The following is a 144,179-nucleotide window of genomic DNA, read 5'->3' on the forward strand; positions in this document are numbered from 1 at the left end:
AAAATATTTACAGAATGAAGAGGAGTAAATGGGTCTGAAAATAACTACAATGAGGAGAGGTGGTTGCCAGTACTTCAAAGGAGCAGGAGGATTTGAGAAAGTAAAGAGAAACAGCAATGAGGAACTCTAGGCAGCATAAGGAATGAAGAAGACATATACGCCACTTTGTTTTTTATGTTGATCCTGACTTTAAAAGACCTATTTGATTGAGTAAATAAGTTATAGACAGACACTGTGTTTCAAACCACAACAGAATATTAGATACTGACTCAGATCAGTGATCTATTCCAGAATATCTTCTGAAAGAACATGTTTGCCCCAGACATTTCAAAATGTTAAGCACCCCTATCTCCTTAATGTTTTCACAAAGTGTTGTTCCCTATTTAAGTCTTTAAAAACTCGATCATATTTTTATCTCCCATGTTACATGTATTCATTCAATTAATTAATCTATGGACACACTTCACTGTGTTTCAGGCACTACACTAGGCACCAAGAACACATAAATTGATTGAAAATTATCTGCCTCCCAAGAGTTTACTAATTCAAAAAGGAATCATGTGAGAGAACTGTTACCAAGTAGTTTGATAAGGATATTCAACAGGTGTGGTAAAAGCACAAAGGAACCCAGTATTTCTTATTGGGATTCAGGGAAGAGAAAACAGATGAATTCAATCTTGAGGATAATGGAGGTATTATTTAGCTGGAGAATTTACTGAAAGTACAACAAAGGAATATACAGAAGCATGGAAAATCATGCACTTTGGGAACTTCCAAGTAGGCAGTCTAGAGAATGTTTATTACTGCATTATTATTAGCCATAGTAACAAGGCAGGCCAAGTATTAAGTAACATTACCTTAGTTATGTATGTAGTTGCCCTTAATATAAGTGTCATTTGTGAGGACTGCTGGCTTCATGTTCTCAGATACAAGAAAACTTATCTAAGTGAATTGAAGAAATTGTCTTTTGACTTTGTATCACCATTTCTCAATCAATACAATTATAGTCAGTACTTACTCAGCAAAGGATGCAAAATTAGCTGTGGTAAGTTAGATTATGTTTTATTAGATCAACTTAACTTGAAACTAATCAGGTAAACACATAGTAATATAAATGAATGGTATAGTTAATGTTCTTCGTCTAAGAAAATTCCACTAGACTGTAGTTCTGGATCAAATCCTGAATCAAATAAATACATTTCTTTTTTTAAGGTAATTTTTAATTTTGAAATAGTTTTTGATTTAAGAAAGGTTGCAAAAATATTTCAGAGTTCTTGGATATACCACACCTAGTTTTCCTTATTGTTGACACATTATTATGGTACATTTGTCACAGCTCATGAACCAACATTGACACATTATTAATCAAAATGCTTACTTTATTTATATTCACCTATTTTTTAAATCAATCCTCTCTTTATTCCATAATATCCATTACATTTAGATGACAGATCTCCTTAGGCTCTTCTATACTGTGACAGTTGCTAAAAATTTCCTTGTTTTTGATGACCTTGAAAGTTTTTTTTTGTATTTTATTTTATTTTACTTTTTTAAATTTATTTTTATTGTAAACAAATGGGATACATGTTGTTTCTGTTTGTATATGGAGTAACAGCATACCATTTGCATAATCATACATTTACATAGGGTTTGATTTATTCTGTTATTTTTCCTTCCCCCACCCCTCCCACCCCTCTTTTCCCTCTATACAGTCCCTCCTTCCTCCATTCTTGCCCCCCTCCCACCCCCCATTATGTGTTATCATCCGCTTATCAGTGAGATCATTCATCTTTTGGATTTTTGAGATTGGCTTATCTCACTTAGCATGATATTCTCCAATTTCATCCATTTGCCTGCAAATGCCATAATTTTATTATTCTTTATAGCTGAGTAATAGTCCATTGTATATATATACCACAGTTTCTTTATCCATTCATCAATTGAAGGACATCTAGGTTGGTTCCACAGTCTAGCTATGGTGAATTGAGCAGCTATGAACATTGATGTGGCTGTATCTCTGTAGTATGCTGATTTTAAGTCCTTTGGGTATAGGCTGAGGAGTGGGATAGCTGGGTCAATTGGTAGGGATGACCTTGAAAGTTTTGAGGTGGTAAGGCAGTTTGAGAATATTTCTCAACTTGAGATTGTTGATACTTTTCTCATGGTTAAACTGGGTTATGGTGTAGGGGAGGAATACCACAGAAGTAAAGTGACCTTCTTGTCATATCATTTCAAGGGTACATATTGTCAGTATAACTTATCACTGTTGATGTTAATCTTGATCACCTAGCTGAAGTGGTATTTGTCAAATTTTTCCACTGTAGTCACTTCTTCCCCCTTTCCATACTGTAATTTTTGGAAAGAAGTCAATCTATGCAGCCCATTTAAGAAGTAGAAAATTGTGCTCCATCTCCTTGAGAAGAAAGTATCTATATAAATTCAGAATTCTTTGTATGGGAGAGTTGTCTATTCAATATCATTTATTAATTTATTTATTTAATCATTTATTTATATCACTATGGACTCATGTATTTTTATGTCTTTTGTTCTAATACTAGGTTATTTATTTTATTCTTCAAATTTTCCACTATATGATGGCTCCTGTGTTCCTCTGACATATGCTTATTCAGTTTCTGTTTTGAGCACTTTCTTACTCTCTTGGCATTACAAGAATGCATTTTTCTTTGGTAACCAGATTTAATATAATGGGAAAAAATTTACATAAATATATATACATGTATATGATCTTAATATAAAGAGCAAAATATGTAAATAGAATATTAGTACATATGCATCAATAACTAATGCTTTGCATCTTGAGTTGTTTTGAGTGTAATATCCTATTCACATCTTGCATTCAGCTTGTTGAGAAATTGAGCAATGATTTCTTTTTTGGTAGCCTTGCATATTAGAATCAAATCAATTTAAAAATAAACACTTTAAAGAGGAAACTGGGGTATTATTAGTAATATTTAGGAATTATTAGAGGATTATTAATTCAATACACTTACATTCTAAAAGAGAGGCAAGTTTATATTATAAAAGGAGAAAATTTAAGAAGAGACCTTCAATTTACTTTTGGACAAGAGTAATCTGCAGATCAAAAAATACTAGTTCTACTTTAATAGATGACAAATCCCCTGTATCATTAAGATTAGAGAAGGAAAAGGACCTAAGAAACAATACCAACTTTCAGTACTCTAGTTCTCAAAAAGGTGAAATGATAGGCAGCTGTCCAAATAATTATGTGATTAAGAAGTTTTAGCTCTCACATTTCTAATTCTCTTATGTGCATTTGTATTAGTTGGATGTCCTTTTACTTGTTCAAATTTATCCTGTAGTTAAGAAATTGGCAGCAATCCAAACTTACAAACATTGCACAACAGCTATTAATGAACATGCACTTGACTGGTACTTTCAGTACCTTTCCCTATTGAGTTCATTGTGCTTGACAGCTGACAATTTCTCATGAACAAGAACAGAGCAAAACTTCAACAGATGAGAAAAAAGAATCAGCAGTAGCACTGGATGTAAACCCAAGTTCCTGCTTTTAATTTATTTGCTCTGTTTTCGAGAACTACACTGTGTGACATAAGAAAAAGAGGTATTGGAGAAATACTCCTACATTTTAGACATAACTTTTTTGAATTCTTATTACTTAGATTCTACTTGAAGGAATGGGAGAAAATTAGAACTACAAAACACATTTGTAGTTCACATTACAATAGTTGGCAGCTACTTATTTCCTAAAGTAAAAATCTGATTAGATTCAATCTGGGAACTAAGAGATCAAAAAAGAAAGAACAGCTACTTAAAAAAAAAATCCCAATTTTCTCAACCAAGTAGAACCCATGGGTTGATGCTAAATTATTAAAACAATCTATGAGCCTAGAAAGTTGAAACTAATTTCTTTATTAAGAAAATAAAGACATGTTGCTTAGGGAGAGGAGCAAAAATGACCATTTATCAGGTACATTAGTAAATAGTAAGTAAAACAAAATGTCTTATCATAGAAAACTATTTTAAGATCATTATTTCTCTTATCTCTCAGAAAACATATATTTAGTTGTAATATTAAAAACAAACAAAAATTGAGCTTTTAATAGAAAATCAAATCCTATCAGAAGAATTACATGGAGTCAGCCATTTTTTAGAGATGCTGATTTAGGGTCCCCACCATAATATTTGATAATTAACATACCACATGTCTCCTAAGGATGTAATATAAAAATGACTAAAGGAGTTCCTGAACTCACAGTCTAGGACTTATTAGAAGGAAAAAGTGACAGATTACAAGAGTAAGGGAGGATGAATCAACACAAATGAAAACCCAGGATTTCATTATAGAAAAAAGCAGAAAGAGGATCAATGCTTCTGAAAGAGAAATAAAAGTAATCTGGGAAATATGAAGCTGAGAGTTGTTCCATCTTGTTAGGTTTGGAAGCCATCTCTAGATTGAGCTTCCCAGTGAAAGCCAGGGCATTGACGATAGGACATCTAAAAATAAGCCATAAACACTGCAAAGAAAATAACAGCTAGCATAAACCTGCCTATTGTCTTTGTTGAAGCTATGGAATTACTCTTTTCAATTACTCTTGTCTTCATTGGCTTCCTGATACGATCATCTGTGGTTAAGATGGTTTTTCGAGCCCCATCCCACTTTCCAGGGCCCTGTAGACGAAACTGGACTGGAGTGCAGGGTCCCAAAAATAACTGTAATGCTAGCTTGGGGTCAGTGAAGGCCAGAGACAGTAGATTAGGCCTGACTCCCACCAAATCAGCAATCTCTTCCATGCTATCAATGTAGTCTCCCTGAATGGTATGGCGTTGGCTCTCCACGTACCTAAAAGTAGAGAAGATAGAAGCCATGGCCTATCAACAAGGCAATCAATTAGATGATCAATCAATCAGTGATTTCTGAGTGCTGTATTGATTTTATATTGGACTATGAGCTGTAATAAATAGTGAAAAAAAGATGATATTTATCACCATCCTTAAAGATCTTACAAATCTAGTAAGAGATAAGATAGGCATACATGTAACAGGACACAAGGGTTTTGCTAAATATTGTGGGTTTGACTGCTAAATAGAAATGTAAAAACAGGGCACTTAAAAGAGGGTTATAATAGGCCCTTGAAGGATTGAAAGATATAGATAAGATGAGAACAAAGAAAAGTATTAAAAATCAGGAAACAGCAGCAAAGTGAAAGAATAAAGCAGGAATGGGGCAAAGAATATTTGTGGTCATTGCCTAAATTAGTAGAAAACAAGAATGGACAGCATTCCAGATTCAGAAGACTCTGATGAGAAAGAGGAGAAACTCACCACAAAAATGCTCAAACATGGTATTCTCAATTATTTTATGAGGGCAGTGGTGGTAGGGTGGTGGGTGTCCACAGATCAGGGCTTCCCAGGGAAAATGTTAACTTGGAATCCTGAAATTCCAAGGGAATTTCAAGGGAGAGAGGGTGACTTATCCTACAAAAGGAAGTGGCCCTCCAGGTGGAACCAGATGGAATGATAATACCAAATGCAAATTTGGAGAGCTAAAAAAGACTTTTTAGTGGGAAAATGTGGTTAACAGTAAAATATATGGAAGAAGTGTGAGACTTTCACTTGCTACTTTCTATAATGAAAAGAAAGAACAACAGAACACAAAGGAAATAAGAGGAAAGTCAAATTAAGCTGATTGAGGGATCCAAAAACGAGGACAGGAAAAAATGATTAGAAAATAAATTTTAGATAGAATTCTTGAGATGGAATTCAAAGGAACTGATAGATGGTCAAGTATTACTTTATCAAAATGGTGCTGGAGATGAAATAGGAAAGAATTTGAGAGCTTTCCTTTCTGGAGATGGTATTAACTCAGGTGTTTGTGTGTGCATTTATTTGTCTTATAGTTGTAGGTCAAGAGCTGGAGTTTTCATGAAAGTTTCACAAAAGGATTCATTAGTTCCAGCTTTGCAGGATTGTTATGAGGATTAAATAAGCTCCATGTACATGAAATGTTGAATGTAACTGTCAACCCTTAATAAAGTTCAAATTATATCCTTGGGGACTGCTTATATCAGAAGGTGGTAGGACAAGAATAAGTCAAAGGAAAGAGAGCAAAAAAGTCCAAATAAAAAAGTGTAGTGCCAGAAAAGAAGGTAAAGAAAACACTCCAAGGGAAAACGTTTAAAAATGCCAAGCTCAGTAGTGAGAGATTGGAACCTGGTCATGGATGACCTTCAAGGGAACAATGTCAGGAGTAAGGAGGCAAGTTTAAAATACAGGGACTTGGGGGAGCAAAGGGAGAGGCCTGAGAGCATAGGATGTAGAAACTTTAGATGTTTTGGCAATGAAAGAGGGGAAGAAAATAGGAGAGCACCTGGTAAGGATAAGAAGATTAAATAAAAAATAACTTTCTCTTCCTCCAAGATAGGGGAGTTTTGCTAGTATATTCAGTTGCAGAAAAACCACCATTTGGGGGCCTTCACCAATTTCCACTTTGTCCGAATAAAAACAACCCTGGGATTGAGCTCAAGTTCAGACTTCCGAATCATTGTGTTCACCAAAGCACTAAGCAGCCAGCTGATGTTATTACCTTACCAAATCACATGGACTTTTCATGCTCTAAGCCACTGTAACAACTATTGTTACAAACTATTGTTCCCTTTTTAATCAGAATTCTCAAATTAACAAGAGGAATCTGAAATGTAGTAAAATATTGTTCATATTAAGAAATAAGTAGAAAAAGTTACCATACATCATCCTGGGAGAATTTCTTACCTTTTTGCCATTTCCTCTTGAGTTTTATTTATATCTGCCATCATTTCACTTTGTGAGGGCAATTTCTTTAGCCCTAAAGAAAAACAATGATCCTATTAACAATTACTGTGTTATGGGGAATTCAAAGAAATATAGGATAATTTTCTGTACTCAAAGGGATTACAGTTTGCTTGAATACTTGATCCTGCCACCATCAAAATATAATAAGTGGAGTATACCTAATTGGAAAAACAGAAATCTGAAATGTTCCAAACACCAATACTCTTTGAACACTGACAAGATGCCACAAGTAGAAAATTCAGCACATGACCTCGTGATAGCGCACAGTCAAAAAACAGGCACACTAAAACTATTGTATAAAATTACCTTATGGGTATGTTGTGTAAGGTACATATGAAAAATAAGTGAATTTCATTTTTAGACTTGGTTTCCATCTCCAAGATAGGCCATTATGTATATGCAAATATTTAAAACTCTGAAAATACATGAAGTTCAAAACACCCCTGGTCCTAAGCATTTTGGATAAAGAATATTCAACTGTATCAATATGTGCAGCTTACTCTATTCTGCTTTGTCTTAACATGTTTACTGTACTCTGTCTTCCAACAAATATCTGCCTCCTCCCTAACATAGTCTTTGAATTGGTAAATGAAATATGGACACATGGAAATGACAAATGGTCTTAAAAGCACATGAAAAATGAGATACAAGGTCAAAAGGCAAGTTGGATGTGGTGACGCAACCTGCAATCCCAGCACTTGGGAGGCTGAAGTTGGAGGATAATTTGAGTCCAGGGATTCAATCAACCTAAGCAATGTAATAAAATCCCATCTCAAAATAGGGAGGGGACTGGAGAAATGCACCTACACAGGTATCTTAATAACAAAGGTATTTTATACAATGGAGAATAAAGGAAGTAAACATAAACTCTGAATCACATTTTATGCTAAAGTCCTATGGAAGATAAGCCTCAACTTCTAACCTTTTTTATTAGATAAGAGTTTGTGTGTGGGGGGATAAGGCCAAGGGTAACTCATAATACCCAATCTTGACAAATAAATTAAAGCATTAATGTACAAACAGTTCCTGTACTAGGATCTAACCCCAAGGACATGGCTAGACAAAGGCAGAATCACATTTAAGTCCATATATATGACTCTAGCTCAAACAATTAGCCTGTTGCCCAGATACACAGCCTTATGACCAGATATGAAGGCACTATGCCATGTAGAAAATTTAAGCCACAATCCTAAAGTGTTACTCTATAAAATTCTGGAATGTAGAATTTTAGAATGGGAATATGTCTTACTCAGTCCGATCCTTCTTTCTACAGTATAATATCAAGTGATCATCTCATTCCTCCTTAAAAGTCTCTGGTCTTGGAGATCTCACTACCTTCTAAGGAGATGATATAATTGACCACTGTAGTTGCTGGAACATTATTTTTTTTACTGACCCCCAAATCTACTTCTATTCTACTTGCATCATTGGAACTAGCTCTTCCTTCTGGAGCCATAGAATTGAATTTTAACACCTGACATGTCTTAAAATATGTGAAAAACACCTGTCATAACTACTTTAAGTCTTCTCATTATCAGGCTAACCAGCACAGGTTCCTTATGTAACAGGTTTCATGTTCTCTGCCATTCTAGTTGCCCTTCTCTGGGCACACTCCAGTAACTATCCTGATATGCTCCTCCTGAAACACAGAAGTCAGAAATTCAGTACTCAGAGCTTACTGTGTTTTTTGATGTGTTTTCTCATTTTAGCTACAGAAATTATTACTTATAAATTAATAAGGAAGCATGGGAATGTTTCCTTTGAAATTAATCACAGGTCTTTTAGGATGCTCAAGAAGTACATTTTAAGAGCTTATTTCCAATTACATCTTATAGGGTATTCATAGAGGTGATATCAAGAAAGTTCTTGGCTGCCACGCAAGAAGTTTGCATTGAATGTAGGTTATAGAGAACCACAGAAGGATTTTAACTGGGAGAGAACTCACATCAGATTTTCAACTTAGAATACATGTTAGAGGGAGTAAATACATGCAAGTAAATCTTGCATTTATTAGCTTGAAACTTATGGAGGAGGAGGGGGGTGGAGATCTATTTCTTGGTGGTGAAAGGCAGTCAGTTCATAAACAACAATAACAAAAATCTGTTAAGATTTGATGGACAAAGATATTTACAACATTCTGTGGTGCAGTTCTCTTTGAATTCATTAATTTTCAGTATTACCCTTGTTTAGACACATATTGTATCATATTTCTTATCTCCCTCCAAATCTTGCTCCAAATCTTGTATTCCTAGTTTACATTAATGGTCACAGCACCTGGGCAGATTCTTTTCTCTCTTATCCCCAACATGTATTCTGCCACCAAATCCTTTTAAAGGTACCTATGAAGTTTCATTCAAGTTTGTCTCCTCCTATTCATTTAGATTGCCATTACCTTGGTTTGAAGGCTTTATGAGGTCTTACTTGGACTGACCTTCCCATTTTACTCCCTCTAACATGTATTCTAAATTGCAAATCTGATTTGAGTTCTCCTCTCCCAGTTAAAATCCTTCAGTGGTTCTCTGTAGTGTACATTAAAAAAAAAGAAACAAAAAAAAAAAAACTTCTTGCATGGCAGCCAAGAACTTTCTTGATATCACCTCTATGAACACCCCGGCTTCATTTTCCTTAATTCCTATAACATTATTTCCCAACATTCTCAATTACTTATAATACCCAGAACTCATTTTACTGTCATTCTCCCCTAACTTTACATAAACATTGGTGATTTTCCCACTCATATGTCAATATTTCCTTTTTCTTTTAGTATATAGCCATGGGAGAATTGGGTACTTGTTGCCCACTGTTCCCACAGTAGCTCCTCTACATTGTTACTAAACCATCTGCTTAGGATGGAATGAATGAACACATTAAATGTTTGTTTCTTGTCTGTCTTCCTTCCATGACTCTGAGTTCCATGAAAATAGGTATTTTATGTTTTTCTGTTTTTTTAGCACCTAGGAGATCATACATACTAAGAGATCAGTAAATGTTTGCTGAACAATGTTGTTAAAGAACAGTGAGGAATTGAAGTTTATTTTCCCAGGGTCCCAGGACAATGTGGGAATGAAGAGAGGCTAAATTAAGTTCTATGGTAATGGACCTTTCAAAGTCTACTCTCAGGAGTAAGGCATGTTGTATTTGTGTAATCCTGACTTTCTGAAATCCTGACTTGCCCTGCACATTTTGGTATAATGTTACAAGAGAAAAGAGACATGGCTGCCATACTGGCCTTCCAGACCAGTTCAGCCTTTTAACATGACAAGAAATTGGCCAAGGCACTTGATAAACTGAGATCTTCTAAAGTTTCTACTACAGAATTCAAAACTTCATTTGCTTGAAGGCCATACTGTATTCATTTGAAGTGACATTTATTAGATATCTCCTATGTGCTAGGTATTGGTCTAGCCTTGGAATAGAAAGGTAAATAAACATGATTATAAAGAGCTTTCAATATACTAATAAAGGAGGGAGGACATATGCATAGGTTTGTCCTGTATAAACAGAAAGTAAAGGGAGGGCATACTAAGAAGAGAACATCAGAAACTAAAGTTCTGGGTACAAGGATATCTGCTATATTGTTGCTTAGTGCATAAGTCATCCAGTGCTTCTAAAAAACTTGAGGTGTGGTAAAGACTAGTGAAAGATGAACCTGAAAAAGTAGGTTATACCAATCTGTGGCGGAACCTAAATGTCACCCTATGACATTACACCTTCTGGTAATACAAAGAATTGGTATAACTTGATATGGTTTTCAAGAAGGAAAAAGTTGCTAAATCAAAGAACGCTTGTGAGACCAGCAAAACAGGCAAAGAACAAATTGATTTCATTCATGGCAAGAATGAAATCTTGCCATGTTCAGTGTTCTAGAAAAGGGTGGAATATTTTCCTTGACAAGAGGGCAATAATACCAGGGAATGAAGGAAGAAGGAAAATGGGACTTTTTTTTTTTTTTTTTGGGTGCTGGGGATCGAACCCAGGGCCTTGTACTTACAAGGCAAGCACTCTACCAACTGAGCTATCTCCCCAGCCCCGGAAAATGGGACTTGATAGAAGGAAGACAGACCAAAGAAGAGGACAGACTGAGCTGGGCAGGCTTGAAAGACTAGGAAAAACTAGGTCAAAGATGAACTAGTGAAGATAAAATTCAGAGATGAGAAAGAAGATTTTGGTAGGTGTTGGGGGCTGTGCCATGTTGGCGGCGCCCGGACGGCGCCTGATCACATCGGCAGCGAGGAGGTTAATTGACATAAGCACACTCAGGTGATTTATCGTCCACGCACACAGTGTATGCGCATGTGTTCTCAAGCAGTCCTAATTGTGCCTGCTCGGACATCTAGCGTCTGGCCTAATCTTTGGGTAAGAGGCGTGGCCCTGCTCTCCGCCTCCTGGAGGTGATATAAGCTTAGGTGGAGCGAGACAGAAAAACACAGAGCAGTAGCTAGTAGAAGGACACACATGGCAGCAGCTAGTAGGGACACACTCAGCAGCAGCCAGAAGAAAGGAAGCAGAAACAGCAGCGAGTAGGGGCAGTGGCGGAAGGCAGATCGCAGAACGGAGAACTGAGACACATCACTAGGGCACCTTGGGTAGATGCACCCTTGGTTTACAGGATGCAGGACGCACCAGTAGGAAGCAGCAGACCTTAAGTGAGGTGTAGCAGGTCTCTCTTCCTCTAAGCTCTAAGCAAAGCCTGTCCTTCTCTCAAAGTCTCTCTTAAGCAAAGTCTCTCTCTCTCCTCTCAAAGCAAGTAAACCTCATTTCCTCTACCCTCTACAAACAAACAAGCAAGAAAGCAGTGCACTAAAGAGAAAGATAGAAGTGGCTCAGTTTCCAGTCCACCACCCATAGGACCCATGCAAGTTGTTGCTGCAAGCGGTGACAAATATCCATGGATTTTGTACCGCAAAGAGCCAGCAACAGGTAGGTAGACAGGTAAGCCATGGCTAGAATAAAAAACTCAGGGTTCCCGTTGGAAGTTTGGTAAAGTCATAGGGATTCTTCTGAAGATTTCTTTTTTGCAAAAGCTGGAAGAATGTGTGCTAGGCTTCTGCTACCATAAGAAGCTGAAATTTTTGTACATTTCCCTTCAGATCACCTACTCTCATACCCATAATGCAGATTCTTTCAAATATTCATGTTTCTAATTCCTCTTAGCAAGTTACTTGGGCCTGGAATAAGAGTCCCATTTGCTTCAAGCATACTAAGATGCTCTGGCCTATGTTAATGAAACCTTCTCCCTTACTTAATTGATCTAATTAAAATATCCACTTAATATGACTAGAATTAAGCCAACCATGGGTTACTTGCATTTGGTGGTCCAGTGCTCTTAAATAGTACATGACCAACTGCATAGACTGTAAGGAATTAAGAAATGGCAGTCATTTGGAAAGATGTTTTTTACCTATTAACTATATACTACTATATTTTTCCCTCTGCCATCATAAAGATCTTACTAGTAAACAGTAAGCTATAATTCCAATGAAAATACTGAATAGTTTTAATTAAATACTAGTAATGATAGCAAATTTTATTATAATAATTATAGGATCAAAGAATTTCTTCTTTAGAAAGAAACTTCAAAGTCATCTGGCTTCTCTCTATTCTGAGGCTTAACTCTCCTCCATTCACCCTTGTTCAAATGGCTATCTAGCCATGTGACATTCTTTTGCTATTATGTTTGGATTTCTCACAATTTCAGAGGCAGACCAAGAAAAGGTCTTGTTGACCTAGGCATTAAACCAAAAACCCTGCTCCTACCAGAAGAAAAAATAGGCCCAACTCTATCATGTCAGCTCAGGAACCGACATTCTCCATAAGACTACTAAAGCAGAAGAAGTAAAATCAAGAATCAATAAATGGGATGGCATCAAAGTAAAAAGCTTCTTCACAGCAAAGGAAACAATCAAAGGAACTTTCAGAATGGTAGAAAATCTTTACCATCTACACCTCAGAGCATTAATCTCCAGGATGTACAAAGAACTCAAAAAACTTAATACCAAAAATCCCAAATAATTCAATCAATAAATGGGCAAAGGAACCGAACAGGCACCTCACAGAAGAAAAGGTAAAAAAAATATGAAAAATGCTCAACATCTCTAGTAATGAGAGAAATGCAAATTAAAACTATACTGAGAGTTCATCTCAGAAGTATATCAAGAATACAAGCATCCTGTTGGCAAGGATGTAGAGGAAAATGTATACTCATACATTGCTGGTGGACTGCAAACTGGTGAAACCATTCTGGAAAGCAGTATGGCGATTCCTCAGAAAACTTGGAATGGAACCACCATTTGACCCAGTTATCCCACTCTTAGGTTTACACACAAAGGACTTAAAATCAGCATACTACAGTGACACAGCCACATCAATGTTTACAGCACTCAATACATGATAGCAAAGCTATGGAACCAACCTAGGTGCCCTTCAACAGATAAACAGATAAAGAAAATGTGGTATATATGCACAATGGAATATTGCTCAGCCATAAAGAAGAATGAAATTATGTCATTTGCCAGTAAATAGATGGAACTGGAGAATATCATGCTAAGTGAAATAAACCAGGACTAGGGTTGTGGCTCAGTGGTAGAGCACTTGCCTAGCATGTGTGAGGTCCTGGGTTCCATCTTCAACACCATATTAAAAAAAAATGAATAATATAATGGTATTATGTCCATCTACACCAAAAAAAATTTTTTTAAAAATAACCAGTCCCAAGAAATAAAAGGCCAAAGTACTCTCTGATATGTGGATATTAACAAATAACAGGGGAGGGTAGGGAGGAAAAGTATGGAAGTTCATTGGATTAGACAAAGGGGAATGAAGGGAAAGGAGGAGGGATGAGAATTGGAAAGTCAGTAGAATGAATTAGACATAACATTCCTATGCTTATATATGAATACGAGACCAGCGTAACTCCACATCATGTTCAACCACAAGAATGGGATCCAAATTGAAATGGGTTGCACTCCATGTATGTATAATATGTCAAAATACACCTTACTGTCCTGTATATCTAAAAACAACAAATTTAAAAAAACCTTTATATGGACAAAAAAAGGTCTTGTCTTTTTTATTTTTTAATGTTAAGCTGATATTATGCAACCCTCAAGATTTCACTCCTTGGTTCTAGTTTGACTCTCTGTCCTAGTAAGTAGGTCTGATTCTTGTCCCATGGGTTATCCCTTCAAATATTTGGAGGGAACTCTCAGATCTCCCCCAGATCTTAACTTCTTTAGCCTAAACTTCTCCAGCAAATTCATCTGTATGTCAAATGATATGTTTTCACATTCTGTAAATCATTCTTATCTCTCCTTATTCAATGAATCCCAGTTTCACTTTTATAATGTTTTCAGGTGATAGTCTGACCAGTGTAGAGAACAATTATGTGTTCTGGGACATAATAATTTTTTGTTGATGCTAGATTCAATCATGCCTTTTAGAAGCCTTATCCTCTGCTGACTCATATTGAGACTACTATCCCAAACCTCAAAGTTTTTTTCTAGTACTCCTAGTCAAAACTGAAAGAAGAGATGTAAAGGGGGGTGTAAGGATTTGAAAGTTGAATATTCTACATTCTGGACTAGTCTCCTACCAGGTGTTAACTTGCTGTCTGAAATTAAGTCACACCATTTCTATATTTGACATGCTCTATAATGAAAGATGACATTCTTTTACTTCACAAATATATGCCAGTTGTCTAAAATTTAGATGAGTGGAATCATCTGGGGAACAATTTTATCAAAAATCTTATGCCTGCCCCACCCAGATGTACTGAATAAGCATCACCAGGGATGAGATCAAAGCATCTCTTAAGTTAGGAAAATATCCCAGGTGATTCTAATATATGTTTATAGTTATAAATTACTACTTTAGATTCACTTAAAAATAAATGTTCTAGTACTAACTTTATGCCCGATATTATGCAGCCCTCAAGATTTCAGACATACATACTGCTATTTAAAAGCAAGTACATAAACACAATTAAACATCATCAAGTAATTAAGTAGTCAATTTGTATTGTCACTTACCTTTAAATACTTGAGTGGCCCAGCGTCCTTGGAGCTCTGCAATGGGCATAATGGCTCCTAAGGGTTGAATCAAACCTATGATAGCAAGAGTTGGCTTTTCTAGGTTAGGGGGGAAGACTTTTTTATATAGGGATATCTTGTTTTTGACCACTTGGACAGAATCTTCAAGAAAAGGAAAGGCAAAGCTATAGCCTGTGGCAAAGATAACAGCATCAATGTCATCCTCTCTGGAGCCATCCTCAAATATGGCAGCTGTCTCTGTGAATTCCTTCACATTTCCTTTCACCTTCACCAAGCCAGAAATTATGCGATTTGGCAGCTCATCATTTACTGTTGGATGCTGGCTCAGAGCTCTACGAGCGCCAATGAAGAGGAGAAATGAGAGTGACCAAGAGAGAGGGAAAGAAGGGGAAAGAGAGAAATAAATCATGTAAGTAAAGTTTTGCTTTGGTGAAAGTGGTTAAACAATATGTCAATGGTTTCCCCTCAGTCTACCCATGAAATTTGGAAAAGTTCTACTTTATACCAGTTTTACTTTACATCAGCTTTTCAGGGCAAAAGCTGAACCCTAGAAGTCACTCAAAAGGGAAGGTACTGGAGAAGTGAAGGAAGAAGAGTTTTATTTGAGGAGTGCATATGTGGTTTCTTAAGTATTAGTAACACTCTGTGGTATCATAAGATATAGGCCAATAGTTTCTGTCCACATATCATAAAATCTAGCAGAATTTGACTGTTACTATTCTGTTCAGTTCCATTTCTAATTCCAAAGGCCCAAGAGGTAGATTTAGATTTTCATGTTCCAAACTGTGTAATAAATTACATCCACATAGCAATTTAGAATTTAAATTACATTTCCATGCATTAACTTGACAGTCACATAAACTCTGTGAAGGAGATAGGATAGGTGTCATTATCTAGGTTGTATAGATGTGGAAACCGAAGTCAAGAGAAGTGAAGTGACTTGACCAATGTTATACAGCCTGATATTTTAAAATTTCTATTAAAATAGCTTTCTATAAACTCTGTTGGGCTACTTCGGACCTGTTAAGTAGTGTTTTCTAGAGACAGCATGGAATAAGGATATCAAAATAAGTAGGTCAGGTTTCCAGTATCTTGGGTCTTTTAAAAAAAGTCTTAATTGAGTTTTAAAACAGTCTTAATTTCTGAATTTTAAGTCAGTAGGCTCTGAGAGTCCTCATCCCCATTATCTTCCTGGCCTAGCCTCAGGAATATTATGTTTCGCAACTATACCTGATTTGTTGAATTTAATTTGCTTAGATTGTAACCTTTAGGAAGATTCTTTTCTGCATTCCAACCTCATGATTTCATCTTTCTCTCTAAACTTATTCCCTTTCACTAGCAGTACCTCCATTCACATAGTTGGCCAAGTCACAAAACTATCTCATATCTGCTCACCAAGTCTATACTTTTATCTCTTAAAAAGGAATAGTTTTATTCCAGAATAGTTTTATTTACTCCCTATTTCCCCGGAACTACTACGGTTGTCTTTAGGGCTCCCTTCCTATCTGCCTTCTATACCATTTGCCTTGGAATAGAAAGCCAAATAAACATGATTTTAGGATCCTCAATTTAGAAAAGAAAATAAAAAGCTAGAAAGAATATTATTGGGTCAGGTGCAGTGGTCATTCTAAAATACTTTTATTACAGATTTATTATTATGTCACTCACTTGCTTAAATTCTAGGCAAGTGTTCTGCCACTGAGCTAAATCCCCAACCCCCCAAACTTTGTATTTAGCAGAGCACACAAAAAGTTTCTTACCTGATAGACCTAGAGATATATTCAACTACTCTTCTACCTTTGCCATATAGTCTAGATATATCAGACTATGTGCAGGTCTCAAGGTATAATGTGCCTTTTGCTATTCTAAGATATTATAATTAGAATGCTACATGCTGACACTATTTGCCTACCTCTTATTATTCCATAATACCTCAATTTGTTTTGCAACTACAAAAGATATTCATGCTTAAATAACTAAATGAAAAAGTTGTTGGGAAACACAGCATCCAAGTATCATCTCACTAATTAATTTCAAATTGCTAAGGAAATTTAGCAAGGCCCTAAGCAACTTAGCGAGACCCTATCTCAAAAGATAAAAAGGGCTGGGGATGTAACTCAGTGGTAAAGTGACTCTGGGTTCAATCCCTAGTACCCAAAGAAAAAACAAAAAGAATATTATTGGGACATCTGTGGAAATTTGAATATGCTAACATAATGTATTTTATCAATGTTAAATTTCCCAAATGTGATAATTGTATTATGGCATATAGGGGAGTGCCCTTTTTCTTCAGTATATATTAATGATTTTGACTTACTTTAAAAAAAATGTACTTAAGTACGTATGTATGCTACATATTGTTTGGATCTACATAGCTTCTATAAGGGAAAAGAGAAAAAGCAAATATAGCCATATTTTATAGGTGAATCTAGATAAAAGATATGTGGATATTCAATGTATTTATTATTGAACTGCTTTTCTATAGATCTGAACATTTTCAAAAATAAGAAGTCAGACAGAAAAATATCATTTAAAGTCAGTATATAGAAATGCTTTCACAATGTTCCTCCTGGTTGTATGAGAACCTCATTCTTTATACTCTGCATCCTATGCATTTCTTTGTCATATCCTGTTATCTGTCTTCTCATTTATACATTTAAGGTAGATCCATTCTGAAATCTTCCATTTGTTACTCATGTTTTCCTTGGGCAAATTACTTAGTTTCTCTAAGTTTCAATTTTTTTAATCTGTAAAATGGACATAAAAAGGGTACAGGACCCCCAGGGCCATTTGTGAGGGTTAAATGAGATAATACATATAACTCATCACTGTGCTTGTCTTTAAAAAGTCTTCAAAAAAGGTAAGATATTATTTGTATTATCATGTCTTTTTTCTCTGCATTTCATGCCCAATATAAAGCCTTGCTCACAACAGGTGCCCCATATTTGTTGACTGACTGAATGATGCACTGCCCTGTACTACCTTTTGTTGTTGTTGGGCACAATATAAAAAGAACTGATACCTGACAGAATAAGAAAATGGTTAATGCCAATGAGAGTGAGTGACAGAAATCCTTTAGACCAGCAGATCTTGGTCTTCTGTGGTTGATAAGATATAAACTGAATTTCAGATTCTCTGGGTTTTCTTAATGTATGGGTAGAGATAGCTCTGTTAGCCTGTGTGAACAATCCTTGTTCTTGTATCTTAGCCATTACCAACTCCATTCCCATCCTGAGAACATACCTGTGTTTTGGCTTCAGGCCAAACATTTCATGATCAAATCTTTGATTCATATTTTTTTCCAAAAATGTATTTGTTAATGCTTGGCCACATATCTTTGATATAAGATGTTTAAGTCGAGAAAAGTGTACCACATCAAAAGGATATCCATGGTCCCCTACACGATTCAGGATCCAAGCTCCTCTTCTGGTGCTGAGGAATACCTAAGGCATGGGAAATATTGTTTACTTTTATCATACTGGCTCACAATCTGAAAGCACTCCCACTTTACTCGCCATGATCCACCACTATGTTTCTGTTTAAAGCTAAAGTGCTTGAAAAGTTCTCCTCTTTTAAATTCTCCTCAGCCCATTCATTTTTAAGATCCAGATCAAGTTGGCTTCCTCCATGAGAATACCACTGACCTTTCAGGCTGATAATTCTCTCTCCATCCTCTGAACTTCACTGGCACTTACCACCTATAGGACTCATTAAAAATCATGGAATAGGCCAGGCTCTGTGGGGCATGCCTATAATCTCAGCAGCTCCAGAGGCTGAGGCTGGAGGATCACAAGTTCAAAATCAGCCTCAGCAACTTAGCGAGGCCCTAAGCAACTCAGTGAGACCCTGTCACTAAATAAAATATAAAAAGGGCTGGGGAAGTGGCTCAGTGGGTAAGTGCCCTGTGTTCAATCCCCAATAACCACACCCCCTAAAAAAAATCGTGGAATGGTAAAACTGAAAACTGGAGATATTTAATCCAAAACTCCCAGTCTTTTTGTCATTGACATTGCTTGCAATAATAAGAACTGTTATTTATCATTTATATTATATGAAACTTTGATGCTCTTAACCTGTTTCTCTAATTTTCTCCACAGTGGGAGAAATAGCCTGAACATCTTTTAGTCTCCCCAGCACATCATCATTACTTTTATTTACTGAGACTTGTGACCTGTAATTCTCTGTACTGAGTCCTTTGTATTCTTTTTTCTTTTTTGAGGTGCTGGGGATGAAACCCAGGGCTGAATGCATACTTGGCAAAGGTATTAGCCCTGAACTACATCCTTAGTCCCTTTTTATAATTTTTATTTTACTTTGATATAAGGTTTCTCTAAGTTGTTCAGGCTGGCTTCAAATTTGCAACCCGCCTGCCTTAGCCTCCTGAGTAGCTGAAATTACAGCTGCCTAACCGTTTTACATTGTTACACAACAATCCCTTGAGGAAGCCAGTATTATCCTCATTTTATGGAGGAGGTGCATGGAGAATATGAAAAATTTGCCTGAGATCATATAGCTATTAAGAGGCAAACTGAATTGTCAACCCATGTCTGACTGATGCTAAATCCTGAGCTTAAGAAATGTTCTATTATTTTTTAATTTTTTTTAGATTTTGATAGACCTTTATTTTATTCATTTATTTATATGTGATGCTGAGAATCGAACCCAGTGCCTCATACATGCTAGGCAAGGGTTCTACCACTGAGCCACAACCTCAGACCCCTGCAATGATTATTGAATGGGAAAAAATTAAGATTGCTAGTAGAACTACAGGAAATTGTTCAGTGCTTCTTTGTTCTTTCTTGGCTAGAAGTACATGTTCAGAACTTATTAAGGTTGATATTCAATTACCTGGCAGAAGTATCAGAACATTTTCAACTTTACACAACCCTGTGGAGGAGGTGGTTTCTGGAGTGGTAAGGTAGATAAGTACATTGTTTCCTAGTCTTTTGTCTAAGCTCTCATGTAAAAAGATGCCTGTCTACAAAGGTATAATTCTTTACTTCACACATATATCCTGACAGAGAGTAACTTTAAGCACTATCATATTTAAGTGCTTTTACATGTCACAGTTGAAAGACCCTGCATGGTCTCAGGATTCAAATGATTTAGGGTAAGGCTAATGCTTAAAGCCTTAATTAAAAGGTTCCCTATTTATTAAATAGTTACAATAATACATATATCACAAGACTGTTGTGATAATTTTTATAAAAACTGTGGCATACAGTAAACACTGAATAAATGCTTAATGGCTGTCATACTTATTTCAGCTTTCCACCAACACTTTGTTTTAAGCCTCCTGAGTAGCTGAAATTACAGGTATGAGACATTGCCTAACCATTTCACATTGTCAACACAACAATCTCTTGAGAAAGCCACAACTATCCTCATTTTATGGATGAAGGGCATGGATAAGGTGAAAAATTTATAAATTTTACCTTAAAAATTATACCTTATAAAGATGATATTTATAAATTCAGATTTATAAGAAAAACATAAGGAAAATTGTTAAATCAATATAATCTTGTATGAAATTAACCTGATGAGAAAGGGATGCTTTCACAAAATCATTATACCAGAAGGATCATACCAAAACTTCCTTATGCACTGAAATTTACAAATCCACTTAAAATTTTTTGATTTGCAAATAACTTCTCTTTAATACAATTTAATATGTAAAGCAAAAAGCTAGAACTCAGCAATTAAATTTCTTGAGCTTGCATTACTGTTGTGATGGCAATGCCCCTGCTATGCAGATGTAATTTTGCTATGTGTCTTCCCAGGGCTTTCTCATCAACATGGCTGCCTTATCTCCACACTCTGAATATTTTGTTCCCGGGAAATTTTAATTCCACAGTGCAGGTAAGGTCCAGCTCCCTTAGAAATGACCACTCCACAAGCCAAGATATGAAAGAAGACTCCTGCATGGAACCCTACTATCTACACTGTACATCCTTCTACTGTACCAACCTCATGTCTTTTTTATTCTTTATTGTTAATATAATAACTTCCTAATAAATGTTTGTGGAATTAATTCATGGAATAACATATGCTGTCACTTATATATTGATAGATGAAAATAGTACTGAGAAGTTATTGGAACTTAATTGCTGGGTAAGGGACATTTAACAAAATTTCGTCATTAAGCTTCTGTTTTAAAAAATAATATGAAGCATATTTATAGAGAAGTACAGCATAATTAAAATTACTGAAGAACAAGTATGCATTTACCTATTTCTAATAAAGTTATGATTCAATGAAGACAACAAAATATAATAATGACATGCCTTTTTCTAGGAGTTTATAGTGAAGACACTTTCTTCAAAGCTCTATATCTATGGTACAGAAACCAAAACAAAACAAACCAAGGACATAGAAGTTGCTTTGGAGTGAATGTCATTCTGTGCTAACTAACTGTATGCAAAGGCTGGCACAAGCTGTTCACATATGCTGATATCCATATTGTTTTTGGAAAGATTAGATTGCTTCTTTTTTTCCATTTGAGAGGCAAAAAGGAAATTCACCCACCATCCTGTTAATTAAAAGTTTTTAATAACCAAAGTGTGCCTTCCTTTATATGAGAACATGGCATTTCTTCTGGCCAATGGACAATCCACACTCTCAATATTGCATTTGCATAACCTCTTCCAGCAAATACCTGGTCTTCAACAAAGCCAGGGAGAGGCTAACTAGGATTCTTTAAAAAAAAAAAAATTGTAGTTGTAGATGGACAGTATGCCTTTGTTTTATTTGTTTATTTTTATGTGGTGCTAAGGATGGAACCCAGTGCCTACACGTGCCAGGCCAGCCCTTTGTCACTGAACTACAGCCCCAGCCCTAACTGGGATTCTGAGTGTAGCCTGAAGCAGTGAACTTATTCCTTAGTATTAAGCCAACTGAATAATGCAACTCTAACCAGTAACCATGCCCCTTCATTTAGCATCAATCATGATGCCAATCGAGGCAATGAAACCAAGCCCCATATTTGCCACTGGTACTGATGGGCAAAGTGTAGCCATCCATACTCTGTTGGGTCTACCTCCTTGATAAGACTAAAGATAGAATGAGGCAAAGTAAATCATTGACTCAAACCTGCTTGGCTGTGTGGCTAATCTCTACAGCCAGATCTCCTCCAGAATTCCCAATGCCAATTATAATGACTCTTTTTCCAGCCAACGCCTCTGGGTTTTTATAGTCTCGACTATGGAAGTACTGTCCTTTGAACTTCTCAATTCCTGCAAGAGAACAGAAAATAATTTTGGGATGATAGTTTATATGATGGATATCATTTATAAAATCATTCTTTTGTAGAATTTAAAGTTGAAGCACATATTCTCCACATGGTCTCCCTTTATTCAGCTATTCTTGTCTTTCTGAATACTTTTGCTTATTTTTTTTATTCCACAGCCTCAGAATAGTAACTTGTGATTCCTTTTTTGTAAGTAGTTTGTATTTTGGATTTGTAGACTCACAGATCCAAACTGCCTCAGAAAACTGCCAATCTCTTGTCTTTTCATTCCCTTAAATACATACTCCCATTTCAATTAGAGTATATATGTTTCTGTATACTCTAGGATATACATAAAGTGCATTTTTTAAAAAAAGAAAGTTCAGGCCCCAAACTGAAACTAAATTATTCGAGCTTTCACTCAACCCTTAGAAACTCAATATTTGTTTCCTCAATTACTGAAAAATTCCACATCTGAACCAATGCTGAGTAAGAGTTCCACAGTCTTCCTTTCTGATCCTTAAGAAGACCAAAGTCATTGTGAAACTAAATACAATCATGTGCCACTTGTCAGAAATACATACATTTTGAAAAATTTGCTGTAAGTTGGTTTCATTATTGTGAAAACATCACAGAAGTACTTACATAAGCGTAGATTGTTTAGACCAGTCACTCGATGTGGCCTCCTGATGCATTCAAGACCCACAATAAACATTAGACATGTGAGGCTAGTTGGTGTAACATAGCAGACTGTTTTACAGTAAACGTTTCTATAAGTAGAAGGAGTATATTCTACACTAAATGTAGTACAGTAACTACATAAACCAGTAACATGGTTGTTTATTATTATGTACCACACACATAATTGTGTGAGCTGTAATTTTATACAACTGACAGTGCAGACGAGTTCGTACATCAGCATCATCATGATATTATAATGGCTATGATACTACTCAGCCAACAGGAATTTTTCAGTCCCCATTATAATCTTATGGGATCACCACTCTGTATGTATTCCAGCCTTGACTGAAATGGCACTATGTGGTGGCATGATTGTTCACAGACCTCCAAACTCTAAAATTACCATTGCCCAAATGGCAATAATACAAATTATCCCATTTTCAAGGGAACATGCACAATTAATAAGACTTATTTCACCCCAAGTGAAATAAGACTTATTTCACCCCAAGGTAAAAATCACTCAGACCACAACCTTCTATTCCTCAGGGTCAAAAGCATGGCTTAAGGGTCAACCTCCTTCCTGGTAGGTCACTCACCTGGAAAGCTTTCCAGGGGCAAGTGAGCATTAGTGTGATGACCAGTGCAAACCATGACTCCATCAAAGACATTAACCTCCTTTTTCCCTTCACACTCAGTGACCACCTCCCATTGGCCTGAAGTAGGGAAATCAGGCCTCTTCTTCACACTGCACACAGTGGTCTGAAAGAAAAGTGACATACACAGGGGACTGTAACCATATCCAGTACAGTGTATTGTCTTCCCTGACATGACTTTTCCTGCAAAATGTTACACAAAAGGTTGATACCACAGGTACCATCACATCATTAGGGTCCTTGCAAGAATATTTGATTTTCATACTCCATAAAGAACAGTTTTGTTTGAGGCTGTGGTCCAAATGAGAAGACTTCTATAAAGCAGATAACGTAAAATGGAGTTGACAGACTTATGTACTCTCCTGTGCTTCTAGACAAGTAGGATTTGCTAGGATTTTTAGTCTCTGCCTTAAGGCATTGTACCACCCGAATAAATCCTGGATTTCTCCTGTACTTCTGTGACACTCTGTGCCCTAACCACCTATTCCTCCACTAACCCCAGACATCCCCAGACTCTCTGATGTCTTCTGACACCCAAGTCCTCTTCTCTCTGGCTAACCTCAAACGTGTGACTATGAGGCTCCCTTTCATATTAGAGCAGGAAAATATCTCAGTGGCTCTTATTTTTGTAAAGGAATCTCTCTTTGTCTTCTACATATGCCCACTTTACAAGTAAATAAAGAAAGAGGCTGTGAGATAGGGAAATCAGTGGTACAATTTTTAGTTTTTCAAAAATAAGCAATAAGTATGGGTTACTCTGCCAGCCTAAGGAAACATCAAGAATGCATTCCAATGTGCTTCTAGGGCCTTGGCTATGATGTCTTGGTTGACTAATAGAGACACTGTCTAAGCCTTAACCATCCTGTACTATTTATAGTTCCTGTCATGTGTTTTTACACAAGCTGGTGCTTCTACTTGGATCATCCTTTTATTCCTTCTTCATTTGGTAGACTCCTTTCTACTCAAGACTCAGCTTGGACATTATCTTCTCTAAAAATCTTTCCTGGAACTTGATTCCTCTTCCCTGATGGATTAAACATCCCTCTTCTGAGCTGCAATGTATAGATCTCTATGGCACTTATCACTTGGTTTATTACTTATATGTATAATAATAATTTTCTTCATTTTTCTGTGTCTTTAAACACAGTTACTTATTTTTTTTTTTTTTGTCTTTGCATCATCACTGCTTAGTACAGTAACAAACTTGTTCAAGAACTGTCACTTAAACAAGTCAGAGATGCACCACTGGTCTGTAAATGACTGGCTTTGGAAATTGTCACCAGGTAGTACCATTTTATTATTGTTGCTAAACAGAAAAAGGTGGAAGGTTTGGGCTTTAAGCCAGGTGATATATCTGTTTATGTCCATGATTATAAATTATGGGAAAATCACAGCAGAATTTAGAGAAGGAAGGAACCAAAATACATACAGTACAATCATCTTCTTTTACAAAAAAAGAAAATTATGATAAATTCAAGTTGAGAAACTAACTCGTCTCAGGTTACAAGTTAATTAGCGGTAAGAACAAGGGCCAGAATTCAGGGTTTTGTTTCCTAATTCAGTGTTCTACTCTCTCCACCAGATTTTAAGTTCTTTGCTTCCTCAGTAGCTTCCCAGTCACTAAGTACTTCACCAGGTTGTTTTGGTGATCACATAAAATAATATATTGGAAAGTGCCTCAGAAAGTATAAAAGAATAAATAAATAGTGGAAAAGTTGTGTAACCAGAAAGCTTTAAAGCTTTAAAGTTCCCATACCTATTCATTCCCTTCAGCTCCTTTATTATAAGCAGAGAGTGTGAAATGAAGACAATGCAAATACTGGTGGCAGGTATCGTTCTGTATCTTCAGCCAAAATATATGAGAGACTTTCCCAGGGGTATTTTAGAGAGAGAACAAAGAGTGGAGTCTATGTACTTGAGCATATCAAGCTAATATTTACACATAAGTTCTGGTTAATAAAGCCACATTATTCACTTACTTGATGAAGAATTTCACACACAAAGACACCCACAAAACTGCCTACCTTGAACTGGATATACTTTAAAAGGTTGAAGTTTTTGGCATACATCCTGAAATACTCGAGGACCTGGGAATTGTGCATGAAGTTAGGATAATGATCTGGGATGGGGTAGTCACTGAAGCACATCATCTCTTTAGAAGTATTGATGATCACTGATTTGTAAATACTGGCTCTCCCTTCTTCAGGATTTTCCTGCAGTAAATTAGAAGCATTCATGGCAACTTGAGAACTAATTTCATGATTTACAAATAGCCAGTGAACAGTTGAAAAATTTCCTGAAATACATGCCAATTCAAACAAATGACACACATACATGACCTCCACACATCTCCCAGTACTTGTGCCTCTGTGTAGTTCCTTCCCCTTGAATCTCAGTATCTTTATGACTTGCTTTTGACCAACAGTATATAGTTGAAATGGCACTGAATGACTTTCAGTACGAAGTCATAAGTAGTCTTGCAGCTTCCACCTGGGTGTCTTAGAAGGCTCACTTTGGTGGAAGCCAGCAGCCACGTAAGAAGTTAGCTTTTATAGCTGTGACCCAAATACCTGAGAAGGAGAAAGAATTCTTTCGACTCATGGATTCAGAGGTTTCAGCTCCACTGCTTTTGGCTTCAGGCAAGGCAGAACATCATGGTGGTAGGGTATGGCAGAGGAAAGCTTCTCAGCTCATGGTAGCCAGAAAGCAGGGGTTGACGGAAGAGGCCCAGGACAAGATATAGTCCTCAAGGGTAACCCCCCGAACCCGTGATCTGCTTTTCCAACCATGTCCCACCTGCCTACAGTATCTACCACTGCTTAGTAATCCATTCAGCCGTCAATGAATTAATCCAGTGATGATGTCAGAGCCCTAATGAATGAATCACTTTCCAAAAGACCCACCTCTGGACAATGCTGCATTGGATACCAAGACTTGAACACCTGGGCTTTTGGGGGATATTCTAAATCTTTACTATGAAAACTCCAACTACCTTGAGTACCTTGAGTAACACAATACTGTTAGGAAGCCCAACTTAGGCACATGGAAGAAAATATCTAGGGTAGAGAAATATTCAAATAGCACCCAGAAATTCTAGCTATCCCACCTAAAGTTCTAAACATGTGAACAAAGTAGTCACATCAAATTCAGTCTTAGCACTCATCAGATGGCAATCACAAAAAATTCCAAGTGAGAACTTCCCAGTTGAATGAATAAGTCTCAAGAATTTTCATATATATTGAGACATTGCTCTCAAGAAAATGTACTAAGTCTCTTTCCAGTATAAGTTGTTATTCACTCCATTTTTACTATTGCTGGGTAACAGTCATTTAAATGAGTAAAAATGGGTTAGATCAAAACATACTAGGGAGAGTATAAGTTAGTACAATGTTTTCTGAGTAATGTTGCAATGTATATAAAAGTCCTTGAAATTTACATAGCCTTTTAAAGAAATATTCAGACTTGCAAACAAAGATTATTGTTAAAGGATGTTAGTGTCAGCGTTATTCATAAAATAAAAAGGAAACAAGTTAAATGCTTAAGAAAAAATAACTGAAATTTGAGAACCACTGCTCTAGATCCTTGCTATCCAAAGTATGGTCTGTGGACCAGCACAAAGGGCACCACTATGGACATTGTTAAAAATGCAGAATTTTAGGCCCCTCCCTAGACTTACTGAATCAGAACTAACATATTAACAAAATCCTCAACTGATTCAGATGCACATGAAAACTGAGAAGCACTGCTTCAGATGACATTAATCCCTAATTCAGTGTCTTCTTTTCTACAACAAACTTTTTGTTTCCTCAAAAATTTCCAATTAATTACTTCATGGGGTTAAGGTGGTAATCCAATAAAATAATGCAATATTGTCACTGAAATGTCACAAACCACAGGTTTTCAAATCTATTATATTTAAATTTTTTTGATTATAGAAAATTACCTTAAACCAATTTGGACCCTCTCCTTCCTTTTTATTACAGAAATGAATAAATATTAGGAGAGTGGGTATTACAAAACATTAAATATCCACAAAACAGAGTGTTGGATTTGTCCACATTCAGGTTTATTTTCCTCCCAATTCTTATTAAAGAATTATCTAGTCTAGGAATCCAAAATTGACCATACTTATTTGTCTGCCCCATAATTATTTCTTTTTGACTTCTAATAAGGTTTTCAGGAGTCTTCTTTCAAGTCTTTTCTTATTTATCTTATCTATTTCAACCAAAGTATTCATTTAAGGTGTGGCTGTGACTATATTTCTGCCCTAATTAAAATTTTAGCTATTCACATTTTCTATATTACCTAGCAGAGAGCTTTATTGGGACTCCAAATCAACACAACCAGAATCTCATAAATAGGCTGACATTATTTTTTGTTAATGTTTCCCCAGTGATTAATTCTTCAATATATAGCAAAACTGGACAACTATACCCTTGTGTTTTTCAATCCATTTATTGTCTTATTCTCTTTTTTGCCATTTTTTTGAGAAAGGAGGAGTTACGAAATTTATGGGTTTTTAAAAAAACATATTTCATTAATGGGTGCTTATTAGTTAATTTTCTGATTAAACAGTAACAGTAACATTTTATATTATACTGTGCCCACATGGCATCTATTTGTCTGTCTATACTTTAAAACTTTACTATGTGAAGTAGTTATCTGATCATCAGCATAAATATCACTTAGGGCTTGTCAGAAATGGAGAATTTTGGTACACCCATAATTAATTCATGAGAATCTCCAGTAACTTATGTGTACATTAAAGTTTGAAAAGCACAGTTTAGCATGTTTTAATAATTTTTAGATATGCAGTTTGACTAAAAAAAATCAAAGATTATTTTGTAGCATGGAGTACTTATTAAATCCTTAGCATTTTGAAAGAAATTTATTAACTTTTCGAGTTATTGCATTCATAAGGTAACATCAAAGTAAACTGATACATCAAAGTAAACTGTAATATATCATATTACAACCTACTTTCTACCATCAATCTTACTTAATGTTAATGAAGAGATCAAGAATTGACTGAAATTAATGTCTTGAGAGCTCATATGATTATTATTAGAAAGTTTTCAGCTGTACAAGGAGGAGACAATACTAGTTTGGTAGGTAGACATGATCAAAAAATAGAAATGGTGGTGTCTGACAAAACAATTGTTTGGCAGATAGAAAAATGAAATAGGAATCAGGATAGGAAAGTACAAGTGGTACTACCTGAGAAGAAAATAAAAATATCCTGGATCCCAGGAACCTGTCACAATAAAAGAGAAAACAGAAGCCCTGAATTCCCAGTGTTCTTATTGGACACCAAGCAGTGGAGGTGGAATTTCAAAGTGCTTAGACCAATTATACATATAAAACCTCTAACAAATTATAAAAAAAGTTTTGGGAGATGGAAGGACAACTAGACTCCAAATAATGAGCATGAGACTGATAGAGAAGTATGTCTCAGGAAAAAGTTCTCAAAGTAACTACCAGCAGCATGAAAAATATGTTTAGTTCATTAAAGGATGTTTATAATGCCTTAGTCTCCACAGCTATGTAACTGTGAGAAATGTGAAAAGGAGGGTCTATAGTGCCATAACATTCTTAGCAGCCACTCAGGACAGTTTCCTTCTCAGGAATCCACTTATTAAACATAAATATATTGGGTAGGAACTATATGCCAGGCATCATTCTTGGTTCTAGAATATAATAGTCAACCATATAGGTATGTCTGTGATAAGAAAAGTCAGAGAAGTCAGAGCATTATGATGAAAGTTTATTTTTTTCATGGAAGCAGTTCATAAGGTGTTGAAATTTTGCCCAGAGGATAATAAAAAGGAAATCCTCATGCTGTATATTCAGCAGATTATAACTTCAAATCCCTTTAGAGTTTAAAAACCACAAAACTGATAATCAGGCAGGATAATGGCTACCCTCCCAACCTCATCCCTGCCTCAATCGATTTCACTGCTGTTCAGTAATTGCCAAACCTGGCTAGGATGCTTAAGGAGACTCAAAATGTGGGGGTCCCACTCTAGGCCTGAATAATAACTGACTTGTAGCCATATGTGGAGCTGGCACTTTTATAAGAGATTGATATAATTATTCATTCACTTACTCCCTATGATCACTGTACAAAGGGGTATTACTATTATCCCTTCCTAAAGATTAAAAAAAAAAGTGGGCAGAGAGGTTTAATGATTTGCCCAAGGCCATATTTCTTGTAAATGACAGACAGTCTTTGAATCTAAAACAGTGCCCTTAACCTCTACAATAGGATGTGACTGGATTTCAAGAATTTTCTGTTACTAAAAACAAATTAACAGGGTTTTCAGCCCACATCTAAGACTGATTATGATAAAGGTATAGGGATTTGCTAAGGGGATTCATTTTAGATCTGAATAAGACTATAGTCAGAATTAGTTCCCAAAACAGAGCCAAGATACAATACATCTGTTCAACTAAGAAATGTCATAAGGCCACTTTTAAGTAGCTGGCCAATACTGTGTTAGTTTTTATGATGTGCAATATACCTGTGGCACCTCAATTCCATTCACTGGTTCAGAAAATGAGTTTTTATAAGTAAACCAATTTAGAGATCAATGAAGGTAACTGATACTTTTTGGTACTAAATAAGCATATAATTTAAATTGATGATATTTTCAATGGTTACTAACAAGTTGCAGACTTGGATGTGCATATTAAAACAATTTAACTTTAAAACTGAGTATGTGTAAGGACAAGATAACCCATTTGCAGGTGCCCTCTGCCCTCTTCTGGAAGACAAAGGACTTTGAACTTCTCAAAGCAAGAAGTTTACAGCAAACAATACTGTAAATAAAGTTTTATACTTTATTCAAGGACTAGAACTGTTAGAAAAATACCTGGACTTTTTTAATAGAAAAAGTAATGTTGAAGATTGGGGAGGGGGGTATTCCTGGAAGGAGTTGGTTATCAGGTAATTCTAGCTCATTTACCTTTAAGACATATCAGAAGTAATCACTCTACATTTTCTAATCCCTGTGTGCTTTCTAAAGTTTGTTCTATTACTCAACCTCCCTGCCTCACCACCTTGTTTCCCTCTTCTGAAAAACAGCAAAACTAACAAAATGAAAATGTTGTCTGTGGTTTTTATAGACAGTAGAAACGGAAAAAAAGGTATATCTACAATGCATTTTGGAGCCAACAAAGGGAAAGAGAAACCCTCATAAAATGTGGGGTGGGGGGACGTTAAGAAGTCAACAGGCAGAATTCTATCGGGTTTAGTCACTTTCAAGCTCTCATTACCTAACACGAGATAAAATGTTGCATGGAGCTACAGGGAGGTCTTCAAGTATTAAGGGACAAGGAGATTTACCTGATACCTCCAAAGCCCCCCAATGTCATCAGTCCTTTCAAAGCAAACAGGTTCCAAGTCTTCATCCAGGCAGCACTTAACAGAAGAGAGCCCACAGACTCCACTCCCAATCACAGCAATTCTTTTCTTGGTCATGGTCTCCAGAGATCTTCACTTGGCTATGGCAATGTCACTTGTCCTAAAGAAAGAATGACAAGAGACAGAAAGCACAAATCTGTCAACAGTTTTTAAGGAAGACAGTTGCCATGACACTCAAATAAATGCTGTAACAAGAGGTGACTTTGGGGAACCAGATTCGGTTGCCCTCTTCAGAATGAATCTCCTGCAAAGGATAGGGCAGCCCTGTTGCCTGCAAGACCCAGAGCTGAGAAGCTCCATAGTGTTATCTTACTCTGTATCCAGAAGCACCTGGCTGATCCTTCAGCTGCGATCTGGAAGTTACTCTGATTTTCTGCTGTAATAAAAGGAATATAAACTACGGAAGTACAAACAGCAGCAACAGCAACAGCCGATGGGGAGGCACTGTTCTGCCCCACCTCCTTTCAGCCAACACCCCGCTCACTCATTGGCAGCAATTCTCCCTCTGAACTGGAAGAAAACGTGGAGTGAATCTGCTTTGGGCAGAAAACAAAAACAAAAACAAAAAATCATCTACAACTTCTGCAGTTTTCATCTGCTGTTATAGGCAGTGCCTTTTTACTCCCTCTGGAGACAGAATGGTCCTCTAATCTCTTTTGCTCCCCTACTGTGGGCATCCACTTTTAACTTCCTGCTTTTCCCTTAAAGTGACAAACTCCTATTAAAACAAAACTGTCAACAACTCCCAAGCAAGCTTGATAGAAATGCCAAAATACAGAACACCCTCCTTGCAGGGGATCTGTTCAAACAGGTGATCCTACCCCCTTCTCTCCCTCCTCCCCACCTCATGGACTGAATCTTCAGATCTACACTACTGGTAGAATTTACTTTAAAATCCCCATGCATGTTTTAAACTACTTTTAGATGAACTATAGCTGGCTTCATCTCAACTGCTTTTAAACATGGTTAAAAATAGATCTTTGGCTTGGAGAATTATTTTACTCCATCAGGAAGATGTTGTCTTAGACCAATATATGGTCTGAGTTATATAAAAATATAGGAAGCACACAATGGGGAACAGATAGTCTCCATATCACCTAATGGGATAATGAAAGAAAAGAGGATCAAAGGTGGAGTTCTGTGTTTGTGTATAAATATGTATGTATATATGTAATAAAAAGGAAGGTTTTCACTTTGGTTGGAACACAAGGGATTGAACCCAGGGCACTTAACTACTGAGCCACAACCCATTATTTTTCATTTTGAGACAGGATCTCCCTCAGTTTCTTAGGGCCTCACTACTTTTCTGAAGCTGGCTTTGAACTTGTGATCCTCCTGCTTCAACATCCTGAGCCACTGGGATTATAGGTGAGTGCCACAGCACTGGGCAGAATGTGTTTACTTTGTGATGTGGTTCTGTCAAAACAGTTATTCATCAAAATATACTTATCTTTCAATGGACACATCAAGATGACCTAGTCAAGTAGTTTTATTTTAAAAGAGCTGCTATTTAATTTTGCTCTGAATTCTCTTCTCACTTTGCTCCTGCAAAACTTCCACTAATACCTTTATTTAACTAGTGTCTGTCCTCACAGATTACCACCAAAAAGAGTGCCTTTTGTCACCAAGGACCTTTCCTTCTGTCTAATGCTACTTTCTCCTAGAAAGATAAAGCAATGTTCTTTTTTCAGTTACCTGTTGGGACTAAGGACACGTTAACTAACTCAGGCTGACTCCTTACTCCCTGGCGAGTGAGCAAGATCAAGGCCTCAAAGGCGGTTTCAAAAGTTAACAACGATAAATCAGACTACCGTCAGGCATTGGTTAACAACAGTTCCGCGAACGTGATCAGCTCATGCTTGCCATATAGTCCTATGGGACTCTCGCCTGCATGAACCCCCCCACCTCGTGCCTTGATGACCTTTCAGCTGATTGGTTCCCACCTAGCCTCCACCCTACATAAAAGCTGTGTGACTTCCTCAATAAATGAGTTCCTGCTGTGACTGGTCTCCCTGACGCATCTGATTGTCCTCCACCAGGAGGGCTGGGTGCGGGGAGTCAGTCGGCCCTACCTTTCCCTGTCTGGCCTTGTTGGGGAGTGCTCCCTTCCCTTGTCGCTGGTTGAGAAGAGCAAGGTGGCTAAAGACCCTGACAGTTACCTAAATGTATCTCTTTGAGATTTCAGAAGAATTAGTTTCCCATTCCATCCCTCCCAAGACCTATGGTAGTGAAACGGCCAAGGGATACTTAAGAACAGGACATCCCATCTACAACCATTCAGTTTCTATTAAACTATGGTTTGTCAGATGTTGAAGAACACAGATGGTATTCTTTCTGTTAATGAATCACTGGACCACAAGGAGCTACATCTGAATCTGAGAGAGACAACTGCATGTCACCCAGACATACAATTCAAGTTGGGAGCAGTAGCCAGATGGGCTTGGGGTTGTCATCCTTGGGATAGGAATGAGCACATCAAGGGCAGAATTAACACTGAATTTTAGTGGCTAGACAATAAGCAGACACTACTAGATACTCAGTAAAATGTTTTCTCCTCCTCTTACAATATCATATATCCCTTTGGAATGGGGCTGCCCAAAGAAGAATTGCATTTTCCTGGTTCTCCTTTAAGCTATGTGTAAATTTATGATCAAGTTATCACCAAGGAACATAAGAAGAGCAAATGTGAGCAACTTCTACCTAACCTGTGAGGATTGCACTATTTTGAAAATGTTAATATCACACAACAAACATATGAAAAAATGTTCAACATCTCTAGTGATTAGAGAAATACAAATTAAAGTGACATTGAGAGTTCATCTTGTTGCTGGCTCTTTGCGGTTCCAAAATCTGTGGATATTTGTCACCGCCTGCAGCAACAACTTGCATGGGTCTTATGGGGTGGAGTGGAAACTGAGGCACTTCTTTTTCTTTAGTGCACTGCTTTCTTGCTTGTTTATAGAGGATAGAGGAAATGAGGTTTACTTGCTTTGAGAGGAGAGAGAGAGACTTTGCTTAAGAGAGATTTTGAAAGAAGGACAGGCTTTTCTTAGAGCTTAGAAGAAGAGAGACCTGCCACGCCTTAAAGTCCTGCATCCTGTGAACTAAGGGTACGTCTACCTAAGGTGCCCTAGTGATGCGTCTCAGTTCTCCGTTCTGCAATCTGCCTTCCGCTGCTGTCTGCTAGCTGCTGTGCCGTTTTTCCCCTACTAGCTGCCAATGCGTGTTTCCTAGCTGCTTTCGTGTTTGAGTCTTCTTCTACTACTTTTCTGCTAATGGCTGCTGTAGCGTATTTTTCCCTCTGGCTGCTGTCACACGTGTGTCCTTCTTCTCCTGCTTTTCTTCTGCTAATGGCTGCTGTGTCTGTCTCGCTCCGCCTATGCTTATATCACCTCCAGGAGGCAGAGAGCAGGGCCACGCCTCTTACGCAAAGATCAGGCGAGATGCTCTGAGCAGGCAATTAGTGCTCGAGAACACATGCGCATACATTGTGTGCGTGGACGAGAAAATCACCTGAGTGTGCTTATGTCAATTAACCTCCTCGCTGCTGATGTGATCAGGCGCCATCCCGGCACCCCCAACATGGCACAGCCCCCAACACATCTCACTCCTATCAGAATAATAATTATCAAGAAAACAAGTAAGAATAAATGTTGGCAAGGATACAGTGAAAAATGTTCACTCATACATTGCTGGTGGGACTGTAAACTGGTACAACCACTCTGGAAAGCAATATGGAGATTCTTTGAAAAACTTGGAATGGAACCACCATTTGATACGGTTATCCCGCTCTTAGGTTTACACCCAAAGAACTTAAAATCAACGTACTATGGTGACACAGCCACATCAATGTTTATAGCAGCTCAATTCACAATAGCTAAACTATGGAACCAACCTAGATATCCTTCAACAGATAAATGGATAAAGAAAATGTGGTATATATACACAACAGAATATTACTCAGCTGTAATGAACGAAATTATGGCATTTGCCAGTAAATGGACAGAAATGGAGATTATCATACTAGGTGAAATAAGTCAATCCCAAAAAACCAAAGGCTGAATATTCTCTCTGATATGCAGATGCTAACACACAGTAAGGTGGGGGAAGGGAAGAATAGAAGTACTTTAGATAAAGGAGAATGAAGAGAAGGGAGGGGAATGAGAATAGAAAAGACAGTAATATGAACTGAACATAACTTTCCTATGTACACATATGAATTCATAACCAGTGTAACTCCACATCATGAACAACCACAAGGATGGGAATTTATACTCCATGTATGTATAATATGCCAAAATACATTCTAGTGTCATGTATAACTAAAAGGAACAAATAAAAAAATAAATTAAGAAAAGAAAGAAACATTAATAGCAGATAATTTTCCAGATGATAAGTGCAACTGTAGGTGGTGAGGGCCAAACACATGTGCAGAATAGCCATTGAATTAACCAACAGTTACCTTTACCTTATTAGCATAGTAAAATGCTATACACCTCAGCAGAAGACCTAAGGTGGAGACTTAACATGGAAAGAAGATATGGGACTCATGAAGAGGCATGATGAAGAAGAATGTAGGCACGACTCAAGTTCCATCTCTACAGGTGATGACATTAAGACACACATACATAATCTATACACATACACTTATGGAAATGGTATGAATTAATACATGGAAGTTTAGGAAAAATTTTAATCACCATGAAACTTATTTGATTTGTATAGCTTTCATAGCAGGCAGTAGGAAAAATCTAAGCAGGCGCATTTAAAGCTTCAACTCATACATCATATTCATTCACATTCCAAAACAAAGCACATGGGCTCTGTTCATTGAGAGACACAGAAAGTCACATTACTAAGGGACTAGATGCACAATAATCCTTAGGGGAGAAGGCGGATAGTTGGGAATAGGAATACAATCTACCGAAGTTGGCTATGCATGACCCGTAATTGAGTAGATAAAGCACACTCTGTGATTTACTTTCAGAGCCCACATCTATGGGTCATGATAATGGGGAAAACCCTACATCTGTGGATTTCATAAGCCAATGAGATTACCATGGAACCTCAACCATGAAGAATGACTCCTGATCTCTTGAGTCTTTACTGGTGAGATGCAGTCAATTGGGTAATCTCCAGATGTATTTCCAGCTAAAGTATTTTGGTCCTTTATAATATCCTGGAAATTCAAATTTGTGTTTTGTTTCTTATTTAAAAAAAAAAAAAGGTGGGGCTGGGGTTGCAGCTCTGTGGTAGAGCACTTGCCTAGCATGTGTGAAGCACTGGGTTAATTTCTCAGCACTGCATATAAATAAATGAATAAAATAAAAGTCTATCAACATCTAAAAAATATTTTTTTAAAAAAGTGGTCTATTTAGTGTTCTCAACAGTGTTATAGGACAACTACTATTATCCTCACTATGAATTACTATGCATCATGAGCCTTTCAAAAGTACTCTCAGATTACTTAAGTCCTCTGAGGTTGAAGATTATTTTCCATGCCATTTTTGAGCATTTTGGGGTATCAAAATGGGGAACTTCCTTGGCTGAATGTTACAACTGTACCTCAGGAATACAGATATATGTGCAGCAGGTATGTTCATTTTTCAAATCTAAGACCCAGGCTTTGTGAAGTTAGAGTATAAGATGGCTTTGGGTTCTAATCAACCCAGAGGAAGAGGAAGGTCACAGAGTGTTCTTAGGATTTCAGTATAGGCTGAATCAGGAGGAACATTTGGCTTTATGCAATTTTACTGCTGAGATAATCTGCTCCTTACATGAAAATCTGTCAGAAAAGTTAAACTCCGGCAGGAGTTTAAGGCTTCAGGGACTAGCTAGGTGGATTGCATAAAAGTTTTCCTGCTGGACCAAAAAGAGTGAAATTGCCTGTAACCAATTTGAAAAAAAGTATTCAATTAGAAAGAAAAAAAAAAAAAAGCTGGGCACAATGGCACATGCTTGTCATCATAGCTACTCAGGAGGCTAATGCAGGAGGATCACGGTTTGAGGCCAGCCTTGGCAACTTAGCCAGACTACCCCTGCCCCCAAATAAAATAAAATAAAAAGGAATGGAGATGTAGCTCAGGAGGAGAGTGCTTGCCCAATACACATGAAACCTTGGGCTCAATTCCAGTACTTCAAACAAATGAAACAAGAAAACAAGAACTGCTCTGTCAAACAAAAGACGCACGGGCAAGTTTCAATGCAAAGCTACCTACAATCTCTGACCTGTGTCCTCAATGATTTTTTGATAATTTTTCAGTGTGTGTCCTTATCTCTGGTATTTAAAGGGAGTGACAATTCTCAGAGGTGACTGGGCAAGAGTTCTGAAAAGCACTTCCTGCTATACTTAAATGCAGTCTCCTTGGTATATCTTCTCAGGCTCTTGGGCTCTCTGGGTTTTACATTTATTATGTAAATCTGATGCCTAAGATATATAATTACCTCAAAGTCAAGTGTAGTTTTTCCTTGCTTGGGAGAAAGAAAACCCAAATTGCTTTCAACTCAGTGTAGGGCGCTGACCTAATCCTAACCTTAGCCCAAAGGTCCAAGTTCATGTATGCAAGAAGGGGTCTGAAACATTTTCCCCTATGGTCACATCTTTTACTGAAGCTCCATATCTGACTCACTAGATGCTGCCAACTAGTATCCTATTGTAACCCAGTAGACCAAGGACACAGTGGACAGCAAATATAACCTGTTCACTAACCTGCACTTCAATCACGCTTGTTTTGGTTGGGGTTGAAAATGCTAAGATCTATCCAAGGCATGATTTGGTTACTGTTAATATTACTGGGTTGCTGTTGTCAGAGGGAATTCCCTTTTGTGGAGAAATAAAATAGAATTTATACAAGCATTATGACTATATATCCTGAGCAATGAATGAAAAAGGAATTGAGCTAGACTTCGTTCTGGCAGTTAATACTGACTCACTAGAAAATATTGAACAAGTTTCCTAAACTTTCTGTGCCTTTGTTTGCCCATTTATTAAATGTTCTCTCTTTTCCTCAAGGTTATAACAATCATAGGTCCTATATTTTCGAACTGCTCCAAAGGCCCCTCACTCATGCATTTAATAATACTTTCTCAGTGCTACCAATGGGCCAAACACTGTTCTAGTTACAAAGCCAATATATCCTAAAGGTGAATTTATTATCTTCCTTCCCTCAAACCAGTTTTTATCTCTTATAATCCCTCAGCGGTGGCACAAACATCCAGATCACAGGGTACACACCTGTGGCAGTCCCCTGGGATCTGTTTCTCTCACCTTTAGCCATGTGCTTATCAATGACCAAATCCCTTCAAGTTCATCTTCACTAATTTTTTTTCTTTCAGCAGTAGAGATTGAACCCAGGGCCCTACACATGCTATGTAATTGTTCTACCATTGAGCTATATAGCTTTTTATTTTACATACCTTTTATTTCATTTTATAGTCATTTTTATTTTGAGACAGTCTCACTAAATTTCCCAGGGTTACCCTGAACTTGCCATCCTCCTATCTCAGCCTCCCAAGTAGCTGGGATTACAGGTGTGCTCCATTGCACCCAGCTCTGTCACCAATTTTTAAATATATTTATTATCCCTTACAAATCTTGTCTCAATGGCTTTGCCTTTGTGATCCCTCTGACCTAAACTTTCTTCCTCTGATTTTACAAAGCTGGCTTCCCATCATTCAGACCTTAATATGAATGTCATCTTTTTAGTGATATCCTCTTCAACCCACTCTACTCAGCTGCTACCCAGCCCTATTCTCAATATCATTACCTTCTTAGCACTATTCTACCTGATAACTTATTTGTACTTTTTTTTCTTTTTATATTTCTTCATCACTAAAACCTGAGCTCCACAAGTGCAGGGACCTTATCTATCATGTTCACCTCTATTCTAGACAGTGGGGATATGACCAACTTTATTATCACGCTCCATTGTATTCATCTGGCAAATATCCAACCCTGGTAAAACTTAATTCTCTAACTCTTCCCCACCGGCAGCCAACACACACCATGCTGCCTGGTCTCCTGACCATCAACTTCAAGTGGCCCTCACTGCTGCTTGGCAATGGTACCATATTCCTCTCATCCATTCACTTCCACTTCCCCCCTAGACAACTATTTCACATCTTTCCTCAAACCCCCAACACCCTTCCCACACAAGCTCACCAGATGCCATTGTTTCTTATTTCATTTAGACAATAGAGTCAGGAGAGATCAGGTGCTGTCACCACCAAATCTGTTTTCATACAATGCCTTCTACTGTCTAGGCCAACCCCTCTACTTGTGCATTAGATCCCACCTCCTCTCACTCAAGAACATTACCCTGGTATCATTAGATTTTATCTCCACTGGATCATTCCCATCAGCATTCAGTATGCTCTAACATTACCATCTTAAAACAAAATAAACTGCCCTTGACCTGGTAGTTACTGCTGCCAATTTTCTGCTTCCTTTTATATCAACAATCTTTAAAAGGGGTGAGATGGTCTGTCTCCACCTTCTTTCCTCTCATTCTCTTTATTTAATCACTCCAGTCAGGCACTGAACTCCTTGCCAAGACCATTGAAAACCTTAATGTTGTCCAATTGAGTGCTTATTTTCTATCTTTACTCCACATTTTAACTGCATTTTGATGCAGACCATCACTCTTGAAACCCTTATTCATTTGGCCTTAGGGATACTCTATTCTTAGTTCTCATACTATTTTACTGGCTGCTCTTAGTCTCTTCTGTTGCCTCCTCTTCTCGATTTCTAAATATTAGTTGACAGGATTAGTCTTTTTTTTTTTTTTTTTTTTTATAATTCCAGTCATGGTCTTGGGGATATTAGAACTTAAGCTCCATCCTAAAATTATACCTTCCTTATCTGTGCTCAGTTCTAACCCTTTCCCCTGAACTCTAGTATAGTCTATCCAGTTAACTACTCAAAACCTGTACTTGGATCTATATTACTGTCTCATTATACTCTGTTCAAAATTGAATTGTTTTTTCTCAACATGAATTCCTTTTGAAAAAAGCTTTCGATACATGTATTTTACAAATTTTAATGGACATAATAATTGTACATATTTATGGGATACAGTGACATTTCGTTATGTGTATACAATGTGAAATAATCAGATCAGGGTAATTGATTTATCGATCACCTAAAAAATTTATCATTACATTGTGTTAGAAACATTCACTATCCTCTATACTATTTTGAAATATTCAACTTAATTACCATCAACCATAAGAACCACAATGTGTTAAAGAACATTAGAAGTTATTCCTCCTATCCAGTTACACCTCTGTGCCCATTAACCATCCTTTCTCCATTCCCCTCTTCTTCTCACTCTTCCTAGACTCTGGTAATCATTATTCTACTCTCCACTTCTATGACATCAACTTTTTCAGTTTCCACATTTAAGTGAAAATATGCAATTTTTTTTTGTGCATGTCTTATTTCACTTAATGTTCCACAGCCTCATCCATGTTGCATTAAATGATAGAATTTCATCCTTTTTTGGATGAAAAACATTCTATTGTATATATATGTCACATTTTCTTTATTCTTTCATCCATATAGGGGTACCTAGGTTGATTCCATACCTTGGCTATTATGAATAGTGCTGTAATAAACATGGAAGTGATCTCTCTTTGACATACTGATTTCATTTCCTTTAGATATACTCAGTAATGGAGTTGCTGGATCATATGGTAGCTCTATTTTTTTTTAGGAGCCCCATAGTGTTTTCCATAATGGTTTTACTAATTTACATTCCCACCAGCAATGTATGAGAGTTCTCCTATTTTTGCATACTTTCCAGCACAAAAATGAACTCTCGATGTTCTCCAAACTCTTCATTCTGTCTTCCTCCTTCCATATGGCAATTCCATTCTACCACATGCTAATGCCAAATCCTTGAAATCATCTTTTATTCTCCCATTTCTCCCAATTCTCAATTTGTGAATCTTCTAGGCATTACCTGTTCAATATATCTACTCACCATACCACTGTTACCATGCTGGCTCCCAAATTATCATCTTTTGCCCAGACTATTGCAATAGCCTCCTAACTGAAGTCTCTGCTTTTCCCCTATAGGTTCGTTTCATACAGCATTCAGAGTAAAACTTCTAAATGTTTTACGTGACTTGCACACCTGGAGTCTCTCGGTTAGCCTTTCTCAACTATATTTTAAATGCCAGACTCAAAATATCAACGGTCTACTTAGCTTATAGCTAGGACCCCATCTCTGAAATGTTAAAGTTAAAAATAATCAGCATCCTTTTGTTTAAGTGGCAGGTGGTTGATATAATTGTTTTAGCAGATAAATTTAGTGCATGAGAATCTGGATGGGAGGAAATAAGTCAAGCAGAGAACAGGATGCAAAAAACACTCAGTAGCAGTTTCATAGAACTGAGGATCTTCCAGAGAAGCCACCAAAGGATATAAATCATAAGGTTTTGAAAAAACACCCAAAGAGCAGAGTAAAACAGGGACTTAGGCTGCCTTTGCTAAAAAGCCCTGTCTCTTCTCTTGGACTTGCTGATGCCCAATGGGTAACTAAAAGCAGGATAAAGTTTGGCATCTCTGCCTTCGTTTAGTACTTCTCTTTTATTACCTTATTAAACTTTGGGTCGGATTCCTGCTCAACTCTGGATCATATGATAGTTCTATTTCTAGTTGTTGTTGTTGTTGTTTTGTGGAGTCCCATAGCATTTTCATAATGGCTATACTAGTTTATATAAGCATAAGCACATTAATCATTTAAGGAGTATTCATCTAAAGTTGATAATGTGCTTCCTTCAAGGCCGAAGACATCAAGGTCAGAAAAACTAAGGTATTTTCCACAAACTGCCTGCTTTTACGGTGTCCTGTTCCAGGGCCCTGGAGTAGTGCCTAGAAGTCTTTAGTCATTACCCTACATTTTCCACAGTGAGCCTTGCAGGCAGATCAACCGTGAAGAGATTGCCCTCCCTCAGCAGGAGCAATATAGTCCCCTGGGAACTGAATTGTTCCCCCATTCCAGTGTTACGCCACCTGCAATTCCCCTTAGTGCTTGACAAGGATTCCACTGAGTAAAAAAGATGTTTGCAAAGTCTCATCTCATTGGGAATTTGGGTTGTGGGCTTTCCTTCCTTGCTTGCTTAATACATGTAGGTTTACTATTAATGTTTTATGTGTTTTTCCTGAAAATAGGGTCTTAACAGAACCAGGGTTAGAACATAAAAATCAGACTTCTTATGGAACAGTGATTTCAGATTTCATTTGCTATGAAACTCTGAGTAACCAAGACTGCTATGAGAAAATACAAAAACAGATTCTAGCTGATCCCCTGTTGACTACTCTCAGATGACCTGAAACATGTAGGCAAATAATTCCAACCCCATCAGGAAGGAATAACAGGAACAGAAGAAATAAAGGGTTCCTCAATGTTAATTTCACAGAGTATAAGATGATATCATATATTTGTTAGCTCAAAATGTCTAGCATTTATTAACTACAGCAGTAGTCACATGACATGACTGACATTTATTCAACCCTACTGAACTTGCTTTAACCTTTATGATCAGTTAAATATTAATACGTCTTATTGTTTAGTTATAGGTTATCACAAGTAAACAATTACTAGAATAATTAGAATACTTCATTGTCTAGTCTAGTAATGATCATACAAAATATTTTTGTTTTTCTCCTTGTGACTTTTTCCTGTTCTGAAAAAACATGTGTAACTGCCTACCTTTTAATGTATAAAAAGCTGGCTGGGAAAAATAAAATTTAGAACTTAGCATCCATTCCTTGAGTTTGTGTTGCTTTGTTCTCTACCTCGCCGACACCTACTCCATCACCTGTGACCACTACGACTCCTGCTAGGGCTGGACCCGGCATTCCAGGATCATAGATCTAATAGATAAATAATCTATGAAGCAAGAGGAAGTTGCCCCTGGAACCACTGTAACTTCCTCAACACCAGTAAGACTTGGTGTGATCAGAACTCAAGAAAATGATAAACCACTCCACGGTTTGACCAAGACTGTTTATTACACCTACCTCTTGTCTCCTGCCCCAGTTCTTTCTCTATTCAAGTCAAAGCTCACATCAAACCTGAAAGACAGGACTGAGACACTTGACATCACTTGTCTTTCCAATACAGCTACATTGATTAAAGTTCCTTTCTTTCTTTTCTGCATTGTTTTTTTTTCCATTTGGTTTTTGGGACATTTCAGATTTGTTAGGACCCCCAGAGTTAGGCCTCTGGCATAGGACTTGGATAACAGGAAAGGTGCTGCACAAAATCAATGTTGCCCTATGCTGTGACACTGTTTTTCTGTCTCAGCATTGATCTTCACATTGATTACTACTGGATTTTTATTTATTGTCTGTCTTTTCCTTTTCAAATATAAGCTCCATGAGATTAGTAGCCTCTATCTCTAGTATCGTAAGGAGTGCTTGGCACTTTAGGTGGCTCGATCTGTATTCATGAAGACTCAAGACACAAAATTAGTCTCATAAAACTGTACTTTGTTGGAGTTTCTATGAAAAAACAACCTAAGTTGAACTCTTTTGTAGTTAACAATGAATTTACTGAAGGGGGGTGCACTTCTAAAATGGAAGCACCAGGATTAACTTACATGGAAATAATATTCTGATGACATTATTTAGAAAATATTAGTTTCTATTCTCGGTTTGCCAATTACCATTCAAAGTCACAGTAAATAGGACCTACTTATAGGTTGTTGTGTTAAATAAGAAAATATGTGAAAACCTCCTTAGGGTAGCACCTAGAACTACATAGATGCAGCTATTTTGTTATTAACATAATATTTGTATTAGTGGTATACTCCATCATAAAATCACTCAAAACCGATGTTGAGTCACCCTTAAGTTAACACATTGGTAATCTACATCCAATGGTTTCCTTGAAACATCCTTGGCGGCATGACATCTTTGGTAATTTCAATTCACTACATTCACAGGCTTTCACCTGGCCTCCAGCTAACAGGGAACAGGTCAGGGGATTTCAGAGTCTAAACCAATTTATCACTAGAGTCAACAGAATTGAGCACGCTCCTGAGAACCGCAAGCCTTTCCAGCACTCTACCCAAGAACTCCTGGACTAACCTTGCTGACTCGCAGCTCCAGCTCCGAGACGTCCTCAGCGTGCGCCCCCTGGCGGCTGCGCGGCGCCCGCCGGTCCCCGGCGCACCGGAAAGGCCAAGGACGCAGGGCCCGAGGGCGGAGCCTCTCGGGGCCAGATGGAGGGCGACGTGCCCGGCTTCCTAGTAGCCCTAAAGGCGAAGGGCAGACCCGAGGCGGTGCGGACGCGGGTGGAAGAGCAGGACTTACGCCAGTGCGGCCTGATGGGTAAGTGGGCTCCTGGCGGACGACCGCTCAGACGCGCCAACTCGTGAGCACTGGCCTTTTGCCGGCCGGGTCGTGAGGGCTGCTTTCCCGCGGGCGCCGGGACCTTCGGTCCGCCGGCCGTGGGTGGGCGCGGAATGTGCCAAGCCCGAGTCGCGCGCATGGGGGACGGAGCTGTGCCTGGGCCCTATCCTGGTGGCCGGGCCGGTGGGAGGAGAAACTTGCAAAGGTGCCCGCGAAGCGCAGGTCTCTGAACAGAGACTGCGTCCTGGCGCCCCAGGCTGTGCGATTGCACTTCAGTTTCCGGTGGGGTTTGGAGGCCTGGCCTGAGCGGTGCTTTGGTAAAACTCTGAAAACTCATGTCCCACTTTTGATTTCTTCTCCGTTGACTGTGCAGGCGCAGTTGATGGTTTGCTACTGGTTAATCACCCCAAAGCTGTATTTTGACAAATGCAAACAAGCAAAAGTTTGTAGGCTCCTTACCGCACGTGTTGTCGATTTCAGGTCCATCTGCCCTCTTCTTGGTCTTCTAAGCCTGGAGAGTGCGCAGCGACCCGCAGCGCCCACCCTCCATCCAGCCTCTCCCAACCTCCTTGTCCTTATTTATAAGCCCCGGAAGTGGTGGTGCCTTAGCGGAGTGACAGAACCGCGTTCAATAGTAACATAGCCATTTACTCATCATTTTATTGAAATGCTAGTGAGAGCATGCTATTGGGTGTTGGGTGCGGGAGACAACAAAGCCAAGATGGGCCCTGTCCACCGAGTTTCTAGATTAGTGAACCAGTGCTTTTCAAAGTATGAAAGCAAGCGTTCATTCAGCTCATACTTATGCATTAAATACCACGGGAGTGTGAGGTTTTGTTCTCCGAAGGAAACCAAAGGTGCAGTTCTGTGTTCTGCTTAGAAGAATGATGGATCCGGATGGATGGAGAGGGTGCATGTCTGAAGAGTAGGAGTCTGGCAGAATGTATATCCAGTCTTAAGTACGAATTTTTGTACTGGCCTTTGTGTGTTCAGCATATCTCTACTAAAGTGTAAATGTCTAAGTGCTTGCCTATCAACAGTGTGCGCACGTTGATATCCAGGGGCAGAGAAACCTACGTGTGGATATGAGTTAGTGAAAATGAGTAGACAAGAGGTTTGAAGTTGAAGAGGATGAGATAGAATGAGTAAAAGCAGAAGTATATAGGAAAATTAGTGGGCGTGTTTTTATCAACTGGTGTTTATTACTGATAGTGTAGAGAAAGAAACAGAAAATAGAAGTAGCCCAAAGCATAATTATTGAATATTGTAACTTGTAATTCCTATTTGCCAAAATAAATTAACATTTTGGGAAACTATTCTTTGTGACTTAAATTTTATTATTTTCCTAATTCCAGAAGTAGTTTGAGTTTTTTGTAAAACATTTGGGGAAATAGCCTATGCTTTTGGTTGTGGCGGTGCTTTCTGTATTCCTGGTCATGGAGGTTGATGCTACCTTAATGAGTCAGTTCTATGGTAGTTATTCAGTAGTTGTACCAGGAAGCTAAACCTGGAGGCTACTCTTCTAGCCCTTCCAACAATTTTATGGTGACCTAATTCCCTATATTAAATTCTTTTCTGCCTAACTTTCTTGAATTTTTTTTTTTTTTTTTTGCAGTTGTCTCAAGTATTAAATACTGTTATCTTTGTGGACATAGTTTCATAATTTAATTTAATGTGTTTTATGATAATTACAGATTCACATTCTGTTTAAAAAACATAATAGAGATCCCATGTAACCTTACTCAGTTTCTCCAATGGTAATATCTTGCAAAGCTATTTAGAATATTATAGCCCAGAGTTTACTTGATATAGTCAAGAGCCAGAACATTTCTGTTACTAGAGGCCTAACTCTGGGCCTCTTTTGGAGATCCAAAAGATCAGGTGCGGCTACTCTTCCAAAAAACTAAGCAAAAAGGTAATTATGAAAAACATGCCAGGACCTCTGTCCTTCTTTTTTAGATCCTTCAACATGCATATGTTGGACCCTTTTGTTGATGTAGGATAGAAGAGGCTGGACACATGAGGAGTTTTCAGGAAGCAGGTTCATTGACTGCAGGGTCCAGGGTGGCTCTTGCCTAAGAATTCTTCCTCTGAACAAAGATTTTGGAAATTTTTTGAACTTTATATCCAGTGGGAGGAGGGACTTGGAGGTTTTATGTGACTATTGCTTTCTGATTCATCCCCTAGACCAGGTTTCATAAGTTTTTATCAAGAAAGCAGAGATAATATCTTTTTGTACAATAAGCTTGCAGACTAATTCTGTCACACCTTATGTGTACAAACCTGGCATTTACAAGAAAGAGGAAGCTTCAAACCCCAAGACATCCTGCTGATTGACAAGAGGAGAAGCTTATTTATGGCAAGGGTCTTTTGGGTGGCAATACCTAGTCTGCTTCACTATAGTCACCTCCTAATCACAACTGGGAACCCCTTTCCTAAAGATGTATGTGATTAGATTGGGTAGTCCAGGATAATTCAGTACAATCTTCCCATCTTAAGACCCTGAACCTTAATTGTGTCTGTGGAGTCTTTTTTGCCAAATAAAGTAACCTACTCATTGATTTTGGAGTCTACACATGAACTCTTTGAAGTCCACTCTTTATCTACCACTCCAACCTTTTACTTTTGAACTATTTATAGATAGATATAGATAGATAGATAGATGCTCATACATTTCCATTCTTATCTCTGCTTCTCAGTTGACGCATACAGTCCTATTTTCATTTTGTCCTTTAGCATGTGTCACTCCACAGCCCTGTTGTGCTAGGTTGTGGAAAGGCCAGAGAAGGTGCTTGGAGACAGCATGGGAGACATGATTCATTGGGGAAAGCTTATAGCAGATCAGTGGCAGCTCCAGGAAGAGTTCCATGGCAACAGACTGAACCAGAGCATCTGTGTCTCTTAAGGTGCTTTTCCAAGCGGTACCTCTCTTTCTCGTGGTGTTTTGCCTAGTGGCACTGGCCAAATGAGTGACATGTATCCTTTCCCCAGTGTCCTCAGTTCTTTGCTCATCCCCATTCAGAGGGGCTTATGTGTTAGACTGAAGAAGCAGTGACATCAGCATTAGTTTGCTTATATGACCAGCATCCCAAGGAGCAACTGACCCAGTGTACATGCAAGAAAGTAGCTTTTTACGTATAACACTAACTTGCCCTAGTTCCCAGTGTGCATAAGAGAAATCCAATGTCCTTTAAGATGATATGTATCTGGACTTTCCAGATCAGTCTTGCTCTCATTGTTCCTTTAATTTTGGTAGGTTTTTGGGAACAGAAAGGGAGCATTCAGGGTCATGGTGTTTTAGTTCTCCTTTTCTTTAGTAACAACACAGCACAAATGGCAAATTCAGATGGGTTCCATTAAGCAAGCATGTGAACAATCCATGTGTTGTTTGTTAAGTTGCATCATTACCAGGAGCGCTTCATTTCCAGGAAAGGACAATGGCATGAGCTGGGTATTAGAGAACAAATCCCAAGCTGAGTTTCTCATCTATCAAGTGGATTATATAATAGTGACAGGCTATTTTAGGGCTTTGATTGCTGATCCAAGTCTGCACATAAAGTAATTTGGAAATCAGCTAATGTTTTTATACATAGAATTTCCCAGTAAAAGATATGGGCAGTAAACTTTGACATTAAGGGAATGTAAGCCATGTTCTTCATTCAAAGTCTTAGAGCTTAGCCCACATATATGTCTACTCTCTGGTTTTGTTGTATTTTTTTATTTCTAGGAATTCATCTACGCCCTTATCAACTGGAGGGAGTCAACTGGCTGGCCCAACGCTTCCACTGTCAGAATGGCTGCATCCTGGGAGATGAGATGGGCCTCGGTAAGACCTGCCAGGTATGTTAGTGTGGAACAAGCACTGTTCACCTCCACCAAAATACCTCCTCACATTTCATTACTGTCTTAGCTGTTAGCTACAAGATCTATTTTTATACTAGGACGTGAAATGCCTCACTTTTATTAAGAGATCACAACCTTGGAGTGGATTTTTCCATTTGTGGGGGTGGTTAAGAATCGTGTCATTGCCCTTATGTTATCTGAGCTTTGACATGTATCTATGAGAAGAGTTAATTACTCGAGTTAGAAGTGCAGTTAATGGGCCCAGGCTTAGGGCCCATTTCTCTGTGTTAAGCATGTTTACTTGCCCAAGGACCAAATTGACTCTGACCTCCTTAGTAACACTTTATGGAGTTAACTGTATTGCTTCTAATTTTAATCTCCCTTCCTCAGTGGGGGTGGGTTAGAGTAGGACTGCTTCCTATTTTTATACTGTGATACAGAAATGAACAGGAAGTACACTATGTTTTCCAAAATACAACTTAGCCACCTAATGGCCTTAAAAGGGGGTGAGGTATGGGACTGGGGTTTAAGCTGTGTTCGAGCACTTGCCTAGCATGTGTGAGGCACCTTGTTCAATTCTCAGCACCACATATAAATAAATAAAATAAAGACCCATTGACAACTAAAAAAAATTCTTTTTTAAAAAGGGTTGCAGGTGAGGTAGAGCCTCAAAACCTGGAGAATCAGATGTGGCCCCCCTGGGCATCAATCAGTAGGTGGTGTGTTGAAATTGATGCTTCTGTCAGGCTAATCAGCAATAATGCCCTGGGTTGACATATGTGGGCTTGTATTAATGGAAAGTTGAGTCACAATACACCTTGGGTTAATCACACAAGGATTACGTATCCGAAGGATTCCAAAAATATCCTGGTGTAATTATGATATATGTCACAGGCAGCTTGATCAGAAATTAGGAGGATAAAAACTTCCTAATCCCAAGAAAGTTTCACCAGTGGTCACTGGTGAGAATGAGCAAGTTCAACTTCCCCTCCAAGGCTCACCTTACATATATAAAGTTTGAGCTGGAGCAGTGCTGCATGTAGGCTAGTCTGACCGTATGTTGAAGGCTACTTTACTTAGGCCAGGTGTACCTCATCAATCTTGGCATTATTCAGAACACAATATGACCTCTCGGAGAGTAGGGTCCCCTGAGATTCATCAATTATCACTCTTAGCTTTCTTGGGCAAAGAAAATGTTCCTGGTTTATTCCTGCACTGAGAACTATGAAACTAGAATAAAACTCAGATTCCTGGAGGTGTCCTCCCTATAATCTCTTTTGTCTCAGTCATTGAAATTGTCCCACTGACTTCATTGAGAGCCAGAAAATTCCACTTGTCCTTTGCCTTTCCAGCTCTAGTTTAAATTCTTTAAATATATACCAACTCCCAATCTATTTTGGTAAAAGTGTGTTTAGAATTTTTGCATCTACATTATGAAGGATATTGGTTTGCAATTTTCCTTTCTTATAATAATTTTGTCAGGTTTTAGTATTTTGGTAAATCTGGCCTCATAGAATAAGTTGAAAAGTGTTCCTCTTCAATTTTCAGGAAGAGTTTATGTAGAATTGTTATTGTTTCTTTTTTAGATGTTTGATAGACTTCACTAATGACTCCAAATTTATTTTGTAGACAAATCTGATTTTTGGTAATAAAAGATAAACTTTTTTCTAAATTGTATTCTCAGGAAATGCTAAACAGAATGATTTTAATCCAGTTAAGTTACTTACTAGAGGGTTGCTCTGGGCACAGTTTGAGTTAGGATAGTTAAATAAGAAAATCATTTCCTTAATAAAATTAATATGATCATGTCAAAAAAAAAGTGAACTGCCACTCCAACCATCTGCAAGCAGCAAAGTATGTTCTCCATCAATGAAATTATAGTGCACATATAGCTCATATGGTTTCTATTTGTTAATGTACCACTGCCACTGTAATGTTGCATTTTATTATATTCATAGTCATTTTCAACTGGCTGCATAATATGCCACCAGGAGAATTTATAATTCACTTAAATGTCCTATTGATGAGGAATCATGAGTTCCCCCTTTGTTGGATTACTTAAGTTAATTTTGATGTGAACATCTTTGAGCATATAGTTTTCACAGGATTTTGAATATGATCCTTAGGGCATATTTTTTCCTCAGAAATAGCACAGTATTTGGGGATGCAAGCTCTTCAGATGTTTTCATTTGTCAAGAGCATTCTTTTTCCTTGTGTATCACAGTAACTTTAGAGTCATAAGTGCCTTCAGGCATCTTCTGAAGTATGCCCATTTGGCTTTACAAAGTTTCATTTTATACCCATACATCTTATGAGAATGATGTATTGTCTATTTTCCCCATTTGAATGTGTGTTCTAGATATGAGCATGTACAAATATGTCATAACAAATCCCACTATTCAGTATAATCATAACATACCAACTAAAAAAGACCAAGGGCTTTTACCTGTTTTGTTCACGTAGAACTTGAGCCAATAGAAGGCACTCTATAAATTTATACAGAAAGAAGGAAAACACAGAAGTCGGGAGACAGTTGGGAAGGAAGGAAAGCACTCTCATCAGGGCAGCTGGGCCAGCGACAGAGGCCACAATGTGTGGATCCTGTTTATAGTCAGGTCTTAGCACTTCTGGCTTGATGTTTTCAAGTATGCCTGCTTTTTTCCATCAGTTTGGTTGGTTTCATTGATTTTTGTTTTTTCCTGACTTTTTTTGTTTGTGTTAGAGGTTCAGTAACATAAATATTGAGCTTTATTGCTTGTTAACTCCTGAAGTAATGGAACACCATCAATTCCGTCAGCAAGCTCACTGAGGCTTTCCTGATTTCGCTCTAGGAACGTACTAGTGTCCTAATGTGTGAAAGATTGTATATAATTTCTTTATGAAGCAAGTCATATGTTAGAGTTTGTGTTTTCAACCTACAGCTGTGGGGACTTTGTCGTTTCTTATGAGAAAATGTGATCAAAACTGCCTTCTTGCTTTGTTCCAGACTATTGCTCTCATCATTTACTTGACAGGAAGGTTAAATGATGAAGGACCATTTCTGATTCTCTGTCCCCTGTCTGTTTTGAACAACTGGAAAGAAGAGATGGAAAGGTACAGAGTAGATGTAGCTGGACTTGTATCATTTATGTTGATATTTTTCTAGATGATGTGTAAGATCATAAATCAAAATCTCATCATATTCAATGATTTTATTCCAGAAAGCTTGAACCGAAACAGTGTAGGTTAAGACACAGGATCTGATGGGGGAGGATCCAATGGGTGTTACTGTTACCATTACCATTCTGCAATTTCAAGGCTACTGCTCTTTTTTTTTTTTTTTTTTGGTTCCTGTGTTTATTCATTACTGCCTGATTTTGAGGTAAATAGATATCCTGTAGCATACCAATTGATGTCTGTTTCCTTTATGTATTTTTGAAATATTTTCTTAATGGTTGCCCTAGTGATTATAATAAACATCTTCACTTAAAATAATTTTGTACAGATTGATGCCAACAGTTTCAATAGTATACAAAGCTTTGCTTCAATATAGTTTTCTCTCTCCCTTCTTAGTGCTCTTATTGTCATATAAATTGCATCTTTATGTATCATAAATAAATTTTATTTATCAAAAGGAGAAACTATCCTTCCCATAGAAACATAGGAAGTAACGAAAATGAGAAGCATCATTGCATTTTCAGTTAGCACAAGACCCTCTTGGACCTGATCCTTTTCCCTGCTTACCACAGACCTTCCCCTGAGGTTTAACCATTATTCTGGATTACAGTTTGGCCTTCCAGTATTCTTTCTGGGATCAGCACCTAATGAATGGTGTCTGCACATTGCAGTCCTTTCATGACATGCACACACCATCTCATGGCTCTAGCATTTGGGTTCATCTGCCTCTTTTCTTGGATTTAGATTTGCTCCAGGTCTTTCCTGTGTAACATATGCAGGGGACAAGGAGGAAAGAACCCATCTTCAGCAAGACCTGAAGCAGGAATCACGTTTTCATGTGCTGCTGACTACCTATGAGGTATTCATTTGTTTCTCTAAAACAAGAATTCCTAACCTGGGTCCTTAGAAATTATATTTTAAAATCCACTGAAATTATAAAATCCACTGAAATTATATTTTAATTTTTTTGATAGCACACATTTTTCTAGGGGGACAGTCTACCTTCATCACATTCTCAAAGAGGGACCAAACCAAGCGAAGGATCATTGTGCTTCAAGTTAGCTAGATATATTTCCCTCTTTTTCCTGGTGGAACAAGGGGGAAAGCTTCCCAGGAAAGTGGCACTTTAGCTTCCTCTGTTGATGACTAGCAGGAGACTGGCAGGCAGGTGAGAGGGTTTTGTGTACAGAGGCATCATGTCTGATAATGGGATTATAGGAATGGAGGATGCTTAATTCCTGTCTCATTTTATATCCTTGTTTAAACTATGACTGGGTAACTGTAAACCTTCCACTTAACCATACCTCCCTTCTGTTCATATGATAGTGCTAGTTTAGAAATTGGGCTTACATGTTTTTTTAGAGTTAACAAGTTAAAAGACTTAGATCCTGTGGTTTAAGAGAGTTAACAAGAAATAAGAAACTAGCTTATTAATATCAGAATTTATCAATTGCAGAGTTTTTATTTTCTTAATTTATTTTTTTAGTACCAGGAATTGAGCCCAAGGGTGCTTAACCACTGAGGCACATCTCCAGCCCTTTATTTTTCATTTAGGACCAGGCTTCACCAAGTTTCTTAGGGCCTCATTTAAGTTGCTGAGGCTTTCTTTGCACTGGTCACTCTCTTGCCTCAGTCTCCCAGAGTCACTGGGATTGCAGGTATGTGCCACCACTCCCAATAACACCAGTCTTTTTAATGTGTCTTCCTTAATTTTTCAGATTTGCTTAAAAGATGCACCATTTCTAAAATCGTGAGTATTTTGTATTCTGTCAGAAACTGTGCTGTGTGTGTGTGGAAGTTTTGTCTCTTCTTACATTGTTTGGGACTTTGCCACTTTCCTGATATGTCTGTTCTGTCTTCTTTGGGTCCTGTTTATTCATAGGCAGGCATAGTGGGAGTCTTGCATTCTAATCTCTACTCATTAGCTCTGTGTCCTTGAGTTCGTTATTTAACTTCCTTGAACTTCAGTGTCCTCAACGGTAAAGAGGGGATAACGGTCTTTCTTTGGATGACTGTTGTGAGAACTGAGATTACATCTACATGGTTGGTGTTTAGTAGATTTCTAGTTGGTTTTTTTTTGTTTTGTTTTGTTTTGTTTTGGTACTGGGGATTGAACCCAGGAGTTCTCAACCACTGAGCTACATCTCTAGTCCTATTTCTTTTATTTTAGCATGTTGAGACAGGTTATCTGTGAGTTGCCAAGGATGGCCTTGAATTAGTAATCCTCCTGCCTCAGCTCCCAGAATCTCCAGGATTACAGGTGGGTGCTACTGCATCCTGCCTAGACACTAGATTTGTTACTTTGTAACTTGCATAAACATCTTTCAGGACTGCTGTTTGGCGATTTTACTGTAATATAGGAGACTTTTCCTGGAAATAACAAAGTTCCGTGGTATATATACATGATGGAATATTATTCAGCCATAAAGAAAAGTAAAATTATGGCCTTTGCAGGTAAATGAATGGAATTGGAGAATATCATGCTAAGTAAAATGAGCCGATCGCAAAACACCAAAGGTCGAATGTTTTCCCTGATCAGTGGATGATAATATAAAATAGGGGTGAAGGGATAAGAGAAGAATGGAGGAACTTTAGATTGTGTACATGTATGATTACACTAATGGTGTGAATCTACATCATGTACAACCATGTAAACAAAAAGTTGTACCCCGTTTGTTTGTGTACAATGAATTAAAATGCAGTCTAAAAAAAAAAAAAAATGCAGTCTATAAAAATTTTAAAAAGACCTTAAAAAAAAAAGAAATAACAAAGTAGCAATCAGTGCTGTAGAAATTAACTTTTTAGAAAGGAAGTTTGAAGTATACTTCTAATTCATCCTTTTAAGTTTTGGTAGCAGGGATTGAACCCAGGGGCACTTTACCACTGGGCTGCATGCCCTGCCCTTTGCATTGTTTAGTTTGAGGCAGTCTCACTAAGTTGTTGAGGTGGCCTCGAATTTGCCATCCTCCAGCTTCCCAAGTAGTTGTCGTTATAGATGTGCACCATCCTGCCCTGTGTGCTGCTTTGCCATTCAGGTTTTGTTTTCAGAATGTCTTATTGCTCATCCAGGTTGTTGTGCATGGGTTTTTGTTGTATTCTTATTTTGAAGTACTAAAGTAAAGACTAGGTCATAAATTTTATGATTTCATCCAGTATTTTGTTTTATTTAATTCACTTTTAAATGAGCACATTATCTTACTTTTCTTAAGAAGAGTATATGCTTTCCTTCTTTTTCCTTCTTTTTACTTTGTTTCATTTTATGTCATGTCATGTTAATTTCATGTCATTTCATTTTATGGTGCTGGGTATTAAACCTCAGGCCTCCCACATGGTAGACAACAGCCCCACCACTAGTTATTCCCCCAGATCTTCTTTACACTCTTAATATCCGGTTTAACTCTTTTCAAGTCTCTCCATGGAAAGAATCTTTTGTGAAAGTTACTGGTAATAACCAGGAAAGTAAATCATTGAGCTACCCCATGAGCCAATAGAGGGATAAGAAGTATAAAGATATCCATGATACAAGGTAATATGTGGCAAGTCTCAAAAGATAATTAAATCGGTACATAAATGTTGTTGGGTACTTTATATAAATTGTCCCATTTAGGTTTCATGAAAACCCTAGTAGGCAGGTATTATCATTCACTTTACAGATGAGGAAATTAACAGAGCAGGTATCCTAGTAAGGCAGAGCAGGCATTTGAGCAGATATCTGAACCCAGCACTTGGTGCCATGGCCCTTCTTTCTAAGAGAGCTTCTCTAAGTATCTAGAAGCACCAGAGTGTCACCTTATTCAGCAGAAATACGTTTTTATATCTCAGCCTGTTCTGAATGCATTTCTGAGTGGAGTTAAGAACCTTGGTAACAAAGGGATATTTATAATGTTGACTCATAGTAAGAATCCCAACAACATAGGTATATTCTTTCAGTATGTTTGTTAAGGTTATATTTCTCCATTACTATATTGTGCATTATGAAAATAATTTCCTTTGATGAGTGATTCAGCCCACTTTCATTCATTGAACCAGATCCACTTCACTTGGCCTTCTGCATTGAATAAGCATTTTTAGATGTTCATGTATATACAAACCTGTGTCTAGTACTTCCAAAGGAATAGGATCTAATCTATTTTTGAATGGTACTATAGTATGGACACTCAGCACCTATGTCATAACCACCATCCAACCTCACTGGAACCCTATCTCCTTTTAATCCTTAAATGCATCCCCTGCTTCTGCTGCCCAGTTCTCTCCTTGGACTTCCTGCCCTCTCTTTGGATCCCCAGATCACTATTCACCTGCACCACTCTCATTAGGTGAATGGCAGTAGGCACCTCTGTTCCTCTGAATTTTCTCTGTAGCCTCAGAGGAAGAAGCCTTCCTTTTTGTAGGCCAGCCTCTACACAGATCTTTCTTTTGATTTTTCAGGAATTGTCCTTTATCCACTGTTTTGCTTGACCCACTTAGTTTTACAAGTACAAAAACAATGCAGTGGGATTCCATAATGTTACTTACAAAATTAAAAGTCAAAAATTGTATAACTTATACTTTATTGTTTTTGCATGGTTTTCACATTTTTAAAAAGGATATTCAATATTTATCTTTTTAGTTATTATACAAGTATTTTTGCAGCATAGTATTATTTTATCACCTATTATTGGATATTTAGTTTATTTTTCAGTTTTTTGCTATATTATAAGTATTGCATCTTAGAATATCATCCAATCCTTTTCCATATTTTGGATTTTTTTAACACCTTTCCATCAGTAGCATCTGTTTAAAATATGGTTTTATGACTGAACTTCTTGAGAAAGTGCTTTCATAACCTACTATACTACAAAACATACTCTGGCAGTAGCCAGGAATGACCTGCATGTTAACAAGTCCAGTGGCAGCATCTTCCTGGACATCTCTGAATCTGTTCACCTCTCCCCCATTTTAAAGTCTCTTGATTTTCCTTATGGGTTTGAATCTTAGTTCTACCTTTATGATCTCAACCTATTTACTTAACCTTTCTGATTTTTAGTCTCCTTGTTGGCACAATTATGGTTGCTTATCTTATTCTTTTGGATTAAATAACACATAAAGCCACAAGCGCAATGTCTGGTACACAGTACAAGATTATAAATGTATCCTTTTGTTTTCTGTCTTTGGCCTCTTACTTCCTACACAGATCTTTCTCATCTTGGCAAAAGAAAAAAAGCACTTGATAACCTCTGAGATAGGAAGGTCATGATTCCAGGTATATTTCTAACAGAGTGGGCTTACTTACTGTTAGTCTTTCTAACAAGTCACAATTTTGTAATAAGATGTGGTTGTGAGATATGTGTTTGAGCTACCTGAAAATGAAAGTTTCGATTTTCTCTCACAGCTTCACATGGAGTATTCTTGTTGTGGATGAAGCCCACAGATTGAAAAACCAAAGCTCTCTGCTGCATAAGACACTTTCAGAGGTAAACCCAAAGGATAGTCTTAGATATAACCTGCCTTCATTTTTTAATTGACTTTATTTTTTAGAGCAAGTCAGGTTTCCAACAAAATTGAGTAGAAGGTATAGAGTTTCCATATGTCCCCTGCCCCTTTACAAACACGCTCCCCACATTCTCAGCATCTCCCTGAAGAGAGATGTTAAAACTAATGAACCTGCATTGACACATCAGAATAACCCAGAGTCCATAATTTATGGATTCACTCTTGCTATTGCACATTCTTTGAGTTTGGACAAACAGGTAATGACACATATCCACCATTATAGTATCACACAGAATGGTTTCACAGGCTTAAAAATCCTATATCCCATCTATTTATCATTCCTTTTCCCCTCTAACTCCCCTTTGAAAATGCATAGTTTAGGTCTGTACATAGTCAACTAAATTGATATGTTTTTAGACAGATTTCTGCAGGGCTAAATGAACCTTTTTGGGGGGTTAGGGGTAGTGACAAAATTAGTATTGAATATGGCTAATTACTTTTCCTTTCTCTTTTATATAGGAGATAATATTTACTAAAACCCAGTTATCAAATGATCAAGACCCTACTCCAGTAAAATATATTGTATTTTTGGAAATGTTTCAACTCTCTTTTGAGTGTCTTTAATTTCCTGGCAAAAATGATCTTATAGTTCTGCCTGCAGTTGCAGATGTATTGGACATACCTTACTGACCCCCACCATTAACCTAGTCAAAAATTTTGACCATTCACATGGACTTATGAAAAGACCAATTTCTTATAGAACATTGCCTCCAATCTCTTATCTGTTATGTTTTTTGTTATGATACCCTTGATTTCATTCCCTTCTCTCAATCTCTTGTATCATTCTGGCAAAGTAGGTGAGAAACATCATTGTAACCTAGTGCTGCCCTTTTTTTCTGAGAAGCCAGTGGAACGTGAACTACCTTCTCCTTGTTAACTTGGTGAACGTTTGCTTACTCATGAGACCACACATGGTAATTTCTAAGATGATAATTGAAATTTGGTCCTCATCCTTTAGTAAATCACTTTGAGTTCATTTAGCAGAAAATCTTAGATCCGAATTGTATATTTAATGGCCTAGAAGTTGCAGTTTTTAGAGTTTTATTGAAGATGTAATCAGTTTTTATTAGTTTCAAATATTTTTATCCCCTGCCTGGTAGGGCATCCTCTCTCTTTGGTGTCCTCTTTGCCTTCTTTGTAGGGACCCTTGATTGTGTCTCTTTGCCATAAGTTTGTACTTTAATATTTAAAATAGTAGACATAAATAGGATATGACTTTTCCACTTTGTTGTATTATTTAATTCTCCTGGTATAAGCTCTTGTGTCAGTTCAGAGGTTGACCTTACTTGGCCTAATATTGTTGTTGTTTTTCTTCCTTCATTAGTCTCTCCTATTATTGGTGTTCTTATCTGTTTCTTAGTGATTTTCCTTTTTTATGTTTTTTTTGGGGGTTTTTTTTTTTGGTGATGCTGGTGATTGACCCAGAGCTTCATGCATGCTAGGCAAGTGATCTGCCAGTGAGCCACATTCCCTGCCCTGTTTTTCAGAAATTTAAAGATTCTTTTCTGTATTGGACTTCTATGGCAGAATGTCCAGAAACATCCAGAAATCTTGATGTCTTGCATCTGATGTACTGCAAAGTTTTATAAACAGATATTTTGTTAGTGTACATCTTGTTTCTTGCTTATAGCAGAGAGGTCTGATGCTATGGCTCTGTCTTTTCAAACTCCTCGAGTATATGTGTTTACTCAGATGCCCCAGTTAACTCCCCCTTGTGGGTCATAACATAGTTTGAATCCTCACATAGATTGAATCCTCACAAAGTGATGTTACTTACATTCCTACGACAGTATCTTCTTTACAGATTATTATCCCCTTCTTTTAGTTGAAACTGAAGAGATATTATCTCCTGCATTAAACAGAGTGTACCACTTGAACTTGAGCCTCCTGATTTCATGTGCCTTAACTCATTCCATTAAATCATGCCACTCTGCGTTTCAATAAATGTTGTCATGAGTAACTCAGTTTTGCTCGCCGAAGTTAGAGATTTTTAATTGTGTTTATTTATATTCTAGTTCTCAGTGGTCTTCAGTCTCCTGTTGACTGGAACTCCTATCCAAAACAGCCTCCAAGAGCTCTACTCTCTCCTCAGTTTTGTGGAACCTGAGCTTTTTTCCAAGGAACAGATGGAAGATTTTGTTCAGCGTTACCAGGATATTGAAAAAGAGTCCAAATCAGGTTAATTCTTGTTCAACTAATCATCCCCAAGAGATCTTGACACACAAACTTCCCTAATGCATAACAGTTACAGATAGAAAAGAAAGAGAATAGATAACCAGAGGATACCTGCGGTTCTTCTGACAAAGAACCGCAAACACAGGCAAATGTTGGGTCCCTTGTGTTGTGTCCAGTTGTCTGCTATTCATGACTCTTATTTGTTTCTACAGCGGGGCTTATTTGGTTCATTTTTGGAAGAAGGTAGAAAGTACCAACTGATCTGTATACTTTTTTTAAAAAACCAGCTTGTAATTTTCTTTTTAATTTTTTTCTTTTTGTGGTATTGGAGATTGAACCCAGGGGTGCTCTACCACAGAGATACATTCCCAGTGCTTTTGTAAAAATTTGGAGACAGCATCTTGCTAAGTTTCTTAGGCTGGCCTTCAACCTGCCATCCTCCTTCCTCAAGTATATGTTACCATGTCTGGCTTCAACTTGTAAATTTTTATAAAGACTTTTACTTTCCATGCCACTTCCCAGTGCAGAAAAGTAAGTGCATGCTGTAGTCCCAAACTGCCCTTAAGAATTCTGCAACACTGGTATTTCTCTTTAACACTTTGCAGAAACCAAAAGTCTGAGATGAGTGGGGAGTGGAAGTGAAAAGGAAAGCCTTCATTCATATAACCAGTAACTTTCTCTTATACCTTTGCCCCTCTGCCTTGTGGAATTATCTTAATAGTTCTGTAATATCTGAATATCCTAGGCTGATTATCCAAAACAAATGGCAGGAGGCCAACTAGTGATTATGTATGTACTGGTTAAATATGAGTTGCAGTACCACAGGATAAAGATTACCTTGTGAACCTGCTGATTGATTCCTCCCATATTTAGAGTTGCCAGATAAAATATAGGACATCCAATTACAGGTGACATGGGACAAACTTATATTGAAAATCTGTTAATTGTTTATCTGAATTTCAGATTTAGCTGGTTGCTTGTATTTTTATTTTCTGTTTCTGATAATCCTATGTGAAGTATAATTCTAATTTAGCATAGTTTTTGAAGTTCAGGACTCCTGTTCAAGGAACAAGGGATTAGAAGTCAAAAACTCAAGTTTGAATGCTGGCAATATTCCCATTCACCTGTGTGTCCTTAGATAAGTTGCTTAATTCCTCTGAGCCTCACTTAACTGTTGTAAAAATGGTGACAGTATTACTTGCCATACATTTCTAGGCTGTTAGGATGCTCAATGAGATTAAATGCAAGAATACCCTGGAAAACAGTTTCTTGCAAATGAGATTATTAGTAAGAAGACTCAAACTCTTTGAGTATTTATATTTTTGGGGTTAAAAGCCAGGAACAAGTCCAGAAGGAATAGAGAAGAACCCAGTGAAGGCAAAAATCAGACAGTCCTCTAATTATGTGTGTTCACAGCTTACAATTTTTTGACTTTACCATTTTTCAAAAGCATTACACATTCAATAGAAACAGTATTTTGAATTTTGAATTTTTATTGACATACATATTTGTGCCTATTTTTGAGGTATGTAGTATTGATGTTTTGATTCATGTATGCATTGGGTAGTGATCAATTTAGATAATTAGCATATCATATACTCAAACTTCTTTATGTTGAGTATATTCAAAATTATGTCTGAATTCTAACTGGTTTGAGATATATAATGCATTATTGTTAGTTATATTAAAATGTTCAATGCCATTAATCGTCAGGGAACTGCAAATTAAGACCACAATGAGAAACTTACTCACCCCAGTGAGAACAGTTATTACAAAAAGACAAAAAAACTAACAAATGCGAGCAAGGATGTGGTGAAAGGGGGACTCTTATATACTACTGGCAGGAATGTAAATTGATCCAACCATAATGGAAAACAGGGTGGAGTTTCCTCAGAAAACTAAAACCAGAACTGCTGTACAATTCAGCAATCCCATCAAAGGAATGGAAATCAACATGTCACAGAGATATCCCTACTCTTGTGTTTATTGCAGCACTATTCACAGTACCCAAAATTTGGAACTAACCTAAATGTCTATTAGCAGATGAAAAAAAAAAAAAAAAACGTGGTATATATACACAATGGGATTGTATTCAGCCATAAGAGAGCATGAGCATCAACATGAGTTTCAGTCTTTCTGGGCTAGAGATAGGTTGTAAGATACTGTCCTGTAAGGGTGGGTGGCAGCAGCAAGTCACAACTCCCTAGTCCCCCTAGCGATCATGAGAGTAAATACCTGATACTATATAGTGTTCTGTGTTGTCATTGTTGTTTAGACACAAGTATTCAGTAAATATATTCAACAGTTTTTCATAAAATATTATTATGTTAGATTATTTTGCCTGACCTGACTATTGTAAGCATTGTGAGCACATTTAAGGTAGTGTGGCTAAGCTGTGATGTTTGGTATGTTAGGTCTTTTAAATATATATTTTTACTTACATGATATTTTCAATTTGTGATGGGTTTATAAGAATGCAATCACTTTGTAAGTCCAGGAGCATCTGTACTATGAAAATTGCTATGCTAATCTAGAATGCAAAAGAATTAGCTTGAAAATGAGGAAAGTAAATTGCTATATGATCTCTAGTAGTTCAGTGCTTTTGTTGTATTTTTGAACCACTCTCTTGTATTTTGTTTCCTTACACAGCAAGTGAACTACATAACCTCTTGCAGCCGTTTCTGCTAAGGAGAGTAAAAGCTGAGGTAGCTACAGAACTTCCCAAGAAGACAGAAGTAGTGATATACCATGGCATGTCAGCATTGCAGAAAAAATACTACAAGGCTATTTTGATGAAAGACCTAGGTAATCAGAGGGCACTTGATCCATTTAGAAACTAAATGAGGATGTAATTTTTGGGCAGGGAAATATTTTATAATTACACTCAATCTGTATAGCAAGAATATAGGGTAGCATTTTTGTATTCTGAATGAGACTCAGGTCAGCTGCAGTGAGACAGTGGCAGTGTTAAGTGTATCAGACTTAGTTGTTGCATGATGAAATTTCCCTTTTTCCTCTTGCCTAGTTTTTCTTATTCCCTACATTGAAGCAAACACTTTTAAATGTCCATTCATGCCTTTTGTCCTCCATTTGCTTTTTTCCCCCCCTCTTAAATCCACAATGGCAGTTAAAGAAGGAAATTTTAGAAATTTCCAGTCATTATAACAAACCACCTCCAAGTTCAATTTATAGACTTCCTTCTCAAAACAGTGATGTATAAGAAACTTCCATGTGGATATGCTGTTAATTCTCAGTGCAGATGAGCCATTGGGAGTTAGTATAAATTTGAGGAATGTCCTATGAAATGAGTAAGGTTATTGATAAAGAGTTGGGTTTGTTTTTGTTTTTGTTTTTGATTTGTTAGTCCATTTTTCTTTCCGTCTTCAAAATTACAGATGCTTTTGAAAATGAGATGGCAAAGAAAGTTAAACTTCAGAATATCTTATCCCAGCTTCGAAAGTGTGTGGATCACCCATATTTGTTTGATGGTGAGGCTTTTTCCCCACATTATTTTTCTTTAGTAGTTCTGTTTCCAAAATCATAGCAGAATTCTTTAAAAAAAAAAAAAAAAAAAAAAACTACCTGTATTTACTGTGTGTATTTTGCTTATTCTCATTTTCTCTATATTAATATTATCTGATGTTATTCAGATTTCTTCAGATGTTCCTGTAATATCCCTTAAGGCTATGTTTTTCTATTTCTCTCTTAATCCAAGATCCATAGATTCTTTATTGCATTTGCCATGTCTCTATTTTTCTACAATCTAGAAATGTTTTTAAGCTTTTTTGGGATTGTGGGGAGGAGACTTTTTTGTCTTTCATGATGTTGACAGTTATGGAGAATAAAACTGGTAGTTTTATAGAATGTGTCATAATCTGTATTCATTTGACCATTTCTTCGTGATTAGATTTTCTCTAGTCTTGAACCTACTCGGCCACTATGCCAAGTTCACCTATGATCTCTGTGATGCCCAGTGATCGTCAATTCACATTAAGTTAACCTCTCAGAAACCCTGGACCCAGGAGATCACTTTTTCCTTGAAATACTCTTCACTCAGCTTCTGGAGTAGCACTTTCTCTTGCTTTTCCTCCTGCCCACATGCTCCTTAGTATCCTTTGCTGCTTCCCCTTCATCTTACTGACTTCTGTATGTTTCTCTCTAAGCACTGCTTTAGTGCCTGCCCACAAATTTGATGTGTAGTGTTTTCATTTTCATTCAAATAATGTTTTTTTGACACACTCTGATAGGCAATTCTCTGGCCATGGAGGCTCCAGTGTAGAAAGAATGCAAAAGGTTTGCTGTACTTGTTTTGAAGACTTTTTGCCAAGTAGCACTGTGAACTATTTAAAAGTTTAACAGGATCTTAATCAGATGCACATTAGAATTTTTTTTTTTAAGGAAGAAGAGGCATTAGGAATGTAGATTTCAAAGGAAACCTTCAAGAATATTCTTTTTTCAAGTTTTTAAAATTTGTTCTAATTAGTTTATGTGACAATAGAATACATTCATACATTTTGATAGATCATACATAAATGAAGTATAATTTTTCGTTTTTCTGATTATACATGTAGGATCACATCAGTCATGTAGTCATATATGTACACGAGGTAAAAATTGTCTGTTTCACTCAACTATCCTTCCTACCCTCATACCCCTTCCCTTCGGTTCACTCCCTCTACCTAATATAAAGTAACTCTATTCTTCCTCTACCCCACCTTATTGTAATAAACATCTGCATATCAGAGAAAACATTTAGCCTTTAATTTTGGGCATTTGGCTTATTTCACTTAGCATGACATTCTCTAACTCCATGCATTTACCAGCAAATGCCATAATTTCATTCTTTTTTAAAACTGAGTAGTATATCATCAAATATACATACCACATTTTCTTTATCCATTCATCTGTTGAAGGACATCTAGGTTAGTTCCATAGTTTAGCTATTATGAGTTGAGCTGCTGTAAACATTGATGTGGCTGCGTCACTGTAGTATGCTGATTTTAAGTCCTTTAGGTATAAACCAATGAGTGGGATAGCTGGGTCAAATGACGGGCGGTTCCATTCCAAGTTTTCTGAGGAATCTCCATACTGCTTTCCATAATGGTTGCACTAATTTGCATTCCCAGCAGCAATGTATGAGTGTGTCCTTTTTCCCCCATATCCTTGTCAACATTTATTGTTGCTTGTATTCCTGATAATTACCATTCTGATTGGAGTGAGAAGAAATCTTAGGGTAGTTTTGATTTGCATTTCCCTAATTGCCAGTGATGTTGAACATTTTTTCATGTATTTGCTGATCGATTGTGTAACTTCTGTGAAGTGTCTGTTAGCCCATTTATTGATTGGGTTATTTGTTTTTTGTGTTAAGTTTTTTGAGTTCTCTATATATCCTAGAGATTAATGCTTTATCTGAGGTGCACGTGGTAAAGATTTTCTCCCACTCTGTAGTCTCTTTCTTCACATTATTGATTGTTTCTTTTGCTGAGAAGAAGCTTTTTAGTTTGAATCCATTTCATTTATTGATTCTTGATTTAACATATTGCGCTTTAGGGGTCTTGTTAAGGAAATCACATCCTAGGCCAACGTAGTATAGATTTGGGTCTAGTTTTTCTTCTATTAGGCCCAAGTCTTTGATCCACTTTGAGTTGAGTTTCATGCAGGGTGAGAGATAAAGGTTTAATTTCATTTTGTTACATGTGGCTTTCCGTTTTTCCTAGCACCATTTGTTAAATAGGCTATCTTTTCTCCAGTGAATGTTTTTGGCACCTTTGTCTAGTATGAGATACCTGTTTTTATGTGGATTTGTCTCTGTGTCTTCTATTCTGTACTATTGGTCTACGTGTCTGTTTTGGTACCAAACCATGCTGTTTTTATTACTATACCTCTGTAGTATAGTTTAAGTTCTGGTATTGTGATGCTTCCTCCTTCACTTTTCTTGCTAAGCATTACTTCGGCTATTCTGGATCTCTGAATTTTCCAAATGAATTTCATGATTGCTTTTTCTAGTTCTATGAAGAATGTTATTGGGATTTTAATAGGAATTGCATTAAATTTATATAACACTTTTGGTAGTATGGCCATTTTGATAATATTAATTCTGCCTATCCAGGAGCATGGACATTCTCTAATGTCATCTTCAGTTTCTTTCTTTAGTGTTCTGTAGTTTTCATTGTAGAGATCTTTCACCTCTTTTGTTAGATTAATACCTTTTTTTTTTTTTTTTTTTTTTTTAAGGCTACCATGAATGGGATAGTTTACTCTCTTTTTTGGAGGGAGGGGGATAATTTTCTTTATTTCTCTTAGTGGATTCATTACTGATGTATAGGAATGTGTTTGATTTATGGGTATTGATTTTATATCCTGCTACTTTACTGAATTCATTTATTAGTTCTAGAAATCTTCTGGTGGAATTTTTTGGATCTTCCAAATAAAGAATCATGTTATCGGCAAATAGTGATAGTTTGAGTTCTTCTTTACCTATTTGTATACCTTTAATTTCTTTCTTTTGTCTAATTGCGCTGGCTAGAGTTTCAAGGACATTGTTGAATAAAAGTGATGAAAGGGCATCCTTGTCTTGTTCCAGTTTGTAGAGGGAATGCTTTCCAATTTTTCTCCATTTAGAATTATGTTGGCCTTGGGTTTAGCATATGTGGCTTATGATGTTGAGGTATGTTCCTACTATCCCTAAGTTTTTCTAGTTTTTTTAAACATGAAGGGGTCCTGTATTTTGTCAAATGCTTTTTCTGCATCTATTGAGATAATGATTCTTGTTGCTTTTTTTTTTTTTTTAATTGGAAGCAAATGGGATTCTTGTTTTTAAGTCTATTGATATGATGAATTACATTTATTGTTTTCCATATGTTGAACCAATCCTGCATCCCTGGGATGAACCCCACTTGATCATGGTGCACTATCTTTTTAATATTTTTGGTAGCAATTTTCCAGGATTTTATTGAGAATTTTTGCATCTGTTTTTTTTTTTTTTTTTTTTTTTTTTTTAGAAAACTATTACATCTTCTTTATTTTTTTTTGAATGACAGGAAAATTATCAATTTTCCTGGATAATACAATCTTTAAAAACATCTTCGATAAAATACAACCATACCCATTCATCTACATTATATGAAAAATGAAAATTATCTTCAGTGGTACTCTTATTAGAAATTATCTGATCTTCAGCACATTAGTATTTTATTTACAGGCTTAAGTTATGTATTTTTGGCAGCCCACGTACAATGACATTTCTCAACAAACTCAGATGCACAAAGTGGCTAAGAAGGCATTAGTCCTGGGATGAAATGAATGCCTGAGATCTTGTCACAAGGAGTCAGGAGTAATGCCTTGTCTTACAGACTTAAACACACTCTCCATCCTAAAATATTTACCCATTCGCCCATGATACTGTTGGGAAAAATGCATAAACAAACAGACACATAATTGAAAATTCAGTGCTGTTATTTAAAGAAGTGAGTCCCTGGGGCAGATCATATAGTACAAAACTGCAACTATTCAAAAATTCAAGCATTAAGAGAAATAATCTATCTTGTCTCAGTCTCTGAAAAGGATTTCTTGTGCTATCCAATGTGGGTTAGTCATTCTTTTTTTTTTTTTTTAAAGTACAATTCACTGTAATATAGTCATATATGTACATGGTTATTTTGATTAATACATTGTAGATTAATTTGGGGAAAATTGTCATCTTTAGGAATGGAACCACCATTTGACCCAGCTATCCCACTCCTTGGCCTATACCCAAAGGACTTAAAATCTGCATACTACAGAAATACAGCCACATCAATGTTCATAGCTGCTCAATTCACAATAGCCAGACTGTGGAACCAACCTAGATGCCCTTCAATTGATGAGTGGATAAAGAAACTGTGGTATATATATACTATGGAATATTACTCAGCCATAAAGAATGATAAAATTATGACATTTGCAGGCAAATGGATGAAATTGGAGAATATCATGCTAAGTGAGATAAGCCAATCTCAAAAAGCCAAAGGACGAATGATATCGCTAATAAGTGGAGGTTGACACATAATGGGGGGGAGGGAAGGGTTAGAGTTAGGGTTAGGGAGGGGGGCAAGTATGGAGGAAGGAACTACTGTATAGAGGGTAAAGAGGGGTGGGAGGGGTGGGGGGAAGGGAAAAAATAACAGAATGAATCAAACAACATTGCTCTATGTAAATTTATGATTATACAAATGGTATGCCTTTACGCCATGTACAAACAGAGAAACAACATGTATCCCATTTGTTTGCATCTGTGTTTATCAGGGATATTGATCTGAAGTTTTCTCTCCTTAATGTGTCTTTGTCTGATTTTGGTATCAGAGTGATATTAGCCTCATAAAATGAGTTTGGAAAGGTTCCCTCCTTCTATTTCATGGAGTAATTTGAGGAGTATTGGTGTTAATTCTTCTTTGAAGGACTTGTAGAACTCAGCTGAGAATCCATCTGGTTCTGGGCTTTTCTTAATTGGTAGGCTTTTGATGGTGCTTCCTATTTCATTACTTGAAATTATTCTGTTTAGATCATGTATGATCTCCTGATTCAGATTAAATAGGTCATATGTCTCTAGAAATTTGTTGATATCTGCAGTATTTTCTTTTATTGGAGTACATATTTTCAAAATAGTTTCTAATTATTCTGTATTTCATTTGGGTCTGTTGTGATGTTTCCTTTTTTATCTTGTATTTTAGTAATCCTAGTGTTCTCTCTTTTTCTCTTTGTTAGTGTGGCTAGGGATTTATCAATTTTATTTGATTTTTTCAAAAAACCAACTTTTTGTTTTGTTAATTTTTTCAGTTGTTTCTTTTGTTTCAATTTCACTGATTTCAGTTCTGATTTTAATTATTTCCTATCTTCTACTGTTTTTGGTGTTGATTTGTTCTTTTTCTAGGGCTTTGAGATATAATGTTTACTTGTTGACTTTTTATTCTTTTAATAAATGAGCTCAATGCAGTGAACTTTCCTCTTAGTACTGCCTTCTTAGTGTCCCATAGATTTTGGTTTGTTGTATCCGTATTCTCATTTACTCTAGGTATTTTTTTCATTTCATCCTTGATTTCTTCTACTATCCGTTTGTCATTCAATAGTGTATTATTTAGTCTCTGTGTTAGAGTAGCTTCTATTTTTTATCTTATCATTGATTTCTAATTTCAGTCCATATGATCTGATATACTGTAGGGTATTATCTCCATTTTTTTGTATTTACTAAGAGTTACTTTGTGGCATAAGATGTGGTTTGTTTTAGAGAAGGATCCATGTACTGCTGAGAAAAAAAGTGTATTCGCTCGTTTATTGATGAAATATTATATATATGTCAGTTAAGTCTAAGTTATTTATTGTATTATAGAGTTCTATAGTTCCTTTATTTAGATTGTGTTTAGATATGTCCAGTAGTGAGAGAGATGTCTTAAAGTCAGCCAGTATTATTTTGCTGTGGTCTATTTGATTCTTGAAATTGTGAAGGGTTTGTTTGACGTACATAGATGCTCCATTGTTTGGGGCATAAGTATTTACAATTTTATGTCTTGCTGATGTACATTCAGTGGAATGAAATGACCTTCTTTGTCCCTTCTGATTAACTTTGGCTTGAAGTCCACCTTATCTGATATGAAAATGGAAATCCCTGCTTGTTTCCACAATTCGTATGAGTGATGTTTTTTCCCATCCTTTCGCCTTCACTCTGTGGATGTCTTTGCCTATGAAGTGAGTCTCTTGGAGACAGCATGTTGTTGGATTTTGTTTTTGAATCAAATCTGCAAGTCTATATCTTTTGCTTGATGAGTTTGGACCATTAACATTCAAGGTTATTACTGAGATATGATTCATATTTGTGGTCATTTGGTTTATTTCTGGCTTTTAATTTGATGTAGTTTCTTCTTTGACTATTCCTTTAGTGTAGTTCCTCCCTTTTCTGGTTTTCACTTTTTTTCCTCTTCATCATCATGGAATATTTTGTTGAATATTCTATAGTGCAGGCTTTCTAATTGTGAATTCTTTTAACTTTTGTTTATCATGGAAGGTTTTTATTTCATCTTCAAATCTGAAACTTAATTTTGCTGGATATAAAATTCTTGGTTGGCATCCATTTTCTTTCCAAGCTTGAAATATGTTGTTCCATGACCTCCTAGCTTTGTGGGTCTGGGTTGAGAGAACAGTTGAGATCTGAATTGGTTTTCTCCTATACATAATTTGCTTTTTTTTTTTTTTTTTCCTCACAGCGTTTAAGAGGTTACCCTTTTTCTGTATTTTAGTCATTCTCATTTCAATGTGTCTTGGTGCAGGTCTGCTGTAATTTTGTACATTTGGAGTCCTGTAAGCCTCCTGTATTTGACTTCCCATTTTATTCTCTTGGTTTGGGAAATTTTCTGATATTATATCATTGAAAAGATTGTGCATTCCTTTGGTTTGTATCTCCTTCTATCCTAATAACTCTTAAATTTGGTCTTTTCATGTTTTCCCATAAGTCTTGGAAGGTCTGTTCATGGATTCTTGCCATCTTCTCTGCATGATCAACTTTATTTTCAATAGTAAATAATATCGTCTTCATCGCCTGAGGTTCTGTCTTCCAAATGGTTTAATCTGTTGGTGATGCTTTCCATTGAAAGTACAATTTGGTTTTTTGATTCCTTCATTTCAAGGATTTCTGCTTGTTTTTTTTCCCGTAATCTCCAAGTGTTTATTGAAGTGATCTTGATCTTTCACTTCCTGTATTTTCTCTTTGATTTCTCTTCATACCATCCTTTACTTCACAGATCAGTTTAACTATGTACATTCTAAACTCCTTTGTGACATTTCTTCTACTGATTCTCTTATTGGGGCATCTTGATTTGTTTGGGGCACTTTGTTCCCTTGTGTTTTCATGTTGCTTGTGTGTTTTCCCATCTAGTTGTATGAATCTGAGGTACTACAGACTCTACCCTGTAGAATTATATTGTCCCTGAAGTTTTCCATTACCCCACCTTTGAGAGGGAGACCAACATCAACAGAACCCGGTACAAGCAATACACAGCCTCAAATCTAATAGCTTCCACCAAGGTGTCCACTGCCCTCTAGCTATAAACAGCAATGATGAGTTCAATCACAGTCCACAACATAAACAGAAAATTTGCCAAAAGGATTTACAATCTCAAATAGTGGACAATGAGAGATCAGAAATAGTGCAGGATATGATGTTCGTGAAGGAGAAAGAGAGAAACCAGAAGCAAAAATCCACAGGAAGAGTGGAAGAGGAACCAACAGAGATTGACTATTAGGGGGAGAAAAGTTAGAAAGAGAATCCAGAAAAACAGACAAGGAAGAGGAAGAATATATATAAAGAGAAAAAAATTTTAAAATATAAGAATGTATGGCAGAACTGCAAAACACCATGCATATATCTCCATCCTCAACAAACTGGTGCATGAAAAACACCGTGCTCCAAATATGTTGGAGAGAGATGCCAGAAGACAAAATAAAATAAAATAAATCTCAGTGGAAAATTGAACCACTGTCTCTCCCAGCATCCGAAAGCTTCTTAGCCCTGCCTCTGACTTCCCACAAGACTGCCTGGCCCAGACAGGCCCTGGCAGACCCAGTCACTATCCCACAAATCTGGGCCTCAGATGTCTTAGGTTCGGCCATGTTGCAGTTCCAAGATCTCAATGATACTGGAATTTGGAATGAGACCACCAGGGATAAGCAATCCTGAGAGACAGTAACTAGATGGCAGCAACCAGCACCCCCTAAAGGAAGACCCCAGGTGCAGCCAAATCCACAGGCAGCTAACACTGAACCTCCAGGTCCTGGTGGGTGTCCCCAGACAGGGTCACCTTATCTCCCCAAGATGACAGTAGCAGCAAACCCAGCAGCATCTCATACCTCAGGCTCTGGCTGGTATCTCAATATGGATGCAATCATGTACAACCAAACCTGGAGTCTCCCTGGCAGTGAACCTCTGGGCAGTGGTAGAAGTTGTTGTGGCAGCGGGTTGGTGGCAGTAGGCAGGTGCTCAGCAGCAGCTGGTCTTTGGTGGTGTTGGCAGCAGTGGGGGGCCAGCAGCTGCAGTGGTGGCAGCTGTGGCTGCAGCTGCAGTGGCACCCAGAGAGAAGACCTCCAGGTGGCCTCTGGGGAGCAGCAGCTTTGGCAGCAGGGATGTCAGGGGCAGTAGCGTACACAGCAGGCGTGCCCAGAGAAAAGACCTCTGGTAGGTGGCAGCAGCGTGGGCAGCAGCAGCACCCGGAGGAAACACCTCCAGGCATCTGGAGCAGCGGCCCCAGGGGCAGGTGTGCCCCACCTAAGAAAAGGCGATGACCCCTTCCAGAATATTCTGACTGCTGCCCCACACCTAAGCCTGTTTCTTGATTTCTTTTCTAGAATGAGAGCCTTAGCATTTCATTTTTGGATCTTCTTGATCTTTGGCATCTCCCTCTGCCTCAGATTCCTGAAGAGTGGGTTTGATTCCTAGGCAAGTATTTATTAGACTTTTTGGATGTGCCAGGCTCTGCAATTGGTTTTAAGCTGCACTGAGGTAGTCGTGCAAGAAATAGTTATAAAATGCCTCAAATAGATGTGACTAAGGGACATAATGGATTACAAGGAGCTTGGGTTCTCTTGCTGTTGCCTACCTATTGACTTTTCTATTCAAGAAGTTTGCCCTGAGTCAGGGCATGTGATTGGGAATGGGCCCTTTCTTTTCCAGGTGTAGAGCCAGAGCCTTTTGAAGTTGGAGACCACCTGATTGAGGCTAGTGGGAAACTTCACCTGCTGGATAAGCTGCTGGACTTCCTGCATTCCAGGTATAGGTTCCCATGTACTGCTCTGAGCTGGTGACTGGTTAAAACCTAATTAATGAGGAACTTACTTATTTTGTGAGACTGATTCTAGTTTTCCTCTTTTACAAGACTCCAATTCAGGGTCTACTTTATCTACAATTATACACCCACCCCATTCCATCTCATCCCACCCCACACTTCCCCACCATTATCCTTTCCTGAATTCCTATAGCATTTAGGATCCGGATCCCACTCCGGCACTTGGCAAGCCCTACCTTAATCTGTTGCCTGGTTGATCAGTGTATGTTCACCTCATCAGTCCAGCTATATTGTTTAGAGCCACAAGGACAGAGTCAGCATTGAGCATTTCTTTTATAATTGTCTGCTGGTACCTTGTGTTGAATTGACACATATTAAAGGCTCAGTAAGCATTCATTCTTGTTAACCTGTGGGGTTTGATTTAACTCAAGGGATACTTGGAATAGTCTTTCCCAGAAATTTGAGCTTGGTATCAGAAGACCAGAATTTCAAAATCGTCCCTTTAGGATGACTGTCCCAGGTGTGACCTGAACTAACCTAAAACTTCAGATTTGGCAAAATTTCCCAACCTTTTGCAAGTTAAATAATTGCATGTATTACTGTGTTTTATTTTCTTTGACATATCTACTATAGGTGTGTTAGAGGTGGAGAACAGCCAATAACATCCAATAAATACCTTCCATCCAAGTTTTCTATGTCACAGACCCAGAAAGGTCTTGTTCAAAGTCATAGCTAGCCAATGTCAGACATAAGAATTGAGGGACTCACTTTCGAGCTCAATGCTTTCCTAACAATTTGGGCTAGAATCTGGCAGGAGTTCTCCCTAACTCTTGATCTTACCTTTGTGGTAAGCTTAAATTAAGTTCATTTTCTTAAAAAGAATATTGTTTTGTCAGCACTGTACTTTGTTCAGGCAAATTTTAAAACAATGTCTGATAACAAGGTGCTCTCAGCTCGACTTTGTTCTTAATGCATTATTTTGAATTCTTTCCTCTCTTCACTCTCTATATGTAAGTTTCCTCATGTATCATGGGGGATTGCTTCTTTAAAGTGATGCTTCTCAGACTTTTCTAGATGATAATGACTTACACCCCCAAGTGGGGAATAGCAATAGATAGCTGACCACAGCTCTTTAGGATCTTGGGGAATGGGTACACACATATGTGAATCTTGCCCTTTACTCTTCACGTGTATATTTATTTCGCTATAAAAGTAAAAGTTCATATTTCTTTTCATTGAGTGAAGTGACATTCCAGAAAGAGGCTCCTTGGTTGCTGTAGGGCTTCCATAGTCCCTGGTGAATTGACACGTGCCCTGGGAATATCTCTGCTGTAGCTTTAAAACTGCTCTGAAGGCTACAGCTACATGTGGAGGCACTGTGTATTCTTATGTAAACTATGTAGAGTTTCTGAGAAAGTTATGTGACAATTATATTTCTACTTTAGCATTTCACTTACATATAAAATTGTATTGTTTGGTAAATTTTGTATGAGGGTTACTCACCCTAAATACTACTAGAGTTTCTCCTTTTTCTTTTCTTTCCAGGGGCCATCGGGTTTTACTTTTCTCCCAAATGACCCAGATGTTGGATATTCTCCAAGACTATATGGATTACAGAGGTGACTCCCCTGCCACTACATTACTGAAGCCTTTTTAGATTTAATGATCATATAGGTCCATGAAGAATAATAAGGGGTGTGGGAATGTTACAGAGGAAAAAGGTGCGAAAACATTATTCAGAACCAAAAGAATATGAAAAATTTGAGGAGAGAGGACAGCACTTTGTGAAGCAGATGTGAAAATGTTGAGTGTCTTAAAAAATGTATGATAAGTCAAGTTTCAGTGACAGAAACTTTCAGTGTCTTGCAGCATTCAGCTCAACAATTGTGTACTTATTGAGGATTAGTAAGAAAATGAATATTGATAGTATAGAGATCCCACAAATCAAGCAGGGGGAAGGTAAGACCAATTATTTTTGTGGACAATATGGAATGTAGGCAATTACCCAAGAACTCTGTTTTATATGTAATAAAATTGATATGGGATAATGGGAAAAAGCTTAAACAGTGGATTGTTTTTGAGCCGTTGGTAGAGTATCAGCTGCAGAACTAAGAGTTTTAAAATTTAGTTCAGAGTGGTCTCTCGGATCCACTTGGTGCCCTCCAAGTACTGCAGTAACCTGGATACTTGCAGAAATGCCATTGGCACATTGAGGAATCTCCACTGTCAAAACATGATGAGTTTATAGTTCCCCTTTCTGACCTGATGCATGGTGGTAAGTGGAGAACCCTAAAGCTCCACTGAAAAGCAGATGCTAGGTCGTCAGGTAGGCTCCCAAGTGCTTGTCTTACTGCTTGCCTAAGTAAGGATTGTGTCTCAGCAAATACAAACTGCCATAGAGGGTGGATATTTAGGGTTGCCTGGGAATAGTCAAAACTGAATGTTAAGTCTGTTTTAAGTGCCAAACTTTGACTGCTTGTGTTTTAAAAACCCAGGCTGGAGTGTTGTGGTGAGTTTTTTTGTAAAGTGATGTATTGTCCCCCTAAATTTAGATCTTTCCCATGGGATTTATTTAAAGTAGGGGCATGCCTGGATATGGAAAGGACAACATAGGCATTTGGTTTAGGAATGACTTGATTTTTTCACTTCCCGAAGAGTCCTTGAAAAGACTTAAGATCTGTTTGTTGTTGTTCTTCTCTATGTAAAGGCTACAGCTATGAGCGTGTGGATGGTTCTGTGAGAGGAGAAGAGAGACACCTGGCTATAAAGAACTTTGGACAGCAGCCCATTTTTATTTTTCTCCTGAGTACCAGGGCAGGTAAGCCACATAGGTATTGATAAAAGCAGACCAAGGAGTGGTGTAGTACTTTTACATCCCAACCATTGGTACATTTTTCCATAATACTCTGAAAGGTGAGGTTATTACCAAGGAGTATAATAAAAGGAGAGAATCAAGGCAGTCGACATAGTACTGGACTTCTACTTTGGAGCTCTTTTCTGTCCAACCTATCCAAGCTGTGATGTCACAAAGAAGTGAGGCTGGAACCCGAGCTTATTGGAAAGTAATTCTAAACTGCTTTGAGCTTAATCTGCTCTGACCTAGGATGTCCTGAAACTTTTTTTCTTTTTATAATTTCGAGGAAGTTTTGTTCATGTTCAGTGGAGGCAGCTCTCCTTCCCAGCCCTGAATTTGGAAAATAAAATAATCTCTTTGCTAGTTGCCCCTCCTCCAGGAGTACCCCTGGGATAGTGTTGTAAAGTTTAACAAACATTCTGTTGTTTGAAATGTGATTACAGTGAAACTGCCAGCTATTTGTAATTATTATGGCATTGTCCATCTGACTTAAATCATAAATATCATATGACATGTGTGATGCTTTGTCAGTTACAGAGTGCTCTCATATACTATTAAATAATTGGAAATCAGTTTTGGGAGATGGAATTTTCCTTACATCCTGAATCAAAAAGACCTTAAATTAATTTTGAATTCATAATCTGAGTTGCATTATCTTATTTTTTATAGAACTTAATTCGTATGGAATAGATATAGGAATACAAAAAGGATGTGTGACCTTGATGAAAGAGAGATTAATATCTTTATGAAAAGAAAGTTCAGGCTTATTTAGAAAACATCTATTAAGTGTTTTGTACTATATGGTTATATAAAAGAAGTGTTAGATATAATCCTTGAGTATAAGGAGATCATTTCTCCAGCATATGTCTTATCTGTCTAATAAACTAAAAAATAAGATATAATCAGACTCCTTTGGCCTCAGTCTCTTCCAAGGTCACGTGCCACACCCTGCATCAGAGCCATTCATTCGGTTGTCTCATGGTCAGTCTTAGGGGAAACTGGAAGGATCTGGTCAAATGCATCGTCAGGTTGGGAGAGGAATTCCATTTGTGTTTTAAAGATCTTATTATTCATATTTAGAGAGCAGATATTTGAATCATCTAAAATTAGGAAGAAAGAAACCTCTGCTTTTCCGTTAATCTCCCAGGAGCCCTCAGTATATTATCTAGGACCTGAAGCGGTCCTGGACGTTAACCTTTTCCAAACACTGATTATCATATTTGATGTCCTGTTTTTGCTATAGTTCTGTAGCATTTTCATTTAATGGTTTCCTTCCAACTTTCAAGAGATGAGGTTATTACCACATATTGCCAGCAGGTGGCAGTGATAGCTTATGACTATGTCCCAAACAACTAAATACAGCTTAAAATATTAAAATATCCCCCTTAGTGAAGAAGGGCTGTGCTAGCCAACTTCAACCCAAGAGGAAGATAATTTTTATGGAACACATTTTTAAATGAAATATAACTGCCTAGATAGTAGTAGGATATAGTGGATAAAAAGGTTTTGGAGCCAGGTGCAGTAGTGCAGACTACAGTCCCAGTTTCTCAGGAGGCTGAGGCAGAAGGATGGTGTGAGCCCAGGAGTTCAAGGCCAGTGAGGGCAACACAGCAGGACCCTGTCTCAAACCCAGGAGTAATAACCACACATTCTGGAATATGGGATGGAGTCCTGACTCTTTCATCTTCTAGTGGTACAACTTCAAATAAGTCCCTTAATCTAGCTGTGTTTCCATTTTAGCATCTGCAAAATGAGAATTATACCAGCAAGGATGCAGGGTTGTGAGGGTTAAAAGAGTTAATTTATGTAAACCTTTTTGAACAGTGCTTGGTGAATAGTAAAGTAGAAGTGTAACTGTCATTATTTGATATAATTTAGCATCTCTCAGTAATCAGTCATTATTATTTCTTTATTCCAACTTTAATTTTATATGAAGGCTTTAATGAGAATGTTCCTGCCTGACTTGTCTTGAGATCCAGCTGGGAGTCAGTAGTCCTTGTGAAAAGGAACCCTTCATTCAACTCTTGGAACAAGTCCTTTTAGGCTTGTTTCAGCAATGAGCTGTAACAACCCTGGCAAGAATGAGTCCATTCTGTACTAGTTTTCACATTAATCAAAGAGAAGGCTGTAATTTGCCTTCATAGTAGTCTAAATTCCTGTAACCCAAGGTACTTCCTTGGCCCTTTTCCTGCACCACTGAATAAAGACCAGAAAGTTGTTGCATTGAGTGTTCTTGTCTTGAATTGATTTTATGACATTGTCTTTGATTAATGTGGAAACCAATTCAGGAAGACACATTCAAGTTTTCTTTAGTCACAGGCATGTATCATCCCCTCTTCTCATTAACTAGTGTCAGGGTCTTCCTACCTTGTAGCTTGCAAGTGTGTTTAAGTGTTTTTCTTAATGCACATTGCAGACCTCTCCTTTTTTTAAATACATATTTTAGTTGTAGGTGAACACTGTTTTATTCAGCTTTTTTGCCACTGTGACTAAAAGACCTGACCCAAACAACTGTAGAGGAGAAAAGTTTATTTGAGGACTCATGGTTTCAGAGGTTTTAGTCCGTAGAAGGCTGGCTTCATTCCTTGGGGCTCAAAGTGAGGCTGAATATCATGATGGGAGAGTGTGGCAGAGGGAAGCAGCTCACATCATGATCAGAAAGCAGAGAGAGACTCCACTCTCCATATATAGACTATATACCCCACAGTGGGGACTGAACCAGTTCCTTCAGCCACACCACACCTGCCTCTAATTACCATTCAGTTAATCCCATTAGGGATTTATTCACTTTTTTAGGCCAAAGCTATAATCCAGTTATTTCTCCTCCAAACCTTCTTGCATTGTCTCACATGTGAGCTTTTGGGGGACACCACATCTAAACCATAACAGACAATATCTTTATTTTGTTTATTTTCATGTGGTGCTGAAGATGGATCCCAGTGCCTCACACATGCTAGGTGAGCACTCTATCACTGAGCTACAACAGCAGCCCCCAGACCTCTCATAGAGCTGTTTTCTAAAAGAGCATGTGTCCTTATTCACAGACTTTTCTAAGCAAAATCCAATCAAGGTTTTCAAACATGGCTTCACAGCATTAAATTAAGCATCCTTTTCTTCCTCTTGCCTCTCATTCTGTTATATTTGATAATTAAATTTTTCTGGGTCAAGCAACATAAGGTGAGATGGCACTTTTGACCACTCCAGGGCTCTGGAGTTGGGAGCAGAGATGTCCTAAAGTAGGAAACCATTCAGATGAACTGATTTCAGGTGTTCAGTGTCACCCAGTTTAGCCTTGTGTCTGTTTTCCAGTTCCGTATTTGTGCCTTGCTGATCATACTCCTTTTTTGCATGGTTTTCAGGTGGAATTGGCATGAACTTAACAGCAGCAGATACTGTTATTTTTGTTGACAGTGATTTTAATCCTCAAAATGACTTACAAGCAGCTGCCAGAGCTCACCGAATTGGCCAGAACAAGTGAGTGAGTTAGACATCTGCATTTTCCTGCCCTATTGGCTTGTAGTTCTGGATTGGAGAGAAAGTAGTCCTGACAACAGTGTCATACTGGGAGTTGAGAACCACTGGGTTTTAACCCCATTTTGCTGCTGACTTGCAGAGTCATGTTCAGTGGGACACATGATCAATTCAGTCTCACTTTGTTAAAAAGAATAGTTAGATTGCAAAATGATTAGAAGAAACTTTTAGGCTTTAGTTAGAACCTAACTCAGTTTAAAAATGGAGTTACAGCTGGTATGGTGGCACATACCTGTAAAATGGCAACTTGGGAGACTGAGGCAGGAGGGTCGCAAGTTCAAGGCCAGCCTTGGCAACTTACCAAATACCCTGTCTCAAAATAAAATATTTTGGAACTGGGGTTATGGCTCAGTGGTAGAGCACTTGCCTAGCACATGTGAGGGACTGGGTTCAATTCTTAGCACCACATATAAATAAATGAATAAAATAAAGGTCCATCATCATCTACAAAAAAAAAATTAAATAAATAAAAATAAAACATTTTTTAAAAAAGGGATAGGGATATAACTCATTGGCAAAGATCTCTTGGATTTGTTTCCCAGTACCACAAAAAGGAAAAAAAATGGGTTAAGAGGTTATGGAACTACCCTGTGACCTCAGGACAACATGCCTGCCAGGGGTTGTCCTTAGCTATAGATGAAGTCCCAGTTGTGGTCACCTCATCATCCTTTCTCTGACTTTCTTGGGAAAGGTTCAGAGAGAAGTTGAGGCCAGATCTCTCTAACAAATGCTCAGGTCCAAATGAGCAATGTCCTTTGAATTTTTCCCTGAATATGGTCTTTGGTTCTGCTTCCTTTTTGGTGTATTTTCCTGGCATGCCTTTCCCCCCAGCTTTGCAGACTCATAGCACACTGCTCTCATTTGACTTATGTACAGGGCTGTGAAAGTTATTCGGCTGATTGGCCGAGACACTGTGGAAGAAATAGTTTATAGGAAAGCAGCCTCCAAACTGCAGCTCACCAACATGATCATAGAAGGAGGCCATTTTACTCTTGGAGCCCAGAAACCTTTGACTGATGCTGACCTCCAGGTAAAATATGTTGTTCTTTTCTTTAAAGTCCTATGATTTATAATGCATACTCTGTGGATGTGAATGCAAATAAAAAGGACCAGCATTAACTACCCTTTGTCCCCAGTTACACATTTGTTCCTTAGCCTAATTCATACCTACTCAGTACCTACCACATGCAAGGTGCCATTGAAGCTAAATGAGTGTGGCACTTAAAAGCAGAGAAAACAGAATAAAGAGAATGGGATTTAAACTATCCAACTTGGATTCAGATTTATACCTTATCACTTACTGGATGTATGACTTTGAGCAGGTAACTTAACATCATGGATATGATCTCTTTGGGGTTTCTAAAAATGAGTATGCCACTGGTTACCTCACAGAGAATCATTTGTTTGTTTGGGTTTTGTTTGGGTTTTGTTGTTGGTGGTTTTTAAAGAAGAGCTTGACTTAATCAGTGATGATTGATTCCATACCTCCTCCTTAATCCCAGACCCTTTGTGCAGTGACTTACAGTACTCATTGCCTACCCGGAGGAGGATGAACAAGACTGGGAATTCACAATTATGCCACAGGACATATGGATGAAGGAACTAGAGTTAATTTGCTTGAGGAAACAAAAATTAGATGGGAGTCAAATGCTGGCTTAGAAGATTCTAGAGAGCTCTCTTTTGGAGGAAGGCTTAGAATTATGCCATAGAGCAGCCTTTGAGTTCTAATTTTTTAGGACCCATATTATAAAATACCCCAGGTCCTTTTGAGGGATTAGATACAGAGAGAACCACTAGGATTCTGGAATGATTCAGGTATGAAGTACGTAAGAAATGGCTGACAAGGGCAGTAGCTATGGGAAGGTCTGCAGTAGGAAACATTGCAGAGAAAAAATGACAGGAGTTGACTATTGTTTTGAGGCAGGGAGTGAGAGAGATAGTAAATTCAAAGATGACTTTAAGGCTTTAAACCTGAATGATGAGAATAGAAATTAGGAAGATAGGCAGTGAATTGTTAGGAAGATAAAAATAATGTAGGCTTTAGTCAACAGGGTTTGTAGTAAAAATCAATGTAAATTATTGTTAGAGGGAAACTCAGAAAAGGAAGGGATTTCATTTAGAAAAGTTCACAAGAAAAACCAGACTTTAAAAGGACCAGCTATCAAACAAAAAAATCAAGAGGTATGCAAAAGGGGAAAAATTACACAGTATTACAAGCAGAATTATCAAGTTTACAATTAGCCCAAGTGTGGGTTAAAAAATAGCAGTTTTCTCTCACACACACCTGTATCTGCTGTATTAATATCAGCATTGCAGACAGGGATCGGTGTTATTTTTATTAGGGAGTCATTGACTTGCAGGAAAGGTTCACAGTTTTTTGGGTACTAGAACCTGAAAGAAGAACCCTAGGTTTTGTTTGCTTGGTTTTTGTTTACCTTAGGGAGTAAATGTGGAGTCTGAGTTTTTCTATATTTTTAGTCTTGAGCATACTCATCTGTCATGGTGGCAGGACAGGCTGTGCATTTTATTTGCACTATTGAAGAGGCAATTACAAAATGTAAGGTGAAAGCTTGAGAGAGAGGTAGTTATATCTGTAGATGTCTAAATACATTTCTTCACAGGACCTTGAGAGATGAGCTCATTGTGGGCCGTCGTGAAGGCGCACATATTGGGAGTTAGAAGAGATGAGGTCTCAGATACTCAAATTCTTCCCCAGTGGAGGGAGCTCCAGGCATTCAATTAGGGGTTTCCATGTGATGTGGTCTACCAGCACATCACTGTGTAATGCGCAGGCACAACTCCCTGCTGTTGGCCAATATAGACTACTGGCCATTGGAGAGGACCTTGGTGGGACTTTCTGCCCAGGCAAGGGGCAAAAAATCTCATTCTGGTTCTGTGTGATTTCTTTCCTCCCCATCCAGACTATGAGTTATTTATGGTTGCCAAGAATAAGGATAATAACTCACTGCCTTGTCTCAAAAGAAAGCAAGCATTTTCTAAATTATTAAAAGAATCTAATAGTAAAAGATGTGGTTCTGGTTTGATAAATCTAAGCAATGTAGAGTTGTTAAGTCCTGAAAAAGGAAAGCAGGTCCCTTATCCTGCAAGGAGAACACAGCAGAAACATAGAGGGACAGATATAGATGTAGTGAACATTTATTGAATGCTTACTGTGTGCTAAGCATTGTCTGCGGTGTACTTTTTTCAGTTGTTACATGAAGAAGAGTAACAGAAGAATGAAGTAGACACTGTCTTTATCCCCATTTTAAGAAATTTTCCAAACATCATTCAGATTGATGACTCTAATCCAAGCACTCTGTAACTTCCAACTACATGCTCTTAATTACTGTAATACACTATTTTTCATTTTTAAAAAGGTAGTTCCTTAAAAACACATTGTGAGTGCTCAACAGCCAGGGAAACCAGGAGACTTAAGTTCAAGGGAGTGGAAGGGAGGATCCCAGTATGAACTGAGCTTCATCATAAATACTTGGCTTTCTTCTGTTTTAGTTACTAAATACCAAAGCCATTTGCCTTGGTTTATATATATGTATTTATGTATTTATATATATAGGTTTATGTATATATGTAAGTATATATGTATGTATATATTAATGTAAGTAATCTATACACATATTTATGTATATGTCTGTGTATGTGCATACATATACACACACACACACCTACCAAGGCTAAATATAAATATATCCAGGTGTGTTCTTGCTTAGTTTTTATCTCAGGTGTTTTCAAGCTACAGGATACCTTTAAGTTTGCAAGTTACAAAATAGACAGTCTAGAGATAACTAACCAAAACTAAAAGGGCAAAATGCAAACAAGGGCCGTCTTTTGGATCCTAGTTGGTTCAGAATTCTTAAGAGAGAGTGCTTAGGGAGGTGTAAAGTTGGAAGTAGCAAGTGAAAGCCAGGTAATACTATCTAAGCTTTCTGGGTGGTTCTTGTAGCCTTAGGAAGTAGGCGGAGTATCCCCTAGGGAGGAGTGAGAGGAAGGGGCAGGATAGGGAGTGCACAGGGCTATCCAGGGAGATTGAAATTAAGAAAGGGCCTTTGGGCCTTGGTGATCAGGATTGCTATGGTTTTTTCAAGGTAGGTTCCATAAAGTACTGTGGTAGGAAGGCAACTTGGCAAAGGAAAGGAGTCAGCTTATTGTGAGGTGAGGTACTGAGTGGCACCTTTAGAGGTAGGAAGGTAGCTAACTGGGTCTCTGACTTCTCTCAGGACTGCTGGACGAACCTATAAAAAATGCTGGTGAGAGGTACTATAGAAGATGCTGGAAAATCATTTTATTCTTACCCCCCCACAAAAAAAGAAAGAAAGAAAGAAAGAAATTGGAAGCTAATAAATTTTTTTTGTTGCAGTTATAGATAATTATCAAAATCCATAGCTCTGGTCATCATTTATCCCCTTTCTGCTTATTCCTCATCTAACCCCACAGTAGCCTGGTTGAAGTCATCTGCCATGGGAGAGAAGAAAGTCCACAAGGGAAGGAATGTGCTTTGTGTCACTTAGACACTCAGCAGATCACCACATCCTGATCTTTGTTTTCATGAGAACTAACTGGATTTTTTGTTTTCTCCATTCAAGTTGAGTGAAATACTCAAATTTGGCTTGGATAAACTACTGTCTTCTGAGAGGAGCACCATGGATGAGATAGACCTGGAGTCCATCCTGGGAGAGACAAAAAATGGCCAGTGGGTCTCTGATGCCTTGCCTGCAGCCGGAGGAGGGAGCAGAGAACTGGAGGAGGGAAGTGAGTTGGGGATTAGGGAGAGCAAATGGCACAGTCACCTCAAGCTAGGGCATGAGTGATATGCGTCCCCATGGGAAGTCCTGTATCCTACTCCCTGGGACCTCTTTTTCCTCCCCAGCCCTATTGTCATCTTGAGCACCCCCTTAGGCTTCTTGGTCCAAGGAATTGACATTATATCTGGTTGTTCCCTTGTGGCTGAACTTTGAATCCAAGTCGTGATATTAATGTTTATGGTCCTGTCATCAAGGATTAAATTTGTACCTTTTCTATTGATGCAGACATCTAATCTGGATTTACTGGAGAAGCATGCTATCTTTATGATGATGCTCTACACAGTGATTCCTCTTCTAAATAGTAGAATTTTTTTTTAAATTGTAGCTAATATTTATGGGCATTTATTGTGAGTTCATCAACAATGCCGCCAACTATGTCATGTGCTTTATATCTTTTTCCATTTAACCTTCATAAGACCCATGAGGTGTAGGAGATCATTTTGTCTTCCTTTTTCTTTTTTCTCTGAATTTGGTTAAAATATTTATCTTTTTAAAAAAATATATTTTTTGTAGTTGTAGATGGACAGCATGCCTTTATTTTGTTCATTTACTTTTTTAATGCTGTGCTAAGGATCAAACCCAGTGCCTCACACATGCTATGCAAATGCTCTGCCACTGAGCTACAGCCCTAGCCCCTATATTTATCTTTTCATCCTTTTCTATTCTGAAATTTTTGAATTTTATATTTGAAGGGATTTTTGGTTTTGTTTTTATCTTTTCTTTTCATGTAGTGGCTTTGTATCATGCTCCCTAATATCGCATGACAGATCATTTTTAAAATGACTGTTTTCCTGTATCAGCACCAATAGGGAGTCAATATGGGCTGGAGTGAGAGGTTTCTTACTGAGCTTCTTTTTTTTTTTTTTTTTTTTTTTTTTCAGCTCAAATTGACTTTTTTCTTTTTTATTGTAAACAAATGGGATACATGTTGTTTCTCTGTTTGTACATGGCGTAAAGGCATACCATTTCTGTAATCATAAATTTACATAGGGTAATGTTGTTTGATTCATTGTTATTTTTTCCCTTCCCCTCACCCCTCCCACCCCTCTTTTCCCTCTATACAGTCCTTCCTTCCTCCATTCTTGCCCCCCTCCCTAACCCTAACTCTAACCCTAACACTAACCCTTCCCTCCCCCCTTTGTGTGTCCTCATCCACTGATTAGCGATATCATTCGACCTTTGGTTTTTTGAGATTGGCTTATCTCACTTAGCATGATATTGTCCAATTTCATCCATTTGCCTGCAAATGCAATAATTTTATCATTCTTTATGGCTGAATAATATTCCATTGTATATATATACCACAGTTTCTTTATCCATTCATCAATTGAAGGACATCTAGGTTGGTTCCATAGTCTGGCTATTGTGAATTGAGCAGCTATGAACATTGATGTGGCTGTATCCCTGTAGTATGCTGATTTTAAGTCCTTTGGGTATAGGCCAAGGAGTGGGATAGCTGGGTCAAATGGTGGTTCCATTCCAAGTTTTCTAAGGAATCTCCACACTGCTTTCCAGAGTGGCTGCACTAATTTGCAGCCCCACCAGCAATGTATGAGTGTACCTTTTTCCCCACATCCTCGCCAACACCTGTTGTTGCTTGTATTCTTGATACTCACCATTCTAACTGGGGTGAGATGGAATCTTAGGGTGGTTTTGATTTGCATTTCTCTTATTACTAGAGATGTTGAACATTTTTCCATATGTTTGTTGATTGCTTGTAGATCTTCTTCTGTGAAGTGTCTATTCATTTCCTTAGCCCATTTGTTGATTGGATTATTTGCATTCTTGGTGTAGAGTTTTTTTTGTGTTCTTTATAGATTCTGGAGATTAGTGCTCTATCTGAAGTATGATTGGCAAAGATTTTCTCCCACTCTGTAGGCTCTTTCTTCGCATTGATGATAGTTTCCTTTGCTGAGAGAAAGCTTTTTAGTTTGAATCTATCCCAATTATTGATTCTTGCTTTTCTTTCTTGTGCTATGGGAGTCCTGTTGAGGAAGTCTGGTCCTAAGCTGACGTGTTGAAGATCCGGACCTACTTTTTCTTCTATAATTTGCAGGGTCTCTGGTCTGATTCTGAGGTCCTTAATCCATTTTGAGTTTAGTTTCGTGCATGGTGAGAGATATGGGTTTAGTTTCATTCTATTGCATATGGATTTCCAATTCTCCCAGCACCATTTGTTGAAGAGGCTATCTTTTCTCCATTGCATATTTTTGGCACCTTTGTCTAGTATGAGAAAATTGTATTTATTTGGGTTTGTGTCTGTGTCCTCTATTCTGTACCATTGATCTACCTGTCTATTTTGGTACCAAAACAATGCCGTTTTTGTTACTATTGCTTTGTAGTAAAGTTGAAGATCTGGTATTGCGATACCCCCTGTTTCACTCTTCCTGCTAAGGATTGCTTTAGCTATTATGGGTTTCTTATTCTTCCAGATGAATTTCATAATTGCTTGCTCTATTTCTGTAAGGTACGTCATTGAGATTTTAATTGGAATTGCATTGAATCTGTATAGCACTTTAGGTAGTATGGCCATTTTGACAATATTAATTCTTCCTATCCAAGAACATGGGAGATCTTTCCATCTTCTAAGGTTTTCTTTAATTTCTTTCTTTAGTGTACTGTAGTTCTCATTGTAGAGGTCTTTCACCTCTTTTGTGAGATTGATTCCCAAGTATTTTATTTTTTTCGAGGCTATTGTGAATGGGGTAGATTTCCTGATTATTCTTTCCAAAGATTCATCACTTATGTATAAAAATGCATTAGATTTATGTGCATTGATCTTATATCCCGCTACTTTACTGAATTCACTTATGAGTTCTAAAAGTGTCCTGGTGGAATTTCCTGGTTCCTCTAAGTATATAATCATATCATCAGCAAATAGGGATAGTTTGAGTTCTTTTCCAATTCGTATCCCTTTAATTTCTTTGATCTGTCTAATTGCTCTGGCTAGAGTTTCAAGGACAATATTGAATAGAAGTGGTGAAAGAGGGCATCCCTGCCTTGTTCCAGTTTTTAGTGGGAATGCTTTCAGTTTTTCACCATTTAGAATGATATTAGCCATGGGCTTAGCATAGATGGCCTTTACAATGTTAAGGAATGATCCCACTATCCCTATTTTTTCTAGAGTTTTGAGCATGAAGGGGTGCTGTATTTTATCAAATGCTTTTTCTGCATTATCGAAATAATCATGTGATTCTTGACTTTAACTCTATTGAAATGGTGAATTACATTTATTGATTTCCTGATGTTGAACCAACCTTGCATCCCTGGGATGAAACCCACTTGATCATGGTGCACTATCTTTTTAATATGTTTTTGTATGCGAGTTGCTAAAATTTTGTTGAGAATTTTTGCGTCGATGTTCATTAAGGATATTGGTCTGAAATTTTCTTTCCTTGATGAGTCTCTGTCTGGTTTAGGTATCAGTGTGATATTGGCTTCATAGAATGAGTTTGGGAGGGTTCCCTCCTCTTCTATTTTATGGAATACTTTGAGAAGTATTGGAATGAGCTCTTCTTTAAAGGTTTTGTAGAACTTGGCTGAGAACCCATCTGGTCCTGGACTTTTCTTTGTTGGTAGGCTTTTGATGACCTCTTCTATTTCATTACTTGAAATTGGTCTATTTAAATTGTGTATGTCCTCCTCATTCAGTTTAGGCAATTCATATGTCTCTAGAAACCTGTTGATGTCTTCAAAATTTTCTATTTTGTTGGAGTATAGATTTTCAAAATAGCTTCTAATTATGTTTTGTATTTCAATCCTGTCTGTTGTGATATTTCCTTGTTCATTCCGAATTTTAGTGATTTGGGTTTACTCGTCTTCTCTTTGTTAGTGTGGCTAAAGGTTTATCAATTTTGTTTATTTTTTCAAAGAACCAACTATTTATCTTGTCAATTTTTTGTATTGTTTCTTTTGTTTCAATTTCGTTGATTTCAGCTCTGAGTTTAACTATTTCCTGTCTTCTACTACTTTTGGTGCTGGTCTGTTCTTCTTTTTCTAGGGCTTTGAGCTGTAGTGTTAGGTTGTTTATTTGTTGAGTTTTACTTCTTTTATTAAATGCACTCCATGAAATAAATTTCCCTCTAAGTACTGCTTTCATAGTGTCCCAGAGATTTTGATATGATGTTTCTTTGTTCTCATTTACCTCTAAGAATTTTTTAATTTCCTTCCTAATATCTTCTGTTATCCATTCATCATATAATAGCATATTGTTTAATCTCCACTTGTTGGAGTAGTTTCTGTTTTTTACTCTTTCATTTATTTCTAACTTCAATCCATTATGATCTGATAGAATACAAGGTAGTGTCTCTATCCTCTTGTATTTGCTAACATTAGCTTTGTGGCATAATATATGATCTGTTTTAGAGAAGGATCCATGTGCTGCTGAGAAGAAAGTGTTTTCGCTCTTGGTTGGATGGTATATTCTATAAATGTCCGTTAAGTCTAAATTATTGTGTTATTGAGATCTATGGTTTCTTTGTTCAATTTTTGTTTGGAGGATCTGTCCATTGGTGAGAGAGGTGTGTTAAAATCACCTAGTATTATTGTGTTATGGTCTATTTGGTTTCTGAAATTGAGAAGGATTTGTTTGACATACATGGATGAGCCACTGTTTGGGGCATAGATGTTTATGATTGTTATATCTTGCTGATTTATGTTTCCCTTAAGCAGTATGAAATGTCCTTCTTTATCCCTTCTGACTAACTTTGGCTTGAAGTCCACACTATCTGAAATGAGGATGGATACTCCAGCTTTTTTGCTGAGTCCATGTGCATGGTATGTTTTTCCCCATCCTTTCACCTTAATCTATGAGTATCTTTTTCTATGAGGTGAGTCTCTTGCAGGCAACATATTGTTGGATCTTTCTTTTTAATCCAATCTGCCAGTCTGTGTCTTTTGATTGATGAATTCAGGCCATTAACATTCAGGATTATTATCGAGATATGGTTTGGTTTCCCAGTCATTTGGTTCATTTTTTAAATTTTATTTATTTATTTGACACGACTTGGTTCCTCCTTTATTTGACAATTCTTTTAGGATAATTCCTCCCTTTGCTGATTTGCTTCTTTGGTTTTCATCTCTTCCTCATGGAATATTTTGCTGAGAATGTTCTGTAATGCTGGCTTTCTTTTTGTAAATTCTTTTAACTTTTGTTTATCATGGAAGGATTTTATTTCATCGTCAAATTTGAAGGTAAGTTTTGCTGGGTATAAGATTCTTGGTTGGCATCCATTTTCTTTCAGAGCTTGAAAAATGTTGTTCCAGGCCCTTCTAGCTTTTAGGGTCTGGATTGAAAAATCTGCTGATATCCCTATTGGTTTCCCCCTGAATGTAATTTGGTTCTTTTCTCTCACAGCCTTTAAAATTCTGTCTTTATTTTGTATGTTATGTATTTTCATTATAATGTGCCTTGGTGTGGGTCTGTTGTAATTTTATGTATTTGGAGTCCTATAAGCCTCTTGAACTTGATTTTCCATTTCATTCTTCAAATTTGGGAAATTTTCTGATATTATTTCGTTGAATAGATTGTTCATTCCTTTGGTTTGTTTCTCTAAGCCTTCCTCAATCCCAATAATTCTTAAATTTGGCCTTTTCATGATATCCCATAGTTCTTGGAGATTCTGTTCATGATTTCTTACCATCTTCTCTGTTTGTTCAACTTTGTTTTCAAGGTTAAACATTTTGTCTTCAATGTCTGAGGTTCTGTCTTCCAGGTGTTCTATCCTATTGGATATGCTTTCTATGGAGTTCTTAATTTGGTTTATTGTTTCCTTCATTTCAAGGATTTCTGTTTGTTTTTTTTTTCAATATCTCTAACTCTTTATTGAAATGATCTTTTGCTTCCTGTATTTGCTCTTTTAACTGTCAATTGGTGCGATCATTCAATGCCTGCATTTGCTCTTTCATCTCATTGTTTGCTTCCCTGATCATTTTAATTATGTACTTTCTGAACTCCTTTTCTGTCATTTCTTCTGCCATGCTGTCATTGGGTTTTATTGATGTAACATCTAGATTTGTTTGGGGCATATTCTTCCCTTGTTTTCTCATGTTGTTCAGGTATCAGTGGACCGCTGAGATATTGCAGATTTCCTCTATTGACTTATAATGTCCCTGAAGATTTCTAGTATATCCCCTCTTAGCCTTCAGTAGGCTGAAGTCTTGGAGGAAGTTGATAGTGCGGCGCTCCACAAGGAAGCTGCCTCTCTAGGGGTGGTGGCCTTTAGGTGGGGTACATTCCCTGCTAGTGGGCAGAGGTGCCTCCACTTGTTGACCAATGGTCATCCAAAGGGTAACTAGGCTGCGGGCTGAGGCAAGGCCTGTTTGGGCCTGTGTCTCTGGTTTTACCATCCTTGTGGGAAAACCTCACCCGGCAGGGAAGACTCACCTGGTGGGGAGGTCTCGCTGGTCGGTTCCCCTCCTAGAGGTTCCCCTCAATCTACAACTACTGCCTGGACTGGGCTGCCTTCCTCTGCAACTGTTCCCAGGGCCTGGCCCTACCTCCTGGGCCTGGGAGCCTCACCCTTCACAGATGAGTCTCCTTAGGCTGCCTCTCCTCAGAGAATCTGCCCGCAGTCCTGGAACCTTTGCTCCGCCCCTAAGCGTGTCTCTGTGCGGCTCTTCCTCCAAGAAGACTCCTAGGTCCTAGACCCTGCTCTGCACCTAATCGCCTGGCTATGCGGCCCCTCCTCTGAGCAGCCACCTGGAGCCCCGTACAATCGCTCCGAGTCCCAGAGACCTGCCGCACGCCTCTTCCTCCAGACAGCCGCCCGGTGTTCCAGTGCGGTCACTAGGAATCCAAGCAACTCACTGCAAGCCTCCTCCTCCTGCCAACCGCCCGTAGCCCTGGGCAGTCACTCCAAGTCCAAGTGACCCGCCCCCTTCCTCCTCCTCCTCCTCCAGGTAGCCCCCCCCGGGTGTTCAGGAGCGGTCACTGTGAGTCACTCTGAGTCCACGTGACCCTGCACACCTCCTCCGGGCAGCCGCCCAGAGCTCTGGTGCGGCCACTGGACACCAAGCGATCCACCGCGCTCCTCCTCCAGGCAGCCCCCCAGTGTTCAGGAGCGGTCGCTTTAAGTCCTAACAATTCACCACTCGCCTCCTCCTCTGAGCAGCCGCCTGGAGCTCCAACGCAGTCACTGCGAGTCCAAATGACCCGCCGCGCTCCTCCTCCTCCTCCTCCTCCGGGCAGGCCCCAGTGTTCAGGAATGGTCGCTTTGAGTCCAAACAGCTCGCCTCGCAGCTCCTCCTCCGGCAACCGCCCGTAACTCTGGTATAGTCACTCCGAATCCAAGCAGCCACGCTCCTCCTCCTCCTCCTCAGGGCAGGCCCTGGTGTTCAGGAATGGTTGCTCCGAGTCCAAACAGCTCGCCGAGCAGCTCCTCCTCTGTCAACTGCCTGTAGCTCTGGCGCAGTCGCTCCAAGTCCAAGTGCCTCCCCGCACTGCTCCTCCTCCTCCTCCTCCGCACAGGCCCCGGTGTTCAGAAGTGGTCGCTCCGAGTCCAAACAGCTCTCCTCGCAGCCCCTCCTCTGGGCCGCCGCCCGGAGCCCCAGTGGTTGCTCCAAGTCCCAGTGCTGTGCTGAGCGGCCTCCTCTATGACACTCCCAGTTGTCCAAGTTCGCTGCTCCAGCGGGGGGAGGGGTGTCTCGCCAGGCAGCTCTACTTCACAAAGTTCCCTGCATTCCGGGACGACCGCCCCATCCGAGGCGCCTCCCCAACGGGAGAGACTCACCTGGCTGCTTTGAGTTGGTCCCAAGTCTCTCAATTTCTCCTCTTTTGAATCCTGAGTCCTGGAGCAACATGAAATGCAGCCACCCTCTAGTCCGCCATCTTGAAACCTCTCATACTGAGCTTCTTAATTCAAGAGTTCCTTCTAGCTGGGTGCTGTGGCGCATGTCTGCAATCCCAGTGGCTCCGAAGACAGAGGCAGGAGGATCCTGAGTTCAAAGCCAGCCTCCGCAAAAGCGAGGTGCTAAGCAACTCAGTGAGACCCTGTCTCTAAGTAAAATACAAAATAGGGCTGGGGATGTGACTCCGAGGCTGAGTGCCCCTGAGTTCAATCCCAGGACCCCCACCCCCCAAAACAGAGTTCCTTCTCCCACCAATAGAGAAGCACCATGGCTTCAGTAGGTGGTGCTTCCTTTACTGGTAGGGAGTGGGCTGGGCAAGGCTTTTGGTTTTGTCATTCTCAGCTTTACTACTTGCTTCTTTCTTTTTCTTTGCCATAAATTTGTCAAAGGATGCCTCCCTTTCTAAATTACTTCTTTCTCACCTAAAAGCAAATCTTCCCCAAATTTTTGACTGCACCTACTTTCCAGCCCTTCCCTTTTGATTCCTTAGTAGCCACTGCTGTGATCTACCAGGTCTTGGACCCATCCTCATTGTTTTTCCATTTGGAGTGTGATTCTCATTTTGGAGAATAAATTTCCTCCGTTTGGCACTACTAGAACCCCACTGTTCCCTCTCCTGTGCAGTCTCTGCCTACCCAGACTAGTGAGCGCTGGCTCAGCTGGTTTGGGATGTTCATTTCTCTACTTACCTGCAAATGGAAGATTAGAGTAGTTTCTGACTCCTAATTTTGTAGCAGGCTTAGATTAGGGGTGATTTCATTATCCTTATTGATTGGTGTGGTTTTTATAGGATATATGAAGAATTCAAAATTCAGGCAACTGGCATTATTTTACAGAACACTGTTTTTGACTTTTCTTGTGTTTTATCTTTAAAATTTGTTACAATAGTATCACATTTATATTCAAGAATTCTTTCTTGTTCTCTGCTTGTTGTTTGTATCCTGTTCTCATTTCAAGGATACGATATCCTCACTGGGGACATTTATTATAGCTTTTTAAAATATATCCCAGGGAGGATATTTATTATATCTTTTCAAAAAATGTTGCCCTGCCCACTGTATTGTCTCTTTTTCTCCATTTGCTTCTCCTTCTTCTTCCATTTGCTTCTCCTTCTTTCTCCTCTTTTTAAAAAAAGAATCTCTTGTTTTTTTTGGGGGGAGGGGGTGGTATTGAAGTTGGGGATTGAACCCAGGGCCTTGTGCACTCTACCAACTGAGCTATCTCCCCAGCCCCATCTCTTGTTCTTATTAGCAGTTTTCCTGAAACATCTGGTGTCCTGTGACTATCTGATCCGGGTGCTGGTGAAATGCCCCAAAGCTGACAGGCAGCTCTGTTGTGAGCAGGTGGACAGCCTATGGGCCTCATGCCAGCAGCACTGGTTGGCAAGCCAGCTTTTGCACTGGGGGAGCCTTTCCAGACACCCAGGTTTGAAGACATCACTGGACAACTTGTTTTATCCTTAGACAAGTCCTCTTTTATCATCCTTGGAAGATACATCATTACAGCAAAATTGTTTAAATTGAAAAGACAGGGATCCAAGGGCTCATGGTGCTCCCACTGCTTGCTGTGTGGATCCTTTCAGTTCCCCCACATCGTGGTGCCCTGTGGGACTGTGAGTCCTAAGCTTTTGGAGTATTGAGAGGGTTTCTATTCCTGTAGTCAGTCCCAGCTGGATACCTGTGTTTTGGATCCACAGCTCTTCTTAATCTGTTTTCATTTTCCAAAGAGTTTGTGAACGTTTTAATGTACCATTGCCTCATATAGCTTTTTAGAAATCCATTTATTGTCATTTAGCTGTTTCAGGTGAGAGAAAAAATAAATGTGTGTGGTCATATTTTTAAGTTATATTGGATTACCTTAGTATCATGATTACAGCCTTTTCTATACTCATCTATATTAATTTAATTTTATTTGCTAGAACAAAATAAAATTGCAGTGTTTTTAGAAAGATGATTGTATATCTTCACCTGCCTAAAAACAGGTATTTTTGCAGACAATCTAACTGCCATAAAAAATTCTCCAGTTTGATTAAAATCTGAAATGTTGTCTTCAATGACCATGTCTTGGTTCCCTTTTTGGTAAATGGTTCCTCTGGCAGGACCGATGAGGGTCTAGACCTGTGGGCTCCAACTGCCTATTAGTAACAGACTAAAGACATGGAGCATCATTAAAAATAATATAAATAAACATTAAAGAGTAGTAATTAGAGCAGCCCAATCAAATTTAGGTAAAAAGTAAGGTTGCTTTAACTTTAATGCCAAAGTTTTTTTAAAAAGCACATTTATCTGGTAAGTTGAGAATTTCATGCAGTATGATGCTACATATGTTGATCATATTTGACACTTCTCAGCTCTTTATTTTTTTCCACTTGTTGATAGAATACCTCATTGAAAGCCCCCTGCTGATTTAATTAGCAAATGCCAATTAGAATTACAGCTGGTTAGATTTGGGTACAAGTGTGAAGCAATTGATCTCTTGAGAATGAAAATGTTTTGCTTTCATACTCTCTAGGGAAAACATACTTATAGCTGATTTCATAATGCTGTGAAAATACATTATTTGGTAACATGTGCTGTTAAATACACTTCACTTTTGAATCCTTATCTTACCTGTCTGTGGTTACTAGTCTTGGCTGTTTATCACTTGATTCATGATCGTGGCAGATCACCCAGCCTCATTGGGCCTTTGTGTCTTCATCTGTAAAATGGTGCTATTAATGTCTCTTTTACTCTTTTACACAGCTGCAAAAATCAAACGTGGTAATAGATGTGAAATTGCTCTGATAGCATAAAGTGCTACTTAAAGAGTACTCTATCAGCCGGGGGTGTTGCTCAGTGGTAGAGCTCTTACCTAGCATTTGTGAGTCCCTGGGTTTGATCCCCAGCACTGTAAAAATTAAAGAAAAAAAAAAAAAGATCATACTATTGTCCTTGTTGTTTTTGCCATAATTATTTGCAAGCCTGTTTTCTTTCTACTTTTCTCTATACACTAATCTACCGAAAAGAGCATACTGATCTTAGAATCAAAAAAACCTACCTTGTTCATTTTGTAGAAGAGAGAATTGAGGAACCCTTTAATCCCTGTGAGTTTCAGTTTCCCCCTTCATAAGTTGGGTTAGTTATACCAGGATTGAAGTAAGAAACATGAAGATGCTTTGTGAGATCTACAAAGAATATTATAAATCTAAGGGATTATTTTTTGTGATTTTTTTTCATTTTCTCGTAGATTTGCCCCTTGTTCCTTTTAATATTATAGAAAAGGGGGAAAAGACTTGAGTATTAAAATTATGTTTGGACTAAAAAAGTTGAGATTTTATTAGGGGATCTTAAAAGTCAGTGAGATTTGCACTGGGAATAGTTGTGGAATGGATGAATGATTTGAGACTCAGCAGTGTAGAGAGATCCAGCAGAGATTCCCACATCACGTAGGGTGGGCCAAAAGGGTTTAAGCCAATGCTCTGTCCTTTGAAAAGTGAACACATATAGAACCCAAACTCATCAGTATTGGTGCAACAGGAAGTGAAATTTCATTACAAGCTGGTCTTCACCCATTTAGAGTATTCACCTAGTTATTGCTTTGAATAACATTGACCTATTTTTCAATGTCTTAACATTTCTCACTTTGTGTTTTATATTCTTAGAGAACCACATGTACTTATTTGAAGGTAAAGATTATTCTAAAGAGCCCAGTAAGGAAGACAGAAAATCCTTTGAACAACTGGTGAATCTTCAGAAAATCCTTTTGGAAAAAAAAAGTCAAGAGGGCCGGTTACTCCGAAATAAAGGCAGTGTAAGAGCTGTTCATTTGTGTGAGATCATAAATTCTTCCAAACTGTCTTCCTATAAAAGAACCAAAAGTGATCTCAGTATCATTTTTTGTTCTCTTAGGATGATTTATTAAGAAATGTGTATCTTGAAATGTAACAAATTAACTGAACCCTAGTATAAAAGCTATGTAAAAATCTAGCATAAAAAACATTAATAAGGTGAGTATATTGCACAATTTAGTGCAGGTAAAAGCAGCCCTGTCCCTCTTCTAAGCCACCCCTAAATGGATCACCATATTAAATCAAAATATCATATCCTGTTGTTGATAAACATTAAGAGATGAATATGTGTAACGTTCAGTGTTCGATGCTTAAAATGTACTTTCTAAATGTTATCTATCATTAAGATAATCATGCTAAAATACTCTGTATTAAAAGGAATTATACATTTATAGAAAGATTTGTGTTAAAATTGTTTAAACTTTAAATGGTATCCTACATTGTATGCTTTCAATCAAGGAGAAAAAGTTTCTATTCTGAATTACCTTATTGCTCATAAAATGAATCAAAATGACTGTACTATCCATGTCAGTACTATGGCTGAATTTAGAACACAGTGGCCCACCATGCCAATGAGATTCATAATATGAACAGTAAATTGAAGTATCTTGCTGCCAGTGCCCACCACACAGTATTTTGTGAAAGCCTAAGCATGTTGCCTCTGTAGAAAGACTGCTTTGGGGATGAATGAAACTCATAGGGGAACAGGAAATTCCTGACCTTCCTGGCTTTCAATCTTATCCTTCCTACAGGTTCTTATCCCAGGCCTCTTGGAGGGGTCTACCAAAAGGAAAAGGATTCTGAGCCCAGAAGAACTGGAAGAAAGACAGAAAAAAAGACAAGAAGCAGCAGCCAAGAGAAAGAGACTAATGGAGGAAAAGAAGAGGGAAAAGGAAGAAGCTGAGCATAAGAAAAAGTATGTCTAGGGAGTACTGTCATTTCTAGTGACATAGATATTTTGGTCTCCTCCACTAGAATCACTTAAAAATTCAAAAAACTATCAATCTGGTAGTTTCTGTTGATAACAGAATACTTTTTTTTTTTGACTAGTGATTGAACCCAGGGGCACTCTACCACTGATCTAGTTCCCCAGTCCTTTTTATTTTTTATTTAGAACCAGGGTCTCACTAGGTTGTTTAGCTGGCCTCCAACTTGTGATCCTCCTGCCTCAGCTTCCTGAGTAGCTAGGATCACAAGTTTGCACCACCATACCCAGCTCCACAGAACACTTTAAAAGATTCAACTTTAGCATTTCATCTACTTTAGTGAGAAGTCTTGAGTGCCTAAAGCAGAGAAGATGCATTCTATTGAAACGAGAAATTTTTAAGGTTTTATTGTAGCCAGTGAGGAATCATTTATTTGAACAGGTCCCTTTTAGTCATGTTCTTAAAAACAGGGACATTTATTGGATGCTCATTATTGAAGTATAGTCAGGAGACAGACTAATCAGTAAAACTTGTTTAATTACAAATGAGCAAAAAACTTCAGTCAGGGTAAGTTTTTAATTACATTTTACTTGGTAGTTATTGTTTGTGAATAGCAGTGCAAAATGTGCTCCAAGGAGAGGTTAATTTTCTTTTCTCTCTTTCGGGTCAAAGGATGGCTTGGTGGGAGTCCCACAATTACCAGTCCTTCTGCTTGCCCTCTGAGGAGAGTGAGTCCGAGGACCTTGAGGACGAGGAAGATGAGAGTGCTCCTGAATTGGGTTACGGTGACCCAGACCCAGCCTCCATCAAGTATGTTAGTGGTGATGTCACGCACCCTCAGGCTGGGACAGAGGATGCTCTCATCGTGCACTGTGTAGGTACGAGAAGTGGTGTGGGCAGGGAGTGTGCCTCAGTCTTTATGGTGCCAAGAAATGGAGAAGATGAGTCTAAATCATGACTTAAGGGTGCTGGTCCCAATGTAATTTCATGTGATCAAAAAAGCATGACAAATTCATGTGAATTTGACTCTTGGCTCTTTGGTTTACCTGGTTGAGTTACCCACTCTCCCTGAGCGTGAGCTTCCTAATCTATATTAATGGGATATCTGTCTCATCCTCAGCACAAGTTTTTTAAGAGGGTGAAATGAGGCTACATTTTAGAAGAAAAATGCATTCTCTGAGAAACTCCCCGTGTGTTCCCCTCACAACCTCTGCATGTTCTGCCTGGAACCTTATTTTCTCTAGTCACATCAAGCATAGTTTAAATGTCTGCCTCTCAGAAAGGTCTTCCCTGATCACCTCATATAGAACAGTTTACATACTCCCTCTGTTACTCTTTGTCCTCTTTCTACCCAATTTACCTTTATCACCTCCTCACATATTAACATATATATTTGTTTGATTATCTCATTACATTAGAAAATAAGCTTAATAGAAGAGAATTGTGTATGTGTATATGTGTCCACCACAGTAGCTCCAGTACCTAGAATGATGTTTGACAGGTAATACATATAAACAAATATTTGTGGTATGAATGAGTATAAATACAAGGTACTAACCTATTATGTTAATGCAAGCTTGAATGAGTCGTTTAACTTTTCCTTTTCCTGACCTGTAAAATGGGAGTTGTATGCTATGATATTAACAGCACTCGCTCACAGTTATGTTCCCCCAGGACTCCACCCTTCCTTATTCACTTCCCCCAGAGTTATAGACCCACCGGAGATTTTTTTCTCATTCATAACACTCACTTTTGAGATGCCTTTCTGTTATGATGGCCAGGTATATCTTTCAGAAAACCTGTACATATTTGGGAATCCAACTATGATACTCCTAGGAGATCAGATATAGCTTTCCTTCCCTTTGAAAAAATCATTCTTCTACAAGCCTAATTTGTGTGCCTTTGTTTCTCTAAATTGTGGGCTTGACTTTGCCTCTTATAGATGAAAATTTTCTTTCTTCTGTCAGATGACTCTGGCCGCTGGGGCAGAGGTGGCTTATTTACCGCTCTGGAAGCACGGTCAGCTGAGCCAAGAAAAGTATATGAGCTGGCAGGGAAAATGAAAGGTAAGATGAAAAACAGAACAATGGAATAAGACAGGAGTGGACACTTAAGATGGTATCATGGGGTTAACTGGCCTTGGAGAAGGACTCAGAAGAGCCGATTGTGATGTGAATTCTGTCATCAGCTGGTTTTATGTGACTGTGACCCCTTTCTCTCTGCCTGTTTTCTCATTTAATTTATAATACTTTGCTCCACCTACCCCAAGGGACTCTAGTGAGGATAATGAATGTGTAGGTCTTTTGAAAAATGTCAGTTGCTGCATACATCTTCAAGTATTAGAATAAAGATTATTTCATAATTTACCCAACTCCCTCATCTTCATAAGGGAATATCTCATGAAAATGTCAGAGATCTATAGGAGGGAAATGGGACACACTATTAAAATGCTAACATAGCTCAGGTTTGGTGCTAGGGGGAAGGAAGGTAGATTATGAGGTCAGCACAGCTTGGGTACAACACTCCCTGGAGACAGAAGTAAAGTTGTTTGGGACCAGGAGGACTTGGAAGACTGAAAAGTATTGTCTCTTGACATACAGAAGGGAAAAGGCCACCTCCTTTTACATGCAGAAGTTGCAAAATGGAAGGAAGAGTAAAAGTATCATTGTGATTATTTTCTGGGGAAGATGAGCAGTCAAAGGACCTTGTCCAACAGAGATGGGCCCTCCAGATATCTTAGAGATTGGTTTTTCCTAATTCTTTGGCCCAGTTCTCTAAAGTAGAGAGGAATATAAGGACGTAAAACACATTGCTTTTTCTGGTAAAACACATTTTTAAAAGAAGGGTTTGGTGTGTGTTGAAATGGCCAACCCAGATCTGGCAGGATTCAAAAAAAAAGGTGCAGAGAATCCCAGAGAGGTCAGAGCTAGCGGTGCAGACTAAGGCATCCCTCTTTGAAACCATGTGGGAGAAATGAGAAGGCAGAGAACAGAACATAGAAAATTTTTGGAACTGAGATAAGAGGAGAGACAGTAAGAATTTTCAGGAAAATAAGAGAATCTTGAGAATGTAGTATTTTGAAGGTTTAGTAGCCTTTATTCAAATTGCTTAGGACCAGAAGTATTTCAAAATATTTTTAAACAGTGGATATTTGTGTATACCTTAGTGAGATATCTTGGGGATGAGATCTAGATCTAAACACAAAATATATTTATGTTTCATATGAACCTTATAAACATGTAATTTTATACAGTATTTTTTAGCACAGCCTGTCACATGAGGTCTGATGTGTAATTTTCCACTTGTGGCATCATGTCACTGTTTAAAAATTTGGGATTTGGGAGCATTTTGGATTTGGGATTTCTGGATTAGGGATGCTCAACCTGTGTAAGGGAAGAGAGGATGTTAAGAAGGCAAAGTGGTCTGCAGTGTCAGACTCTGAAGTAAGAAGAATTGGGAGAAGGCCACCGGATTCAACCTGTGGTTGATCATGTGACCTTAGAGCACTTTGAGGAATGTAAAGACTATCACCTAATTGCACAGATTTAAGGTAAAAGTGGTCACTAAAGAAATGGAGATAGCGGTGTACACTCTTTCCTGAAGAAGGATTTAAATTGGCTATAGCAGAGTAGGTGGAACTGGGCTAAGGCTGCTGGGGAAGGCTTCATGGAGTGGTGAGAGTTATCTGGGGTCTGGGAAGATGGCTTGAATTTGAATAGGCAGATAGAATGGCAAGAGGATTCCTAACAGTCACATTCTTTTTGGTATCCCCGTGGTAACTACTGTTCCCAGGTAGTTACACAGTCCATATGCAGGCCAGGTTTAGGCCAAGGAACAGAGGAGAGTTCAGTTTTAAAGGGAGGTTTGGCCACATCATAGAAGACTATACATGGCTTATCTAGGGGATACCATTCTAAATAGGACCATATCCAGTGGATAATGGCTAGATATACAGGAAATCTGATCAGAAGAATGGCATAGCAGAGCTAGTATTTTAGAATGACTTAAAAGATTGGGGTGTGCAAGATATTTGTCATTTTTAGTTTGAACAAAAAGTTTAAACTGAGTTATGTAAAGCCCCAAATTAAATTAGCATCTCTAAGTGACAGTTTGATTTGATTTTATAGGGTTAGAAAATATGCAAACAGGAATAGGTATAGTATAATGCAGTATTTGAATGATGTAAGACAAACAGTAGACTTCCAAAGGAATTTCAAGCCCATAGAATTCCTCCCCACCCATGGATACCTCTAGCATTTGTATTCATTCTCCTTTGCCTATAGGGCACTTGGTTGGTAAAGTTTGGGGAATATTGAATTAGGAGAACATGAAAACTTCAGAAGAGAAGCAGGTAAGAACGTAGCTAAGGAGAGTAAGAAAAGGCTATGCAAGACTGGTGGAGGTGGGGTTCCAAACCTAACTGGATTTGGAAGAAGAAGACACAGGAGGATCCGGAGTAATTCTCCTTCAGTGGTTCATGTGAGTTGAATGTTCCTTCTGTTGTTCTTTTTTCTTTTTTTTTTAATCTCAGACTTAAGTTTGGGAAGTGTCCTTTTGTTTCCTATTGATGATAAAGAGACAAGAAACACAGGGCAAGATCTGGTAAGTAAAAACCAAACAAACAAAAAAACCACATCTTTTAATCAGAACTAAAATTTGGCTCCCATCAATTTCTCTTAAAACCCTTCCTGCCCCCACTGGGGCCCAGATCTCTAGTATTAGAGTGGTTTGCAACAGCTGCCATAACAGTACCTAAGACTGGGTAGCTTAAACCATAGATATGTATGTTCTCAAAGTTCTGGATGCTGCAAGTCCAAGATCAGAGTGTTAGTAGTTTGGTTTCTCCTGAGGCCTCTCTCCTTGACTTGTAGATGACCACCTTCTCACTGTGTCCTTCAGGGTCTTTCCTCTCTGTGTAGACATCCCTGGCATCTTTCTGCATGTCCAAAGTTCTTCTTCAGAGATCACAAGTCAGTTTGGATTAGGGCCCACCCTAATAACCTCATTTTAACTTAATCTCTCTTTTTTGAAAATTTTTATGCTACACAATAGTAGAATGTATTTTGACATATCATACATACATGGAGTATAACTTCACATATTTGTGGTTATATGTGATATGAGTTACACTGGTAGTGTCTTCATATATGAATATAGGAAAGTTATGTCTGATTAATTCTACTATCTTTATTTAATAATGTCTTTAAGGCCCTTGTCCAAGTGCAATCACATTTGGGGGTACTGGGAGTTTGGGCTTCAGAATATGAATTTGGGGGAACAGGGTCCATCCCATAACAAGCATATTGGCCCACACATTCCACTTCCCCTGTCCCCCAGGCTTCTATCACAGTCCATGGAGCACTGTTCTCTACTTCTTTATGCGTGCACTGGAGTATACTACAGGCCCCTTCAGGTATAGGGACTTTTTTATCCTTCGTATCCCACATAGTATTGGCTCATTAGAAATGCTCCATGAACATTTACTAAACAAGTATGAAATCATGTCTCAAAACTCTGAGGGTTTTATTATTTATTACATGAAAGTTTCTATAAAGGATTATATTTTCTGGACAGCCACAGGCAGAGGAGAGGAACCAATACATACTTCTCTGCTTACATCAGAATCCTACTTTTGCATCTTAAGTATCTCTCGATGGTCTGTCATTTGGAATACCTGTAGTGAATTTACTTGCCATACCTATAGTTTTTTCCAAGGTCTGAATTCATATCCAAATTTTAAACCAAATCTTATTCATTTAAGAAAATAAATTTAGAAACAAGGCTTAAAGAGGTTCATTCTCTTCATATTGGTGTGGCAACAAAGTGGTTTCTATTCTAGTCATTCATTCAGAATTTCTAAAATGAAAAAGAAAAAAAAAAACAAAAACAAAAAAAAACAAAATAATGCCCATGCATGAGAATTTCAGTGTACAGTTACTCAAGAAAGCTGTTTACGGTGTGGAACAGTGTGTCTAGGATGTGACTGTAGTGACTGACATTGGTCCCAGAAGCTTCCTTAACTCTCCAGCTCTACCCCATTTAGGAGGAGGTGGAGATAGTTGGCACTTGGTTTTCATAGCTTGTTTAGACAGAGATGGACTGACTGCTTGTCCTGGGAGACTGACTCTAATATCAGTCAAGAGGGCTGGATTATAAGAACCTCTAAAATCCTATCTATTCCAAAGAGTCTTAAAATTTTTCTTTACCTATGAGAACGTTTAGAAAGTATAAATTTTAGACTCTGGTTTTTAACATGTCATAAAAAGTGGAAGAAATCCCTGTATAAAGTTGCCACAAAAATAAGAGATCAATTATGATAAGGTGGATCATCACACATTGCTGTTCAGGCAGAGCAAACAAAAGAGATGGAGCCACTGGGCACAGTGACACATGCCTGTAATCCCAGTAGCTCAGGATGCCGATGCAAGAGAATCACAAGTTCAAAACCAGCCTCAGCAATTTAGTGAGGCCACAAGCAACTTAGCAAGACCCTGTCTCAAAGTGAAAAATTAAAAAGGACTGGGAATGTGGCTGAGTGGTTAAGCACCTCTGAGTTCAATCCCAGGTACCAGAAATAAAGGATGGAGCCAAAGCCTGAGTGGTCCATAAACGGTTATGTCCTCTCCATGGGCAGGTCACTGAGTTGACAATGGAGCTATCTCATGTCATGTCATTCATCTAATGGTTCTTTTTAGTTGGCCTTGGTAGTGGCTCAGCACCGTGATCGCTCCAATGCCCTGTCTGGCATTAAGATGGCAGCTCTAGAAGAGGGCCTCAAGAAGATATTTTTAGCAGCAAAGAGAAAGAAAGGTAAGCTCTTCCAACAGAGATCAGGAAGAGATGAATTTCTTTTTCTAGACATGCAGTGTGATTTTTGAAGGGAGATGAATGCCAAGACCGTGCTCAGTTTGCATAGCAAAGGTAGAGCACCGAGTAATGACCCCTTCATTTTGTCTTTGTGTAACCCAGTTCCTTTCCAGGTTGGTTTCATATTCATTATTTCTGTGGACCATGTCCATCCACTGGTATTTTTCTCATGATTTTACAATGGGGAAGCAGATATTAGAGATGAAGGAATTTGGTTTTGTGTAGTTGGGAAAAGCCGTTTATTATACTTCCTCTTAGAGAGTCACAATCTGCCATGACTCTCTGCCAAAGAAATGTAATTTTGTTTCCAAACCTAGTATGTCTTGGTATTTGTTGAATTTCATGGCTAATTGGAGAATCTTTGTTTTAACTTTGATTTCACCATCAATCATATTCTACTTCCATTGTGCCTGCTTATTTCAAGAGCCTGTGGATCTTCATGTTCAACAGAATAACTGAATTTTTCCCTATTATGATCACCCCCTGCCAGAATATTTTTCACACTATACTTGTATATTTTGGGCAAAAGGTCAAAAATTATTCTTCTATGTATATGTTATACCCATCAATCAATGTTTGATGAGTGAAGACATAAAAAATCAAAAAATAGACGTGACCTTTTTTTTTTTTTTTTTTTCTTTTTTTTTAATAGCAAGTGTTCATCTTCCACGCATCGGTCATGCCACCAAGGGTTTTAACTGGTATGGTACTGAGCGACTTATTCGGAAATATTTGGCTGCAAGAGGCATCCCAACTTACATGTATCCTTTTGTCATCTTAATAGTATGTTTTCCCAACTCAAGAGGGAAATACGTTGTATTTTTTGGTATCACTGTTTAATCCAAAGCCGAGTCCTTTCCTGCCATGTTCTTCAACTCTGTCCTCCTCAGTGGAACAAAACTAAGAAGCATTTTCTGACTTGTATGTACATCCAGAGTATACACCCAAGGAGATGGACACACTAACACTTTTGGATGCCAAGAGATAGATGAAAAGAATATATGAAGGGGAGAATTAAATGAGCAATTGCCTTTTGGTAACATACTAGAATTTTTTCTCACTGCTTTTCTGGATATCTTTCAGGTCTGTGGACCAAGGCCTATGAACTTCATCCTGTTCTCTAAACAGTTAACAAATAAGTGAACTATTTTATTTGGGGAACTTTTTGTTGTCTTCTTAAGAGACAATATGAAATTCATTCTATTAAGTCATAATCTGCTTTAACTAGACTAATATATTTTTCTCACGACCTCCTTGGTATGTAAATTAGTATTCTTTGAACTATTATATTGTACCCAAAGTGAGAAGCTGCCAAATTGACCCCCCAATTACTATAACTATACAGAAACTCCATATTTGTACTTAGATTCTTACTGAATTAGTTCAGTCACAACTCATTACAAAAGCTTAATAGAGAAGGCATGTTTTATGTGCTTGTACAATTCAAGCAGTAGCATAAGAGATTTAGTGCAACAGATTAATAGTAGCAATAATTAGTCCTAACAATATTGGAAGTATTTATGATATAGAGAAAAAGAATTAGGACATACTACTTCTAGAATGGTTATTTCAGTAATTATTAAACGAGAGAACTAGTAGTTTTGGCAAAGTTGAATGTAAAGTAATGAAATACGTCTTCCTTGACATCCTTATCAGATATTACTTCCCTAGAAGCAAGGCTGCTGTCCTTCATTCACAGTCCCCACTTTCCTCCTCAGCACAAGTGGTGCCTTAACAATTGGCCCAACACCAAATCCAGTATTTAGCAACCAGCTATCAAGATATTTGTCCCGAGTGACTGCTATGAGTATTTTAGAAAGGAATCAGGCCAAATGTGGTGGCGCATACCTGTAATTTCAGTGACTCGGGAGGCTAAAGTAGGAGGATCACAAGTTCAGACCAGCCTCAGCAACTAGCAAGACACTGTCTCAAAATAAAAATAAGAAGGACTGAGGATGTGGTTAAGCATCCCTGGGTTCAATCCCTGGTACAAAAAAAAGAATTGGATTTGGGGACCTCTTGGATAGTGTGTTTTCTGAATTCAAAATTTGTTCTCCTGGATGTGTTACTCTGATATGGTACCTGTAATACAGGATGCACAACTTATTTTGGAAAGCCCTTTGATCTCAGTTTGCATAACTATTTGCATAATAATAAATTTTCTGCTCTTTCATTGCCATTTTATTACTTCCCCCTATATCTAGGTTTCTTCTCCTTCACCAGAAGTCCTTACAGAAGGAAAGATTGTCTGGATTAAGGAGATACGAAAGGAAATAGAACAGGGTGTCTCTGGGTAAAGGAAGCACCTTCTGGCAATTCATGCCTTTAGGAGACATCCTTGGGCATAGAGGCTGAGAAGCAGGATTCTTGATCCAGACAAGTGAAGCTTCGGTCCTTCTCTTTGCACTGCTCTGTGTCTGTCGGATAAAAAAGCACTTTGGCTCAGAGGCCTGTCAAGTGCAACTTCAGAAAAGCCAGTGAATCTCCTTTCCCCTACCCACCAAATCCAGTTCAGCTTCATTTTTGTGAAAGTGGCACAAAACAGTCATAGAATGACTAGTGGTGTTGGAGAAGGTCAGTGCCCGAGAACCACTTGGAAAGGAGTCATGGGGAGAGTCCATATAAGTTTTACTTTTCAGTTTTGTATGTGAAGTCTTAGTCTTGGGCACCTGTCCTCAACCAGCCTAATTCTTATCTCTTTGAGGCCTTCAACACCCTGAATGCTGCAGGGTCCTCTTCCAAACTTTTTGCAATGCTTTTAACTGCCTCCTGTCCACTTTTCTCCCCACCAGTACTAAACACATAGGTTATTTTTTTAGTTGACATATATTATTTGTACTTATTTATGGAGTACAGTATTCTGATTTGACATATGCATCATATATAATTGGTCATGATGTGTAATAACCAAATTGAAGTAATTAGCATTTCCATCTCCTCAAACATTATTATTTCTGTGTGCTAGGAACCTTCAAACTCTTCTCCTGTAGTTATTTTGATTTGTATAATTTTTATAGGCTATTTTTACTAAGCTATAGAACATTGGAATTACTCCTGCCTCCCACCAATGATATTTTGGTACCATTATCACCCTCTCCAAAGCTCCCATTTTCCTCCCCTTTCTAGCCTCAAGTGACCTCTGTAAGTCCATCAACTTCTATATAGTCAGAATTTTTAGCTTCTACAAATGAGTGAAAACCTTTGATATTTATATTTCTATACCTGGTGTATTTAACTTGACGCAGTGTCCTACAATTTTATCCATTAGCACTACCTGGATAGTTTCTGAACATCCGAGAGAAGTATCATAACAGGGAATTCACCACCTAAGAAAGCATAGGTGACCTTTCCATGGGCACAGGTTTTTTTGTTTGTTTGTTTGTTTGTTTGGTGGCAGAGGGCTTGTCATCCTATACTATGTACCATGCTCCAGCCACGGGGGATTTTACTAGTTATGGAGCCTGTATTAGTCAGGGTTCTCCAGGAAAACAACCAATAGAATATGTTTATGTAAAAGGAGGTTTATTAGATTGGCTAACATGACACGGCTAAAACGTTCCACAGTGGCCATCTGTAAGCTCTGGAGAGCCATGGAAGTCAGCAGCAGCTCAATGCAAGAAGCTAGAAAGCCTTAGAATGAGAGATACTAATGGTGCAGTCCCCCCAACCCCCTGCAGCCTAGGCCGAAGGCCCGAAACATCCCCAGTCTGACTCCTTGAGGGTTGTTGGTATAAGTTTGTGTCCAAAAACAGGAAAACCTGCAGTAAGTTGTCTAAGGGAAGCAGCAGAAGAAAATGAACCTTGCTTGAAAAGTAACAGGGAGAAAACAAGTTTCTCTCTTCTACTTCTTGTTTCATCTAGGCCCCTAAACTATTGGATGGTGCTGTCCACCTTTAGGGTGGGTCTTCCCCATTCACTTTGCTCATTCATATGCCATTCCTCTCTGTAAACACTCTCACAAAAAAAAAAAAAAAAAAAAAAAAAAAAAAAAAAAAACCCAGAAGTATGTTTTACCAATTCTCCAGGCATCCTTCAATCTAGTCAAGTTAACACCCAAATTAAACATTATAGAATCCCCATACAGTCTCCTGGTTAATTGGGTCAAGTAACACATGGATATAGCCTCAGAAAACTATCAGTAGGGATGCTGACAATCCTAGACTGGAAAGTTTTACAGTCTTCACAGGCATGTAGTCACTTAAATAAGTACCATAAGATAGCCTTGCTTTGGAAAAAGGATGTCATGTATCTCCCAGCAATTGACCATGATGCTGTAGCAGAAGTGAGCTACTGTCTGAATTTGAATGGCTGTAGGGGTCAGGAAACCCAGCATATTCCCATCTCTAACTCCACAGACATTTCACCATACACTATGGCCTAATTTACAGATGAAGAAAATGATCAAAATAACAGGAATAAGCCCTTACCTATCAATAATGAGCTTGAATGTAAACAGGCTAAATTCTCCAATTAAAAGATAACCAGGCTGAATAGATCAAAAAGCCATATCTAACATTATGCTTCCTAAAAAAGTTCAATTCACAAGTAAAAACATACAGACTGAAAGTGAAAGAATGGAAAATGATGTTCTAAGCAAGTGGAAGCCTAAAGCTAGCAGAAGTAGCTACATTTACATCTGACATTGTAGACTTTAAGATAAAATCTGTAAGGACAAAGAAAGTCACTATATAATAATAATTCAACAAGAAGATATAATGAGGGCTGAGGAGATAGCTCAGCTGGTAGAGTGCTTGCCTCGCAAGCACAAGGCCCTGAGTTCGATCCCCAGTACCGCCAAAAAAAAAAAAAAAAAGAAGATATAATGATGATAAATCTATGTGTAACTGATATCAGAGTAACCAGTTTTATAAAATAGACAGTATTAGATCTAAAGGGAGAGAGTCCAAAACTATAATATTGGGGAATTTCAACACCCCACTTTCATTAATGGACAAATCATTTAGACCCTTCCCTGAAAATCAACAAACATTAGAGTTAAAAGTCAACAAATATCTTGACAATAGACACAGAACATTCCATTTAACAGCTGCAAAGTACACATTATTTTCATCAACTCATGGAATTTTCTCTAGAAGAGACCATATATTAGGCCCCAAAACAATTCTAAATAATTCTTTTTAAAATGAAATTATATCCTGTATCCTTTCTGCTCACCGTGGGAAAAAAACAAAGTCAGCAACAAAATAAATTAGAGAAATTAGAAATTGCATGACCACTGAACAACATACATTTGAATGAACAGTGGTTTGTCAAGGAAGTCAGAAGAGAAATAAAATTTGTGGAAACAAATGAAAATAAAAACAGCATACCATAACTTTATGGTATACAACAAAACCAATATTAAGAGAATTTTATAGCAATAGTGCCTACTTTAAAAAACAAAAAAATTCAAATAACCTTAGAAGAAACCTTTCCAAATTCCTTCTAGGAGGCCAGCATTATCCTGTTTTCAAAAAAAGGTAAGGACATGACAAGAAGTAATAAAGAAAGCTATATAGACCAATATCCCTGATGAGCAAAGATGCAAACAACCTCAACAGAATAATAGCAAACAGAATTGAACAGCACATCAAAGAGATCGTTTACCATGCAACATTTTTTGAAAGCCATCTGACACTATTAGTTAAATTAAAGGGCATGTACCTTTATACCACTTTCCAATCTTGAGTGTCACATGGACATAACACAAACATAAAAGGACATGCTTACAAATATGAATTCACAACTGATTTTCATTACTGAATATGACTGACCATACTATTTGTTTATAGCTGGCATATGTTCTAATTAAGCTAGTGAAATTACTGGTTGGTTAGGATCCATGCCATGCTAATGGCTATTTTTTTTAATATCACTCCAGTATGTAAGGGATACATATATGCTTGCATAGGTGTATGTTTTGAAGTGGCAAAAAAAAAACCTTGTAGACAAGTTAAATATCCATTAGCATAGGAGAAATGGTCAAACAAATGATACAACCATATTGTAAAACATTTTGTAGCCATTTAGAAGTTGTTTTATCATTCATTAAAAAAAAGCTAAAAGTTGTAGCAGAACTGGTGTTTGCCAATGTGGTATTCATTCTTCCCTTTCATCATGTAACAAAATGGTGGTTTTTATTGGTGTAGGGTGTGTGAAATGTATCTAGCTAAACACTGACAATGTGAACTGTAGCTGTGTTTATAGTTAGAAGTGACCATGGTGGTGCACACCTATAATCCCAGGTACTCAGGAGGCTGTAGCAGGAGGATCACAAGTTCGAGGTTAGCCTCAGCAACTTAACAAGGCCCTAAGCAACTTAGCAAGACTGTGTCTCAAAACAAAAAATAAAAATGGCTGGGGATGTGACTTAATGGTTAAGCCCTCCTGGATTCAATCCCCAGTATCCAAAAAAAAAAAAAAAAAAGTGAAGAAGTGACCAAGTGACCAAGTCACTAGTTAATGACTATCGATAGTGTAAGTGAAAGTTGCTAGATAGATTTTATGAGAAATTGCTTCAAACTTAGGGAGGTTTCTCATGTTTCGGGCCATAAGGAGTAAATCAGTCTAGGATTTTGCTCTTATTTTAGACAATTAGAAAAAGACAACATTTAGAAAAATTTTCAGATATGGGATAACAGAAAGCTCCAGGTCATGGTCCCTAAAAGAAAAGAAATAAAGAAATAAATAAAGAAAGAAAAGAAATAAACACTCAGGCTTTCTTCTTGTAGACAATTTCTGGACTATTACACAGGGAGGACCCCACACACACATAAACACACACACAAAAAAAAATTGCAAATTACCAAGTTAAGGAAAGGAAACCAAAGTTCAAGGAAACTTGAATTTTGGCATAGAATTCCAAGAGGAAGGCGATACACAGAGTAACACAGATATGTGTATAGTGATCTCTGTAAATTAATAACTGAATGGGATTCTGAATGGCAGGGTGCATTTCCATGAGGCTACACAAGATCAGCTTCCAGGGAAAGAAGAGTTTCCAGGAGGAAGACAATTTCTAGAGATCACAGTAGGCTAAAAATCATTATGGTTCTCATCAGCCAGAGTGGAGACATGGAAAAGCACCTTGAAAACTCAGAGATGGATAGGAGAGACCCCAGAGATGCCACGCCTTGGAAGTGGAGCCAAGTTAGCCCTGGAGTAAAGACCGCTAAACACTCTGAAAGAACCCAAAACACAAGCCTCAAAAGAAGTAAACTGAACAAATAACTGCTAGTGAGAACATAGTCCAACAATACCTTTTAAAAATACTAAAAATTCAGCAACCAACAATGTATGATTCACAACATCCAGTTCTGATAAAACATTACACATAGGGGAGGAAACTGACCCATAACCAGGAAAAATATCTTACAATAGAAACAGACCCAGAAATGAAGATGGAATTGGCAGACAAGGAAATTAAAACAAGCAATGTAAGTTATGCTCATGTGTTCAAAGATGTAAAGAAACATGAATATAATGGATGAACAATGGAATATATATGTGGACAAAACTTGTAAAGATAATAAAATACTCGAAATATTTTATTGGATATGATTTATAGAAGTTCAAAGACTGCAGAAGTATTATACTTAAGGCATAACAGAATTTACCTAAACTGCATTAAGAGAAAGAGCAAAAAAAAAAATCTTTGTGACTTGTACAAATATTAAACTAGCATAGTATATGCATAATGAATGTTTCACAAATGGATGAGAGAGATTAGGGCAGAAAAATATTTGAAAAATAATGTCTCAACATTTAATATTTAAATGCTCTAAACAGAGAATAAGAATCTTAATGAACCTTGAGCAAGATACACACACACACACACACAAATCAAACCACCCCAGAATTGTTACTCAAAACTAGAAAACTGACCAACTTGAAAAAGATATCATACATAGAGAAAAAAAAGACATTATACAGATACAAGAGGAAAGATAAGTTTTACAGATTTCATGTAAGTCTAAAGACAATATAGCAACTTTCAATTGTGGAAAAGAAAAGGGAAATAAAGCCTGTCTACCTTGAATTTTCAATCCTGTGAAATCCTTTAAAAGGGAAGAATAAATTTTAAAAAAACTTTTTTTCTGGATAAACAAAAGCTGATATAATGATGCAGAATCAAGTCTGCACTGTGTAAACTGTTAACATGAAGTTCTTCAGGCAAAAGGAGAATGTTGTCACTTGTAAATGTATATCTACACAAGGCAATGACGAATGCTAGGAGACGAATATAAATAACATAATGGGCATGTAATAAAGACTTTCCCCTAATTTTAAGGTCTTTAATGGAAAATTGACTATTAGGATCAAAATTTAGTGTGTGCTTTGTAACATGTAGAACTGAAAACAAAGGACAGGAAGAGGAAATAGAAATACTACTTTCAAGGTATATGCGGAGTGTTATGCCATTATTTAAAGGCAGATTGTAATAAGTCAAAGATGCATATTTTAAACCGTAGAGCAGTGCCAGCAAATGGAAAAATGTGAGCCATGTAGGTAATTTGAAATTTTCTAATACCTACATTAAAAACCTAAAAGGAAACATATAATTAATTTTACTTTTTTAAAATTTAACACACTACATTCAAAACATCATTTCAATATATGATCAACAACAACAAAAAAAATCAATGGAACATCTTTATTTTTCATACTAAGACTTTGAATTCTAGTGTACATCTCAATTTAAATTTTCATTAGAAATACATAATCTATATATATAGTTGAAAATTTAGATTCCCATACTCAAATTATTTTCAATGTACTTGAAATTTTCTAATAGCTGAGTCAAATATCAGGTTTTTTTTACTTATATTGAAATTAATTAAAAATTAAATACATTGGACTTGCAGTTTTAGCTCTGATACTTAAAGAGCTTGCAAATTGTTACTGTCGTTCTTATAAGAAGATAAAACCTTAAGTCTGAAAAATCAATTATTTCTCTTGGAATCATCAGAGAATTGAGGTTGTAGGGTAAAGAGCAACAGTGAAATCTGGTGAGAAGCTAATACAGAGAATCACAGACAAGATTCATTTACACAGAACAGAAGCTTCTACAGCCATAAACTGATAGAAACAATTAAACAGCAATGTTGATGAGCTGCTGGAGACTGAGTACAATCCAATGCGAGTGAGAAACTACTGAGGTCAGAGTCTTACAGGGGCCTCCATGGGTCCTAGCTCCAGAAACCATATTGGGCCTTCAGGGTAAAAAGCTGAGAAAAAAAAATTTCCTCTTGTCTCTGGCAGGTGAAAGGGAAAGTAACCGTTTTGGAATATGCCAAAGCTTTCTCCATAATGAAGTCCAACTCTCCAAGGGCACAGACATTACCAGAACCTTATCCCACCTAGAGAAAAGGATTTCAGTCACCTCTAGCCTTCCTGCCTTACTTAAGAGGAGGCTACATGGTGTTCACAGCCTAGAGAGATTAAGATTTAATCACAAGATTATAGATATTTCTCCCTCATATTTTATCACCACATCAATAGGGCTTAAGTATCATAACAGCAGATTATAGCTGGAAGAGCCTCAGGGCACAGCCAAAATTTAAGGACTAAAGACAAGGACTTGGAGGAATTTGAAGCCTCTGGCACTTACAGCAAACACCAAATCCTAGCCAGATTAAAAAAAAAAAAAAAAGTAAAGCTGAAGACTTTTTACCCTAGTTTCTATTACCCAAAATACCACATCTGGCTTTCCGCGAAATTACAAAATACACTAAAAGACACACACCCAAATTTTTTTTAATACTCTAAAGAGACAAAGCATACATATAATCAGACTCAGATATGACAAATTTCGGAATTATCCAAGTTAATTTAAAATAATTATGACAATACGTTAAAGATTCTAATGGAAAAAGTATAAAACATGCAATGACAGATGGGTTATGTAAGCAGGGAGAAGAAACTGCATGAAAGAATCAAGAGGAAATGCTAAAGAACAAAAACACTATAAATGAAATGAATGTCTTTTTTGGGCTCATCAGAAAACTGGACACAGCTAAGCAAAAAACAGTGAGTTGAAAGATAAATCAGTGTTCTATCTATAAATGTCTGATATTGGAAAAGTTATGGTATGCACTCAGTGTAAATATAAGAATTTCTTGAGGATAATCATATCTCTAGGGTCTTGATTTGTAAGCATATTTTATAATTTTAAAGTAAATAATAGAAGAAACTAGAAAAAATGTTTACTGCAACTTGTTTATTTTGTTCCTTTCATATCCATTATTAGTAAGTTCTTTTTCAAAAAAATGGAATGGAGTGATTTCACATATCTTGCCTATTTAAGTGGCCCACAACACAAATATTTTGAATCGTATTGATATAAAGGAAATAAGGAAATAGTTTGTTCTAGATCAGGATTCTAGGAATCTCATTTCTGGAAATTTCTCATCTGTCATTGCCCACTGCATCACCACTTTGGGCCCTCAATTTTTTTTTTTTTTTTCTTTTGTGCAAACGAGCTAGAAAGAAATGGTAAAGGATTAAACAAAAAACAACATATGTTAATTGCCTCAGTTTCTGTTACCCAGTGTTTTATATCTGGCTTATAACAACAACATTACAAGTCATTTAAAGGCAAGAACAAAATGATCTAAAACTACAATGTAAGCATTAAAAACCAGACTCATGGCACAATATTTGCTTTTATTAAACTGGGAATTTAAAATAACTGTAATTGATATACTAAGGACTCTTATGGAAAAATGGACAACATGTAAGATTAGATAATGGAAACCAAGACAGTATCAAAAGAAGCAAAAAAACATAAATGAAGACTATGAGTTTTTCGAGTTTATCAGAGAATGGATCAGAAGATAAATTTCAAAAAAAGTATCAAGAATTTTCCAAGATAAGGACAGACACTAAACCTCAGATGCAATAAGCTCAGAGAACACCAACAAGGATACATATCTGCTTGGTAAAATTATACTTAGATATAGCATATTCAAACTTAAGAAAACCAATGACAAATAGAAATCCTTTTTTAAAACCCAGGAGGAAAAACAACTTATCTATAGAGAAATAAGAAAAGTATTACAGATGACTTCCTCTCAGAATGGATGCCAGCAAGAAGAGGATGATTTGAAATATTTAAGCTGTTGAAAGAAATGAACCTACAAACTTTGTAGAATTCTATATTCAATGAAATTATCCTTCCAAGGTGAAGGAGAACGAAAGACTTGGTTTCTTGCAAATAAAAATGAGAGAAATCAATAGCAGCAGACCTTCCCTGTAAGAAATACCAAGGAAATTCTTCATGGAGCAGAAAAATGATATAGATCAGAAATTTGGATTTACTAAAGAGAAGTATCAAGGAAGGAATAAATGAAAGTGAAATAAAATGTTTTTTTTTCTAAATTGATTGAAGTTAATTGTTGAAAGTAATAACAATAATAATGCATTGGGTGATTAAATCATGCAGACAAATTAAATAAATGAGAGTAGTGCCATAAGAGAGGGAAGAACTGAGAGTAGTCTGTTATATGGTACCAGCACCACACATGAAGAGGTAGACATATTAATTGTAAGTGTATATTGTAAACTATACAGCAACTACTAAAAGAAATTGAAAAAGGAAGTGTAACATATCCTAACGGGAGATAAAATAGAATCATATAAAACCAGAAAATGAAGGGGAAAAGGGAAGAATTTTTTAAAAAGCACAAGTGCAATGAATAAAAAACATAATAGATATTAATCCAGCAATATCAATAATCACTTTAAATGTGAATGATCCAAATGCACTAATTAAAAAACATATTGTTGGGATGAATAAAAAAATTTAAAAAAAAAAAACTTAGCTGGTGTATTTGAATAGAAATGTTATCCCCAAACTACTTTGAGGCAAGTTTTCCCTGCTCTTTGTTATCTGGTTTCCTGTCATTAAAAAAAAAAAAAAAAAAGATGAATCTAACCTAACATTCCTATGTACATAGATGAATGTACCACAGTGACACTCACCATCGTGTACATCTACAAGACACTAGTTAAAAAACAATAACAACCTATAAGTAAAGAGCAGATCAGTAGAGGGAGAAGAATGGGGGTGGGATGAAAGGAGAAGAAGGGGAAATATGGAGGCTGAATTAGAACAAATTATATTCCATGCTTTTATGATTATGACATAGTATATTCTGTTGTCATGTATAGCTAAAAAGAACCAATGAAAAAAGAAAAGGAAACAAGCTGATTAACTTCCCTACTAACCAGTATATCCAGATAGTGTATGCTTAAAGTGTCACTGGGAAAAGGATCTAAGGTTACCAGGAGGGGACCTCAACTTAGGTCCTTGACATTTCACCATGAAAAAAATTTCAGGATGTGTCCGTAGGAGGCCCAGGCTGATTTATTAAGCAAAGGCAAACCAGTATACACTCAGAGGGAAGGGATAAAGTGCAGGCATGCAGAGGAAAGAGATGTGCTATGTATGGTCTGGGGATTAGAGAATATATAGGATCTTTTGGGTATTTTAAAATGAAAGACCTAGCCTAGCTGGGCTTACTGGCGCGGGCCTGCAATCCCAGCAACTCAGGAGGCTGAGACAGGAGGATGGCAAGTTCATAATCCAGCCTTAGCAATTTAGCGAGTCCCTAAGCAACTTAGTGCCTTAGGTTCAATTCCTAGTACCAGAATAAATAAGTAAAATAGAGGACCTAAGATATTTGTCTAAAGTTAGACCTTGAATCATTTTGCCATCCACTAGTAAGCTTATTTTCTTATTACCTTGTAATGAATGTTCCTCTCTCCTGGGGTCAGATCTTTTCCCCTTTTAAGCTAAGCAAAAACAATGGACTAAGTTTATTTGAGTGTGTGTGTGTGTGTGTGTGTGTGCTTGCGCGTGCGCACGTATGTGCTTATATTGTGTTACCTGTGTGATTTAGAGTGAGAATTTAAGAATTGTGCTGGGATAGCTCACTGTGTGCTCCAGAAGTCTGGTAACTGTTTAATAGTTTTGTTTGTGCACTGGTCCCTTTGAAGGTGGAGGTCTTTGAAGTGAAGCACAGCCTTAAGAGTTTTGTATGCCTTATAGTTTGTGGCCTGATCTGTTTCCTTGTCCCTATCTCAAAATGACAGAGGCTTCTATGCTGGCAGATAGTGTAAGGGAGTATTCTTGGGGAACCAGCTCATACATGAAACTGTAGTAAAGTAACCCCACTTTCTAAAATCCAAGTGCCCTTTAAGGATTTAACTATTCTTTGGTCATCCTCAGGAAGAAGGGATTAGTTATTACTTCTATTTAACATTTTGTGAAAACTTAAAATAAGTGCCTTCAGTACTCTAGACAGGAAAGCCAGCTCTCTTGCATCGTCCAGCACTCACTCCATGGTACACCCTGTGCTGTGCCCCTGTATTTGTTAATACCCACTCCCTTGTCCATGGCCAGTCCCACTGTGGTTCTGTAGTAAAATGGGGCCCATTCTCTAGAGCTGTGAACTTTGCATATTTCTTTGGGTTTAAACTGCCAGGCATGTAGATAAGTATCCAGTAAGCCACTGAAAGGAAATGAAACTTACAGGGCATCGCCAGCAAGTGTCTTTTCCTCTTTCTTTCTTGGTCCTGCTCAGAGTTGTCTTGTTGGCAGGCAGCCGCCTGTGAAATGTGCACATTTCAAAGCAAATGGCTCCAGGAGCTCATAATTGCTGCCAAACGTGTGTGGATTTTAATAGCCCATTTTCATTAGCCTTGTGTGAAATCACCTGTCTCTGTGTTGTTACCCAACGTAATTGTCAATTATGGTGATTAAGCTTGGCTTTCACTACCATCACTGGTAATCATTAGTATTATCTCTGAGGCTGAACTGAGGGAAAAAAACATCACTCTGTAGGTGAAGGTGAATGTTTTGGTGTCGATGAATGAAGTGGCATTTTTCTTTGTTTGGACGGAGCCAAACCCGAGTCTAGCTGTCATTTCCAATCTGCCTTTTAGATATCTTAGGATGAATTACCTCTCTTTTGTCACTTGGTTTTTTATCATCAAAGGGGTTCCCTGAAACCCACCCCTTTCCAGTTCTCCAGAGATGTGTACCATAGCTAATTAAGATAGTAGGTCAGATAGTTAATACCTTTAAAGTGCTTTCAGCAATGTTGATGATGCTACATATAATCGGTACAGTACTAGAAACATTTGGGGGGTAGTGCAGAAAGTGCTGCCAACGGGAAACTTGAGATTTTGATTGCTGATTTTTTTTCTGCCTTCATCAACCTTATTAATTTTAAGCACCTTCCCTTGGCTTCTCCTATATAGACTCATTTAATTGTGCATCTTGACTAATGTTTTACTTCTCCTGGAATTTGGAATGAACAATAATGAAAATCTAGGAAATCATCATCCCTTTTCCTCTTTCCTTACAAATTTTAATTTGGTAAAATTCCCAAACCCATTTCTGTTATGCTTTTGTGGGATTTCAGGACATGGCAAAATAATGAAAGACTTTTTAAAAAATGATATCATTAGACAGCATCTCAAGTATCTGAGTGCCATGTGTGTCCCCAAGGTTTATGACACTCTTAAGACTTGATGGTTTCTTTTATCTTTCAAAAAACCCTTTGAGGAAACTAATAAGAGATTTTTTTTATTCTAATTTAATGGGAAAAAAGAAATTAAGTCATGCAAGCTTAAGGGATATGGAGAGTGAATCAGTGACTGTTCACTGCCTCCTGGGGTAGAAGAGGAATAAAGCTCTATCTCAGACAGTCTTTAATAAAAACACCTAAATCCATAACCTTTCAAAGATCCTCTGGCAAGTCTAGACTGAGGCAGGCAAGAGTTATAGAGGAATTACCTTCCTGGATGGTTTCCTTTTCTCCCAAATTTCCCATTCCTGTTTAGTATTGCTTTTAATATTTTGTTTCTGTTTTTGTTTTAAAGGCCTGATTGATTATAACAAAGACTTATCTTCGTCACTTGTCTTCTAAGCACTCTGCACTTAAAATTGCTGGTAGCAGATTCATGGTCACCCACCCACGCACAGTGAAGGACTGGAATCTGAACCCTTAGGGTGATTTTCTGACTTCTGCAAATAGATGTTTCTCTTGTAATAGAAAAACTATATTATTTTTAATTCCCAAAAAAGTTAATTCGATTTAAAATATCACCTAGGAATAAAAGAGGAGGACATATTACAGTTCAAATATTTTCTCTTATATGAAGCTTTTGCCATCCCTTTCTTTCCCAAGTCCCTGTGACCAAATAAATTGCTTTCTTTTCTATGCTCCCATTGTTCTTTGTTCTTATGTGGGTTACAGAGCAACCACATTTTACTAGTTATTTGTTGTGTAATTCCAAATTGCTGTCCTCAAATTTAGTCAAGAGAGAGCTTCTTTTTCAGTTGCTGCGCAAGTAAGGAGAGAGTGATGAGGGAAAGAGAAAATTCAAAGTCCCTAAAGTTATGAAGTGTAAGTCCCGAATAGGGAGGATTTCTGACTCATGGTGAACTGATTCAAAATAGAATGAGCTACTTTAGTGACCTGGATATACTCTATAGGCTGAGTGGTTTCTCTACTGGACAGCATTTCCCCAATTTATGAAGTTGCTATGCAGACTTTGCAAATGCTCATAGTTTGTGATAGGAGGGCCTCTGGCAGGTGAAGATGTAACTTAGTGGTAGAGCACCTGCCTAGCATGTATGAGGTCCTAGGTTCAATCCCCAGCACCAAAAAACAGAGAAAAACCTCTCAAAGAGCTGAGCTTGCTCTAATTTGAAACTCTTTTATATTCCACAAGTGTATAGGTATCTCCTATTAGGACAAATTCTAAATTATGTTCCTTCTTGCCCATAATCTAGGACAGTGTCTTGCACAAAGAACAGCAATAAATATTTGCTAAATAGGTTTTAACTATCATACTCCACCCTTTTAACTCCATAAATCAGTTTTGAAATCATAGTTAAGGGAGGAACAATGTTAGATATTCATTTTCTTTCTTTAAAGTTCACCCCCTTGGGCTGGGGTTGTAGCTCAGTGGTAGAGTAGTTGCCTAGCACATGTGAGACTGGGTTCAATCCTCAGCACTGCATATAATTAAATAAATAAAATAAAGGTACTGTTTCCATCTACAACTACAAAATAAATTTCACACCCTCAGGGGTTGGCAAGATGACAAGTGAAACCAGCAAATCTGGAATCTAAGCAGTGAGAGAACAGCTGATCAGAGAGGTGTATGACAGCAAGAGTGCCCTCAGACACCATATTGGACAGTCAGTGACCTGGAGGGAATTGGAAATTCTGGTTACTGGAACAGAAAACAGGAATTTGAACTTTCACCAGGGTTGGTGGGGGGCACATGGAATAACAAAGGGAGCACAAAGGAAAGGCAAAAGTGACAAATGGGTAGAAAAGTCAGAGCAAGTGAGGTCAGGGTAGGAGCTACAGAGGCACTTGGCGAGATGTACACAGCTTATCTCAAATTTCTGGTGGAAAACTGGCAGGCAGCCATCTGTAGAGACCATGCCTAAGCCTTCAATCTAAATAGCTTCATCCCACCTGGAGATAATAGCAAATATGATCATAGGAAATGCCTTTGAAATGGGCTGTCCTAATAACCTGTGTAGCAGGATTGCCACTAGCTGTTGGTTGCCAAACCCCTCTACCACTGACAAGTGGGACAGAGCAGGGCAAAAGGCAAGTCACTCTCAGACAGTGCAACAACTGGGGAACAGCAAGTGCCCCAGCCACAGCTGTGTGAGCCACACGTGCCCTGTGTGAACCTCAACTGCCTTCTGCAGCCTCGTGTACCCCATTTTGGCAGGCCCAAAATGGCTATAGTTAGGCTCCCCTACTGAGGCTTCCGAAAGGCTACATTATGTTTGAGTGTGTAACCAAGGCCGTGAATCAGCTATACTATGGTCAGTGTGTAGTCAAGGTGAGAACACTGATTCAGTGTGTATACTCAAGGTCACAAACATTTGCTTGTGAGCATGCGTCCACTTATATAACCTGTTGGCAGTGTGCCTCTTTGACTTGCATAAGAAAAAAGGCCTAATGGAAAGGACTCTTGGGCTAAATGGAACTGACTGGGGCTAAATGGAAATGGCTGGGAACTTGAGCTGGAACTGAAGGAGGGAGGCTGGCTAGGGGCTACTGCTGCCTCTGAATAAAAGATGACTATTACCTCAACTGTGATTGGCATCTTCTTCCACCTGCCAGGATTCTGAACCTTGCTTCCAGGACCTGAGTCTTACCCCAACTGACATCCCAGTCTGACAGAAGCTGCCCTTGCCCCAGCAGTGCAGTGAGTACCTCAAAGGCACTCTGCAGTTATTCAAGCCCTAGAAGTCAGCCACCACGGAGCACCCCAGCAGTGATTTGCTGATATGCACACCCTGGATGCCAGCCACCACCAAGTTGTCCCTAACAATGGTCCACCATTGAGGGCACCCCAGCAGCAGCCTGCTAGAACACGCACCCTCATCACAGGCCTCCAAGACACACACTCCAGCCAAGGGCTGCCACCCAATGGCACTGCCACCCCACCAGGCTGCTGTGCCACTGCTGTGCCACACCTGTGTACCCTGAAGTCACATGGGCAAGTTCACGCTTATTTTGATAGCTCCGGGAAGATGAAGCATTCTTATAGGTGGACATATAAGACTGCAATCCAAACCAGGGAGAGACCTGGTTTCTAGGCCACAGACAATTAGGGAATATTGATTCTGATCCAACAGAAAGCTCTTAGGTGCCTAGACACACCAAAAAATGGAGGGAGCCCCCTAGATTTATGTCAAAAGTGAGCAGAATGAGCCAGGCGCAGTAGTGCACACCTGTAATCCCAGTGGTTCAGGAGGCTGAGGCAGGAGGATTGCGAGTTCAAAGCCAGCCTCAACAATGGTGAGGCACTAAGCAACTCAGTGAGACCCTGTCTCTAATAAAATACAAAATATGGCTGGGGATGTGACTCAGTGGCTGAGTGCCTCTGAGTTCAATCTCTGGCCAAAAATAAATAAATAATCAAATGTGTGTGTGTGTGTGTGTGTGTGTGTGTGTGTGTGTGTGTGTGTTTACAGTGAGTGGAATGAGGTCTGTAGAGACAGATTCCATAACCTAAGTTCTATATAGTTTTGGAAGCAAAAACCTGAATTAGATGGGAGCCAGGGAAACTTACTACATAGCTCCATAATCCAGCAGAGAGACAGCTGGTGTGATTGCTAACTCTAAACCCAGAGAAGCTTAGAAACTTAGAGTTCAAGCCAAGAAGGTATGGGCATTTACCAAGATTCCCACAATCTGATCGAGTCCAAGCCTGAAAGGCCCCATAAGAAATCTCTCTCTCTCTCTCAAACAGCTCAGCAAAGAATAATTTAAGACTCTCTAATGTCAGTTTTGTATTTCACCAATATTATTTTCTGTATTTATTTGATAGGTTCCCCTCATTATTTGATATTTCTTCCTTAATCCAACTCTATGTGTTTCTTTTAATGCTTTAATGAACTGATTGGATTTATAGTTTCTACATTTTTTGTTGCCATTTTTATACTTTCCCAAGACTCTTTTTTTTCTCTTTCTCTTCTCTTGCATTACCTACTTCCAACTACTGTTCACCCAACCATTTTTCATCTTTTTCATATTTTCCCTTTCATAACCTATATATTTTAATAGTAATTTTACTTTCTTTGATACCTAATCTCAGACTGTTTTAAAGCATTATTCCTCTTTTTTACTTTTTGATTAGTGGAGATGTAGAGAACATTTCAATACGTTTTTAAAGGTTTATTAGTATATGGTTTTGCTCTGAAGTGGTCACAGTTAATAGTGATTATTACCTTAAAGTGGTGCTAGAAACTGAAAATAGCATTGATTATGTTGAGTGGGAGTTTTGACAATTAGATATATCCCCAGGCTTGGGCACATAGTCAAGAGAAAGAAGTTCAATAAAAAGTCCCTTGAATAACAGTGAAAAAGATGTGCAAATATTAACATAGAAATACAGGAAACATGAGTTAATAAGGTTCATAACACTCCCACAACTGATCCCACAGACATTAAAGTGGAGGAAATGCCAGATAAAGATCTCAGAAAGTTGGGACCAGGGTTATAACTCAGTGGTAGAGCACTTGTCTAGCATGTGTGAGGCACAATGAGAGTACCACATATTTATAAATAAAGTAAAGATCCATTGACAGTTTTAAAAATATTAAAGAAAAGAATTCAGAAAGTTGATTAGGAAATTTATCAATGAACTTAAAGGAGATCTAAGGAAGAAAATGCAGGATATGAAAGAGCATTTCAATAAAGAGATAAAGAACCAAACAAATTCTGGAAATGAAAAATTTAATTAATCAAATAAAATCTCAGTTGAAAGTCTCACTAATATATAAGATCAAGTAGAAGACAGAATTTCAGGCCTTGAAGACAAGATATAACTTGAACACTCTGCAATTTTTTTTAAAGTTATGTTCAGAATTTTGAAAAACTTTGGGTAATATTTGAAGACCTTACTTAAGATATTATGAAGAAGAACAGATAGAGGCTAATAGCACTGGTAACCTATTCAGTGAAATAATAGCAGAAAATTTTCCAAACCTGGGGAATGAAATGAACATTCTGATATTGGAGTCATTTGGAACTCTAAATAAACAAGACCAGAAAAGAACCTCACCATGACACATAATAAAGTGCCAAAAATTCAAAACAAAGGAAGGATTTTAAAAGTTTCAAGAGAAGAGTACCAAGTCACTTACAAAGGCAAACTTATCATAATAACAATAATTTTATCATCAGAAATTCTAAATGCCAGAAGAGGGTATGAAATGACATATTTTAAGCCCAGAAAGTAAAATAATTGCCCACTTATATTACTATATACAAAAAAAAGCTATTCTTCAGAATTGAAGAAATAAAAAAACTTCAAGAAAAGCATAAACTAATGGAATTCATGATCGTAAGCCAAGATTACAGAAGATACTTAAAGGAACTCTACAAAAAGAAGATAAAAAACAACAAAGAGAGTGTGGGAAAGAAAAAAATCTCATTAGAAGAGTGCATAAGCAAATGAGAAATAGGATCAAATAAACTGTTAGAAAATTATTAGAAATAAAGCATCAAGAAGTAATGTTACACTTTATAATAACCCTGAATGTAGTAGTCTCAATTCTCTAATTCGAAGACATAAAATAATGGGTTGAATTTATAAAACAAAAACTAAATAAATGTTACCTGTGAGAAACACTTCATTTGCAAAAACATTCGCAGACTGAAAGTAAAAGTATGGGAAATGAGATTCCCTGCAAATGGAATCTGAAAACAAGCAGTAGTAATTACTCTCATATCAGACAAACCAGACTTCAAGCCAAATTAGTCATAAGAGACAAAAAGGTCAATACATATTCTTAAAGAAAATAATCCAAGAAATAACAATTTATACCCTGAACATTGGCATACTTAATTTCATAAAACACACACAACTAAAGGCTCAGAGAGGCCCCAATTAAAAAAAAGTGTTTCAATACACTTCTATCACCAACAGACAGTTCATCCAGACATGAAATAAATGAAGATTAGATTTAAAACTTACTGTAGATCAAAAGAACTTAGCAGACACCTACAAAATATTTCTTTTCAGCTGTTCGAGGAACTTTCTCCAAAATAGATTATATGTTAGGCCACAAAGTAAGTCTTAGCAAATACAGGCAAGTTGAAAAACTAGGGATAGCATAATAAAGACTATTATACAATAAAACCAAAGTCAACATCATCCTTAATGGGGAAAAATTGAGAACCCTTCCTCTAAAGTCAGGAACAGGACAAAGACGTTCACTCTCACCACTCATGTTCAATATAGTACTTGAATAAAATGTCTACAAAAAGGAAAAGAAGTCAAATTAGTCCTATTTGCAGATGATATGCTTCTGTACTTAGAAGGCTCCACCAGAAGACCTCTAGAGCAGATTATCAAATTTAGCAAAATAACAGGACACAAAATTAGCATACAAAAATCAATACTTTGTGGGGCACAGTAGTGCACACCTGTAATCCCAGTGACTCGAGAGACTGAGGTAGGAGGATTGCAAGTTCAAAACCAGCCTCAGCAAAAGTGAGGTGCTAAGCAACTCAGTGAAACTCCGTCTCTAAATAAAATACAAAATAGGATTGGGGGTGTTGCTCAGTGGTTAGCACCCCCAGGTTTCATCCCTGATACCAAAAAAAGAAAATTACTTTTCTATACAGAATTACCCTGTTTAGGAAGAAATCAAGAAAACAATTCCATTCATAGCAGCCTCAAAAATGAAAAAGAAAAAAGCCTAGGAATCAATCTAACCAAGGAAAATTATAGAAAACTGAAAAAATAAATAGAAAAAACAGTAGACAAAAAGATTTCCTATGTTCATAGATAAGTAGAATTAATGTTATTGAAATGGCCATATTACCAAAAACAATTTACAGGTTCAGTATGATGCCCATTAAAATACAAATGAGATTCTTCACGGAACTAGAAAACAATTCTAAATTCATATAGATAAACAACAGGCTAAGAACAGTCAAAGCAATTCTAAGTGAAAAGAGTAATTCTGGAGGTATCACAAAACCCAAATTTTAAATTACACTAGAGAGCTACTGTAACTAAAACAGCACAGTACTGGCATTAAGAACAGATATGTAGGCCAATGGAATAAAAAAGAAGACAGGTGCTGGGTTTGTGACTCAGTGGTTGAGCACTCACCTATGTGTATGTATGTGTATGTGTATGTATGTGTGAGGCACTGGGTTTGATCCTCAGCATCACGTAAAAATAAATAAAATAAAGGTATTGTCTCCAACTATAACTACAAAATGTTAAAAAAAATAAAAGAAGAGGACACAGAAACAAATCCACACAGATACAGTTATCTGATCCTTGACAAGGCACCAAAAACACTAGAGAAAAGAGAGCCTTTTAAACAAATGGTGCTAGGATTATTGGACAGACATATGTAGAAAAATGAAACTAGAATCCTGTCTCTCACCATGCACAAAAGCCAACTCAAAGTGGATCAAAGATCTAAGAATAAGACCAGCAACTGCTAAAAGAAAACACAGGGGAAACACTCCGATGTATAGGCACAGGCAATGACTTCCTCAATAAAACTCCTACAACTCAGGAAATAATAGCAAATAGGATGGCATCAAATTTAAAACCTTCTGTACAGCAAAGGAAACACTTAGGAGCATGAAAAGAGAACCTGCGGAATGGGAGAAAAATATTCACCAGCTACCTTCTGTCCACGGATTAATATTCAGAATATATAAAGAACTCAAACAATGCCAAGGAAACAAATAACCCAAACAATAAATGGGGAGATGAATTAAAAAGAAAATTCTCAAAAGAAGTAGAAATGCCAATAATTATATGAAAAAATGTTTAATATCTTTAGCCATGAGGGAAATGCAAATCAAAACTACCTAACTCCAATAAGAATGGTAAGAATACAATTAACAATAACAGAATGAATCAAACAACATTTCTCTATGTAAATTTATGATTACACAAATGGTATGCCTTTACTCCATGTACAAACAGAGAAACAACATGTATCCCATTTGTTTACAATAAAAAAAAAAAAAGAAAAAAAAAAAGAACAAAAGTAAACTGTAAGGACATGCAAAAAAAAAAAAAAAAAAAAACAATAAATGCTGGTAAGAATGCCACGAAAAAGGAACTTTTATACACTGTTGGTGGGAATGTAAATGAGTACAGCCACTGTGGAGTTCAGTATGGAGGTTCCTCAAAAGACTAGGAATGAAACCACCATGTAACCCAGTTTATACCACCACTCCTTGGTATTTATCCAAAAGAATTAAAGTCAGCATACTATAGCAATACATGCATACCCCTGTTTATCACAGCACCATTCACAATAACCAAATTATGGAACCAGCCTATGTGTCTGTCAACAGATGAATGGGTAAAGTAAATGTGTTATGTATGTGCAATGGAGTTTTATTCAGCCATAAAGAAGAAGGGAATTATGTCACTTGCAGGAAAAGAAATAGAACAGGAGAGCATCATGTTAAGTGAAATAAGACAGATACAGAAAGTAAAGGATTGTATATATGTGTGGAAGCTAGGGAGAAAAAAGGAAAAAACGAATCTCATGAAAATGAAAGAGAGACCAGTTGGATAGAAGAAAGGGAGCAGGGGGAGAGGAGAAGGAAGTGTAGGTACTTGGGAATGAAACTGATCAAATTGTGTCATGTGCATGTATGAATATGCCACAATGAAAACTGCTATTCTATATAATTATTTTGCACCAATAATTTTTTTGAAGTTAACACCCTTAATGTATATTCTAAGCAATAAAACAAGATATAATGTCTTTTGATGTCAGGATCTCTACAGCTGTTTTTTCATAGAACCTGTGACTCTCCTCAAGCATCTAGCAGGACAAGAGAATCTTGCTGTTCTAGATGCTCCTTTGCATCTCCTTTGTGCTTAAGGAGCAACTTCTTTCTGATTATTTAAATTTAGAGCTGCATTTGAGATTTCAGATGCCAGTATCAAAAGCTCCCCAAATTTCCCCTGCAAAAGTTCCCTGATTCAGTCATCTCTGCCAGTTGGGGTTTCTGAGGAAATGAACCAAAGCCAGCAGTGGTTGCCATGGTGACTGAGTCTCCCTGGAATGAAGTCAGCGGAGGATCCATTTGAAGTAATGGGGGAGCAATATTCTAGTAGAATGACCATCTGCTGAGAATGAAGTGGCCCTGAATAAGGAGTGGGTTTGATGGGGAGCCTTAAGGAATGTAGAACAAATGAAAGACGCATTATGAAGGACGCATCAGTGACTCAACAAGAGATTAAGTGATTGAACAGCAGTGAGAGTCCAACCTAGGAGAGAGGGCATGCATCAGAGCGGGCCCTGAGAGCATGGCTTTGTGGTTACTCACAGAAATTCTCAGCAGCCTGGGAGTGTGGCAGAGAAAACAGACAGAAGGAATTACCCAGGGCTTGATATTGGCAAAGGAGAAACATAAAATGTGTAGATCAAACACACCTGTGAAACATAAACACACCTCCAATTACCAAGAACCATATTCACAGAAGTTTTTGCTTGAACAGTTTGCTGCATCTTGAAGAGAAGTATGTTTGTGTGAAAATCAAGTAGGATGGAAGTGAAACATTTGATTATCCTAGTAAGAATCCCTAAATCACAGAGTTATTATGAGAGTACATTTTATAATTTACAAGTAGGTGCAGATGTGCCTGCTACATAGTTTATGTTCAATCAGTTCTTTTCTTGACATTTTTAAAAATTTATTTTCTCAAATTCTAACTAATGTTCGTTCTTAAGCCATAGAATAGCAAACACACTTCCTCACAGAGCTCCTAGGGGATGAACTCACCAAATAGACCTGTAACTTGGAAACAGGCCTCATTCACTTGATGATGGACACTGACCTCTGGAAGAGGGTTGAAGCCTCTCTTGGTCTCCCCTTCATCCAACCTATCTCTGACTTTTGTCCTGTCACAGGATGACCTGGGATCAAGAAACAGCTTCTCCTTAAGGAGGTATCTAGATTTAAATTGGTCAAATGTGTTAGCAGCAGGTGAAACTCTTAAAAAAACACCTTCGGCATACCTGGAAGTAGTATTCCCTCTTTTTTCTCCTTTTAATTCCTTCCAGGGGTACCTTCAGCCAAATTTCTTTCTCTTCTCCCACAGCATGGCAGAGTTTAGAGCTCAGGATTTAGAAAACCCAAGACAGACAGAAGAGCAAAGTTTGTGTGAGGAACCAGAGCAGAGACTCATCTATTCCTTCTTACTCATTGTAACTAAAGAAGCTAGGATGAGGATCTGGGTCTGTGGGAGGTATAAAGAGGTGAGTCCCCATAGCCTGCTTTGTTTCCAGGCCATTCAAGCCAATGAAACGAAGAGAAAGAACAGTGGAACAGCCTAGGCTACCACAATCTTGCAGTGGAAATTAATTTACATATAGTGTACAATGTAAATATACCTCACTTGGTTTACATTGTCCTTTGCCTATGACACTCAGAAACTCTTTTTTTTCTTTTTGGTACAGGGGTGCTTAACCACAGGGCCACATCTCCAGCTCTTTTTTTTTTTTTTTTGAGACAGGATCTTTCTTCTAAGTTGCTGAGAACCTCACTAAGTTGCTGAGGCTTGCCTTGAACTTATGATCCTCCTGCCTTAGCCTCCCAAGAGGCTGAGATTACAGGTCACCACTTCAGGCCATGAACTCTTTCTTAAGTCTGTTTTGTTTTGTTTTTTGCAGTGCTGGGGATCAAACTCAGGGCTTTGTATGTGCTAGGCAGGTGTTCTATCACCAAGCTATGCCAGAAACCTCCTTAGAAACTCTCAATGGAGAGGTGACAAGTCAGGACCAGCATTTGATCAGCCTGAATCTCTTCAATTAAATACTACTCCTTTCTATCATGTAATACCTAGTCCAATATTCATCTTACCATTTTAATCACAATTCCTTCACAATAAGGGAAAATATCAACTTTAATCTCAGCTGTAAAGGGGGAGGTTGAACAATGATTATTATATTTATTTTTTAATCTTTTTTTTTCCATACCGGGGACTTAATCCAGGTACTCTACCACTGAGCTACAGCCTCAGCTCTTTTTATTTTATTTTGGAATAGGATTTCACAGAGTTGCCCAGGATGGCCTCAAATTTGTGACCCTACTGCCTCTGCCTCCCAAGTCACTAGGATTGCAGGTGTGCACGACCATGGTCAGATTTAACCATCCACTAGTCTTTGAAGGAAACAATCATGTATTGTTAATTTTCTTGTCCTTCAAAGCATTAATATAGTGTCTCTCCCAGTTTCCAGATAGCTGTTTGTTACACCAGAGTAATAAATTCTCAAAGTTGGAAAGGGAGCTGGGGTTATGGCTCAACATCAGAGCACTCACCTAGCACGTATGAGGTGCTGGGTTCAATCTTCAGTATCACATAAATAAATAAATAAAGTTGTCTACTTACAACTAAAAAATAAAAAAAAAAGTTGGAAGGGACCTGAGAAATCCCAGAACCCCATCCTTTATCCAGGAATGAATGAATTTCCTACCAAACCTCCAGGGCAAGTGGGGTTCAGCCTCTCCACGGATGCGTCCAGTGATGGAGAGTCAGCATTCCTACCCACTGTTGGACAGCTCTTGTGTTGCAAAGCCCCTCTTTACCTTGTGTTGAAATGTGCTTCCATGCGATATCCACCCAATGTGCAGTTTGCTGCTCCAGAACGTCACATAGTTCCTTCACAAGTCCATCTTATAACCCTTCAAGTATTTGAAGCAGCTTTCGTGTTATCTGGGTTTTAAAGTCCTCCATATTTTTATGTGTTCTTCAGAAGAAATGTCCTTCATGATCTGGTTTCTCTCCCCCGAGGGTCTGGTTGAATAACATTTCTCATAAATTGTGGAACCTGAAACAGACCCTATACAATAAGACAGAACTAGCACAGAGTAGAGACGGATAAGTCTTCTTTTCATGCGTTATGAGCACTAGCATTTTGGCAGTGCTTCAATTGACTTCTATGTCCCTATATTAACTGTTGTGGAGTCTGATCTTACCCATTCCAATCTCTCTCTCTCTCTCTTTCTCTCTCCCCCACCCCCAGTACTGGCGATCAACTCCCCAGGACTTTACACATACTAGACAAGTACTCTAAGACTGAACTACAGTCCCAGCTTTTTTAAAAAAATTATTTTGAGACACAGTTGCACTAAGTTTCCCAGGCTGGCCTTGAAATTGCAATCCTCTGCCTTATCCTCCCAAGTAGCAGGGATTATAAGCCTGAACCACTTTGCCCAGTTTATCCATCCCCAACTTACACAGCTAGATTTAGACAATCAGGTAAATGGCCTATATTCATCCATATTAATTGACTATTCCAGTTGATTAAGTCTATTGGGATGCTTTTAAAATCCTAGTTTCATTAGGAATAATGTGTCTTCTTTATTGTGAGAATTACATGAAATAATGTGTGTGTAAAGCATTTAAAATACCCCACATAGAGTAGGTACTTAATAAATAGTATTTCAAATTGGGTAGGATAGTACATACCTATAAACCCAGTGATTCAGAGGCTAAGGCAGGAGGATCACATATTTGAGTCAAACCTGGAAATCTCAAAATAAAAATATTTTTTAAAATATTTTGAGACCTTGTCTCAAAATAAAAAATAGAAAAAATTAGGATTGTAACTCAGTGGTAAATTGGCCCTGGGTTAAGTCCCAGAAAGAAAGAAAAAAGAGAGAGAGAAGGGAGGGAGGGAAGGAGAGAAAGGAAGGAAGAGACAGAGAGCAAGCTGTTCATGTGTTTATAGCCAACCTAATTATGAATTAAGTAGGGATTTTATTAGTTTTTGGAGTTCACCACTAATTTGGGACTCCTGATTTTAATTTTGCTATTCAATCCAATATTTATTATATGTTTTTATACTTTTCCTCTAACCAAAAATGAGAGACATAACTTAAGTCAAAAGGCAAAACATTTCTTATCCTCCCTTCATAACCGTGTTAGCCAAATGATGTAAACAGCAAGATCGTAAGATAAATAAGTGTCACCAGCAGTAAGCTCTTCAATAGAGGAAAGGGTTTACTAGAAGATATAATCAGAAGCATCCATCAGGAATAGTAGAAACGGCAATTTCAAACACTGAAAGTGAGATTAGGAAGTATAAATAATATAAATACCAAAAAGATATGTTTTATATTTAATGTAAATTTGAGTTAGCAAAGGAAGTAATTTGATGTATGGAGGCATATATAATGACTGACTTAAATCTAACTATTAAAAATGATTTTTTAGCTGGTTGTATTATTAGAGTCCTAAAGTCATCCAGCCTCTTGTTTCAAATTTCTCAAAGACTTTATCAGAATCACCTGGAGCACTTGATTATAAAAAAGATTCCAAGATATTGTTCCAAACCACTGAAATGGAATCATAGAGACTGGATCTGGTAATCTGAACTTTAACATTTGATACTGATGAACACAAGAGATTGAGAACCTCTGCGCTGTGACATAACTTGGAGGGCAAAAGTCAGTCACCACATGGAAGAAAAGGGTGGGAACTTCACCACACCTATTGCAGGGCCGCACATCTTGTTAAGGCTGTGTCACCCCCTTGGAAATCATGTATTTTAAAAGCTTAATCTTTCTCCTGCTCTGTCCATACAGAGAACCTAGGGTCTCCAGACTTCTGAAATGCCTCAACCAGATAACCTACTAGGAGTGAGATAATTCCTCAAAGACTGAGAGGATCTCTACCATTACCAAACCCCTATATTAAAAAAACAAAAATAAAAACAAAACAAAACAAAAAAAGCAATAAAAAACTCGTAAGTTTTATTTACATTAAATGTATTGAAATTAAGTTTTGGATCACAATTTGGCACACTCCTGGTCCTTAGCAGTTTACTGATAGCTGTCATGTTTGCAACATGTGACTTCAACTTCCTGGCTGTGTAAATCAGATTTTCTTTCCTGGGACTTTGGAATTTGGCATGAGAATTAACAAGTTGGTTACTAATTTGTTTGGAACTAAGACATGTAAACTTGTAATCTTTGTCCATTCTGCAGACAAAGCAGAGAAAACAGGTAGATAAAAAAGCAAATGGGCAGAGAGAAGCAAAGAATTGAGGAGAGTTTAGTTCCCAACTTTCTTCTCAGGTCTAGCTGCATTCTTATTCTAGGGTTCATTGAGAAATCACTGTATTTGTCTTAAAAAAAATCCTCTTTTTATATGTGTATTATACTGATTCAAGAAACTTTTGATTGCCTTCAACTGAAAGGATCCCAATTAACTAACACCATTTGCCACTTACTCATTTTTACCTTCTCACCACTTAGCATGTAACACCTTCCTGAGATCTAGCCCTCCACTCACTTCTTTGTTTTCTGCCCTTGGTTCCACTTGCCACTGTTATCTCTCCACCCATATTTTTCATGGAATCAGTCCTATGATTGGTAAACTCCCCTCAATCTTTAGCTTATTATTCTTTCTCCTTTGGCTTTAATTAAAGTGATCTTCTCAGAAACTAACAGGTCCCTATAGTCCTCACAAGAGGAGGCTATTTTCATATGCCTGTTCATCAGTCAAGAAAAGAGTGAGGTTACTACAAATGGTTTAGGCCAATCATGATATATTCTGTAGCCTGGGTAGAGGCCTACTTTCCTGAGATTAAGGACTATCCACTGAGGGATTATCTGGGAAGAAGTGGGAGGTTCGCTGCTGGATAGGAAAGAGTTTATGTCAGACATTCCTCCTACTCCCCATGTACACACACTCCGGCCACACTGGAGTTCTTTTACTTTGGACTTTCCCATATGCTGTTCCCTCTGCCTAATAATCTTCACCTTCTTCACCACAGTAATTTTTATGCTCCCTTTATGCCTTTTTTAAAAGTGTTCCTTATTCTGGAAAGCTTTCTGTGTCACCCTCCCCCAATCAGGTGCTTTTGCTATGCTCTATCATTGCAGTGAGCTTTCCTTGCCGTGCACCTTACAATACTAGTGGTTTGATTGTTATTCTCCCCTACATCATTTTTCCCAAGGCACATGACAGAAAGAGGATATGTTGCCTTTCTGTATCTTTGCATTCCCAGTAGCTGTAATGATCTAAGTCCATCATGGCAGGAATTCTATAGAATGTTTGCTGGGTAAATGAATAGTCTACTTCTGAGCTGGGCTTAGAATATATTGACTGCCAGTTTTTCACAATTTGAGGACACCTTTGAAATTCTGAAGGACACACAAAGAAGCTTCAGATAGATGCCAAAAGACATATGAAGGAGTTTTGAAGATACAGAAAAATAATACATTGTTTTGCCATGAACTGATTATAGTACTTAGGAAATTTCCTAGGTGAGAGTCTTCGCCCTGACCTGGATGTATGGGATAGCCCAGAAATTATCCAGGCAGCGCGTCAGGGACTAACAGGATTATATTTGTCTGTGGCATCCAAACTGATGGCTCCCCCCTTTCCCCTCCCCTTCTTTCCCCCATGTGTGGATCTTCATAACTGGAGCCAAGGTATACAGAAAACATGGTTCTGGTCTTCTTAATTTTGGCTTCTATTCTCAAAATCCTCTCTCCCTCCTTCTTCATATTTCACCACAATTTTTCCTTCTGTGTATGTTTGATAATAAATTGAATTTAGTTAAGGCAGGTTAGATTTCTACCTGTAATGCTAGAAAAATGGAATGGTATAGGCTAATAATAAATAAGAGGCAAATAAGATTACAAGGGGCAAATATCAAAAATTGTCTAGATAGTGCCATGAATCAAGTTTAGCTCTTGCTATGGTTTGCATATGGTTTGTTTCCCAATGGTTTAGATGTTGGTATTAAGGTAGTAGAAAATTTGAGAAGCAGGTAGTAGAAGGCAATTAGGTCATAGGGATCCATCATGAATGGATTAATTCTCTCAGCAGTGAATTAGGTCACATTCTGCATTCATTCTTATGAGAATGGATTGTTATAAAATGAGGCCATCCAGTGTGATTGGTACCTTGTTCATACATCCAATTTCCTTTCTGCTTTTCTGCCACATCATAATGCAGGACACCAGTACCATGTAGTTTAGACCCTCAAGCCTCCAGAATCATGAGCCAAACATACTTTATAAGTTATCCAGCCTTGGGTATTTTGCTATAGCAATACAAAACAAAGTAGCTTTTTTCAAAGAAAAAGCAATGTATCCAATTGCTTTTTAAATTTCCTTCACACCAATGATTTCATAATTATTATCTCATGGTTCAAGTATCCAGCTAACCCTGAGCATAGGCACTAAAAGATAAAGATTGCCGTGCTATCTATTACATTATTCTTCATTTTTAAAACAAAAACAAAGTTCCCTATTGAAACAGCATGTTAAATATAACCATTTAAAATTATGCAACAAATACTTGAAAAGTACAAAATTCAAAGAAATCAAGCATTTAGGTAAAATCTGGAATCTTTTTCACATGGTTGTCTACTACTGCTAAATTCAACCTTGATTTGTATTCCTCAGATTTTGGTGAAGGTTTCCTTCTAATGCATCTTGAGTTCTTATTTTGCCATTATTTGGAATATCTTATTTGGGATAAATCGTGGATTTCAGACTATTTTAATATCAAAAGTTTCCCCATCTGCCTCAGATTCCTTTGGTCACAGACACAGGTATTTCTTTACCCTGCCTGACTATTGGAACTAAATATAAATCCTACTTTGCCTTTCCCTCTGGCACATCTGCTGCCTCTTTTGCTTCTTTTCTTATAAACAACATAAGGGAAAAGAGAACAATTAGTCATGTTAGCTGTCTCTGTCAATAGCATGAGCCTCGCTGACTCTTTTTCATAGAGAAGTAATATTTTATGATCCTCAAAGAAAAGGAGTGATTCTTCTTCCAAAACAGCTTTCCCTCACCAGGAAGCCCTTAAGTTTGCATAAATTGACTTCTCAAAGCAGTTGCTCTACTAAGTTGTTGAAGAAAGAAAGTGCTTACAGTTAAAGGAGACATGCACTTTTTTCATGTAAGACAAACCTTTTAAAAATGCACTTTGAAAATTTAACAATGTTCAACATAAGAGACATTCAATAATCACGTTATATGAACTACAGTCTTCATGAAGAAAGTCAGATGAACACTCACGTGCCATGATCATGTTGCAGCATTTCTTTTGGTTTCTAATGTTACTTTTCTATCCAACTCCAAAACTGCCAGCAAAATGTCTAGTTGAACCACAGAAGCAGTGAATCCTGAATCCATCCTTGGGAAACTTATTAACTGCCTCTGCAACTAGGATCATTCAAGGGAGAAGAGTGGCATGAAAACCTTCTTCTTTCCACCTTCCTACGTTCCACATTTTCCTCTTGGAGTCTGAAGGACACACAGGACAGTCAGTGGAGGACTTGTTCCCCAGGTTTTTCAGAGTCATCAGTACCTGCCTTGTGGGTTATTAAACAGATCTGCATGAGTCCACAGAAAGTGAATTCCAGAAAGGAAATTTATTCCTCAAATTAAGTTGCATATTTTCCAAATAGAGTCCAAAGTTACAGGTAGAAAGCCAATCCTTTTCTAGTTACCTACATTTTTACTTAATATTCTAAACTAGTAATTAAATCTCTCTCTCCTTAAATTTATGTAGCAGGAAGAGGTAATATTTACTGAGCTCTCTGTGTCCAAAACTCCATCTCATTTAATCCCCTAATGCTTCTGTGGATTAAATACTATTGTTTTCTTTGTAGTACAGATGAAGACACTGAGGCTTAAAAAAGTTTATAATGTGTCCAAGGTCAACTAGTTATTAGGACTAGGATATAGACCTGGGATCAGAACCTTATCTGCCTCCATTCAGCTCTTTCATAACGCCTGACTGGCACAACTTAAGAGAATATGGTCAGAGATAGTTCGAGTAGGTCTACCCCCACAATATTCAGGCTCTACTGGATGGAAATGAGACAACTCTGATCCCTAGGAGAAGTTAACAACTCTGACCTTTTCTGTAAAGATCAGTAAGGCATATGAAAGAAACCAGGAATGGAGGAGAGGCTTCTGTGTTAGCTTTCCATCACTACAACAAAGTACCTGAGACAATTAACTTATAAAGAGAAAATGTTTATTTCGATCATGATTCTGGAGGCTTCAGTCCAAGATCAGGTGCTTCTACTGCTTCAGCCCTCAGATGAGGGCAGTATATCATGGTGGCTGCATGGGGCAGAACAAAACTGCTCACCTCATGAGCCAGGAAGCAAAGAGAAGAGGAAGAGACTAGGGTTCCATAATCCCCTTTGAGAGCTTTTCCCTAATGACCTAAGTACCTCCCAATAGGCCCCTCCTCCCAAAGGTTCCACCTCTCAATGACACCTCTCTGTGGATCAGGTCTTTAATACATTTTATTAATGTTTGGGGAACATTCAACATCCAAACTATAGCAACTTCTTACCCACCCACCCACCCACCCAAGACCCACAGTTTGTTATGCCTCTCCATGTGACTCATTCTTGGGGAGTGGTGAATGGTTATTTTAAGTTCATGGGGTTTTGTTTTGGTTTGTTTTTGTTTTTGTTTTTTGCAGGGATTTTATGCCTGGCTCACCATCCTCCATCACACAAAAATCTGTTCTTGAATCTCCTTTGTCAACTAAGCAGTTCACAGGAGCATAATAATTGTTGTTGGTTCATAAAATATATTAGTGACAGGAACAATATGAAAATTCCTCAATCCTGAGTCCTTATGGAATAGTCTTTCCTCTCACTTCATAGGCTGCTGTTAGCTAGTATAACATGGAGGGCAAGGTAGAAATGTACATTTCAACCTCACCCTACTACAGACAAGCAAATGCCCTGCGATAATGCTGATTCACTGCCAAGTTGCACAATTCTGAAAGGAATCAATTGAGTTATCCTGGATGCAATCTTTAACCAATCCCCCTCCCTTCTCATACATACATATTCATCACTTTTATCAGAAGATAATCCATTCTGGAAAGGCAGCTGCTTTCTAAATAAATTGCTGTTCCTTAGCAGCTGAATCCAACAGGCTGTTTTTCTCACTTCAGTGAATTTGTTCTGACAACAGTGCACGCCAGTCATTTGCTCTTTTCCTTTCATGATTTGGTTTTATTATTAATCTATTCATTATGTTTATTGGTTCTGTCCATTATTTGAGAGCCTCAGTGCATATTTACAAGTGCAATAAAGAGAGAGGCTCAGCCATTATGTCATACAGTATAATAGGCAGTCAAGACAAAACGATCCTTCTCTCTTCTACCTCTGACTAAAGCTATTGGGGCTGTTGGGTTGACTGATCAAACTGACTAGCTAATACAAGATGATCTGGTCACATAACCACATGATGTAATCAAACAATTGGTTTGTTTTACTTTACCTCTACCTAATTCAAATTCAAGGCTAAATTTTTCTTTTTAAAAATTATTACAATATCATCCAGGTAGCATATATTTATCCCCTTAAAGTATGCCATTCAGTGGTTTTTCACAAGGTTGTATAACCATCACCATTATACAATTCCAGAACATTTTCATCACCCTAAAAGACATCCATACCCATTAATACTCATTTGCCTTTCCTCTTTGCCTCCCAGCCCCTAGCAACCATTAATCTTCTTTTCTTTCATTGACAAATAATATTTGTGCATACTTGTATTAGTTAGCTTTTTGTCACTATAAAAAAATACTTGAGGTAATTAACTTACAAAGAGAAAAGATTTATGTTGACTCAGAATTTTGGAGGTTCTGGTTAATAATTTGTTGGCCCTGCTGCTTTGGGCCTATGACAAGGCAGAACGTAAGGGAGGGAGCACATGGCAGAGCAGAGCTGCTTACTCCATGACTAGGACGTGAAAAAGAGAAAGAAGAAGGGCATCCCCAATGCCCTGAACACCTCCTGCTGTCTCATTTCTTAATGTTTCCACTACCCAGCACCTCAATAGCACCAAGTGGACTTTTCAGGGACGTTCCAGATCCAAACCAAATCTATGTTTATGAAGTACATGTGATGTTTTGACTCAAGTATATATTGGGCAATCTTACTACTGGAGATATATATATCCGAAGTAAATGAAATCAACATGTTGAAAAGACAGCTGCACTCTCATGTTTATTATAGCACTATTTGCAATAGCCAAGATATGAAATCAACCCAAATGTACAAAAATTGTTGCATAAATAAAGAAAATTTGGTATCTATACACAAAAAACATGAAATATTGTCATTAATCTACTGTCTACCTCTGTGAATTTGCTTCTTCTGGACATATTATATAAATGGAATAATAAAATATGTAGCCTTTTGTGCCTGACTTCTTTCACTTAATGTTTTTAAGGTTCATTCATATTTTGGCATATATCCCCACTTCAGTCATTTTTATTGCTGAATACTCCTCAGAAGGAAATACAACATTTTATTTATCCATACATCACAGACATTAGCATTGTTTTCTGCTGGAAATATTAGAGTACAAATTTTTGTATGAACTTATGCTTCATTTCCTTTGGGTGTTTTCTTAGGAGTAGAATTTCTGGGTCAAAACTATGTATTTAACATTTTGAGAAGCTGCCAAGATGTTTTCAAAGTAGTACACATATTCCAGCCCAGTAACATATAAGGCTTCTGATTTCTCCTTGTCTTCAACAACTCTTGTTATTATCTTTTTAATTATAGCCATCCTAGTACATGTAACAAAGAATCTATTATCATTGGTATTTACTTTTTCCTAATGGTTAATGATATTGAGTATCTTTACATGAGTTTATTGGCCATTAGTATATCTTCAAATAAATTTAAGTTGGCTTATCTTTTTATTGAATTTTGTGAGTTATATCTATTCATATCAGACATATGATTTATAAATATTTTCCCTAGCTCTGTGGGTTGTCTTTTCACTTCCTTGATAGTTTCCTTTGAAACACAAAAGCTTTACTTTTGAGGAAGTCTGATTTATACATTTTTTTCTTTGCTTATGCTTTGCTATTGGTGTTATATTTGAGTATTCACTGCATAATCCAAGCTCATGAAGATTTAAATCTATATTTTGTTCTAAGGGTTTTACAGTTTTAGCTCATATATTTTGGTTTTTGATCCATTCAGTGTTAATCTTTCTACATGATATGAGGTATATATCAAATTTCATTCTTAAACAGAACAGTTGTGCACAACCACTGTGGTAATCCAGTTGTTCCAGCAATGTTTATTGAAAAGACTACTGGTTCTCTCATTGAATTGTCTTATTACCCTTTTTGAAAATCAATTAATAATAAATGCATATGCTTATTTCTGTACTCTCATTTCTATTCCATTGATATGTCTTGCTTATGTGATGGGCTGACATATTTGACTCCATGGAAATGTTATAGGCCAGGCTATCTGGGCAATGACTAAACAGACTCCATTTTACCTTGAGACTCCATGTTATGTAGGAAATAATTCTCCCATGGGAACGCCCACCTTTGTACCCATCATCGATTGCTTAGCATGACATGTTTGGCAACACAAAATGGCAATTCTTATATAATAAAAAAAATTCTTCTTTTTTATTCCTTTTTCCTAAACAATGTACCATGTCAACAGTGATGTCAACAGTGATTGTCTAGATGTTAGTAACCATTCTTTAATTCGTACCTAAGTAAGGTCATTTCCACCCACTCCCCCCTTCTGCTAATGATTTTAGATCTCATGATGTTAGTTTATAGTTTTTGAATCATAGCAATGGACACTTATGATTGAGGTACTGACTTATGGTATAAAAATCCCTGCAACCCTGTGGTCAGGGCTGTTCTCCCAATAGCCATTTTGGGCATTATGTGAGACAGTCAGTTGACTGGCTAATAAAGACTCTCAGATTTGGACTCAGTGGTGACTGGTCTGTTCTTCAGTTGTGCCCCATAACAGCTTACTATAGTTTTATAATGAGTTTTAAAATCGTGAAGTGTGAATCTTCCAATTTATTTTTCTCTTTCAAGTTTGTTTTAAGTCCCTGCAATTTGATATAATTTTTGTATCACTTGTCATTTCTGCAAAAAAAAGAGAAATTTTGATAGCTAGTGTGTAGAATTTATAATCATTTGAGGAATATTACCATCTTAACAACATTAATTTTTCTAACCCCTGAACACAAGTTGCCTTTCCAATTATTTTTGTCATCTTTAGTTTCTTTTAATGACATTCAAGAACAAGTCAGGGATGGGGTTGTAGCTCAGTGGTAGAGCACTTGCCTCGCATGTGTAAGGCACTGGGTTCAATCCTCAGCACCACCACATAAAAATAAATAAAATAAAAGACCTAAGTCAATAATTGTTCTTTATTGAAACATTCCCCCCTTTAATTTCCTTCCTTCCTCCCTCCCTCCCTCCCTCCCTCCCTCCCTCCCTCCCTCCCTCCCTCCCTCCCTCCCTTCCTTCCTTCCTTCCTTCCTTCCTTCCTTCCTTCCTTCCTTCCTTTCTTCCTTCCTGCCTTCCTTCCTTCCTGCCTTCCTGCCTTCCTTTTCTCTCTCTCTCTCTATCTCTCTCTCTCTTTCTTTCTTCTTTCTTTTTTGGTTTGTTTGTTTTGTTTTTTTGAGTGACCAGGTTGCTCCATTTCACTCCCTGTTTTACTCATTGGCTTCTCAATATCATGTAATCTGACATCAGCCCTCATAACTAAACCTTTTTGCAAATCACGTCCCATATTTTTTATGCTTTCTTTCTGTGGGAGTTTAGCACTGGTCACAGCACTTTTAGTACAGTAATACCTCACTGGCCTACTTCCACTAGTCATTACAAGTATGGGCCTATGAACCCCTTCCCTTCTTTGGCCTTCCCGAAATTCCTAATGACGTCTATAATAAGCATTCTTTACTTGTTTTCCTTTTCCATGACCTCTCCTTTTCGCCTCCTTAATTAACTCTTATTTATCCTCTTGGCCCATGGAATATGTTGTTTTGAATGTCCAATGTCTACCAAAAGGATTTGTTTTCTTGACTTATTTGATGGTGTTTTTCTGTGTCACTACTATTGGTAGCAAAATAGAAAAATTCATATAAAACAGTAAAGTTAGAAAATTATGCCTCTTTTGAGTTACCAATATTTAAAGGAGATTTATAACAATACTCCTTAAGTTTTACTTATTCTAACTTATGAGATTCCAGTAGGGAACAAATAGAGATATGAAGGGACAAGTTCTTGTCATCTTTTAGAAACTGAAATGTTATTATAGATTCTTGAGTTTCATTAGGCCATCTTTTGGACTCAAAGTCAAATTAAAAATACATGTAAAAAAGATTTTTAATATTCATTTTATTTCTCACTCTCTAGTCCTACTTAGCAAAAGTATACATCAATGACCTTGGAAGAAATTTCTTCAACTTCTTTGGATAAGGTCATTGCTGAACAAAAGGTCCTACACACATTTCTCAGTTATAAGCTTCTGTTCATTCAGAAAATATTAATTGAGTACACTTATAATGGCTCAGATGATAAATGGTATTTGGAACTGGACCTCTAAAGATGTTTACAAGGCAAAGGAGGTATAGAATATAGGAAGGAGAGGATGAGAAGACATTCAAGGAAGAAGGAAAGAACATGAACAAAGTCACAGACTCGTGAAAAGATATCATATTTGAGAAACTGCCAAGGGTTCAAGTTGACTGGAACACAGTGTAGAGTAGTGGAAGATTAGGCTGGAGGTATGGCTTGCAATTTAGACTGGATAGTGCTTTGTGTACCAAACAGGAGAGGGAGTGGTAAGTTAGAGGGGACCCCATCAAGACTGGAAATATTCTATTTTTTAACCTAAATTGTGATTATACAAGTGATTGCTTTATGATAGATTGTTAATCTGTACTCTGTGCACTTCTGTGTATATATGTTATAAATAAAACACCTTTTAAGAGAAGAAGATAAGAAACAATTTTCTAACGTAGGATAGCTAGATATACTTAGAAATGAAACACTGAAACAATTTCTGTCACATAGTAAAACCACCATTATTTTTTAAAGACAACCTCTGTTCCCTGGTTTCCCACTGCCTTTCCCAAACAACTTTAACAATGTCTTCCAGAAACCTGTTAAGCCCTTCCTTGTGTCTTCCTCTCTACCTTTTACATTATTTGTGTTGAGGAACATGCTTTCTTTACTATCCATACATAAACTCTTGAAATTGGAGTTCGCAAGTGATTCAACGCTGTATTCCCCTTAGTGCCTAAGAGGATTTGGAACCTAAGAGGACTTTGGTATATATCTGTAAAAAAGAATGAGCAACCTCTTTCTGCTTCCACTCAAAGAAGCCATGGTCAAGGGTATCAAACTTAGCATCTGTTTCAGAGGTTCAAGTCAACAGAGTTGATACCTTGCTACAAGAGAACATCAATAGTAGCTGTGTGAACATACTCTTCTCATTAAAGAATGGCTAAAATGTGACATACTTCCTTTATTCTTTCTGCACTCCTTTCCAAACCAACCTCCAAAGCTATTTGAACATAATTTCTTTGAAAAGCTCTATCCAATGTAAACTGTGTAGATCTCCAGCCACCTGATATTTTTGGTATGAGCCTCATCTTAACCTTAATATGTGTAATGTCACTGAGACTCCCCAGGCAAAGGGCTAAAGACTACTGAGTCTCATTATGTTAGTTTTACCATAAAACTGTTATTGAGGAGGAAATGGAAATAACAGGATACTTTATGAGAGCTCTGAGCTTCTTGAGCTCTCTTGTGGCTCCTAACGAGAGCATAATCACAAAATTATTATAGGGAATTTTTTCTTCAACCAATAAAAATGACACATTTTTCTGAGTCTGAACTAGAAAACAACTTTTGCATGTCCCTGCTGTCATTTACCTGCACATGGTGCAAGCACTTATTTTTGGTTCTTAATGAATGCACGGAGCTTCTAATTATTTAGGGATGTGATTAAATGAGTTTCCCAGTGACTCGGTGTCGCAGGAGAAATCTTTTAATTTGCACACTCCTACGGCTGATGTATCTTGCAAACGGTGACTATTTAACAATCCCCATTGCCACTCATTTGCCACTGCTACTCCAACTCATTGACTTTGAAAGTTTTAATAGTGCCCAATGAAACTTTTAATTGCCACTGATTAGCGTTTAGGTTTCCGAGGCAGTCTGTTAGGGGATACAGCCTGATTTTGCAAAGAACTGTCTGCAGAGGACTAGATGAAGATCATATGAAGAACAGAATTTCTTCATCACAATCTTTCTCCTACCCACTTTTTTCACTAAAGGCTCAATATCTACTTGTGATATTGAGCTTGACTTATTTTTTTTATTTTTATCTTATCTCAGACACCTGTTAAAAATCTGAAAACCAGACCAGAAAAGCAAAGAACATCATAATTTCATCTAAAATTCTGACAACATAATTCATTGTTTAAAAACTTTAACCCATTCTTCTTGTCTAAGTCTCATTATCCTTAATTGACCTTTACATTTCAGAGTGAGATGTACTCTCCGAATTTTAATGGGTTCAGCATGAAAATCATTGCATCCCCACATCAAAATATTGTTCTGTAATCCACATTCAACTTGAAATAATTGTGGGTAATGAAACTAATAGTCAGCACTGATTTTAGAGAAATTGTAGGCAAATTTTAATGGAGAAGAAAATAAACAGAAAAAGTGGTAGGACGAAAATTACCTCAACCAACCAGTAGTGAGCTTCAAATGTCTTAGCATCAAGGAAAGAAGATTGGAGTAGTTAAAAAGATGAGCATGTCAAAATAAGGTGTCCATCAACAGGTGAATGGGTAAAGAAAATGCAGTATGTATACACAGTGAAATTCTACTCAGCCATAAAGAAGAATGAAATTCTGTCATTTTCTGGTAAATGGATGGAACTGGAGAACATCTCGCTAAGTGAAATAAGCCACGCTCAGAAAGTAAACGGTCTAATGTTTTCTCCCTAATGGGGAAGTTAGAGAGAAAAAAAGAATAAAAGAGGGGGATCTCATGAAACTAGAAGGGAGAATACTGGAGTAGAGGAAGGGACTAGAGTGGGAGGGAAGAAAAGGAGAAGAACTTTAGAATGAAATCAACTAAATTATGCTATGTGCATGTATGAATATATCACAATGAATCCCGCTTTATGTATAACTGTAATGCTCCAATTAAAAAAAAAATGAATGAATAAAGGAAGACCAACAGTGTAGAGGAAGGAAATCAGGAGAGGGAAGAAGAAAGGGGAATGAAATGGAGCAAATTATGTTCTATGCATATGAGTATGCCACAATGAACCCCACTACTACATAGAATTAGAATGTGCTAATAAAAAGAAAATAAAAACAAATGAATAATGAGTGAATAAAGAATGAGTGAATAAATAAATATGGGTAGAAACTGTATATATGGGGAAGTGTAAATAAAGAATTAAGTTCTTGCTGGTTGAAAGAACTCAACTGATTACAGATATGACCACCACAATAATCATTTGGGGAGTTCTTCGAACTTTTTATGGTGATATAGTTTTAAATTACATGTTTCTAAATAACTAGTGTTGCTCTGCTTTCTTTTTCATTTATCCTTTAAGAGAGCTGGAAGTGATTTAATTAAAACTCTTTGGGGGAAGTCCAGTATGCTCATCAGAAACTACTAATCAAAAATTCATCTGCCATTTTTTCATCTGTCATTTAGTTCCTTGATTAGTTAATTTCAATGATTGTTTAGGGAATCACTGATTATGTATTTACTGAGTACAGAAACCATCTGGTTAATGGTAACAAATTTTTTGTGCTTTTTGGAATACTCTTTTCCAGTATTTCAGACTTTGGCTTATCAATTTGTTGTAAAATATAACTTAGCCTCTATCCATCATATACCATATGCACTCTTTTAAGACCAAAACCCACCTAGTTCATAGAGTGACTGTCTTTATGCTAGGCTGGAAATCTCCTGTCATTTCTTATTTTCCACCCCACTTTTTACATTTGCCCTTATTCTACTTTACAGGGAGGGGCACATCTCTCTCTCACCTATCCCAAATTGAAATGAGCTCATTCGTTGCTTTAGGGTATCAAAGGGAGTTACAATAATGGCTTAGACAAAGCCTCATTCTCAAGGCACTCAGTGTGGCTGTCTTCCTCAGTCTTCCACATATTTCTGTTAAAGGAGAAACTTCATATTCGAAATGGTGTGATTTTGACCCATGTAAGGTTATAAATTCAGATATATTATAGATGTAACAGAAATGACAACAGTTATTCTTCCATGTGATCTCCTCTCTTCTATTTCTTTGGCCAAAAACATATCCGTCTTGAGGGATGATCCCGTGAGAACAAAATCAGAGAGCACCAGAAAGAAAGAACAAAGGCAGCAAG

The 144,179-nt window shown here is 37.7% G+C and overlaps 2 protein-coding genes across 7 annotated transcripts; one reads left to right on the forward strand and one right to left on the reverse strand.

Annotated features, from left to right (window-relative positions):
* Positions 1-3,891: 3,891 nt before the first annotated feature.
* Positions 3,892-31,430, reverse strand: FMO5 (flavin containing dimethylaniline monoxygenase 5). The gene is made up of 9 exons (XM_079140362.1): positions 31,175-31,430; positions 30,784-30,961; positions 25,463-25,651; positions 23,382-23,544; positions 21,969-22,111; positions 18,123-18,322; positions 14,859-15,211; positions 6,772-6,844; positions 3,892-4,843 (listed from the first exon to the last, which is right to left on the reverse strand). Exons 2-9 carry the CDS (start codon positions 30,916-30,918, stop codon positions 4,498-4,500), a joined length of 1,602 nt encoding a protein of 533 aa, XP_078996488.1. The 5' UTR covers positions 30,919-30,961; positions 31,175-31,430; the 3' UTR covers positions 3,892-4,497.
* A 12,552-nt stretch (positions 31,431-43,982) lies between these two features.
* On the forward strand, positions 43,983-104,410 carry CHD1L (chromodomain helicase DNA binding protein 1 like). 6 transcript variants are annotated; one of them, XM_079140229.1, is made up of 23 exons: positions 43,984-44,203; positions 47,952-48,064; positions 51,054-51,160; positions 51,968-52,082; positions 52,942-52,973; positions 56,595-56,676; positions 58,771-58,933; positions 61,580-61,735; positions 62,326-62,418; positions 71,625-71,721; positions 73,282-73,355; positions 74,444-74,554; positions 77,950-78,064; positions 78,998-79,151; positions 82,723-82,888; positions 94,430-94,578; positions 95,368-95,531; positions 96,214-96,419; positions 97,509-97,607; positions 100,073-100,143; positions 102,237-102,351; positions 103,061-103,169; positions 104,065-104,410. In XM_079140229.1, the coding sequence occupies exons 1-23, from the start codon at positions 44,095-44,097 to the stop codon at positions 104,141-104,143; spliced, it is 2,679 nt and encodes an 892-aa protein (XP_078996355.1). In that variant the 5' UTR covers positions 43,984-44,094; the 3' UTR covers positions 104,144-104,410. The 6 variants fall into 6 exon arrangements, with proteins under 6 accessions (XP_078996359.1, XP_078996355.1, XP_078996356.1 ...); XM_079140230.1 differs by having other exon boundaries at positions 44,068-44,203; positions 47,952-48,050; XM_079140231.1 differs by lacking the exon at positions 43,984-44,203 and adding an exon at positions 46,864-47,865 and having other exon boundaries at positions 47,952-48,050.
* The last annotated feature ends 39,769 nt before the right edge of the window (positions 104,411-144,179 follow it).

This window comes from Sciurus vulgaris, assembly GCF_902686455.1.
Source record: "Sciurus vulgaris genome assembly, chromosome: 1".
Lineage (NCBI taxonomy): Eukaryota > Metazoa > Chordata > Mammalia > Rodentia > Sciuridae > Sciurus > Sciurus vulgaris.

Bases quoted from the DNA above. Each gene is read 5' to 3' on its own strand.
- FMO5 (XM_079140362.1), bottom strand. From the start codon at position 30,918: ATGACCAAGAAAAGAATTGCTGTGATTGGGAGTGGAGTCTGTGGGCTC. The intron at 25,652-30,783 runs GTAAATCTCCTT...AATTTACTGCAG, and splicing joins GGGGGCTTTGGAGGTATCAG to GAAAATCCTGAAGAAGGGAG. The intron at 18,323-21,968 runs GTTTGAGTCAAT...CCCATGCCTTAG, and splicing joins TTAGCCACACAGCCAAGCAG to GTATTCCTCAGCACCAGAAG.
- CHD1L (XM_079140229.1), top strand. From the start codon at position 44,095: ATGGAGGGCGACGTGCCCGGCTTCCTAGTAGCCCTAAAGGCGAAGGGC. The intron at 95,532-96,213 runs GTATGTCTAGGG...TTCGGGTCAAAG, and splicing joins GAAGCTGAGCATAAGAAAAA to GATGGCTTGGTGGGAGTCCC. The intron at 102,352-103,060 runs GTAAGCTCTTCC...TTTTTTTAATAG, and splicing joins AGCAGCAAAGAGAAAGAAAG to CAAGTGTTCATCTTCCACGC.